A 144,179-nucleotide genomic window follows, 5' to 3' on the forward strand; every position below is an offset into this window, starting at 1 on the left:
ATCACTGTCTATGTACAACACGAGACTTGCTTGCACATCACAGTTAGGCAAAGATGATGTATGACTGCACTTACAACATATGGACGACAGAGGGCGGCAAAGCTTGAGTAAGGGAAAGGGAGGGTATCGGACTCGTTGGCACACGGTACAGCTGCGATGCGATATGAATTATCATAGGAACGGGACTCTCTTCCTGGTATGGCTATGCCACTACCAGATTGTCTGCTAAACCAATCCATTTCCTCTAACTCTCTCCCTCTCTCTCTTCTCTCTCTATCACTTACTCACTCTCCTTCTCTCCCTCTTATCATTTCTCATTTTCTTCATCATTTATATCTTTCTCTCACACTCTTTTTCTAATAAATAATTTACTGGTTAATGATTCAGTTAACCTTGTTGGTTTCTTTCTTTCCTTATGTTTAAGCAAGTAATATATCCCCTTCTTATGTTTAACTGTATATTTATCTACTCCTTTCCTGCTGTCTTGCAAAATCTCGTGCTTTACACCTAAATCTTACTGTCACTTCCGCCAACGTGGTCGGTCGGTTTGCAATCAAATTTCCGGCTATATGGTGTCAGCCGTTCCTGTTTCCTTCGTTGTTTGTGTTGTTCTCATTAGAATTACAAACCTCAATTATACAGTTTTTTGTTCTGTTGGCGCAACTTTCCTTTCTTACCAGCTTTACCACGAAAGGCCGTACGCGCTCCTTCCTCGCATCCCCAAATCATATGACAATACAAGCGTGCACGCCGAGTGCGCTGCGCACGTTGCTTGTACCCCGGAAGTTGCAATAAAACCGACGCGATCCACCGATTTTGCTTCACTTATCTTTCACCAAACTTATCGGTCGGGTCGGAAACTTTCCTACCCGTTTGGCCTTCTCTCTTCTTGGTCCGCGCATCGAACTCGGCGCTGAGAAGCAGAAGAATTAACCAGACCAGACGATCATCATCTCACTCTGAGCAATTCCTTGTCTTTTTTCCAGTCGGTGTAACATCATCCTAATCAGTCAACATGGTAAGTGTGTCAGACCGCCAAGCGTAGAAGTACTTAAACTGTCAATCAATCAACCAATTATCAATTGGTTAAAATCAATTAGAATGCACCCAGGGCTGAATTTAAATGAGAGGGGAGGGCAGTGTTTGCAGTGGGCCCTTGTAGACGTTGCTAACTGGTGTCGATTTAGCAAAATATAAGCATAATCATGTCAATCTTTGCAATGATTATTTCGACCATGCATTACTGCAAGGTATGGTTAAGAACCCATCTTATCCAAACACTGAGAAAAGAACATGCTTCCAAGAATATGAGAGTCTTCAATCAAGTAATTTCTTGGTATTCACCAGAATATCTTTATTTAAATAGAGCAACGTGGTCACGGGTAGTCTACAGACACGGCTTTGGTAAAACTTCCGATTGAAAAATGTTTGTCGGGTGTGGTGTTTCCAGTAACTGTTGGTCATCGCAAAATGTATACTGGTTCTTTGCAAGAGATTTCTCTTTCTTACATCGTGCATTATACACCTTTTGTTGTGCTATAATCCGGATGGAACACAGATTTGAGTATATTCCATTCTGTACGTGTGACATTGATCTATTGCTGATCATAGCTTTTCACGTTGGGGGCGTGGTTGTGAATGTAAATGGATATTCACGTTGTCTTTCAGATGAATTGTGCATGTACTTCCGCGTATCAAAATAATGCGGGAATATTAACGATTCAGTAAAAAACAAAAATAAATAAAGAAAAAAAACGTGGAGCTAAGAAAAGTCCAGATAAAAAAACTTTTAAATTCAAAGGCCGCATATCCCCTTTGCAAAAGTCACGAAAAATTGAATGGTTGAAGAATAATGCCTCCCAACATCGAGTATGTAATCTTACTGTAATACACCTCATAGTTTGAAAAAGAAAGAAAGAAAGAAATTGAAAATTAATTCCATGTCACTCACGAACACACTCCTCTTTTGTACCGGGAAAAACGAATAACGTTTTTTTTTTTTTTTTTTCGGAGTCTGAACAAATTCTTGGAAAATCTACAGTACAATCAATTTTCCCCTTCCATTATAAAAGAGTTTCCAGTTTAATAGTTCTGAGGAAGGGTCTAAATTACTTACCTCTAAAATATTCCAGCTTATTAAAGAAATCTATATTTCAGGATTGCAAAAGGGACACACGATCTAAGTACAAGACTAATCAGGTAATGCGGAAAAACGGTGAAAGGGGGGCTTTTTCATCTCTCCCCATCCATTCAGAAAATGAGTAATAAAGACGAATTTATGTGACATAGTAATGCGGAAGGATTGCAAGAAAAAAAAAGTGATAAAAGACCCGACCTATGCTTTGCACTTTATAAAATGATTATGATCATCGAGTGGTGAATTTCCGAATCTTCATAATTTGTAGAAAAGAAAGAAAAGGAAAAGGACACTTTGTGATTGAGGAGACACCACAAGAAAAAAAAAAGAATTAAAAAAAAAATGATCTGAATACATCAGTGCGTGCCTGCGTATGGCTTTCGGATTGTGACGAGTGCATGCAATTGTTACTGATCAAAAAGTCGATTCATTTTACTTTTAGGCCAGACATTATTCGAAAGGAATTATGGGTTAAGTCCTGTGATTCTCAATAAAACGAAAAGATGAGTCTAGAAAGGCTTTGTAGCTTTATGAGAATGACGTGAATATTTGTTTTGTAAGTGTGGTCCTCGAAATAACATTACCTACACAAAATGTTATTTTTCATTAAGCCTTACTATTCTAAGTCTGTAAATGGATTTTTATAATGGCAACAATCAACTCTCTTTGGCCTGTTTTTCTCGTCGAATAATTACATCGATGTGTCCAAATCTTGTTGTATAACGAACTGTATACTAACAGTGACAAATTCCACTGAATTCGTTCAGAGAACAGCTGCATTGCTGTAATAGCACTACACTGACCTTTTTTTTTTCATTCACAGATTGTGATAGCAATGATTTTGAATTAATTCCCATTGTGTTTTTATGACAATGGCTCATTAATCATTCCTTTGTTGATTAAGAATTTAGCAAAATTGTCGCCTCTTTCTTTTTTTCATAGCGTGAGATGATTTCTATCTGGGGCTCAATTTGGGCGTACCACTGATATCGATAACGCATTTGCAAGTTAGTTCGAAATCACGCACAGAAAACAATAATCATTCCCTAAACTGAGTCTCCCCGCGCACGAAGAATGGGAGAGGACGAGCATCGCTGACCTTCCGACCTTCCGGAACCGCCTCATTTTTCGAATCCCAAGGTACCCTGGGATACACCACGTGACCTGCAACTACTGCAACTGCTGCTCCTCGCGTTCGATCGAGCAGGTTCCGTCAACAGGAAATCCTAGTTGAATCTGCAGGATATGATAAAGTCATTGCCACGAGAGTTAGGGGGGCCGGGACACAATGATACTAGGGGATATGCTTGCGGATTAAAGGACGCACAGGTGGCTAGATGATTAATTTGAAAAGGAAGTAGACTTTGATTGCAAAATTTCACTGGAAAGGGTAGTTGATTCTACTGAATAGATGAAACACACTGCATAAACACCCGGGATAGACACCCACATAATGATAAAAGCAGAACAATGACTGGTGTGGTTCAAGAACAGCGATTTATTTTTATTTTTCTTCATCAGATCCGACGTGGCTTCCCGGTCTTTTAAACGCGTTTGATATTTCTAAAAGGAAAAAAAAAAACTTATACTTCCCAGGTATCTTTTGAATACGCATGTTTCTTCCTCCGCGGTTCACATCCTTCAAGTTAAGACTCTTTAACCATAACCCCTTGTGTGCTATGAGTACTGAATTCTCACAGTAAACCCCATAGCATTATAAAAACTGTTCAAAGTTCGTTGCACAGAGAGGGTTAAAACATGACAAGCACACGCCTGACTGTATGCAGTAAAATCATCGCAAGAGGTCACCTACTTCAGTTATGGTTTAATGAGAAAAATACTGATATCCCCTTGTATTTTAGGCCTTACTGCAAAAATGTTATATTATGGTAGGATGTTTTGTGATACAATTAACAGACCTACATATATGCATCAAATGTGATATCTGGAACATTTTTTTAAATCACTGTTCCGAAAGGTAATCAGGACCTTTAACATAATCATCCTGTTGATGTTACATAATGTTTCAAAGAGTTGTATGATATAATTCATTATTACTAGAAAATGAATGAAAACATGAAGAACTATGTCATGAAAAGATACTATCTTGACTAGATGAAGTTTGTCGAATGTATCAATAAACGGCGAGCCATTACTCTTCGCCATACGTCTTTCAAAAAGCTATGCTACATCGTAGACTTACATAGATATCAAAGTCTGATATGTTGTGGAATCTATCTGTGGAACAGGAAAAAAAAAAGAAGCTTCAATTGCGAAGTTATCAACACTCAGAAGTCCGGTACGCTAAACCGCACTACACACTCTCACTCACTACCGTACTATTCAACATTCACCGATCAAACGCCAAGATACTCAAACCAAATTTAAGGAAAACAAATTGTTTGTAATCTGTCAAGTATCATAAAGAATACTAATCGGTAACCCTGAAGCTGCAACATTTGGACTGAACTCTAGCAACTGTCCTTATTTTTGCTCGTTATGTTACGGGGCGAATAGGTTGGATGTGTACCACAGCAAAGCCATATGGCATGTGGTAGGCGACAGAGAAAAGGGGACCTGTCACAAAGTTCGGATAGATATCCAACTCTCCGTAATTAGGCAAATCCCGTCTGGCCCCGTCCCACTGTGTGTGGAGGAAGTGATTCAATGCACCCAATTTAAAAAGAAAGCAAGTTCTTATTCATGCCCCTTGCCTAGACAGTTGCGCCCTACACAACATCTGCCATGAACACCCGCTAGATTATCCTCCGCTTGCTGTCCTGACAAATTTTCGCGTTGCACGAATACATCGAACGTTTGTGCGACGGATTATTATATTCTACCCGTGCCCGGATTATGCCGTTTTTACGCAAAATTTGCCATCGAATTACTTCGTAAGGATACACAGTTCTACTTTGCCAAAACGTCGAGAGGGCGTTGATATTTGATAGTACTTTGGAGGAAACATTTTTTTTTTCTAGTGTGTTTCATCATCATGGAGAAGATAACGAAACTCTACACTCAGCAAACCCCGCAGGTAAAGAGCTCGCGAGCATCAGTTTACACGCTAACAAAACTCTTATGAAATGCGTTTCGGTTTCACATTAAATCATAACGTGATGCTGGGAGTGATGTAGCAATGAGTATTCTGCATCTATGTCGCCTGCCTATCAATTTCATGTATTTGATGTGTGTTCATCCATTTGCACTGCTGTTTGTATACTCAGTATAGCGATAAGGTACAACTGTGCATATTTATTATATTAGTGCGCGCGTTCGTTTTATCTTATCGTGTGTGCGTCTTTTCACATTGTGTGTGTCTTGGTGTCCGTTCTGAAAACTTTGCCGAAAGTTCGTGCGAACTTTTTTGCATCGTTTTGATTGTCTGTCTTTTCATCTTATGTGACTAAGACTTGGATTTTATTATAGGAGGTCTCCAGTCGCTGTAGCCACCCAAGCAATTTGAAATAGCGCCATCATTTGACAGACTTTTCGGTCCAATAATGAGAACGCGTTGCTTTTACCATAAATCGACAAAGTACGCTTTAATGAATCCACTCGTCTCTCACATGCTCCCTTCCTTCAAATAATGCTGATAAATTTAAAGTTTCGACTTTTGCACTTGTAACAGTACACGACTTTATCTCTGACAAGTTTCAGCTATAGACGATGAGAGGACTTGGCGTGATTATGAGTGGGGATAATGCCAACCCCCCCCCCCCCCCCCGCGCTCACCGCTCGAAAAAAAAAGAAAGAAAAGAAAATGTTTTTGCGCTGTTCAACATTGCATAGCCAGAGCAAAATCATGATTGTGGTTTGGCGATTTGCATCAGGATGTACATGCCCGAGACTATCAAGGAAATAACCAAAGTTTAAACATCACAAAGCCTGTATTCCCATCTTTGTCAACGTGTAAAATTTAATGACAATGACGTCAATGATTGCCTTCAGTCAGAATTTCAAGTGCGCCCTCTCTCGAAGGGTAACATGGGTTGGTTGGTCGTGACCGGATGCCACGGGTTTCCTCCTACTCCAGAATGCTGTCTAGTTCACCTCAGTGATTTCATAACTCCATTGCACACAGGATGGTTGGGGTTTTATTTATCTCTCTATACATTGTCCCATTTGCTCGAATGTAGACAATATTTTGTTTTTATGAGCACCCATTAAAGGACAAGATTACCTTCATAGACATATGGGTTGAGTGAATGCAGTAATATTAGTAGAGCACATCAGTGAGAGTTTGAGGAAAATCGGACAATCCGTTCAAAAGTTATGAATTTTTAAAGTTTCTGCTCACTCAAGGCTGGATGAGAAGACTACTATAGCTTGTGATGTCACATGAGTACAACGGTATAAAGAAAGAACAAAGAAAATTCAACATATTCTCACTTTTCTCGCATAACAAAAGAACACTTGACTTTTCTCTTTCAGAAGGCAGGGGGAATAATATTACCCTTAACATATGTCAGTAACAAGTCTTAGAAATGTGCACTTAATTCAAAAAGTAAAGTTTTGTGAAATTCTCTTTTTATTTTCTTTATATGGTTGTACGCATATGACATCATACACTATAGTAGTCTTCTCATCCAGCAGTGACTACGCAGATACTTTAAAAATTCATAACTTTTGAACGGATTGTCCGATTTTCCCCAAACTTTCACTGATGTGTTCTACTAATATTGCTGCATTCACTCAATCCACATGTATATGAAGGTGGACTTGTCCTTTAAGGATTTCGAATGTGCCTTTTAAAGACAAGTCCCGTGGAGATATTGAAGGTCCCCTGGAATGTGATGAAGAAAGCATGTCACCATTTTCTTCTTTTTGATGTTGAAGAAAATTAGTCAAATTGAAGGTAAAAATGTTTGCTAGTGAACTGAACAAATCTTAACAATGCATGAAGAACTTGCGCCTCTCTCTAAGTCAAAAGGATAATAATGCTACATATCAGAGTAAACAGTTCTGAGTCGAACGTTGAGTTTGCTTTTTCTTTAAATGTTACGAGACTCACTGTCCGCCATCCGATTAATATCCTCCTTTTCATCCTTTGTTACCATGACAGCGCGAATGCATCTCCATCCACGTGGGCCAAGCCGGTGTCCAGATGGGCAACTCGTGCTGGGAGCTGTACTGCCTCGAGCACGGCATCCAGCCCGATGGCATGATGCCGAGTGACTCCACGCCGGGCGCCGAGAACGACGCCTTCAACACCTTCTTCAGCGAGACCGGCTCGGGCAAGCACGTGCCCCGCGCCGTATTCGTCGACCTCGAACCCTCCGTCGTCGGTGAGTCGTATGGAAAAGCACACACACACACACACACACACACACACACTCATTTAAAAAAACCGCATATAAATGGACAAGTGGTTATACACAACTCTGGAACTTTAGGAATATTTCTAGTCAAATTGCTAGTTATGGTAATCGAATAGAAGAACGGCATAACAGGACGCTGGTACATTGTAAGTTAGGGACATATACATCTACTTTCTAAATGTATTTTACTGTCATTACATTAGATTCATGGCTTACTGTAGTAGCTGAGGTCATTTTTGTAGGCTTATTGTTGTTGGTTTTAATCTTTTGATGTCCTCATTTTTAAAAAGTATGTTGCTGTCAAGGCATAAAAAGATAGTATTCATTTATAAAGATATGAGGCTGTCAAATTTGGTAGAAAGATCAATACATCCCAATGAGTTAAATGCATACGAAGGTTAAACCTTTTTGCTGGTGCCCTTTATTTCTTATGTAACTAGCTATGTTTTGGTGGGTTGTTTTTGTTTTTTTCAAATAAGAGGTTCATTGATTATGTCCATACGATCTATGTTCCCTGTGATCAGGATAAACGGAATTGATGTACCATAATGTATCGGAATGGTATGATATTAAATGGATGCACTCTCTCTTTCTCGCATGGTTGAATTACGTGATTAGATGAGGTCCGTACCGGAACCTACCGCCAACTATTTCACCCTGAGCAGCTGATCACTGGCAAGGAGGATGCCGCCAACAACTACGCCCGTGGTCACTACACCGTGGGACGTGAGCACATCGACACCGTCATGGACAGAATCAGGAGACTGGTGAGTTGATACACGACTTTCTTCTTAATCTCTTCCTCCTCCTCCTCCTCCTCCTCCTCCTCCTCCTCCTCCTCCTCTCCTCGTCCTCCTCCATGCCTTCAAGCTCTATAATTCCAACATCTTTACCTGCAGTATGATTTCGATTTCCGGAATTTCCAGAAATTCTATATGACCGGGTTTTTGCTTTGTATACGCTTGCTTCTTAGTTGGTCAATATGCTAGCCTGTTACTGTTTTTCGCATTGTGTATCATGTCTCCTTCCTCTGAGTGTTAAGTTATTGTCAACTTTAATGTTACCTTAGCTGTCCATGAGTCATAAGAACTTTGCTAACGGGTCTGATGAACAGCCGCATTTTCCGAAGCATTATAGATGACGGGAAATGATCAGATATATATGGAAGAATAGTGCTCAATATTGCTCAAATTGATGAACAAAAGTTATTGGTTACCGAGTATGTAAGCCGTAGCAGTGCAATGACATGTTATTTGACTTGCTTCTGCTCCCCAGGCTGATGCCTGCAGCGGTCTTCAGGGATTCCTCATCTTCCACAGCTTTGGAGGCGGAACCGGGTCAGGGCTAAACGCTCTCCTCATGGAGCGTCTCTCTGTCGACTTCGGCAAAAAGTCCAAGCTCGAGTTCGCCATCTACCCTGCCCCTCAGGTCTCCACAGCTGTTGTCGAGCCATACAACTCCATCCTGACTACTCACACAACTCTTGAGCACTCAGACTGTGCCTTCATGGTCGACAACGAGGCCATCTACGACATCTGCCGTCGCAACCTCGACATCGAGCGCCCCAGCTACACCAATCTGAACCGTCTCATCGGCCAGATTGTGTCCTCCATCACCGCCTCTCTGAGATTCGATGGTGCCCTGAACGTCGACCTGACGGAGTTCCAGACCAACTTGGTGCCCTACCCACGTATCCACTTTCCGTTAGTCACCTACTCGCCCGTCATCTCCGCCGAGAAGGCCTACCACGAGCAGCTAAGCGTACAGGAAATCACCACTGCATGCTTCGAACCAAACAACCAGATGGTGAAGTGCGATCCTCGTCACGGCAAGTACATGGCCTGCTGTCTCCTGTACCGTGGTGACGTCGTCCCCAAGGATGTCAACGCCGCCATCGCTACCATCAAGACCAAGCGCACCATTCAGTTCGTCGACTGGTGCCCAACTGGTTTCAAGGTCGGCATCAACTACCAGCCACCAACCGTCGTACCCGACGGCGATCTGGCCAAGGTCCAGCGTGCCGTGTGCATGCTGAGCAACACCACGGCCATCGCCGAGGCTTGGGCTCGCCTCAACCACAAGTTCGATCTGATGTACGCCAAGCGTGCCTTCGTCCACTGGTACGTGGGTGAGGGTATGGAGGAGGGAGAGTTTGCCGAGGCCAGGGAAGATCTGGCTGCCCTCGAGAAGGACTACGAGGAGGTTGGAATCGACTCCATGGATGGCGGAGAGGAAGACGATGACACGGACTATTAGACCAAGCGTGACAATCTCCCCGGGGGAACGCACGAAGTCTTCCTGCACCATTCGTTGAACAAACAACGCTGCACGTTTGAAACCACCACCTGCACTGAATTAATTAACCATACTGCACCAAAGTCATTACATCATTCTTCGTCACATATGCATGTTTGTTTGTGCCTCCTCAGTCGTTTTCAGATCATCTAATTGGTTATTTGTTTGTTTGTTTTCACGTTTTTAGATGTTCTTAAGTGTTCAGTAGATCATGAAGAAACAAAAAAAGAAAGAAGAAGAAATGCTATGTAATTCTTGCCAATGTCTTTCTACGAGTAACCTAGAGGTCCCACATTTGGCGCAGTCTGCTACGACTTCCCGCTCAGTTTGTGAGGACTCCCTCTACGTTCCGTAAGATCGCATTTTGAAAATTATGCAATAACGTAATGATGATTATTCCGTGTAAACACGGTGACCATGCAATTATTATGATTTGTATTATGTTGAAATATTGTGCAAGTGTTGACTCTACGTATGTTTCGTGATGTCCTGTTATGGGCAAAAGTCAATAAAATATTGTGAAAGACACTGGTGCCGTGTGATTTACCTTCGCTGATCCTTGAAAATAATGAGAAAACATTACTTTAATGACGCATACAGTATTAACGTACTGACGTACGCAGACACAGACACAAACACACACACACACAAAAAAAAACTTCACACTCATAAACATATATCTACATATTTACGCGTATATATAAGTACATATGATATACTCATAATTGTGCATGTATGAATGCATGTATGCATAATTATTAGGCATATGTGTATATATAATTTTGTATATATATCATATATATAACATAATAAAGAATTGGATACTATGGGTCTCTTGTTTATATATATATACATATATACATATATATATATATATATATATATATATATATATATATATATATATATATATATATATATATAAGGCTTAGTAACATCTTCAATCTACTAAGTTTCTCAAGCGATACAGACTTAGATTCCAAAATTAGGATTATTATCATTATCATGAATCACAGATAAATGCTGATAAATATGTAGGGCCTACAGCTTGGCAATATGCAAATTTGTAATGCATGTTCCAAGTTATATTGAGAGGTAAATATATATTGCATAATAGAGATGGATAGATAGATAGATAGATAGATAGATAGGTAGGTAGATAGAAAGATAGATTGATAAATAGATAGATAGATAGATAAATAGATAGATAGATAGATAGATAGATAGATAGATAGATAGATAGATAGTAGATAGATAGATAGATAGATGGATAGATAGACATAGATAAATGGATAGATAGACAGATAGAGATACACACATACGCATATATATATATATATATATATATAGATATATATATATATAAGACTACAATTGAAATAGAGATATAAGAAAGAAGCAAGAGAAGAAAAAATATAAATGCATATAAAATGTATTAATTGAATAGTGCATGACGTCATTTCCAAAGAGAGAAAAAGAAAGAAAGAGAGAGAATACGGGAAGAGAGACAGAAAAAGAAAGTGAAATGAGAACGAAAGTAAGAAAGGAGCCGCGAAGTGAGAGACAAATTAGAACTTACTGTTTTTCTGTGCTCAATGTGAAGACAAGGAGTATGGCAGAGTACTGGGGTGTCTCATGCCTGTAAGCCGTTGAAAACGGACGGGGGCTGGGTAAATTCAGGGAGGCACCTCCCTGGTAGATTATGTTTTACCAAGGGCGTGCCTAATACCTCCGTGGTTTTGCATAGAAGGGACTGAATATCTACGATGATTATCAGATGATATGAGGCATTCAAATACGTAGCAGATTGATGATAAATATTTGTTTACACCCGTAGCAAAGCAAAATAACGTGGGGAGGGGTTACAATTCGATGAACTGCAATTTGAAAAGGTTGGTCTTTTCTAGAGCGTCATATTACCTCGTCTAGCTGGCCAAGGTTAAGTGTCAAATTATATTTTAGTGCAAAATTTCTTGGCAGACACCCTACCCTAAACAAGCATTTGGAAGTAAAATAATGCATACCAGCCACCTCTGTAATCTACAAACGACTGACAAATGTAAGGGAGGGTTGTAAGTGAGATCAGCTGCTGCTCTCAGAGTACTGACCCCGACTATCATCTACCAGCTCAGGTGATGACGCATTAATTATGAATCATTATAGGTTTGTCGACGAGCGCACGACCGATTAACGACATCGCCACGGCTGGTTACGGCAATGGTGGGTCGTCAACACCGGCTGGTCATCTCAGACTAATTCCATTCAGTTATAAGAGCTATCCCTGTTTGTTAGGCTAGAGATGCCTGTCCTCTGATCTCATTTGTGTTGGTGAGATCAGGGAGATGGAAGAGAAACATGCCGCGCTCAGCAATACCTTCGAGTTGAATCAGGTCTGACTGGTCGCAGTGTTACTGAACGTGGTTGATGCATTACTCATGCGAGGTGGGATCCCCATTCCCAAGAGCGCCCCCTTTGACTATATACTGACAGCAGCAAACCACTCGGTACTCGATGGGTGTTTTCCGACGGCGTTTTCATTGGAGCCAATCAGAAATAGCCGAGCACATCGTGGATAACATTAGTCTTTGAAAATAAGCACAATATCACCCGTCATGCAGAAATGCAATACTGACGAAGCTGCAGACACATGGGAAGCATTGACCGTTCATGTGCGTTTTCCAACAAATTTCTTTGTTTTGAATCAGATTTATCATTTTTCAACCAGATCTTTCAATCATTCTAACTTCGTACGACCGTACCTAAATAAACGATTATCAGAACTGCCACCATAGAGTATCGATTACAGCAACACAGTGTAATGCGAGTATGTGATCACTCTGCACTTTTTCGGGGTTATCCAAGAGAAATTAAGAGAAGAAGAGGGAAACAAGATTACCTGAATGTGGAGATAGAGCCGCGATAGACGATTAGATGTAGATATCGAGATTATAATCATACGAGAGATAATTATACATAACTAGACGGACATTGATATCGATTGCTATCGACCGCATCACGCAATTTGCCTTTGAATGCATTTTGATATCTGCAGGGAATGGCGGAAATAGGGTCTGAGTATGGAGACTATGCTTCCTTCCAATCCTGATAGGACGGCACTCCTCACGGAACAGCAGATATAAAAGTCTTCGCAGCTGCGACTCCCGATTCATTTACCTCTGCGAAGTCCGTTGCCGTTCTTTACCGCAGCCACGGAACAAGGAGAGAGAGAGGGAGAGAGAGAGAAAGGAAGAGAAGAGAGACAGAAACATATCCACAGGCACCAATATCATAATTTTTACTCTACTGGATCGAGCTGGGATTTTTTTTTTTCTATCTCTCGGGCCAAAATTGAATCACTGAATCACGGCATCCTGAGACAAATTTGCATCGATCGTCAGTCTACCGATTTCTTCTTCCTTCTCAGCGAATTGATTCCGAAATAGTAACACAATGGTGAGTAGATTCGTGCATTATTTTTGTTCTACTGGATTTCCCCCCGTTGTTGCCATTATTGTATTTGTCGCTTTGTGAGTTCTGAAGTGAGGTGCATGTGCAGTGATCATTCATCCAATATTGACTTTAAGACGCTTCAGTAAAAGTGAACACTCATTCATGAAAATTTGATACACGATTGTGTATTTCTCAGCCGTTACCATCCTTCGTTTAAGTAGGAATTCAGGCTTTGGAATCGTTGTTGTTGTTGTTGTTGTTGTTGTTGTTGTTGTTGTTGTTGTTGTTGTTGTTGTTGTTTTGTCAAAAAACACATTCCTCTTTCTGATCAATAAGATTGGTGAAATTGCGTCTTCATTATTATCTACATTGATTGTGATTGTCTATTGCCTGCGGCTTTATACATATTATATTAGAGTTTTCGAGACTTTTGGAGTGGGTAGTTTTGAGATCGCATGTTGGTCTTCTTTTCCTCAAAGACGTCATCAATTTCGTAGAGGTTTGCTTTATGTTTGTGTAATGACCTAACGATAAATTGTATTATAAGGAGAGTATGAATACGAAGAATAGATTAAAGCTTCCATTGTGGTATCAGGTTACTATGGCTTTTGTAGCTGTATAAGTTAATATTGATTAAGAAATCGATGAATATGATCATCAGGTATTGGGTGAATTCAGTATGTTCTGCACATATGACAAACAGCCTAAAACACAGACAGAAACTACAAAATAATTTTCATTGTTAACGCGTTAGAATAAACAAAATGCAACACTAACTTGAATCGTATTCTTCCATGAACCACAAGTACTGTTTGTATGTCTTTTGCAGACTTGGTAAGTCCCTCGGAGCATGAATCCGACGCCATAAATGTATCAAATTACGACGCTTATTTGCATGTTTCTTCCTTGTTTGGATAGGGAAGAAGGAAATTGGAAAAGAAATTTCTATCATTTCACCGGAATTTCTGAGAGGTTATAGGGGAAATTAGTTAAGGGAAGAGCTAGCTTGAAAATTCTCAGGAAACATATTCAGTCAAAGAAGAAATAGTCTTTGATTTAATGTTTATCCAGACTCGACTAAAATGTCTATAGTTTGATTTAATCATTACGTTTAAGCTCCAAATGTCAAGAATCTTTCCTCTGCCACTTTTCGTTATGACTTAAACATTTCAGGGATCTCACTTTTGGGGGTTATTGGGACTACTTAAATTCCTTCATCAAGAGAATTCTTTATCCATAGGGGGAACATGATGTGCAGATTCAGGGAATATTGGCAGCTTTACAATCATGAGTTGAATGACTCCACGCCGCCCAGTCTAAATCCTTCTGTGACGTATTTTTGGCGGACCAATATTTCCTAATGACTGCTCAAGAGTTGTTTACTCATATAGATTCAAATGTATCAAGAACATCACTCAACGTAGACACATCGTTTAGATATTCAGGAGAACGTTATGCTTGAGCGAAAGGAAAGAACGTTGAAGAATCCACGCGTCGAATGCGAACGCTGCATGGTCGACGATGTTTATGGAAGGATTAAATATGTCAATGTTTACATTGGTGTATAATTTGTTGATTGTCTGGATCGCACCTTGGTGTCAGGTGTTTGTAAACCCCCTGACTCACCTGGAGGTGAGGTTGCGATTTTCTTCGCGATAGTGCGTCTCTTTAATACCGGTCTTCCACTGGCGAGACAGGGCCACCATAATAGTGTGTAATGTCCTAAGTGACCCGCTTGAGGACGCGTCCGACCCCCACGTCGTGTTCCACACTGTGACATCACAATGATAATGCTAGATACAGGACACGTCGGTCACATGTCTATCGGATTCGCCGAACGTCTTTAATCGTTATGTTATACGATATTATGAATACCTGAATAAATGCATTATCAGAACTTTGTCCAATGTCATAAATTATAGAAAGGTCAAACTCGTTAACGTTTTACACGTACTTTTGTTCGCTTTTATTATGTTTCCATCAAAATAAAAAGATTGAAGGGTGGGGTTAGAACCTGTATAGCTCGCAAGAAAAGACTCGCTTAACCCGTGCTATGCCAGGAACTTTCGGCTGTGTAAACAACTGTATGGGGTTTTCTGCCCCAACCGGCATCAAAGCACACAAAGGGTTAAAAAAAAGATCCTTTCTCTTTCCTCCAGTTGACTTTAATACAGAGGGTATAAACCCTTTCCAACGGAACAGAGAACTCTTCCCTGGAGTCTATTGATAGGTCAGGATTAAGAAGAAGTCATGAAATTTCCAGGCGTCTTCAAGAAAAAAAAAAGTAATATCTATCACAATCATATAGAAGCAAATGTCATGACGACTTCACATCCCTTCACATCCCTTTCCATCGACTTAGATATTGATGCTTTTTTGAGTCTACAAAACTCCTTTGCAAATAACCGGACAAGAACTAGAAGCAGGTAAACCCAATCAACTGGTTATTCCACAATCCAACGCTCAATCTCATCTATTCTCATATTTTCCCCAAAGGGCAAGAGAGTGGGTATATTATTCTCTATTTAATAAAGAGCTTACATCAATAATAAGCACAAATGCCTTCAAAACAGCTCCACAAAAGCACTTGCATTTGGACTTAGCGGCACCCCATTCACAGTCACGTTCTGAGTGATGCTCAACCTGAGCTTTTCAGAGTAACAGATCCAGATCCAGATCCAGATCCAGATCCAGATCCAGATCCCTTGTCTCGAGCATCTCGTAGGGTTGCATAAATATCTTCTGTAAAGTTCGTCTCTCCCTCTGCGCCCCCTTTCTCTCTCTCTCTCCCTCTCTCTCTCTCTCTCTCTCTCTCTCTCTCTCTCTCTCTCTCTCGTAAAGAATCAAGAGCATATCCATCGTACCTGAGTTACTGTAGAGTTGTAATGATTGCTGATGATGACTGTTTTTGTAAGAGAGAAACTGTCTCTACATCATTGAATAAAAACGTTTGATATCACGGACAAACTCGTGTGACAATGAGAATTTCAAAAAAAATGCTGATATGTGGCCGTCGAATCAATACAGCAAAAGGAACGGTAGACTTACAGCCATTAGCTTACACACTATACGGCCTCCAAAAGGTGGCTGACCAATGCCACGTGATCATGGGCTCTCCTTGTATTTAATCTTCACGATTTATTCCCACGAAAAACGTCCCTCTTTGGCTTTCAAATCTTCTCAAAACAAAGATTGCCCTATATATGACCATGATATGGGCGAGATAATGTACGAAGGATATTGCGCGATAGTACACAACTAATCCTTCCTGTGAGAAAAATTCAGTTGGTCCTACGATAGATACAATTAACGATACTCCGTATATGATACATGCTAGTGTTGAAGAACACACGGAGGTGATACGTATGTGACGTCACACTACATCTCAAGGTAGTCATCATCGCGAGGTACCCACAGAACGTCGAGTTCACACTATTAGTGTCTAAGATCACGAAGATGGGAAAACATTATTGAATGTTATTTTCAAATCATCTTCCTCATATTCTGTATGTGCATTCAATGCTTGTGTGTGTGTGTGTGTGTGTGTGTATGTGTTTTAACTCTAATATAATGTACCGATCGGAGTCAATTAACCTGAGCGCCATTAAAAAAGTGTCTTTATAATGTACAATTCTGATACACAAAGGGCGTCGCCAACAAAATCAATGATATATCTGTGTAGTGATAGTCGACGTAAACTGTTTGTATTATAGCACAGGATATTATATAGTGGCTCTTATCGTCTTAGTTCCTGCAAATATCCCAGGAAACTCGATATCTATTTCAAAAGAGTCTGTGGCTGAAACAATGACTTTCTACATAATTGTTCTATCTCCTGATTGGTGGAGAGACTCTGCCACGCGGTGTGTGAGTGCAAATGCTATTTTAAAAATTTTCCTAATGTAGATTAATCATGTCAATTGCTGTAACTGAAGTCGATGAATTCTAAGCTAAGGATTAGCCAGTGTTCGCGCAAATTTCTGAGCAAATATGGTAAGAGATTTACATGAAGAGTCATTCACTTTCAAGACACATAAATTGCTTCCGATGGTCACCTAAAAAGTCCTCTTGGTCACATAACTGAAGCGTCACTTCCGTGTAAGTTTCCATTCGTTGTGTGAGTAAAACTACATGCAGATACGTTACTTTCCTTTAATTTCTGTACCAAGATCCATACATCTTTTCTTTCCACTGAAATTATACAAAATAGAATATCCCTGAATATACAACGATATAATAGAGTATCCTTGCTACAGCCTTCGCGTTTAGTCAGAAGGGAAACATCGTGGACAGTCATTCTGAGAAAGCGACATTTTAACCACAAAAACGAATGGGATGAGAAGAAATCAATTGAGTTTGATTCATAATTCATCAACATTCAATATTTGTTGTGACTTAAATTGCTGTGAATACCTATTCCTTTTCTTTCAATTACTAAAGACTTGGGGGGGAGGATTCGTTTCACATATGTCACATCACACTGCCACAGCAGCTACTATGTACTGCATGCACACGGTGGGTGTCTTCATACGATATCATTTTACAGTCTGAACCAGCGCTTATTGGCATTCAAAAGCAAAAATAGAATCGGCGCGGATTGTGACCTCCAGGTGTATACCGCTGCCAACGTGTTGTGCACAAAGTCAGGATCATGTTGACTGTTTGGTCGAGAAAGGTTTAAACAGAGAGGAGGGAAGGGGGGGGGGGGAGCTCAATACTTGAGACGTCGAGAGTAGGTGGATCGTGCAGCAATACACATTCGTTATGACAGCATACCGACAGTTAGCTATAATATCATTTTATCATTGGCGTTTAGTTACCCGCAGAAGAGGTCCTAAAGCACGTAGACACTTTAATGGTCATACCAATAACAATATCTTTAGCATCCCCCTTTTGTATTTCATGTATGTTTGTCTATATGTGTCTGTGTGTAATATCCGCCATGACATTTCCGTGCCGTGTTCCATGCGTCGGCCGAGTTTCGTTGTTATTGCAACGCACACTATGTCTCGATAAATTGGCTATGGTTCATCTTGTTATAGAACTAAGCATTTAGATTATGATTACTTTCAGTGACCCGTAAACACGTCAGTACCACGAGCCATATTATTCAACACGCCGTGATGGCTGCCTATGTGCGAAATAGAAAAATATGAAAAGGAGTTGATCGCGGGCGGTGCTGCATGTCATTTTGTAAAAGATTTCGTAGACAGACCAATATAAGATAGATGTTTACACCATCTTCGATTAAGTCTTTCAACTTTATTACTAGATAGACAGACACGTGCAACCCACTCATAAAAATAGGTATATAGGCCTATACCTCCCCGGCTAATCTCTGGCTTGTAGAACCTGTACTCTGTACGGAGTAGAGTACTTGGCATCATACACTTGCTTGCAAACATTTCGAACAAAATCAAAACTTGCCTAGTTTGTTCGGTTTGATTTTATTCTGGTATTTCATTTTTTTTTTTCAGGTTACAGTAACAAATAGGGTACAAATTATGAAGGAAAAAGTAAGATATACAAATGAATATGGAATTGCCAATCCCGTAACAATACTTCATAACATATAAGAATGTAGAGACATTTCATACTATATAATCATACGTAAATAAGGAAGAAAACGATACAGGAGACTGCCATCATAAGCAGAGCTTCGTCGGCTTTCGAGAACAAGCTCTTATTCTATATATACCTTGAAAGACAAAGGAGAAATACGTAGCTTCAGTTAACCGGGTAAGTTGTTCCAGACGTTTTCCTTCTCCATTTAATAGTCCTTTGTAACAATGATTACATTCCTTTGTATCAGGCGCTCACCTCGTTCATCGCAGAGTGTTTTTGCTGGCGTGATACCACATCTGTTATAGTTATTGACATTTTATTTGTTCGCAAGTGTATGCAAAGGCTGAACAGCCGATGGAGGGCGTATGTGAATACAGGCATATAAAAAAAGGGAAATTAATCATAATTTCTTGGTATCAAAGAGTGTTTCAAGATTAAAGGCACCCTCAACATGGGGTTCTCAGAAAGAATGGTGTTGTCTCACAACAGTTGAACCCAGCAAGTCGGGATGTCATTCTGCTGCAGAAGGATCATTATGCACTCATTTAAATTGGCAACTCTGAAATCTAATGCGTGAATCCAATAATTTTTCTTTTGCTGGCGTGATACAATCTGTTGTAGTTATTGACATTTTATTTGTTCACATGTGTTTGCAATGGCAGAACAGCCGATGGAGGGCGTATGTGAATACAGGGGAAATATTCACACACAAAAAAAAAGAATTGGGAAAAATAATCATAATTTCTTGGCAGCAAAGAGTGTTTCAAGATTAAAGGCAACCTCAACATGGGGTTCTCAGAAAGAATGGTGTTGTCTCACGACAGTTGAACCCAGCAAGTCGGAATATCATTCTGCTGCAGAAGGATCATTATGCACTCATTTAAATTGGCAACTCTGAAATCTAATGCGTGAATCCAATAATGTTTTTGCTGGCGTGATACCATCTGTTGTAGTTATTGACATTTTATTTGTTCACACGGTCGTGTTTGCAATGGCAGAACAGCCAATGGAGGGCGTATGTGAATAGGGGCAATATTGGAAAAAAATGGGAAAAATAATCATAATTTCTTGGCAGTAAAGAGTGTTTCAACATGGGGTTCTCAGAAAGAATGGTGTTGTCTCACAACAGTTGAACCCAGCAAGTCGGAATGTCATTCTGCTGCAGAAAGATCATTATACACTCATTTAAATTGGCAACTCTAAAATCTATTGCGTACATCCTATATTGGAGAAAGACCAGATAGGACCAAATAAATCCATCAAGTCTGCATGAAATCAAAAGAAAAAATTGCCAATGTGAGAGAACAGGATGTACTGTATAGCCTTTTGAAATATGTTGCCATTTTAAGGATCAGTCACAATTTTGCAACTGCACTAAATAATTGACTGTTTGTGACCAAGAATGGGCTCAATATTAAACAGAATGGTGGTTTTTTTTTCTTCCTCGCGCAAAACTTAGAATAGATAGTAGTAAATAGGCCTATATGTATATACTTTGTGCAAAAACAAACAAACAACAACCAAGGTGCTTATTATGATTGTTGTGATCATGTGACATTTGAGGTTATGCCAAAGCAAACATTTGAAACAAATTGCTCGCGCAATAAGATATTGCGATTGGATATCAGATATATAGGCAGATAGGCGACACGTGCTGAACCCACGCGATGTATAAGTGAAACAATGCGATGTTCTGCATTGCCCCATGCAGACACAACACGCATGTCGCGTGCAGACTGCGAAAGACAATGCACCCCTCCCCAACGGCACAAAACGAACATTACACATCGATACAAACATTATAGTAAGAGCGGTGGGCTATAGCTGCGACCAAAATGCACATGCACAAAAAGCAGATCGAAAGTACTTTTGAATTACCGGATAGTACACACACTTCTTTTTGAAATAACGGCATATTCCTCTCTCTCTCTCTCTCTCCCTCTCTCTCTCTCTCTATCTCTCTCTCTCTCTCTCTCTCTCTCTCTCTCTCTGTGTGTGTGTGTGTATGTGTGTTTTGTTTTCTTAATCACCTTTTGTAGTGCTGGATACGAGAGGGCCGACGGTACTGTAAACATTTTTATTTCGATCCTGGGCAGTATATATGAGATGATAAAAAACAGTAGATAGCGTGCAGCGGAATCGAAAATAAAGTATATAACCTAACAAACGATGGTTCAATTTACTTTTCCCTTCGTTTAAGATTATATATCCACGTTTCTCACATGACCAGACACAAAGTGAACACATGCAAGTTTGGAACATAACGGTTTATGGGTAATGCATAGCAATATGTAAAGCACCAGCCGTAAAGTAAGCGAGCATACTACCATCTGTCTACGCAAAGGTCATAATCTGGGAGGTATATATTATAGGTTTATTATATTATATTATATCATATTATAATATATCATATCATATTATATTTTATTATATTATGTTACATTATATTATATTATATTATATTATATTATATTATATTATACTATACTATACTATATTACATTATACTATATTATATTATATTATATTATAATGTATATTATATTATATCATATATATATATATATATATATATATATATATATATATATATATATAACATGAATTATAAACCGGGGAGAATAAACAATTTAATGTGTCTGTAGAGTTCGACATAACGTAATATTTTGTGCGTAACTGTGTGTGTGGGAGGAACCTACTAAAATCTAATATCACATATCTCTAGAGTCCCTTATAGAAGAGAAAAAAAGGGATAAAGACTGAGGCACAAACGGCGACAGTTGAACATAAACGGACACACACACACATTATATGATATGATATCCACTCACGAGTGCATGCAACATACATAATATGCATTATTCAACTATACTTCGTCAATCTGCACCTCATTTTGTCTAGACAGACAAGTCCGTCTGCTTAATCGCATCGATCCGTAGAATGCCGTGTTGTAATTCCTCTGTATTTTCTATTTTGGCGGCTTTGAGGCAAACGGAGAACAGGAGGGGGAGGCAGAGTAGCAGACAGAGATATAGAAAGGGAAGAGAGAGGGGGTGGGGAACACAGAAGGAGATAGATAGACAGAAAATCAGAGAGAGAGAGATATATACCATTGCATAGAGACAGGGAGAACGAAAATAATAATGAAGAAAAGATGATGATGATGATGATGATGATGATGATGATGATGATGATGATGATGATGATGATGGTGAAGGAGAAGAGGAGGAGGAGGAGGAAGAAGAAGAAAATGATGATGTTGATGATGATGATGATGATGATGATGATGATGATGAAGAGGAGGAGGGGGAGGAATAAGAAGTAGAAGAAGAATTAAGGAGAAGATGAAGAAGAAAATGAAGGAGAAGTGAAAGATGATGACGAAGAAGAGGAGGAGGAAGAAGAAAAAGAAGAAAAAGAAGAAGAAGAAGAAAGAGGAGGAGCCGAAGCAGAAGAGAGCGAAAGACACAGCGCATAAAAAGATAAAAAGGAGACATAGAAAGAAAGACACAGAAAGAAAATATGACAGAGATAGCCGAAAGAGAGAAAGACAGAGGAAGAGAGGGGGAAAGAGAGGAATGTGTATGTGTGTGTGTGTCCTCCTGTCTGTCTTTCTGTCTGTTGAGGAACAGAAAGATGAGCAAGCCGCAGAAGATACTAATATCACTGCCGACTGCCAGCTCACCAGCAGACCAGTGCACATAATCAACGGGTATTTGTAGACATGCTTAACATTATTCGGGCTTGAACATTCAGTTGCCATGGCAACTCGTTTCTTACCGGGGGCTCAGAAGTTCAGCCGTCGTTTTCCCCCGTAATGTATTTTGCAGGTGAGGTGGCATTCATGTGTCATAGTCGAATTAATCGACCAGACTCATGAATAGTCGGCCTCCAGATGGAAACGTTTGAGGAGCTCGGTGAAATGCTCACCGACGAAAAGGGAAAAAAAAATCCATCATAGAAGTTATAAAGAGCGGCAACGAGAGCCATACATAAAAGTAGATAGTAACAAATGTTATACCGCATCACCTTTTTTCTGCCAAGATTAGATTCATTCATCACTGATGCTTTGTTTTGGGTTTTTCACTGCTATGCTATGGCGGAACAGACAGCTGTAAATTTCTCCTAGAAAAGAAATTTCTCCTTTGAAGTCTGTCTAGACGTTCTGGTACGCTTTGAAGAAAACAATATAATTTTCATTCTACAGTGATATTGAAAGAGACATTATTGAGGTGTCATAAATCAAGAAACCTCATCAATACATTTTGTAGAGAGAGACTGACGGAATGTAACATCAATTTCTTTGCGGAAATGACACTATCAATTGCTCTCCTGAACATAACGATGTCCATCTCGCCACGTGCGTACGTGCTTGAAGAGTTTTTCCCTTGTTTTGTCATTAATTCTTTTCTTCAGTAAATATCTTAATGTGTTCACGAGTGGTCTAACAAATACTGTACTTCCTTCCGTGGTCTGCTTAAGTGCGTCAATTATTCAAACCACACAGATATTAATTTTCTTCAAATTGGAATACACTCTCATTTAGCAATTCAATACAATTCAATTCATTCACCATCATTTCAGGAGTACGATTAAAGAAGACATTATACGAAAATCCGCAATTATACAAAAGGTATTATTAAAACAAAGAATGAAGAGTTGAACTTGGTAGTGCTATAACCGCACGAAAAGAAATGTTTATATATGGGGAACAAAAATACACTGAGATGTTGATTTGATATAAACGTAAAAAGAGAAAATGAGAAGTCATCTATGACATCACGCGCTCCGCAATCTAACCCCTCCCCCCTCTATGAAGATGTCGGGAGCCACATCAAACTGCGAGTGTGGGCAGACAGTTCATATCCAACGTAGACATAACATTCAGAACATTGAAATAGCGTGCACATTGCATGGGTATCAAACGCTCTGTGTACAAACTGATTTGAGATAACATGAAGCGGGGACTGCCGTTCCTCTATGTACGTCAGTTTTCACAGGGACGGGGGATGTACACTGCGAATCTTAACGTAAAACAAAAATCTGATTCAATCCAAGACCGTCAGATAAATTCGATTGATACTGTTTGCCAATGAATGTCACTGGAGGGGGAAATGTAAGACACGTCTGAATTTCTAAGGTTCTCAGAAAATGTCAAAGTTGATCAATCTATTGATCTTATCTATCTACCTATCTTTGTTACTCTCTCTATACACTACATTTGTGTGCAGGCGTTTGTGTATGTCTGTCTTTGTGTGTCTCTGTGTCTGTCTGTGATTATATGAGAATCGAGGATTACAAAAGTGAAAGCCACCCAGTGTCATTGTATCGTATAGTGGGGCCGTAAGTGACCTAGTGTTCATGACTGTCTTCCTTCAGGGTCAAAGATTTGTTTAGTCGGGCCAAAATTAAAGCGCGAAGACATCTGGATAGGCGCTCAAACGGCAACTGAATGGAGGAGACATTTAGATGCCACGCAATCCATGTCATACCCTGATGTTTCCCGCAGGCGATTTCATGGATACCGATATTTTCCGCGGAGTTGAATCATCGTTCACGGATAACGCGTCATAGACATTGGGGGAGGAAGGAGAGGGACAGACGATGGGAAGGGGATGAAAGAGATAGACAGATAGATAGATAGATACATAGATAGATAGATACATAGATAGATAGATAGATAGATAGATAGATAGATAGATAGATAGATAGATAGACAGAGAGATAGATAGATGGATAGATAAATAGATAGATATATAGATAGATAGATAGAGAGATAGATAGATAGATAGATAGATAGATAGATAGATAGATAGATGAATAGGTAGATTGATAGATAGATAGACAGAGAGAGAGAGAGATAGATAGATAGATAGGTAGATAGATAGATAGATAAATAAATAGATTGATTGATTGATGGATGGATAGATAAATATAAACATGTCAATAAGTTATTTATAAAGAAAGATAGATGATATATATTGATAGATTGGTAGATAAATAGAAAGAGAGATGGATGATACATAAATATAAACATGTCGACAGATTATAAAGAAAAATGTATATTGATATATTGATAGATTGGTAGATAGATAGATAGATAGATAGATAGATAGATTGATTGATAGATAGATAGAAATAGAGAGATAAATAGATAGAGCTGGAGAGAAAGAGAGACAGACAGACAGACAGAGAAAAGAGAGAGCGAGAGAGGCGAACGGGGAAGGACATGGTAGAGGGGTTTTAGAAAATGTATTCACATGAGGACTACTGTAGACCAGTGGAGGCTAACAAGAGCGAAATGACAACAATATTGATGATAAGACTTGAAAAAATGATGAGAATGAAATATGAGAAAGAGGGAGTAAACTTGAGGGTCGGATATCAAATTTCATGACACTACATTGAAAGATGACGTAGCGGCGTGACATTGAATACTTACTACTGGAAATACTTGTGTTATGCCTGTACCTTCATCATTCTAACCAAAATATTACTAGTTTGCCAGATGTTTACAGTCAAATACACATTCGTACCATTTCATGATTTGCTTTTCAGAATACTTTTAAATGATGATAAGATATAAGTGATGCAGAAAAAAAATGTCCTATTACAATTGCCAATTGGGAATAGAAGATGGTGAAAAATCACAAGAATGCCACCACATACACTGACACACAAGCACGCGTGGAACATGACCATAAGAAGCCACAATCCCAAGTTTCGGGAAGTTCGCTCTTCCCGGAAGATGAATGGCCCGCACTTTGTAAAACGCCACACTCCTTAAATAATGAGGGCTGGATGCTCCTTTGGGCTACGAGAGTCTCTCGTTATAGATTAAGGAGGATGAATGGAGAGGATACCTCTTGCCATAAATGTCGTAGGGGCAGTCAAGCAGCAACAACGTCAGCAACAACGACAACAAGAGTAAGAGGGAATCACGGAGAAACTTGAGGCAATGCGGCGTGAAGTGAGCCAATTATCTCTTCTGTGGAAGCGACAACTATGATGGATGCAGGGGCAGCTCGTTTTGGATCCATGAGGGGTAATTATCGAGACTGGGAAAAGCTCACTTTAAAGTTGGCGAAAATTTAGCACGAAGCACGACTATAGACATTGGGAGTTAGGTATACAGGGGGAGGGGGACGAGGAAAAAGGAGAGAGGGTATAGTCGTGTACGGTGGATGCATGAGCTCACGCCGGCTAAACAGAGCAACCATGCCTGGAGAGTGCGTTGCCGTCTATTTTCCTTGGACCTTCCTTTGTGAAGGGAGGATCTACAAAGGAAAAGTTTGGAACACATAGTTGTCCTAGCCTTGCATGAGACTAAGCGAGAGACTGATCAGCAACCAGTGCGATAACTTCCAATTATACCTACGTATATAATATCGAAGGTATACCTGGCGCCATTTGTTCTCTTGGTAGATCATGATGAAGATCATGACAGGCCGAAAGCTTGATTACAGGAAAAAGTAGATAGCAACTTCATCTGTATGATATCATTTCATATGGAGCAAGCACTTTGCCAAGCACTTTGCTTGAAATACAGCTTTGAAAGCGATGCAATGAAACGTCACGAAAAAAAGAGAAAAAACAAACAAAATGTAATCCGGAAATTGAGATAAAAGCAAAATTAAAAGAAAAAAAGTGACAGACAAATAAGGAAATGCATGCAAAAGAAGTAGCAAGCAGACGGTAGGTCGACTGTTTGGTGTAAAGCTTTACAAAGCACTGAATAAACACATGTCCCTTGCTCTCATCTGTCAGTACAGTCCCTTTCAGACAAAAAGCAAAGCGAGATTCTGAAAAAAAAAAGAAAACCCAGAGAGCAACCCTATATTAACAATTCATAGCTTTTATGTGTCTCTCCACTATAACATTTGCTGTCGGAAAAACAGCTACACAAACACCACATGCCTGGAATAGTTGGTATGTTTTCTATACACGAGCAGTCTCGCTTTGTGCTGAGGACATCTATATGAAATCGGCACAAAACGATTTCGTGATAGCATGTTTGACTTCGTATCTTTTTGCTGATGATTGACGGCGCTTTGTGACGCGTATTCCGGTACACGCGTCGCGACCTTATTTGGACGCAGCGAAAAAGATTTTTCTCTCTCCCTCTCTCGCACGCTCTCTCCCCCTCTCTCATCCGTAAGCAAACCTGATGTAGATACTTTTGTCTTTTTCTCTGTTGCTGGTTTCCCGCATTCTCTTCAGATAACGCAGTATAAAGAATGCTCGCCCGTCGCAATATTTCATTGGCAAATATATACGTCTCGTTGCGGTATGTCTACTGGTACAATCAAGATTGCTTACTTTCCTTATAAGGAAAGAAGAACTTTCCCCGAACAGATGAAATTATGTTGATATGAACACTCGCGTGAAACTATCCTTACAATTATGGATATGTCTAGGCCTATACGTATGGATAAATAGAGTGCAATTTTATTGTATTATATTTATAAAGTTTATTTTTCTATGTTTGATGACGACTTCACTTAAACAAATTTGAAAATGGCGTCTATTTGCATTCAAACTATTTACCCGTATTTTTATGTATATATATACTGTATAGCCCTGCTGGAAAGAACGAAGTGTGAACACAGTGTGAACACAGTGTGAAATCTCTTCACACTGTTAAATTCGAGCGTTTTAACAGTGTGAACACAATGTGAGTCATCAATTCACAGTGTGAAACAAAGCATTACTATGTGAACACTCTGTGAAAACCACACCACAGTGTGAAATCATCTTTACACTGTTAAATTCGAGCGTTTTCACATATTTTACTATACGAATACGCTGTGCACACACTATGGGACACTGTGTTCTTTACAGTTGGGAGGGCATTCTGCATATCAATTAATGTGCGTATGTTTGTGTACACATTTTATCTGTTCTGGATGTAGAATGGTACTTACTGTACGTACATGTTTATGTCTTGAAATCTAAAACGCATTATCAACGCTAACGCAATAAGTCCTTATGATATGGGGAGGCTAATGCTATTTGTAAGAGGATTTTCACTGTGTCTCTGCTCATTATGACGCGATTCTCAGTACACCTGCTGGGATAAAATACTTGCTGGTCGAGCAGGCAGGGCGAATTTCAAGGGATGATCTCACCAGAACATTAGTTTCTCCACACCGCCGAATTCGTCTTCCCTTATGCACCATCCTGCGTCACCACGTGTACACCACTGCTTGCCAGCGACTGCATCTTTTAACGTGGGTGTGTGTGTGTGTGTTTTGTGTGTGTTTGTGTGTTGTGTGTCTGTGTGTGTGTGTGTGTGTGTGTGTGTGTGTGTGTGTGTGTGTGTGTGTGTGTGTGTGTGTGTGTGTGTAGATATGTACAATATAATGCAAATTTCTTTGTGTTTCGTCTTGTTCTTTTTTTACTCAATGTTCGTCTTGTTGTTCTTTTTTTACTTAATGTACTAGTAACAAAGCGTGGAAACTGAATTGCGTTTTGACCATGGTAAAATTTTTCCCTTAAAAAAATCGGAAAACAACGTGATTTACCATCACTATCCTGCAATGAGCATCATGCAGTAGAATAGAGTTACATTAACAAAGACAGTTATGGATAAATCATCCTTCCATTTTGACACTTAATCAAAGTGTAAGAAATTCTCATTTACTATAAAGATTTTCAGGAAGTATGTTGATGAAATGATAATGATAAAAATAAATGATCAACAAATGCAATCGTCATCATCTCATTATTTCGAGTTATGACTATCAACAAATAATTGCACGTGTCTTACAAGATGTCAAAATGGAAGCATGCCAACGAATATTGTGTGCATTTCCGTTCGACAACCCTGCGTCGCTTTAACCCCCTCGACACCAGACGACAATATCTCATACACATTGCATGCAGATAGGTTGCAAATGGTGATCGCAGACTTACACTGTCGAAGTTAATACCTTCACGTTTTATCGCTCATAACCTTCATTTCAAAATAGTCTTCCTGTATGATTTTGTTTTTATTAGCCAAACAAAGTACTAATTTAACCAAGCTGTACGTTATAATTTGCGAGGATGGTATATCCGGTAGCAATCATTTGAAGGTCATATAGAAGTAATCATCAAGTTCATTACTTTATGGGACGATGGTTTATATTAAGGAGAGATAAAGAAAGAGAAATATATGGAGAAATAATGTGAGAGAGAAAGAATGTGATATATATATAAATGTATAGATAAAGATATAGATATAGATATAGATATAGATAAAGATATAGATACAGATACAGATACAGATATAGATATAAATATAGATGTAGATATAGATATAGATATAGATATAGATATAGATATAGATATAGATATATAGATTTAGATATAGATGTAGATACAGATATAGATATAGATATAGATATAGATACAGATACAGATATAGATATAGATATAGATATAAATATAGATATAGATACAGATATAGATATAGATATAGATATAAATCACATAGGTATAGATATAGATTATAATGTTTTCATGTCATAATAGTCATGTCTAAACTCTGATATCATGAAAGCTAAGATATTGCGCCGTCTACAATATTATGTCGCCAATTTACCATCTGCAGCTCCAAATGAGGATAGGGTTGCAAACCTTGTGAATCAGCGAAATAAGCTCTTCTTGTCTCTCAGCGATATCGAATTTCTCCTATTTCAATTGTTTTCACAATAAGAGCATATCAAATAGCAGCCTTTTGTTTATCGCTCTGGAAGTGTATAGGGAGTGTAAACAGGAGAGAAAGTTGTTTGCACTGAGTAAAGTATTGGAAATGCGCTCATCACACGAGGATGTACACTTGCAGTTCAGACAAGAATCAAACACGATAACAATATGATATGCAAAAGATATCATTGGGGAAACGTGAGGATTTATAGCTGGTTACTAAAAACGATAGAGACACAGGTAGAAATTAAACTATGTGAAATCCAATACCAACAACCAATCATTAAGTATTAATTGCAAACACCCCACCCGTATCCCCGCTTCTCGGGAACCGCCTCATACCAGCTCAAAAACCTTGACAAAAACGACCTCATCCTCGCTCCACCTTCTATCGTGATGATAACCGGTTAAAAGTATCATTGTTTTTTTATCATTGCGAACTCTGAGTCACAAGCAGAGATCCTAATGCCTTTCCATGAAATGACGTCATCATCAGATCGTTGTACTGAAATAGTCTTCTACATGGTATCCCCTTATCCACTGCGCTTTACTACCCCATGCAGTCGCGTGTTCCTATATTGCTCCAGGGTGGGTCGCCGCAAGTTTATGGTAAAGGCTTCGCTTTTCTTTCGTCGAATCACAGCGTGCTCTGTTATTCCCCTCCGTGACAAAGCGGAACAGACGCGTGTATGTATCGTAATGGCGAGATGACGCACACAACACGCGCATCCGTCACTGATGCGTTACGGATCCTTTTACTTTCTCCTTACCAGGGGTTTGTTGACAGTAAGATGGGTCACTTCATACCGGGCGCGAAAGGATAGCATCCGCGTTCGATGCCTGTTCGTATGCTGATCGAGTGATGCACTAAGAACGACAAATGACGACTGATGAAAATAACAATTTGTATTTATGTTAAGAAATGGAACAGGGAGGGCTCATCTGCTTCTTTGTTTGTTTTGTTTTGTTTTGTTTTGTTTTGTTTTGTTTTGTTTTGTTTTGTTTTGTTTTCTGTTGATGCAAATTCGATACCAACAATGACAAGTTGAGTTGGGGAGGGGCCCCCTCTCCAGTATCAAATCCCAATATATCTGACTGATTATTTTGAACTTATTCAGCCAGGATTACTTTTAAGCTTTATACTCTCTTATGATATACACATTTAAATGTATGTCTGTTTTGTTTTGTGGGTTTTTTTTTACACGATCGATGGAAAATTGTGAAGTAATGACGTCATCATATCACTTATTTGCGTAATGACATCAAATGTTCGATTATGTTTTGAAAGAATTTGTGAAACATCACAATTTCATATTTTCCCTAATTTATATCCGATTTTGATCAAATTTTTACTCTTGTACGTATAAAGTTGCTCCCTATTTTATCAGACTAAGTTTTGAATGGTCCGGACCACGAATTCCTCTTTAACAGGGTGTACATTCAGGGGCGTCACCAGCTTTTTTTCAAGGGGGGTGCGTTTTGACCCGAACGTAACGAGATTTGTTTTTTTTTACAGACATTTGGAATATAGGAAGCTCTCAATCCCTAGACTTTTACTGTTGTTGAGGGAAACCAAGCGGGGAAAGGGCACCGGCGTAGCTAGGATTTCATCTTTTACAGTAAAAAAAAAACTACCATTTGGAGCTATATTTTTTCGCTTTGGAAATAAAGGAGGGAGGGCGCACCGGGCGCAGCTGCCGGCAATTACTGGCAGCAAAATCAGGAGAAAGGCATAACAATAACCATTAAATGCGAGCGAGCGGAGCGAGCGAGCTTGACTATTTTGACATTTTACAGTAAAAAAAAAAAACACCCCTGCCGTTTGTTGCTATATTTTTTCGCTTTGGAAATAAAGGGAGGAGCGCACCGGGCAGAACTGCTGGCAATTACTGGCAGCAACATCAGGTGAATTGCATAACGATTCAATGCGAGCGAGCTTGAAAAATTTTACATTTTACAGTCCAAAAAGCTGCCGTTCTTAGCCATATTTTTTCACTTTGGAATCAAGGGAGGGGGGCGCACCGGGCGGAACTGCTGGCAATTACTTGCAGCAACATCAGGTGAATTGCATAACGATTAAATGCGAGGGAGCGAAGAGAGCGAGCTTGAAAATTTTACATTTTACAGTCCAAAAACTGCCGTTCTTAGCCATATTTTTTCGCTTTGGAAATTAAGGGAGGGGGCGCATGCCACCGGGCGATCCAATGCGAGCGAGCAAAGAGAGCGAGCTTGAAAATTTTGACATTTTACAGTAGAAAAACTGCCGTTTGTAGCTATATTTTTCGCTTTGGAAATTGGGGGGGGGGGGGCGCACCGGGCGCAACTGCAGACAATTACTAGCAGTAACATCAGGGGAATTGCATAAAGATTAAATGCGAGCGAGCGAAGAGAGCGAGCTTGAAAATTTTACATTTTACAGTCCAAAAGCTGCCGTTCTTAGCCATATTTTTTCACTTTGGAAATCAAGGGAGGGGGGCGCACCGGGCGGAACTGCTGGCAATTACTTGCAGCAACATCAGGTGAATTGCATAACGATTAAATGCGAGGGAGCGAAGAGAGCGAGCTTGAAAATTTTACATTTTACAGTCCAAAAACTGCCGTTCTTAGCCATATTTTTTCGCTTTGGAAATTAAGGGAGGGGGCGCATGCCACCGGGCGATCCAATGCGAGCGAGCAAAGAGAGCGAGCTTGAAAATTTTGACATTTTACAGTAGAAAAACTGCCGTTTGTAGCTATATTTTTCGCTTTGGAAATTGGGGGGGGGGGGGGCGCACCGGGCGCAACTGCAGACAATTACTAGCAGTAACATCAGGGGAATTGCATAAAGATTAAATGCGAGCGAGCGAAGAGAGCGAGCTTGAACATTTTACATTTTACAGTCCAAAAACTGCCGTTCTTAGCCATATTTTTCACTTTGGAAATTAAGGGAGGGGGCGCACCGGGCGGAACTGCTGGCAATTACTGGCAGCAACATCAGGTGAATTGCATAACGATTAAATGCGAGCGAGCTTGAAAATTTTACATTTTACAGTCCAAAAACTGCCGTTCCTAGCCATATTTTTTCGCTTTGGAAATTAAGGGGGTGGGAGCGCATGCCACCGGGCGCAACTGCTGGCAATTACTGGCAGCAACATCAGGTGAATTGCATAACGATTCAATGCGAGCGAGCGAAGAGAGCGAGCTTAAAAATTTTGACATTACAGTAGAAAATCTGCCGTTTGTTGCTATATTTTTTCGCTTTAGAAATTAAGGGGGGCGGCACCGGGCGTAACTGTAGACAGTTACTGGCAGTAACATCAAGGGAATTGCATAAAGATTAATGCGAGCGAGCGAAGAGAGCGAGTTTGAAAATTTTACATTTTACAGTCCATAAACTGCCGTTCTTAGCCATATTTTTTCGCTTTGGAAATTAAGGGAGGGGGCGCACCGGGCGGAACTGCTGGTAATTACTGGCAGCAACATCAGGTGAATTGCATAACGATTCAATGCGAGCGAGCGAAGAGAATGAGCTTGAAAATTTTGACATTTTACCGTAGAAAAACTGCCGTTTGTAGCTATATGTTTCCGCTTTGGAAATTAAGGGGGGGGGGGCGCACCGGGCGCAACTGGACGATTACTGGCAGCAACATCAGGGGAATTGCATAAAGATTGGATGCGAGCGAGCTTGAAAATTTTGACATTTTACAGTCCCAAAACTGCGTTCCTAGCCATATTTTTTCGCTTCGGAAATTAAGGGGGGGAGCGCATGCCACCGGCGCAACTGCTGGCAATTACTGGCAGCAACATCAGGTGAATTGCATAACGATTAAATGCAAGCGAGCGAAGAGAGCGAGCTTGAAAATTTTACATTTTACAGTCCAAAAACTGCCGTTCTTAGCCATATTTTTTCGCTTTGGAAATCAAAGGGGAGGGGGGGCGCACCGGGCGGAACTGCTGGTAATTACTGGCAGCAACATCAGGTGAATTGCATAACGATTCAATGCGAGCGAGCGAAGAGAGCGAGCTTAAAAATTTTGACATTACAGTAGAAAAACTGCCGTTTGTTGCTATATTTTTTCGCTTCGGAAATTAAGGAGGGGCGCACCGGGCGCAACTGGACGATTACTGGCAGCAACATCAGGGGAATTGCATAAAGATTGGATGCGAGCGAGATTGAAAATTTTGACATTTTACAGTCCCAAAACTGCCGTTCCTAGCCATATTTTTCGCTTCGGAAATTAAGGGGGGAGCGCATGCCGCCGGGCCAACTGCTGGTAATTACTGGCAGCAACATCAGGTGAATTGCATAACGATTCAATGCGAGCGAGCGAAGAGAATGAGCTTGAAAATTTTGACATTTTACAGTAGAAAAACTGCCGTTCTTAGCTATATGTTTCCGCTTTGGAAATTAAGGGGGGGGGGGGCGCACCGGGCGCAACTGGACGATTACTGGCAGCAACATCAGGGGAATTGCATAAAGATTAAATGCGAGCGAGCTTGAAAATTTTGACATTTTACAGTCCCAAAACTGCCGTTTGATGCTATATCTTTTTTTGCTTTCGATATTGAGTGGGCGCACCGGGCGCAACTGCTGGCAATTACTGGCAGCAATATTAGGAGAATTTAAATGCGAGCGAGCGGAGCGAGCGAGCTTGAAAATTGTGACATTTTACAGTCCAAAAACTGCCGTTTGTACCTATATTTTTTGCAGTAAGGGGGGGGGGGGCGCACCGGGTGGAACTGCCGGCAATTACTGGCAGCAACTTCAGGAGAATGGCATTACAACTAAATGCCAGCGAGCGAGCTTGAAAATTTTGACATTTTACAGTCCAAAAACTGCCGTTTGTAGCTATACTTTTTCGCTTTTGAAATTAAGAGGGGCGGGGCGGGGGGGGGGGCGGGGGACGCCCGGTGAGCCCCTCCTCCTGGATCCGGCACTGGTAGTCAAGGGTGTCGGTTTATGTTCATGACTGGGGGAGGTATGACCAGTGAGGTGGTGTCGAAGTGACCAAGTATGTCATGGGAAGGATGACTGAGGGTTTTTTTTTTTTTTGTTTGTTTTTTTTTTTTTAAGGGTCTGAGGGGGGTGCGTTCGCACACCAGCAACGCACCCCCCCTGGTGACGCCCCCATGACATTATTGCTATAGTGCAGATGCTTCGAAATCTCGCGAAACACGACAACTCGTGCGCTTACGCGTTCACACCTCCTTCCCCGTCCCAGAAGAGGACGGCCGCTGCCAATTACGCGGTACTCCGCATCCAGCTGGTAGACAGGTATAGCAACATCAATTATTGGATTCTCGCATTGCCCCCAGACGGGGTGTTAGAGGCTTCCGTCTTTAATATGACCGGGCCGAGTGATGCACCGACCCAAAGGTAACACAGGTGTAGGGGGCCATCCGGGACAAGATAATTGTGTTCACAACGGAAACACGCCCAGTGAACCGACGCGAGTAAGATCGTACGCTCTCAAAATGGTTTATGCAAAGCATATTATAGTAATAAGACTGTGTGGTCACTTATGAAAATTACCCCAATTTTTCTTCTCCATTTCTTCATAGGCCATACTAATTATTCACTCAGAAATTACTCAGAGAGGTAATTTTGAAGTTACCTTTTTTAAGGAGTTTGCAGGTCGTCTTGATATCGACCGATACTTTGCGTAAATATTTGATTTCTCCGAATGATTTCTCCGAAATAACAGAAGTAACCCAGCTGGTCATTCTTATTCGCAAATTAGGGAGAAAATTTGTTTGGAATAATATTTATGTATGTGTCTGCTTTATTTTCAATATCACAACTTGGTCATTAGTAATCTCTTCTGTCTTGATGTTTTCATTCGTTGAAGCATTTCGGTTTTACATTTGTTTAAATGAGATAAGACGAGATGAATTATTTTAATACGGAGATAACAAAGAGATAAAAACTGTTTTCGTTTTAAGGCAAAGAGATAAATGGCCTTCTGCAAAGAGGCCAAATACTGCAGGGAATCTTGCAAGTATTATTCTTCTGAATATTTTTCAATAAGCATGTCTTGATTATGATAATTTTAACATTTTAAAAGCGAAACACCAATTTGGGCATACTAGTAAGGGCCGAACCGAACCCTCTCCAAAGGCATGCATGAAAGGCACAGAACTGTGAAATTCATCTCTGGAAAACACGTTAACCTCACTTATTGCTGCTTTTCATAATTCATCTATCCCTTCTCTTTATCCACCACTAAGATTCTGCTTATTCTGTTCAACATCCGTGATTAAACCAGAACGGTCGATTAATTCGTGCGGACCCAGGTGGCTCGGTTTATGAGTGTGACACCCCAGTGTGAGGAAGGCGTTTTCGTTTCCCCCTACACTTTTATGACAGAACGTTAATATCCATAGGATAAGAATAGACTACACTACACTTGTATATACCATGAAAAAAAGCCCAACAACAATAACAACACAGAGAGGATGGTGATGGGGGAGTGTCTTTCATATTTTCAACACACGGAAGGCTATGATTCTCGATCGACTGCGTTTGATAGGACCATGGCTGCTCCATGTGCTGTAACTCCATGATTTAGGACCATTGTGGCTCCACGATAGGACGCATCTCAAGTGGATCGACATGCCGAGAAACCATATCTGACTGGTGAATTATTTTCCTGATGGTCATCGACTGTCGCTCATTTTGATGACCTGATTTCTGACACGGCTCTGACCTTTTGTGACACTTGTCTCTGACAGGTAGTGATTGACAGGTTGCACAGCCATTGACAGCACTTTTCCGTTCATTTCGACAACTTGAACATAATATTGTTCCCCTACGGGTATAGCTGCAACGAGTCAGCTCTTGTCGTTTTCCATATCACCCGCTGTGTGTCAACTCAAAATGAAAGTTGGGCATCCGGTAAGGAATTGACGTTTAAAGTGCCTAATTCTTTGATTATATAGGACTGACCACACTCTTTTTCCAGTGCTTGTAATTAGATGTGACCGTGTGCAGTATTAATCATGTATGGCTTTCAAAATTCCTCAGCAATTATTCCTTTAATTGCTTTTTCCTTACTATAAACTTTAGTACTAAATACTAATTCTCTAAGCTTTTGTACTAAGTATTGTGAAAGTTTCATACCAGTCAACCGTCTATTGTTCGAATGCATAATTCAGCTTGTGTTGTCATCAATCGTCAAACTAGAAATAGTGTCTGTTCAATTGGGGAAAACGAGTTGATGTCAGTTCAACTCTATCTGACTCGAACTCCTTGCTGTCAGTAACACCTGTGTTTTGTCTATTTGCTTCAATATTACAAATTCTGAGAGCACATGACGAGCATAGTAAACAGTAAAAGCATAATGCTCTGTCGATATAAAGTTTAACGATGATTAGAGGAATGGAGGGTCAAACTGGAGTCAAGGATCTTTATGAGATAATACGCTGGCTGTTGGAATACTGGGAGAGAAAACCGAAAAGATGCGGCGTATAGCAAGACAGGAAACCGGGATAGGCCTACAAGTTATTTCATTGCTTACTGGAACCCAATCATGCCACTTGATGCGTCAAACTATAAACAGTTACTTACCAGCTCTCAGAGGTAATAACTTAATTGCACTTTCAAAATGACCGAAATCAGAATTATTTCGTCGAATTTGTATGATGTCGATTATGTATACTTATCCATTATGAAGAGTTTGACAACATGGTGTAAGTTCTGATTCATCCAGGTAACGTTTGATAAAGGTACCAAATTAAATCAAATCATCTGGACTTACTGTTTTAATTCCGAGAACGGTTTCACGTCCGATCCTGAACGCTTCATCAGCTCGTGACGCCTTCCCGCCATCAAATCAGACGAGCTGATGAAGCGTCCAGGATCGGACGTGAAACCGTTCTCGGAATTAAAACAGTAAGTCCAGCTTAATTGATGTAATTTTGTACCTTTATGAAGAGTTTGGTAGCAAAAACAAGTCGAAATCGCTGTCAGTTAATAACGACATCGGAAAAGACGGCACATTGTGTTGTTTCAAGGGTTCTTCCGCGACGCGTTGTAATAAGACATACATGTATCTACCAAAGATTTCGTACCTCCGCTACTTCTACATCTAATGTAGATGTTGAAGCTTATTTTTGCGATCAAGCACCAATTAGATCTGTCTCTTCTCCCTGCTACATACTGATGTTCAGTCACGTGCTATGGCGATCATTTGCTGCATGTCAATTAGCACTACTTGTTTTTCATTGTCTTCGCCATCTCTGTCAGACTGGAGGTCAATGTGGCTTGATGAGGAACCTAAATTGTCTTTTATATAATTCATCTGGCAGCCCTATAAGTATTTTAATGAGTTTGCAAGGCAACTAAAAGAACAAAAAAAGCCGCAGTGAATTTACCGCTATGGCAATCAATTGCCCCTCCAATGGAAGGTGAGGACCCCGTTCCAATCATGGTACCCAAAATTAGTTACATTATACTTTAATAGCAATTAAGCCATACCAGTTGACCAAGAGATTACAAAAACATGCAACAACAAAAGATCAGGTGGAACAAAAAACATAATTCTTGGTAAAAGCTTGTGGAAGCCATGCCATTTCTATGGCTCTGGTAGAGCAGTGGCAACACTGAAGAGGCTACCCTGGATAAATAAGACCTTATTATTATTATTATTATTATTATTATTATTATTATTATTATTATTATTATTATTATACCAATGTCACCGTAATTGTGCCTCATATCTCGTCTTGGTTTTCATTGAGAAGAGTTTTATCGACATTATCGAAAGTCTGACATTAATGCACTCAATAGTTTTTGTCTTCTTTTTTCACTGGGGAGCGCGTCCGGCAAGGAATACGTTATCTAGATCAGGACCCAACCCCGTCTTTACAGATACAAAATATGCAAGTAAAAAGGCATGAGCTGTTACAGGAACTAGACGGTAGAAAAAGGACAGCTGAATTTCTCGTGCATTTCTTATTGTATAAAAGCCGCACAAAAATCGTGAACACAATACCACATTTGACTAGATTCCAACTCATCTCAATTTGATGAGTTGCAGCTTCAGTCCCGCGCATTTCATCACAGACTTCGGCATTTGAAATGATGATAGCGAAATTTCCATTGATTATGATATCCTACTATGAAGTTTCAAAATGTCTTTTTGAATAATATCTTACGACAAAGTAGGCCTACTCAAATTGCTAGTATTGACAAGAAGTACCAACAAAACAAATCGATTTTTAACAGTCAGCATGGTCAGTGGTTAAAGTAATGTTCTTGAACTAAATCAACTAACTTAAACTTTTGATGATTAATATGCAAACACTCGCAAACAAAGAACAAAAACAAAAAAGTATGAAAATGAAATTCTAACAATGTTCTAGGGACAATTTAGGCCAAAAACCAGTAAACAGAAGCAAGGTTGTCATAAGCTCTGTGTAGTGTTTGGGGTAAAGGCTCTAAATTCTGCGGAAGCCCTGTAGTAGGCCTGCAAGTTCAAGTTTACGTTTTTAAACTTAGGACCTTTGAAGTTCGAAGTTTTCTTTAATATCAGAAGGTCAGAATACAAGTCACTTCTTACGTGAGTTTGTTGTACTGTTATATACACAGAATATGTCATTTTAGTTTGTATGTGTGAGAAAAGGGAGTTATGGATTGTAATACTTTCATGTGATTTCCCCCGAACTGAAGAAAAAAAAATAGTTTGGAATAAATCCAAGATTTTCTTCTTTTTTTTTCTGCTTTCACAAAGCTTTGGACTGGTCCTAGAAATGAAACTGAGTCAAAGACCTCAAACCAGGATGTGACCAGTTGGTTTTGATGTGCACGACTGAAAATGGTCCAGGCACGTACTGAACATGTTTGAAGTGCCTCAATTACACACTGTCTGCACTTGGTCTGCATGCTTACGCTATATCTCGATTTTTATTTTCAGACGTTGTAGTAGTAGATACTAATCATGTTCCAAGAAATTGCTGCAGAATGCAATTACTACAAGTTATCCAGGGTATCGGAACAAGAGAAAGTACACGCTACCAGGTCACGATGCTTTTTTAATTAATGCTTAGGCGTATACGCAATATATTATGTGTTTGTGCTAGCTGCTTTGATTTCCTTACAAAGATTGTATAAAGTAGGTTATTGTTTATATTTGATAAGTGGATCGCGAGGTGCTGTGGCTCAGTGGACATAGGACAACAGACTGTTAAATTGAGGTCCTCAGTTCGAGTCCCCTAGCTGGCTGCGGTTATTGTTCCCCTTTATCATGTACCGTATGACACTTTTTTTTCCTCATTGCCATGTACCCCCGTCCATTGGTCCTGTAAAGTGCTTGATAACATATGTTCATTGCATCCAATGACAGATTATAAAATAAGTTTGATTGATTATTTATTTGTTTGTTTGTTTGTTGAGTGAGCTTTGCCGGATCTCAGCACGAGTGACCGCTTGTGTTGAAATCCCTACCCCCCCCCCCCTCTCTCTCTCTCTCTCTCTCTCTCTCTCTCTTTCTGCCGTCCTCCGCAGTCATTTGTTGTTTTCGTGGTTAATTTTTTTGTTATTGTTTTCTGATACAAATTATCTCTACGTCAATCTTTTCCTTCTCACAGCGCGAGTGCATCTCCGTCCACGTGGGCCAGGCCGGATGCCAAATTGGCAACGCCTGCTGGGAGCTGTACTGTCTGGAGCACGGCATCCAGCCCGACGGCTACCTACCGACGGACAAGGGCGTGAAGGCTCCGGACGAGGCCTTCTGTACTTTCTTCAGCGAGACCGGGTCCGGGAAGCACGTGCCGCGTGCTATCTTCGTCGACCTCGAACCCACTGTCATTGGTGAGATGAGAAAAAAAAACACCGCCCTCAACGATTACTTCAATGTGCTAAGTTGACGTTAGGATTGATTGTCTTATTGGCTGCCACTATTATACTTTGTATACCTAATGTATCTATTATAATATCCACCTATATCCATTTTTTTCTTCAATTATCTATAAAACACGCAATCTATGATGATATCAAACATGATACAATCCTATGAAGTTCTATTATCGTAATTTTTCTTACATAATGCATGATTTCAACGCTATATCTTCAAAACTAAAACAACAATCGTCTCGTGAATTATGTCTATAATTTAAAAAAAAAGAAAATAAGCGATACACATATAACGTACTGTTTTAGTAGTTGTTGATACATATCCACCTAAACAGCAACCAGCCGAGTCCATTTAATCTATTTTGGAACATCGGCAAAACTAATGAGATGGTAATGTGATGGTTTATCATAATATTTGCCAGACAAATTTTAGATTACTGAAATTCCCTGCGAATGTTCATTGATACAGGATAGCGCTTTTATGTACCCCCCCCCCAAAAAAAAAAAAAAAAAAAAAAAACGCTGAGAGAAATATGTATTTACCCGTCTGATGGCAGTAAACCATACAATGACATTCTTTCATAATCTTAAGTGATAGCGTGATACCCTTTAAAACCCCAGAGGGAAGAGCGATGTGAATAATCCATGTTGATGCCTAGGACTCGTCTCTCGACATAACATGTGAGGGGCGGAAACGCCATGCTAAGCAATGCCAACGAATGCGCGACTATCCATATCAGCACAGACCACCGAATATCCTCCGCGCTCTTTTATCCTTACAACTTCCCCCGACATTCGATAATGAAATACCCGGTCTGAGGAACTGTCGAACTTCTCGATGACGACAGGTACCGTTTATTTTGAATTTGACCGTGAGGTATTATAGGAACGCAAGGATGAGGAAGGAGGATGAAGAAAAAAACAAAAATGGACGACAACAATGAAGAAGAAGAAGAAGAAGAAGAAGAAGAGATAATAGATATGTGATAGAGTATTTAGGTGGATGCACGAGAAGAATAAAAAGATGTTGGCAGAAAAGCTCAGAAAGAGGACAAGGGGGAGAGATGGAGAAGATATATTGTTCCAAATTGTGGAGAAACACAACCTTGTTGTGGTGTGAAAACAAGATGATGAGTTTAATCGTGCGCGCGCGAGAGAGAGAAAGAGGGGACGGTATGAATCGTCCAGAGCAACATCTAGACTACTCTCTTTGAGACTCATCAAAGGGGAGTGCAGCTTGAGACAGAAAGGGGAAAGAGAGGGAAAAGGGGGATGGAGAGAGGAAGAGAGGGAGAGACAGGCAGACACTGTTAGACAGGCGAGCAGATCTTATCCAACATATGAGAAAAAAAAAGTGAGGTTGGGGGGAAATAACTTTATTGCTTTTCTCCGCAAAGGAGAGCAATCGCCCGTCAAAATTCGAAGTAAACACAATTCAATAAAGTCATTTTGGTCTCCCAACAGTCGGCATTATCTTATCTGATATGAAACGGAGGGGGAAAACAAGTTAGACTCACCAAACAAAATGAAACAAAAAATGAGAACTCAAAATGATAATTGATGCCCGACGCGTGCCATGGGGATAATCAGTCGTTATAAAATACATCGCGTGTCTCCCCGTCGTTGTCCGTGCTGGTGTAGTGCTCCTGGATTCCTAGCATACCAATGCACTTCATCACCAAGAGCCCGAGTATACGCCGAGGATGACACGGGGGGTAATAGTCTGGTAGGAATGGGGGGTCCCCATGCACCCCCCGAACACATTTTTTTAACTTACTTTTTTGTAACCCTTAGGGTGTCTAGTTAATGATTTTTTTTGTTCCCAAGAAAAAATCGTGTCCCATGGGGGTCATTGGCGGCCATCTTGGCAGCCATCTTGGATTTTCAGGGAAAATCATTATCTTCCATAACTTTTGAACTACACAGCATAAAATTATAAATAAAGCATTTCTTCAGGGTAAACGTGACACGAGGAATCGATTGCAATGGTTATTTACGTGATTAAAGCAAGTCTGAAACAAGAAAATCCTAAAAATATGCAAATTTCAGTGTCATTTTCACCGAAAAATACCTAAATAGTTTAACTTTTGAATTACACAACATACAGGGACAAATAAAACAGTAATTCAGAGTTAATATGGCATGAGGAATCGTTTGAGAGAGTTATTTACATGATTAAAGCAAGTTACATACAAGAAAAGTCCAAACATGCGAGGAAAACCAGTGTCGTTTACCCTAGAAATATTCCCAAGTGAATACAATCTCATATCTCCTAAGAGTAAACTAACCTCTTTTTCTTAACAGTCTGGTAGGAATGGGGGGTGGGGGTCCCATGCACCCTCCTTTTTGTATCCCTTAGGGTGTCTATTTGATTCTTTTTGTCTCCAAGTGAAAATCGTGTCACATGGGGGGTCATTGGCAGCCATCTTGGATTTGCGAGGAAAATCATTAATTTCTATAACTTTCTATAAGTTTCCAACATACAAGGACAAATAAATAATTTCTCCAGGGTAAATTTGGCATGAGGAATCGATTGACATTGTTATCTACATAATTAAAACAATTATGATACATGAAAAATCCAAACATGCGAATAAAAAAACAGTGTTGTTTGCTCTGCCCAAATAGTCCATATACATACATGACAATTATATACCTCATATGATTGACTAACCACTAAAGTCTAGGAATGGGGGATCCTCATGCACCCTAAATTTTTGTATCCCTTCAAGGTGTCTATTAGATGATGATTTTTTTTTCCAAGTAAAAATCGTGTCGGAGGGGGGGGGGGAGTCATTGGCGGCCATTTTTTATTTGAGAGGAAAATCAGTAAATTCTGTAACTTCAGGGTAACTGTGTCATAAGGAATCGATTGAGATGGTTATTTTTATGATTAAAGCAAGTTTGATACAAAAAGTCCAAAATACGAAAAATTTGGTGTCATTTACACCGTAGAGTACCCAAAATCCGTATACATACATGACAAACTACTTCACAAAAGTGACTTGGCACTTTGTCTTTAGATCATAGCTCAAATATGGTGTTTTGTTTATAAAAAAAATATGCAACATGCAACTCCAAGCATTTTGACGTCTCACTTGTTGAAATCAAATGAAAAATGTAAGCACGATGGCAATTGATATGCAGATACCCCTAAAAAAGCAGATCGAAAGAGGTCAACATACAAATTTTGACCACATGTGAAAGTGACTAATCGACAAAATTCAAACCTAGAATGTAATTGAACACTTTTTGAGTGCATCTACTATTTCATATAATTTTGTATTTGAAGAGTTTGAGTAAGTGTAATTTCATAAAGGAAATCACTGTACCAAAATGCTCTGTCGGTTTCACCAATTTAGGTGTCATATTGTTATCATTAAACTTATTTAAGATTAAGTTAAAAATGGTTCATTCAAACGTATTTGTTTAAAGCCTTCCTGTCTGAAAATAAACATATGAAAATCACTTGACAGTCAGAAATCCACTCTCTCTCTATGACTTTAATTTGTCTAACATATTCTTAATTCTCATCCTATGCAATTATACAAACCACAGATTCGGTAAGCGATAATATGTTAGCTTTGGGTTTTACACTTCTGGTAATTTACAGTCATCATCAAAACGATCATTGTAATCAATGTCTGGCTCCTCCTCTTCATCCTCCTCTGTCTACGGAGTAACTTTCTGAAGCAAGTCAATGAGGGAAGTGGGAAGGATAGGGCCACTTGACCACACCGGATCCATGATACCGAAGGCTGTCTTATGCCACCTTTGTCCAGGATTAAAGCGGTAGCGCACCAGAAGATTGGCTAGTCAGATCGCTTGAAGATGGCAAGGTGGTACCCATGGTTCACACATTGAAAGTGTGAAATAAGGTTGCCTCTGCCAGGTGGGAGCAAGGAGAAATCCACCTTGGATTTGGTCATCAGTTGCTCGCCCTCTCCCACCATCTGTTTCAGCATGATGCTGCGAACGCCATCATGAGAGACTTCTCCCGGACCTCGCTATACATTTTAGGCATGTGAATGCTTCAATGTCATCTGTCACCTCTGGCTCCACAGACCACCCATCACCAAGAATTGTGAGGAAAAAACACTCAACTTGTCATATTGTAAAGTCATATTCTAATATTTTAGTAGTGTTTATTATGATATAATACTGAGCAACTTATTAGATTTCAGTAGAATACTTCTGAAATCACGAAATCAAACAACTTTCACCTGAATGCTATGTGGTATATGGGGTAGCTTTTGTTGATTCTTTAGGGGTCCAACTTTTCCCAACCCATTAAGGCACTTTAATTGTTACATCTTCCCCGGTAGTCCAGGTATTTTGGTATACAGTATAATAATGAGCTCCCGTTGATTCTATATAAATGCAAGTTAATTGACATTGACAACCTGGCAATACGTGACAGTCCGTTTATTAAGAAAGATACTACATTGTAGAATGGATTAAGCAAGGACCAAGGGGATCAAGGAAATGTGTGTCTGGATCCCTCACCAAAGCTACCTTGTACCTAAGTTTAGCAGCGCACTTGAGGTAGAGCACGACCCTGGTGTCCGTCTTCTTATACTGGTTAGACAGTCACTCATGGATATCGCTTATCGTCTCCTGGAACATATCATTGTGTAAACAAAAGGAATGTAACAGAAATCACATTCTCTGAAGCTTAAGTGATTCCTGTTACATTCTTTTTGTTCACCTAATTATTCATCCCAGGAGACAATAAGCTCTATCCATGAGCTGCCGTCTAACCAGGAGAAGGACACCAGGGTAGCGCTCTACCTCGAGTATTCCACTATTAAGCTTGGGTACAAAGCAGCTGTGGTAAGGACACCAGACAGAGACATTTTCTGGATCTTCTTGCACCATGCTCACTCCGTCACCCTCACTATCCTCCTTGATAAATGGACTGTCGAGCATTGCCAGATTGTGAATGTCGTTGAACTGGCATACTGAATCAAAGGGAGCGGGCTACTGTACCACAATACTTGGACGACATGTGTTTACAGGGGAAGATGTAACAAGTGCCTTCAAGAGTAGGGGCGAAGTCGGACCCCTAAAGAATCTACAAAGCCACCCCATGTACCATACAGCATTCAGGAGAGAGTAGTATGACATTATAATCTCTGCAATATTTTACTGAAATGTGGTAAATTGTTCAATATTACATTATAATGAACACTGCAGAAATCTTACAACATGACTTTGAAATGTGCCAATGTTTTTTGTCCCCCACTTAAACCTTGGAGATGGGTGGTCTGTAGAGCCAATAAGAAGTGACAGAAGACATTGGAGCATTCACATGCCTAATGTATGACCACAAGAGGTGGAGAAGTCTATTTACAGCAGCATCATCCAAAGCAGATGATGGGAGAGGGCGAACAAATGACTACAAACTCCAATGTGGATTTCTTCATGCTCATATACACCTTGCAGTGACAACCTTATCCCACACATTAAATGTGTGACCCATCGCCTTGCCATCTTAAAGAGAGCTGACCAACCAATCTTCTGGTGCTCTGTATATGACTCCTTTGATTCTGGACAAGGATGGCAGAAGGTAGCCTTTGTTATGATGGAGCCAGTGTGGTCAAGTGGCCCTATCTTTCCGACTTCCCTCATTGACTTGCTTCAGAAAATTACTGAGGAAATGAAGGAGGATGAAGAAGAGGACCCAGACATTGATTACAATGATCGTTTTGATGATGACTACCGGTATAGAAATTAAAGAAGTGTGAAATGAAAACCTGATATATTGCATAACCGCTTCTGTGGTTTGTACAGTTACACAGGGTGAGCATTCAGAATACTTTTTAAGAAAAGTGAAGTCATATTGTGTTACTTTATATTTTTTCAATATACGTTAATTCCATACTTCATGAAAAGCATATACACATGTCACAAACGTTGAAATATATAGATGATGACTGGCGGCGGAGGGAACATACCCAATGTTCCACCCGAAGGGTTTGAAATGCTATTGAGGGAGGTTATAAGTGCGCTGCGGTCCTAGGCCTTAATTCTGTCATTTGTCACGTGGAAATGTTTTCCCATGGGAGAACATTACAAGAATGTTCGCCCATGGGCCAACATAACGAATGTACTTCCATCACGTGACTGTGTTCAGCCAATCACTAATCGGTATGTGACTAACCCTTTCAAAATATTATGTCTTTTGATAATAGCTTGAATATTGCGTCTTATATCAGACAACTTGTAACAGAATTCGAAAGGAAACTTAATTCCAATCAATGTGAACTTGAATTGAATGCATACAGGATGTAAGCACAAAAGCGATTCACATGCAAATATTTCTAAATTAAAGTAGCAGCAATCCACATTGATATACAGTCCCTATTCACAGGCTAGATTTCCGGCTGTCAAATGAAATGTTTCTCTTTTTGTTTTCGGACAATAAACTTTAAGCAAATACATTTGAATGAACTGCTTTTTTAACTTGAGAATAAATGAAACCATTTTGGCATCTAAAATTTTTTAATCGGCTCGACATTTTGACACAGTGATTGTTTCCTTGAATATATCCCAACTCAAACTCGTTTTAAATATAAAATGAAACGAAATTGAACGTGCACAAAGAGTGTTAAATTTCAGTTCAAGTTTTATCTTTGTCAATTAGTCACTTTTAAGTGTTGTGATCAACATTATTCTCATGTGTCACCTCTTTTTAAGGGTATTTGCATATGAATTACCACAGTGCTTACATTCTTATTCTATTTCACAAAGTGAGGGGTGACAATGCTTGAAATTAATTTTCTCTTCAGATTCTATTTAATGTTTTTGATACAAAACAAAAAAGGCCTATTTGGGCAATGATCTAAAGACAGAGTTGTTAGTCACTTTTGTGAGGTATGCAATTTGTCATGTATGTAGCATGAAATATTTGGGCCATTTCCAGAGTAACAGCACTTAATTTTTCAGTTTTGGGACATTTCTTGTGTCAAATTTGCTTTCATTATGTAAATGACAATCTCAATTGATTCCTCATGCTGTGTTTCGTCTGAAGAAATGTTTTATTTGTCCCTGTATGTTGTGTATAGTTCAAAAGTTGAACTATTTGGGTACTTTTCAGTGTAACCGATACAGAATTTATTATATTTGGGACTTTTCTTGTATTGAGCATTTTTTAATCATGTAAATAACCATCTCAATCGATTTCTCATGTCATATATACCCTGAAAAAATGTTTTATTTTTCCTTGCAAATTTACCCTGGAGAAATCATTTATTTGTCCTTGTATGTTGGAAACTTCAAAAGTTATAGAAACTAATGATTTTCCTCGCAAATCCAAGATGGCTGCCAATGACCCCCATGTGACACGATTTTCACTTGGAGACAAAAAAAAAATTAAATAGACACCCTAAGGGATACAAAAATGAGGGTGCACGGGACCCCCCCCCCCCCCCCCTTTCCTACCAGACTGTTAAGAAAAAGAGGTAAGTTTACTCTTAGGAGGTATGAGATTGTCATGTATATATGTATATAGACTACTTGGGAATATTTCTAGAGTAAACAACACTGGTTTTCCTCGCATGTTTGGACTTTTCTTGTATGTAGCTTGCTTTAATCATGTAAATAACTCTCTCAAACGATTCCTCATGCCGTATTAACTCTGAATTACTGTTTTATTTGTCCCTGTATGTTGTGTAATTCAAAAGTTAAACTAATTGGGTAGTTTTCGGTGAAAATGACACCGAAATTTGCATGTTTTTAGGCTTTTTAGCTCACCTGAGCCAAAGGCTCAAGTGAGCTATTGCGATCGCCCTTCGTCCGGCGTCCGTCGTGCGTCGTGCGTCGTGCGTCGTGCGTCGTCCGTCGTCCGTCGTCCGTCGTCCGTCGTCCGTCGTCCGTCGTCCGTCGTCCGTCGTCCGTCGTCCGTCGTCCGTCGTGCGTCGTGCGTAAACTTTTTACATTTTCATCTTCTTCTTGAAAACCCCAAGACCGATTTTCATCAAACTTGGCAGGTAGCATCCCTAGGGGGTTAGGAACTCAATTTGTTAAAATGGGCACCATGCCCCGCCCAGGGGGGCCCAAACCCCCCAAAATTAAGGAATCTGTAAAAATCTTCTTCTCTAGAACCAGAAGTGATAGAGCTAAGTTAATACTATGAGTTAGTACATTGATGACTGTAGTTTCAAGTTTGTTCATGGCAGAATCAGGGGTGCCCCCCTTGGGACCCAGGGGAGGGGGGTGGGGAAGGGTTCTAATGGGGCCTAAATTGTACATTTTCATCTTCTTCTTGAGAACCCCATGACCCATTTTCACCAAACTTGGCAGGTAGCATCCCTAGGGGGTTAGGAACTCAATTTGTTAAAATGGGCACCATGCCCCACCCAGGGGGCCCTCAGGGGGCCCAAGCCCCCCAAAATTAAGGATTCTGCAAAAATCTTCTTCTCTAGAACCAGAAGTGATAGTGCTTAGTTAATACTATGAGTTAGTACATTGATGACTGTAGTTTCAAGTTTGTTCATGGCAGAATCAGGGGTGCCCCCCTTGGGACCCAGGGGAGGGGGTGAGGAGGGGTCCTAATGGGGCCTAAATTGTACATTTTTATCGTCGTCTTGAGAACCCCATGACCCATTTTCACCAAACTTGGCAGGTAGCATCCCTAGGGGGTTAGGATCTCAATTTGTTAAAATGGGCACCATGCCCCACCCAGGGGGCCCCCAGGGGTCCCAAACCCCCCAAATGAAGGAATCTTTATAAATCTTCTCTAGAATCAGAAGTTATAGAGCTGAGATAATACTATGAGTGAGTACATTAATGACTGTAGTTTCAAGTTTGTTCATAGGAGATCCAGGGGTGCCCCTCTTGGGTGGGGGGGGGGGGTGGTTGGAAGGGTCCAAATGGGGGCCTGAATTGTACATTTTCATCTTCTTCCTGAAAACCTCATGATGGATTTTTGTCAAACTTGGCACGTAGCATCCCTAGGGGGTCAGGATCTCAATTTATCAAAATGGGCACCATGCCCCACCCAGAGGGCCCCAGGGGGCCCCAATCCCCCCAAATTAAGGAATCTTAAAAAAATTGGGCCTTTATTGTACATTTTCATCTTCTACTTGAGAATGCCTGGTCAAATTTTGGTGGAGCTGTAAATAATTTAGATTAGTGACTGCGTGAAAGGTGAACTTGCGATACTCAGGTGAGCGCTAGACCCGCGGGTCTCTTGTCTTGTTTCAGACTTGCTTTAATCATGTAAATAACCATTGCAATCGATTCCTCGTGTCATGTTTACCCTGCAGAAATGCTTTATTTATAATTATATGCTGTGTAGTTCAAAAGTTATGGAAGATAATGATTTTCCCTGAAAATCCAAGATGGCTGCCAAGATGGCCGCCAATGACCCCCATGGGACACGATTTTTTCTTGGGAACAAAAAAATTCATTAACTAGACACCCTAAGGGTTACAAAAAAGTAAGTTTAAAAAATGTGTTCGGGGGGTGCATGGGGACCCCCCATTCCTACCAGACTATAATGGGTAGACTCTTTACACCCCTCCTGCCCAATCCTCATTACGACATCTTTCTTCTTGCGATGTGCCCCCAAATCATGTGTCACCGCGTTTTATTTGTCACGACCACGTCTGAAAAACAGAGATAGAAAGAATACCTGATACCGCGTACCAGATTCTGTGGTTACTCATTCTGTAAAATTCCATTCTACAGAACTTTCGAGGAGCCGCCTTTAACGTTGGGGGGGGGGGCTATTGCACCTTAAGGTGATGAGGATGCCTGTATAATAGCTTCAACCTTCATTCCCACATTTCTGTGTTTTCTATGTAGATTACGCCACATCCTGAGCGATAATTATTTTCGCAATCATCGCACTTATGAAACAATCACGAGTATTTAAAGGCACACGTTCTCACAAGATCCACTTGACTGTCTAGGAACAAAAGCACATTATTTTGTGACACTATGGTCTATAACAACCGATGTTCCTAGCTGTGAGCACTGAAAGTGTTCACTGAGTTCTCCTTTCACATGACTTCCGGTTATTATGCAGAGAAGTGTGTGACCTTAGAGTAAAACTCCGCATACCTTATATTCGACAAAGACAGAAGTGGTTGAAAACATTGAAACTTGTTTCCCCGGTAACTTTCTCCGTTCGAATTTCGAGTCTGATGGAAGTGTCTCGTTCGTTTGGAGTGATTGCACCCTTTTTCCTTCATTTAAAAGTAAACGTAAACACGTTTAGGTAAAACAAGAAAGAAAGAAAGTGCAATTTTACTGGAAGAAGAGCTGAATTATGATTGCTCTTAATAATCACGTCGAACAGAGGGAGACATTCACGCTTGTAAATGGTAGGCCTACAAGATAGAGTAAAGCCCGAGTCAAAACGTTGAGGCCGCTAGCCGGGAGATGTTCACACAAAAGCTGAAGTGACAACCCCTCCCATAAGCTCACGGACCTCAGTACGCCCATCTGGCTACAAAACGGACTGCAACGCTTTTAAGAAGCGAATCATTCGCATCAACATCTATACGCAGAATCGGAAGATGGTGACTAGTTAAACAGACATCGGAGTGACTATATAGCGACCTTCATCAATACTTCTTAAGTGATGACTTATATCAGCTCTTCAACCGGTTATAGCTTGATAGGTGATATCTGAGGTCGAAATCATTTGCCAATGACGATTAGCGACGGGGCATCCTTTTTCACGCATCAGGAATGCGAAATGTGATCGTCTGTCGAACGAATATGAGATAACAGATTCTCAAGGTCAATAACAGCCCGAATATAATGCAATGCTGGTAAAGGCATGTTATGTTGCTGAGTCTGTTGGGTGAAATTATGTTCCGGGCGCTGGTCGTATTTCTCCCGACCGTTCCTCCTCGTGCGCTTGATGATGATTAATAGCGAAGATGAGATGATGATCGCATCACTCCAAACTTTCATTCATGCATGTGAGAGGCTCTTCCGGGTTTCCTTTGGGGCTGAAAAAAAGGGGTTCACTGCAAGTCATAACTCCGTTCATATTACACTATATACTGATCCATCTACATCACTTGGTGTATCATTCATATCCGACTTTGACTGTTTCACTACATTTTCTGCATTGGTAACTCGTTGAATCCATGTTTGGTTGACTCCCCATTTAAATGGACGTCTCTGCTAACGGAGAAAACTGAAGCACAAACAATAAAGAAAAAAAACCCATAGTCTATTTCCTGTAACTCAGGAAGTGTAACATACACCTTTTCCAAATCCGTATGGTATCCACACAAATGAGCTATCGCTCATGCAGTGAAGGCGATACAAACAACTTCTGTCTGGACGTATGGTCTCTGTACAGTCCGATGTAATATCGCCGTCGCCACTTTTCTTGCATTGCCTTCTGTAGACAGTGGGTGTTACGTTCCTACTTACGAGCTCCTTTAAACCAATTAGCGCTCACATCAAGCCATAATGAAGACCATTTTCTCTGAGGTTAATCCCGCAGAGTATCCCACTGAGCATAAAATACTAGTAAGTAGGCGTAGTCTTTGTTAAAGGCTACAAGTACTGACTTATCACCAGCTCTATAGTCACTTCACATAAGACAAACAAAATTTGGAAACAAGCCTTTTGTATCAGTCGTTGTCGTTTTTGTAGCTGTGGTTCTTCTTCTTTTTCTTCCTCTTAGTCTTGTCATTGTCATTATCATTATCATTATCAGCATTATCATTCTTACTACTACCATTTTTATTCATGATCACCCTGGGCTGGTTCTAGACTAGACAGAGGTTTTCTTATCTGTTTCACTACCCAAAACAAACAAACAAACAAACGAACATGTCATGTTATCTACTCCAAGTACTGCCCGTTTATACGTATGTCCGATCACTGCAGTGACACTGCGTCACACATCTCTTCAAATAATTTCCAATACTGTTCTGTTCCAGTGCTTCAAAATTACTGCTGCCGTACAAAAACAAACACCCAAATAAACACAATCACACGTTTTTCAGCGCCTATAACGACCGCTTAAATGTTCTCGAGACATACGTTATGGTTAAAAACTATCGCGAATCATATTGGTCACAATATAGTACAGCTATAGGCATATTAATTTTGTCCCTGCCTTACATTCCCTGTGATATGCGTGGTGAATACAATTCCTGACTTTGAAATCAATGTTTAAAGGCAAACTCCGTTCTGTGATCAAATTGATTTGATAAAGATCGCCAATAAAACAAAGCAGTAACGATTCAATAAACCAAACAAAAATTCGAAAATTATGGAATCCCAGTGCTTGTTTTCTTGAAACATAATTGCATAATAAATAAACCGGCCATGTGAATTTCCTCACAGCTCTCCCTTAAATTTGAAAATATAATCATCATAATATTACCGTAATATAAATGATGATTAATATATTGTCAATCTTCTTGTCGTCAATTAAGTTAATTTCACCCTTACCAAAGCCAAGTCATTACAACTCTTAAACCGTATGAGCCGAAAGAGATAAATTTTGCCTCATGAATTCATATGTCATATATGAAAGTATAGCTTAGTGAAAAATAAATTATGTATGCGCTTGAATGGGAGACTGCAGGAAGACTATTGCGGCCACGACAACATAGTCACATTTACGTAAAGGAGACTGTCGGCTCCTTCGCTGTTGTCAAAACACTCGTGCAGTCAACTTGAGCGTGGAGACGATTCTTCTCCCTGCTTCAAGCGTTGCATGATTTTAGCTGGGCATATCAGTCTTATCGGCCGTTGTTAGGACGGTAATATACATCAGGAAATGAATGATATTGTATTAAAGGGATAATACAGTATTGATGGAGGCGAGGATTAGGCTTTTAACTTTTTGTAAGATACCATGAAACCCGTTATGAAATAACGAATTCAAAATTCATTTGATGAAAATCGGTTTTGGAATGGCTGAGACATTAAAAAACAAAGTAAAATAAAGCGATCATAATAAAAGGTGGGTCCCACCTTTTATTAGGATTGCTCTATTTTGGGTATCTCGACCATTTCAAACCAATTTTCATCAAATAAACGTTGAATTCCTCTTGGAATTACATGCTCTGTCATATTTCACAAGAGGTCTCTCATCATCTCACCCAAAAATGTTACAAACCTGAAGTTAGGGCTCAACCAGAACTATACGTTCCCTTTAAACTGAATTCGGAATCGTGGTTGAAGCAAACCACACAATCGAAATGTCATGACCATGTGAACTCATCCGTGCCTCTCCATGAATGAATCTAACCAAGTCCAATTAGTGCAAATAAACTAAGTACCATTACAAGTATGTGAGAAGTTCCTATCCAAAAAGCTCTTGAGAAGGCACAATGGGTACAACGTCATAACGCTGTTAAACTAAGCCACTCGTGTAAAACCTCTTTCCAAGCCGATGACTATTGACCAAGGAGGTGGAAGAGATATAAATTCACCTCCCTATTATGACCTTCCACTAACCTTGAAAGCAAAAGGTACTCATAGGCATCATCCATGGATGATGCGTAGATGACGTTCATTTTACATAGGGTATTGACCAACTCGGTTACAGACAAGCACCGTAAGTTATAAGACAAACATGTGATGTCGACGCTGCATAATTAAGTATTGAGTCAATCTCCTTCCTGCTTTCTAACCTCATCCATACCTCTGCTTAAATGAGCAGCGATGACCCCGAAAAGCGATGACCAAAGCCAATTGACATGATATAAAAAGGAGGGGATGTCATATGGAACCGCGATCATGGGGAGATACCTAAATCCACATCAGTTTTGTTCCCATGTGTTGACAGGACGTCATTGTGTATGTGTAGGCCTATATGTTTCTCTGTTCGTGTCTTTGTATCTGTGTCTGTGTGTGTCTGTTTGTCCCACTATTAATTGCGTGACGAATATGTCACTCTTACATTATAAACATTGTTTCCATTTTGCCTAGATGAGGTTCGAACGGGGGCCTACCGCCAGCTCTTCCATCCTGAGCAGCTGATCACTGGCAAGGAGGATGCCGCCAACAACTACGCCCGTGGTCACTACACCGTCGGCAAGGAGATCGTTGACCAAGTCCTGGACAAGATCAGGAAGTTGGTGAGTTAGTCTTAATTAGTACGAATCTCTTTCGGGCTGGCGTTATGGAATAAGATGTTGATAACAATAACGTACGTTTAGAGTTCACATCACGTCTTGTCGCAAGATGCAATTCTTCTGTTGGAGAAAATGTTCTGGTACTCGATCTAATCTGCTGTTCCCCTTGTTCCTCTAACGACAGGCTGACCAGTGCACCGGTCTTCAGGGATTCCTCATCTTCCACAGCTTCGGCGGTGGCACCGGCTCCGGCTTCTCATCCCTGCTCATGGAGCGTCTCTCCGTGGACTACGGAAAGAAGTCCAAGCTCGAGTTCGCCATCTACCCCGCCCCTCAGGTCTCCACAGCAGTGGTCGAGCCATACAACTCTGTCTTGACCACTCACACCACTCTTGAGCACTCCGACTGTGCCTTCATGGTCGACAACGAGGCCATCTACGACATCTGCCGTCGCAACCTCGACATCGAGCGTCCAACCTACACCAACCTGAACCGTCTCATTGGCCAGATCGTTTCTTCCATTACTGCTTCGCTTCGATTCGACGGCGCTCTCAATGTCGACCTGACGGAATTCCAAACCAACTTGGTGCCGTACCCACGTATCCACTTCCCATTGGCCACCTATGCTCCCGTCATCTCTGCCGAGAAGGCCTACCATGAGCAGCTAAGTGTGGCCGAGATTACAAATTCTTTGTTTGAGCCTGTTAACCAGATGGTGAAGTGCGATCCTCGTCACGGCAAGTACATGGCCTGCTGTCTGCTGTACCGTGGTGACGTCGTCCCCAAAGATGTCAACGCCGCCATCGCTACCATCAAGACCAAGCGCACCATCCAGTTCGTCGACTGGTGCCCAACTGGTTTCAAGGTCGGCATCAACTACCAGCCACCAACCGTCGTGCCCGGTGGCGATCTGGCCAAGGTCCAGCGTGCCGTGTGCATGCTGAGCAACACCACGGCCATCGCCGAGGCCTGGGCTCGTCTGGATCACAAGTTCGACCTGATGTACGCCAAGCGTGCCTTCGTCCACTGGTACGTGGGAGAGGGTATGGAGGAGGGAGAGTTTGCAGAGGCTAGGGAAGATCTGGCCGCCCTCGAAAGGGACTATGAAGAAGTCGGACTCGATTCGACGGATGACGCGGCTGATGAAGGGGAGAACGAAGAATACTAAAACTTGAAAAGAACTTGTGATCCATTTTTTTTCTATGTAAAAAGTTACATTTTGAAATGTTTTGTTCTTGGGACTATCGCTTTGTCTGATGGATCATAGTTTGCACATCATCAGCTATAAACTACATTCAGTAAATTGATCGTTGCGATCATCAATAGTATGACTAATCAATTTGCTGTTTAAGAGCTTTTCTAGATTTTGACAATATTATGTTCAGTTTTAAAGTGTTTGAGATGAACTCACGTCTGATACGTAGGTTCGAATTAGGTTTACGGTAATCATTTTGCTGCTTATCATACATTCGACTTGATTGCAATGAATTGGCGGACGTAATTCACACTTTGTTAATGCAAACTTTTTTTTGTTACATATTGTTGATATCATGTCATATGTTTGAATTGTACGATGTCTCACTTTTTCTATGACAAATTATCATGCAATTTTACTTGAAACATGTGAAAAAAAAAACCTGTCGCTGTTTCATCTCATGACCAAGCTTACGTGGTGAGCATTACATTAAATTTTTCACCTTTGTATGTCGACAGTATATTAGCAAGAATTCTTCATTATCTTTTAATCAAACTTTCAGTATTGACAATCTATAATCATTTCATCGAGGATTGAATTTCATTCCATCTATGATAGTACTTGAAATACGATATTTATTCCTGGAGTCATGGAAAGGTCGTGAACTTTCATTCTTCTTTATTTTCTTTTTGAAACGTTTTGTGGCACCGAAAATTATACTGGTAGATACAGTGTAATTTACTTCTCATAAAAATAAATACGATGATTGCTCGCTCTAAGACAATAATTTCTACATAGCTGAAACATTCACGCTGTAATTGTAGGTTATGCTGATAAATTGTTACTCCTCCGAAATTTCATTTCAGCGATTCAAATTTGTTACCGATGCTCGCGCTTTTTGTCGCTGTATCTATCAGCGTCCTCTCCATGAAGAAAGATGTCGTTATCTTGCAAACTCGCCATTTCATCTTGGTATGAATGTACATAATTATCTTGGGTGCCTTTTTGCAAAGTATTGTATTATGGATGCATTTACTCACTTCGTTTGGTCTAAACAGCGATGAGCTATTGTTGTTTACGTTATGATTATGTACATTTTCGCGAGGAGGTTACAGAGACACACACTCCTGTCAAACTCTGAGACAAAATGGCGGCAATGCTGCCTTCTCTATTGAAAAAAAAAAAAAGAGTAGCTTCCATTCGGCCATGGGGAGTGCTTTATAGAATATTACGGAAATGAAGATACATTATGATCCGTGATACAGGATGACCGGAAACTCCTTTCTTCATGTTCTTCATTCGTATGCAATGCTACTGGTTGACCAATGATCGCCAAAGCGCCATGATCTTGAGAAGTTAGTTTGAATTGCGCGCGCTAATTTTTGATATGGATGCTTGGTAGCGTGTACGTGTTGTGCGGTGTGAGCGAACGGTGTGTGAGCAATAACGTGTGGCTGTGTGAAATATGCTTAGTTTAAAATAAAAGTGCTATATGGTTGATAAGTATGACTAATTTACACTTCCGGCCAACAACGTAGGGATAGATTTTCAGCGTGGGGATTTTTATCTCCTGATTTTACAACCAATTTCTGAGGGCTTGGCATAACTTCCTTTCGTACGAGCAGAACGAATCAGATCCGAAGATAAGGCCGTTTGCACAGGTGTGAATGAATGCTGCAGTCGCGGTTGTGAATAACGCTAAATGCTATGGGACTACAAAGAGGTTGGGTTGGTGCATCGGTTGCGCAGACGGGATGTGTTTAGAGTACTTGACGGCTACGCTGTGCCTGAAATAGATTTTATGTGTAAGTGACATTTGCTTATAGAGTTGCTGATTAAATTATTCATTTTAAGTCAAATTTGCCCTCGTCACACTGGTGGTTTTTGTGTGTGTGTGTGCTTTCGCTTCAATGTGTGATTGATGTGTGTATGAACGACAGTCTACTGATCGTGCAACTCAAAATGAAACATACTTTTAATCATTCTACTATATTCTTGTTGCAAAGTGTTCTTGCAGATTTCGACATACACCCCAAAATCCCTTCCGAGTTCACAATCACTCATCTTCACCTTATGATACACCAATCCTTTTTAAGTATTTCAATGGATGACGTAAATACCCTAATATTCCTTCACACTTAGACCATATAATTGTGACCTAATAAGAAAACACAAAACTTTAATGTGCATAACGGAAGAAAAGTAAATATTCCTCATTTCAAAAGAGTATGGTGACTGATACATGCCACGTTTTATTTACAGTAACCGATAGCAGAGTGATAATGCCCAAGGAAAGGGAGAAATCTGCTATCGCTTCTATATGTACCGAAGCTAACGTCAAAGTAACTACATGTACTTTCACTATTATCACCACCATCATCATCACCAATAACTTTGCTCTGAATCATCAGTTATCTACAGGAACACCAGTCGCCATAAAAATGAAAAATTATACAAAACAACAATATTCATTTAGCGCAAAGTGATGGATATTTATTCATAAGGAAATGTAGTCTATGTACACAATACGGCCAGCTGATTAAGGATATTTTTGTTCTTAATTCAAGCTGCTTGACCAGTTCAGATATAGGTAAAGCAGTCTGGATGCAGTACAGAATAATCACCACATCAAGACATCCTATTTTCTTACTTTTGGAGCAAAGGTGACAGGTCTCCTGCTGACAAACTTGAGCCTCGTCTCAGAGACGGTATTGTTCCATTACAGAAGTCTGTACACAATTAAGTTTATGAAAATTTTTCCTTCTGATGCAGTACTTCTTAATTTCAAGCCTGCCGTGAAGGGTCAATGTTTTTTTTACATGAATGAAATATACTAGTAATATGAAACTACATTATTATCAAAACAAAAAGAAAGATTTTAGCTACTGGAAGAGGTGACTATATTTTTCATACTCTACTTTCCATGGTTGCTAGGGGTCATGACAGAATTCTGATCAAACAGTTTTTAAATTCCTAAAGGGAGTTCCGATGATATTGAAAAGCCACAGGTGAAATAGAAATGTATTCTGCTGGTTTTGTGTGTTGCTAGGGAAAATGGAGAGGGGTGGGGGTGAGGGCCTAGGGGCAGTGGAAGGCTGCAGAACTACAGAAGAGGGGCTGGATTCTCTACAAACACTCAGCAAACTGACCAATGACTTTTTTTAACTCTCTATCTCTCTATGTATTTCTTTTAGAGTAGAAAAGTATATTGAAGTAGTTCTTGATGAAATCAATGATGATATAAAGGTACAATTCCTGAGAACTTTGATGCAGGTCTGTGACAAGTTATGGTAAGCAAAATGGCAGATCATTCAGCTTTTGGACCCCCTAATGACAATTTTAAATACATACTGATCATCTTACAGCACAAGGAAAGTTCGGGGACAACACAATGCTAGAGGAAATAAGGAAAGACACTTCACCATTCTTTTATCATCATGTGACCGATGATCATATGGTATCACATTACATCATAAAAGATTACATACCTGTAAAAATTTAGACATCAACTCCCAAATCTTCAGGAAAACAAATACATGTGAACCATGTAGGTTTATTACGCAGGTCATGGTTGTACGTACAAGCATCTTTGGGAAAAGATGGACTTGACACATGCTGCTGTTCTTCTTCTTATCCTTATTACTAATTCTATGGGTTATGAGTAATCACAAAGAACAAAAAAGGAGCTAAATTTGCTTGAATGCAAATTTTGGGCCTAAAAATACTCTATGACTTTGGAAGGAGAAAAAGTCATTCATTCAATGTTAAGTGCTCACAATCATATTCTTATGAATTTGAAAGTCTTCCAAAGAGACCTGTTAGTAATTATTTTCAATTTCATTAATATATTCATTTTCTGATTTGATATGAATGCAGAATCCAGATAATCAATTTAGTTGTTTTGACCAAATACATTTCAATACTTCCAACCCAGCTTGTAGAGATCAGTTTTTGCTACAAAAGGAAAGCCTTTGGGGAAGGCTACTGGTTGTCAGTAACAGCCTTGGCTAGCTATTAGGATATACGTACAAATTGAATGAGTATCGGTAAACCAGTCTGGTCCAAGTCACCTAGTGTGGGTGAGGTGGGGGGAGATGGGTAGGCTTGCATGAGACGCTTTTGAAGTGACTCTTTAGAAGAGCTGTTTGTTCTCCCTAGAACAACAACAACAACAACAACTGAATGAATGAATGAATGAATGGATGAATGAATGAATGAATGAATGAATGAATGAATGAATGAATGAATGAATGAATGAATGAATGAATGAATGAATGAATGAATGAATGAATGAATGAATGAATGAATGAATGAATGAATGAATGAATGAATGAATGAAAATGAATAGGAAGGTGGATGGATGGATACATGGATGGATACATGGATGAATGAATGAATGAATGAATGAATGAATGAATGAATGAATGAATGAATGAATGAAAATGAATAGGAAGGTGGATGGATGGATGGATGGATACATGGATGAATGGATACATGGATGAATGAATGAATGAATGAATGAATGAATGAATGAATGAATGAATGAATGAATGAATGAATGAATGAATGAATGAATGAATGAATGAATGAATGAATGAATGAATAGAATGAATGAATAGATGAATGAATGTATGAAATAAAATTCTCTCTGCCGAAGTCAAAGGATACTCAGGTCTATGCTGGGGGGCACTTTGAACCCAAACGACCTCGCGACCTTCTGCAGGTCCAGTGTGTTGATGTCGTAGATCTTCTTCAGGCTGTGGGCGTCGTAGGAGCGGACGTAGCCCTTGTAGGCCTCCTGGGCTGACCGGTGCAGGAAGTAGTTCTTTTCAATCAGCTTCTCCAGCTGCCGGAAAGAAAGCCAGGAATTAGTCAAAATCAGAAACAGTCTCTTCTTATGCTCTCTTTCTCTCTTTCTCTCTCCCTCCAATTTAGAAAATGAAAAAACAATTAGCAAATGAGCAATTTGATACATGCCTCTCCAATCAGATCTGCAAGTAAGAATGATACCAAATAAAAAACGGGGAAAAAAGCATGACGCTTTGATGCTCACCTTTTCAAACGGGATATAATGACAAAGGGGTCATCATTATACATGTAAGGGCAGCCCCTGTGACGTCAGCACTAATAACATGGTATAATATTCAGTGTTTACACTTTCATAAATACAGCCAGTCAATTGATATTCACAAAATCAACAACTCATAAAAGCATTGTCTGCATTTAATCATCAAGGTGAAAAATCACAAATTTTTCTGCTGAAAACGGATTGCGCATATTTCTCATTCAGTGTGCATGGTTTTCAATTGCGAATTCAACCTCTCAAATTATTGTTCTTACTGGTTCAAATTTGCAAAAGGTTCCATTCGCAAAGTATATATAGCATATACAGTAACTTTCCCAGCATGCTCTGCCATTATCATTACCTCTGCATTGCCAGGGACCAATTTGTTCACCCAGGTGAAAGAGATACAGACATTTGACACCGTATTCTCTTTTGGGCGTGAGTTTGAACCAATGACCGTCAGTGAACAAGTCCAAAACCCTATCCACTCTACCCCGGCATGACAACAGGAGGGAGATTGGAGGGTCACAGAGTTATGAACTTTAAATTGGCAGTTTTAATGCGCATATTGTTGTTTAATTATACTCTGTGAAGGCCAAACATACACGTATTTGTAGTGTGGTGAAACCCCCTCCCCCCAGGAAGTTAACTATTGCGGACGATGGATAAAATATACATGTATTCTACCTGAGATTGTATGTTGGACACTTTGCTCCAGCTGAACTCAAACTCGTTGAGGGGCACCTTGGCGTGCTTCAGGTATCGGATGAATCCCAGCTCCTCAGGTCGCAGGATCAGGAGGGCGTGACCTTTGCCCTTCAACCCCCGGGCAGTCCGACCAACTCTGTGGATGTACTCCTGTGTACACAAACACACACACAACACAAGAAAATATTCAAAGTTCCCATTGCCACAACTAGCCATTATACAAATGTGCTGAACATACCCAGAATGAATGTTGACTGGTAGCTGGGCCCCGACACTGCATATATTCATTTCAATATCACCACCATTCCAACTGTCAAAATATATAGAAACTCAATGCACAATTGGGACAAGAATATATCACACAATCTGACCACTAACAGAAACTAAAAGTAGGCTCTCTTCAAATGGTGTGTTGCAGAAGTGGCTACAGTGATATGCTCTCAGAAAAAGCGGATATGTAGGTGTTTTTTCCCTCTTAAAATTTTCTTTAAAAATAAAAGATATTTTACTTACATAGAGTCTTCGAAAAGTGGCATCTAAGTAGTTATACAAAATCTGTAAAATACAGGCAAAGTATATTTTAGCTAACTGTGAGTGATTGGGGATATGCCATTGACCTCTCACCTTTGGGTCATCAGGAGGGTCGTACTGGACGATCCAGTCCACCGCCGGAATGTCCAGCCCCCTGGCAGCCACATCAGTGCAGAGCAGGATGGCTGTCTCCGCGTTGCAGAAGCGGAAAAAGGTCTGCGTCCGCTTGCTTTGCTTCTGTTTCCCCTGTTATCAGAAACGACATCAAAACTCTAAAATAACAGTATACAAATTGTAGTAATAATAATATCAATGATACTACTGACCATCATCACCTTTATTATCATTGATATTATAATGCAGTCAACCTTGCCTAATTCGGCCTCGCATAAGTCGAATAATCGCCTAAGTCAAAGGTCTTTTCAAGTCCTCTTCTCTTTATATTGTATTGATTTTAATCCCTCATAAATCAAATTTCCTTTAAGTCAAAGCAGTGCTATTTCTGCAGTACAAACAGATTTGACTTAAGCAAGGTTGTCTGTCATCTAAAATAATTCTAACAATGCTATCACTAATCATAATATGTGTAAATGATTACAAGAGTGATGCGGAGGAGAAAGAAAAACACAAACCAAATGAACAAGAGGGAAAACGGAGAGAAGAAAACACTCCTACGAACATCACAAACGCCACTATGAAACAGAACATACACTACAGTGCAATCTAGTTATAACAAACATGGTTATAACAAAATACTCGTTATGGAGAAGTAAAAATTCAGGTCAAAAGACTATCATATACAGTGTATACTACATTTACATACTTTACTGTTCAACTATAACAAAATTTCGATATAATGAAAGAAAACTGCGGCTCCCAAGGACTTCATTATAATGGGAGTGCACTGTATGTTATGCCCCAGTCACATAGACATCCCGGATCACCCCGGACCACCCCGGATCTGATCCGGGGAGAGATCCGTGTTGATGTCGGGAGGCCAACACGGCAACTTTTGGAGGTCAAAAACATCCGGCGTCATCCGGGGATTGCCGTGTTGGCAGAGCAATTCGGGGTGGTCCGTGTGGCTGCCGTGTAGCTGCCGTGTCGATCTGTGTAGATGCCGTGTTTGTCCGTGTAGACGCTGCGCTCTTCCGGCTTTATCTGTGTAGCTGCCGTGTTGATACCGTGTGTACAGTCATACCAAAATCCCGGATCTCCCCGGATCTCCCCGGACGTCCCCGGATTTCCCCGGATCACCGTGTAGATCCTTGAGCATCCGTGTTTATAAGTGACTGGGCATTATTAAAGTGTGGTGGAGAATTACTTGACTACTCACGTGAATAGCCATGACAGGGAGGTCGATGTAGTTGAGTAGCTCGCTGTGGTACTTGACCGACATACAGGAGGAGAAGAAGACCATGACCTTCTTGTTCCGGTTCTTCTTTAGGAAGGTGAAGAGGAGGAGGAAGCGTTTCTCTGAGGGACACACCACGTAACCCTGGAGACGGAAATATAGAACGAGAAGACATAAGCAATGATGAGTTACTCTATATTATGCTATATATTTAGCGAGTCTAAATTTTTGCAAATCAGGACTTCCCAATGATCATGGAATACAGTACATCACATTCATATTGGGATCAGCGTCAATATTTTTGTATGTCTTTAAATTCGTGAATAGCACCTGCCTCGCAAAATTTGCGAAAACAAACACCATGACAAATATTTGCAGTATACAGTAAAACTCGCCAATTACTCAATACGATGTCTACTGGTGCTTTACAGGTAATTTGAAGGGGTGGTGGGAAGAAATTGTCATATACTGTAAACGTCAATATTTTCGCGCGATTAATTTTTCGCGCTGAGTGGTTCGAAAACGTATTCGCGGGTTCTTAAATTCGCGCTCCGCAGCAGGTTACTTTACTGTAGTACACATTCACTGCTTTCATCCAAAGCCTCTGCTACATAGCTTGCTATGCCAGCGTACGACAAGGGACGTAGCGAGCAGCTCGACTGCGAGTACAAGCACTCAAATACGTAGTACAGCTGTGACTCTAGTACCGTAGTCACGGGGGACTGTAGCATCGATGCGTGCGGTGCACACATGCATGCTACAGTACACAGCAATCTAGGGTATCGTCTCTTCGCACAGTACTAGTAGCGTAAACATGCCTGTACATTGTACTACGTAGCAGTATCATCGATGAAGCGCACACAATTCATCCCGTTCAAAATGTGCGTAGAAAATTGTGACGATATATTCGCGCGTTTTTGAATTCGCGCTAGCCGAGCGTGGCGCGAAATCCGCGAAAATTAATGTACCGCGAAAATTTCCACGTTTACAGTATCAGATTTAGCCACAAGAGGACACCAGCAAAACACCTTTTTGTAATTACCTGCAGCGTTGAAGGTCAAATAGTGGAACCTAATTACAATAAGATTAGCCATATGGAGAGACCTAAATTCCTAATGTAATGATCCCCCAATTCAAAGCACTCCTCACAGAATGTATATTCAGTGTTGCACACAAGCTAATGTGAGATGTACACACATACGGGAGCATTTCTTCATACAACTCATGATCAATGCGCTGTAAGACATACTCATCATAAGGATTATGGCATTGGAAATGAACCAACATGTTTTAATTATATGCAAATCACAGCATGCTTGTATACAGTGCACTCCTGTTATAACGAACTCTGGTTACAACAAAGTAAAAATTCAGGCCCCAACATTATCGGCTTTATACATTTTATTGTTATACATTTTTATTATTTAAAAGTGCAGTACTTACAAACTACAAACATCAGTTACATCAGTTAAATGTAGTTCATAGCTCATCTAGGAAAGATTCAATCTGTTGGAAAGGTAATGTGCATCATACACCATCATTCCCACAGTCATCAGGTCATGTGACTCCCTGTTGTACCTGTTCCAAGCCGTCGACGGTGGCCGTCTCCTTGTGGTCGTCCACACCGACATAGACTGGTTCTTTCTTGAGCGAGATTCTGGCCAGGTCTTCCGTCTTGCGTGTCTGGGTCGCTGAAAACAGCGCTGTCTGCCGCCTCTCTGATGGGTGGGTGAACATAGTGACATTGGGAATGAGATTTTGTGCTGCTGGATTGCCTCAAGGCTGATCATGAAAAACATGATACTACAAATCCCTTTGCTTGTTTATCCAGGACAATTAAGACTTGTTGAAGGGTAAGATATAAGATTGGGTCCTTGCCTTCATGAAAACTTGGGCAACTGGAAGAACCACTTTTTGTTGTGTTTGAATGCCCCAAACAATGCAAATTTTATTTCACCATTTTAGTGACATAACATTTCATCAATAAATAAAAGGGGAAGGACATCTGCATCAGACATTCTAGCCGCCTGCTGCTTACCCTAGAACCTGCGACACCAGCAGCAGAAAACTAAAAATAGTATCTAGTCGAGTCAAGTCTCATGAATTCATTTATCTCTATACCACCTGGATTATCAACTTCACTCCACAAGCATCTGTCTCCTCAAAACTCCACTCATACTAGTGAGAAACCAACTTTCAAACAGCCAGCCCCTCCCTCCAATGTACCCTCCCTCCAATGTACCCTCCCTCTGGTGTGCCCTCCCCTGAATGGTCATACTATGAAATCTAATACACAGATCCTCCCATACATAGTTACACATCAGAGGTCCAGCTACAGCAACCTGCATCATCTTGTCACTTGTTGCCATGGAAACAAGAACGGACCACATCACGGAACCGGTGGGATGACACATTTAAACTTGACACTCACTTGGCAAGAGTTTGATGATCTGCTTCATCTCCTCCTCAAAGCCAACATCCAAGATTCTGTCAGCCTCATCAATAATCAGGCACTGGAGGTTCTTGTACATAAATTGAGGTGTGTTCTGCAAAGCAAAAGGATCAAGATTATCTTGTCAAATTTTGTACACACATACACACACACACGAACATACAATTGTATACCTACAACATACATGTATACAAAGAGAGATGAAGGAGAGAAAAACAAGAGAGAGGGAGTGAGAGCAAGAGAGGATTTCCTTCTTTTGTTTTTGAAGGGGTGGAAGGAAGGGGGAAGGAAAACGTCTTATTCAAAAGCTGTGGCCTCCTTTCTTTTGCCATGATCACATGACTGAATTTCAGTGGCTGAGAGCGTTCCCATCAATAGGGACCATCCAAATTCGAATTCTCTTCAAGTTGTGCCAGTGAGACATTGCAGGACTTCTCACCTTGTTTTTGTTTGATTTGTCATTTTCTTTCCACTATGAAATTATCACAGGCAATAAATGAACACATATGACCTGACCTGGTGACAGGTAACACAAAGCTACCTCGTCACATGACAGCACAATATCTAATGAACTTGGGTCACCAAAGCATGTCAAACTTGTTGATATAAAATCCATGATGTCAATCAGTTTGTTCATTGCAATGATGCCTGAAAGTATAGCATCAACATTCTAAGACTGCATGATTAAAATGCCTCATCTGACTTTCAGAAATAGACTGAAGCTGAAACACCAGCAAAATAGGGTTCTGGACTCTGCTCCAACCAAAGCTAGACACGCCCGGTAGCCTTTGCACCCCTCACCTGCAGGTGGTCCAGGAGACGCCCGGGCGTGGCTACCAGGATGTTGATCCCCTTGCCCAGCTTCTTGGCCTCGGTGGTGCGGTCCGTGCCCCCCATGCTGAGCCCAAAGGTGTGGTAGTGGTGCTCAAGCAGCTCCTTCAGCACCCCGTAGGTCTGCATGGACAGCTCCCTTGTGGGCGAAACGATGATCACGCCCGTCCCTGCGGGATAACAAGATTAACACTAGTTTGCCAGGGAGTACGTGAGCATCTTTATTGCCTTCCACATCTAAGAAAACAACAGACTAGCTGTGACAATCAGTAACAATTTACTAATATTTAGTTACTACTGACAAGGTTCTCCAATGTTGCATCCTCAACAGGACAATCAAAAGTTGGCCTGTTACAGTAACTTTGGAGAAATCCCCTGCAGACATACAGTACTTGCACAGCACATAAACAGTACCACAAGGCGCTAAAATTATCAGCATGTAAAGCTGGATGAAGTAGTGGAAGTTCATCTCAAAGGAACAGCAAGCAATATTTTGTTAGCTTTTAAATTCAGGTTTCTTACATCAAATAATATTCATTAGAGGGTAATAAAACCTGTTTATGATACAATGAGAAGTGTAACGTGCTTTCATGAATTAACAATACTGTTCAGAGACCAAGTTTCCTACACTGGGTTTCACTTACCATTTCTTGGCATAAATTTGAGTTTGTACATGAGTTCAATGGCAGGTATGAGGAATGCTAGTGTCTTGCCACTCCCTGTCTTTGCAGCAGCCAGAATATCCCTGTAAGCAAGCAAACAAATAAAAGGAATATGCTTTTTAAATGTTTATCATATTACATAAAATGGCCAGCATAGACGTCATAACTCCAACATGAATTAATGATCTTGTCGTAATTGATGCAACAAAATCCACAGTGTACACACAATAACACAATTTTGGTATTTATAATTTGGTACAAAACTGCAAGTAATATGTGAAGGATACACAAACTACTATATGTGTGTGTGAAGCTCAACTACACCAGTGGCAAAATAAAGGTATCGTCGCTGGGGTGACAAGACCTTGTTTCTGAAATTTTGGTGAAAATGACTTTTGGATTAATGGTCAAATAATGGGTTAAGTGATGTCCTGTCCAAATCCCAACTGTCTTACTCCAAAAAATGAAGCCACCATGGCATGTCAGAGGAAAGGCTCTCCCATTCGCTATAGTGCTTTGGCCGCCATGTTTTTTGGCTCTCCTGAACATTTGACATTTAGTACATACGAGGTCTTGTCGCTATGTCATTTTTTCTCCAAAAATATTATGTCCACAAACTTATACAAGATGGATGTGTAAGTGGAAGGACACGGGGCATAGTGAAACGGCCAGAATTCAACATCTAGTGGGTATGTACAGTAGTAGAAGATGCTGCTGTTTTGTCAAAGATTCTTTCTTTTTTTTAATGACAGCAATAATAATTGTAATTCATCACAGCATACTCACTTTCCCTCCAGCATGTGTGGAATGGCCTTGGACTGAATCTCTGTCATGTGGGTGAAACCCATGTCGGCCACACCCCTAAGCGTCAGCTCTGAAACTCTGTCAGCCAGCGAGGCAAAGCTGAGGTCCGACGATAATGAGCTTGTTCCTGGCACTGGGAAAACAGAACACCATAATTCTAAACTACATGTATGTTTAAAAATCTATATACAATTTTTTAAGTGACGACTGTTCATGCTCAGGGATGTTGATATCATTCATCTGTCTGAGTGACAGCACAACCGATCTTACAATAACATCAAATATTCAGGTACCGTATCCCTCTGGCTTGAAAGACAGGATTCTCTCCAACAATAAAGTAAAATTTCTGGCCACATTTTGTAGTAAAGCTTACCCAGATCAACTGTACAAAAATTTGAAGTACGTCACTGCTCATCTGCACAAAGGCCAAATGTATTTTTTTCCTCTTCACACACAAGATACACTGTAAGATGAGTATATGTTATAAATGTATCATGCATTATCTGAAGGTCCTTCCTCAGTACAGATTGCTTCAGCTTTCCTGACATCAGCTATGAGTCTTAATATATCTAAATCAATTTAATAGCAGCCTTTTTGAACTTTTTATCTTTGGATTTTACTCCTCTCTCATTAAGCATTCATTGTACCTCAGTTGCACTAAACATAAAGTTCTAAATATTTGAACAGAGAAAGCTGAAGCAATGCTTGTACACAATGACAGCACCATTTCATTTTCACTCCTTCCAATTCATTGTAAAACCCTTACACTCTGCTTCTACAGCAATGTCTTCTTCAGCGTCATCATCATCCTCATCATTCTCCTTCTCTTCCCCATCATTCAGGGCTTCTGTGGACTCCTCAGTTCTCCTCATTTTTGCAGCATCTGTAGAAAGTTGACACCTTGCACCAGATTTATCAACTTTCACTCTATTAACAGACTTCTAAGCATTATTTTTTGCCTTTATTCTTGGCAAAATAGGTACATGTAAAATGTATTTGAGAGAGATCACACAAGAAGTCATTTTGTATTGCCTTATCATTAACTTGGTAAAATTGTAATAAAACATGTGACACGCATAGTTTGCCTGGGACAAAATGACATACTATCGATAAAATCATGACTAAATGTCAAGTGTAGGTTACTAGTAACAATGCGGTGACTGACATGATTGCAAATACATGATTGCATACCATGTCCAATTTTCTTAAAAGTAACTCTGCTGAGTTTGGCAACACTTGTTCTTTCTCTTTTCATCATCAGATATATAACATTGAAATTGCTTAGTAAACTTGTGTCCTAACAGGTTATTTGGGATAGCAGTGTTGCAAGCTAACCATAATTAGCATTTGGTATGATAACACCAATGTTCTGCAAACTTCTAAAACATAGATGCATACATGTAGGACTCTTGTAATAATGGAAATATTGCTGACTGCTACGCATTACTCTGATCTCTGAGCATCATTACAGTTAATCTCCAAATCAAACCAGTAGTCAATTGTCCTGTGTCACTACTTATATAAATGTGACATTTTTAATAATGTAAAATGATAGTTTCAAAACTTTCACTTAAATTCTGTGTACAGAAAGATGAGTAATGGAGAAATCAAATCATGTTGGATGGCAGACGCCAAATGACTTTGATAACACTCTCTTGTGAAGGTATTGGCAAATGACTAAGATTACTAGGTATGTAATCATGTCCACTACAAAAACAGATTGATGATTACCTTGAGGTTCAGCTGCTGATTCAGCCTTTCTCTTCATCTTCTTCTTTTTCTTCTTGATGCTTTGTGAGACAGGCTCCTCTTCTTTTACCTCGTCCTTGGCTGTGTCTGAATTCTCTGAATGGTATCACAGAATTGAGGAGATTTAATAAACTGCCAGTGTGGTAGCAAGCAAGCAAACACACAAACAAAAAAGCAATATATATATATATATATATATACACACCTCTGGAATGTCTGAACGTTCAGGTTGCAACCCTGTAACCTACATTGTAATGTACACTGTACTTCTCCAATGTGTGAAAAGTCCTGTACACTGTATGTATTACATGTACACTGTAGGTACATGTACAAAGATATCAGTAGCCTGCCTATTACATGTGCATTTACAAGATCTTATACTTTTCCCCCATATAAATATCTGCCAGTAACAGGTTACTAAAAAAATTATATCATTCATGTTTCTCCAGACAAAACATGAACAATTGAAAAAAAAGAAGAAGATACACATAACATTTCTTTGCATCGCTTATGAGAGCTTCTGCTTCTTTTAAAGTCTCGCTCTGGTACAGCATTGAGAGCTTCAGAACACTGGTGGAAAATTTCCTCTTTCGTGATTTTTTTATTCTTCTGAAGGCTCTGATCTTATTGACATACAATTGTATGTCAGTTATGAAGTAACATGGACACAGTTGGACTTTCAGAATGAAACATCACGCACTGTGAATGACACAACAGCAAAATAAGGCTGAAAGCAAACAAACCTTGCAATTTTTGCGTCTTTTTCTTCTTCTTTTTTACTGATGGTCGTGGAGTGGTGGCAGGATTTGTTCCCAAGGCATCACCTATCTCTTCTTCATGCATGTTGTCTAGAGGGAGGACAAAAAGCATTTAAAAATATATTTGTAGTTAATGAGTAAAATCTGGTGTGTTAAACTGTGCAGCATACATGTACAGTATTTCTCATGACATCAGCTTTCCAACATGTCTGACATTGTTTACCATTGTACCAGAGCACGCGGTATTCTGTACCTTATGTATGTCTGGACATCTGTAAAAGTGGATATTTTGGCGCGAGTACCGGTAATTTTTCGCGCCCAGCCAGGTGAGCGGATTTTGCATGTTTTTAATTCCGTGAAATCAGTGGCCGTATTCTGAGAGCTTATTAAGTGTCTGATTAGCACTTAGTTACCGAATTGGTATTCTGAGAGCATGATTAAGTAGGGGGTATATTAACTACCATAGCAACAAACGTTTTGGCGGGAAGGACCAACGCGTTTGCACGTATCAATGCGCGTGCGCCTCTGAGAGGACCACAGAGTTAATTACGAATCGGTATTCTGAGGGTGTAATTAAGTATGAAAGTTAATGGAAAACTTAATGATACCAAAGAGTGTTATTAACTACTCCGATATCACGCAAAACATTGTGTTTTCTCTGCCACAACGATGCTTACCGTCTTCGGTAACCGAGGAGCGGTTGAATCTTGTTATCATGGCATCCGTAGAATTCAGAGAAAAAAAGAAATATAGCCGATCTTCGAGGAATTTTGTCATTTTTTGTGAGCAAAGAGGTTGAGATCTTCACTTGTGTAGGTGAGGGGTTGTAATCAAATACCGGAGTGTGCGCACGGAGCTCTTGGGTTGTAATTAAAGGGGCGTGGAGGAGCGCGCATTGAGGGCATATTTGCGCGTGTAATCATCATTTTGGCTTCTAACAACGCGTCTGATTGGATGGAATAACAATTAGATGGGAGGGACCTAAGATAATTACAGGGGACTTCATCATACCTTAATTACGTCCTCAGAATACCGATTTTACCCATGATTAAGGGCCTATTAACTTCACGACTTAATTACGAAGTTAATTACAGACTTAATTACGACCTCAGAATACCACCCCAGGACATTAACTACATTGTACTGGGACATATGGCATGCAAAAATATTTGCCTGCTTTTATTTTCGCGCTAACGTCTGGTTGCGTGAAATGCGCGAAAATTTCCACTCCGCGAAAATTTCCACTTTTACAGTAATCTGACCACATGTATACAGACAGAAACCCAAATAGACGGTCTATATGTGACTTGAGGGAATGCAGCAATACCTTGTAGAAGAATACATCACTGAAGGTTTTAGGAAAATCACACGATCCATTAAAACATTATGACTTTTTAAACTTTGCTGCTGCCATCAAATATCTTGTGACATTATGGAGTCTATGGAAGAATGTTGTTTTTTTTTTCTATAATCTGTTCACTTAATTTTTTTTTAACTAATTAAGAATTTTTTATACATGACATGACATCATGTCCTGTAACTACATGTACTGTACTTTATGTGATTATGTAGTACAAGAAGAACTCTAGAGTCTAGTCTTCTCATCCAGTGATGGTTGCACTGAAACTTTAACAATTCATAACTTTTTTTTCATCAGAATGTCCCACTTTCCTCAAGCTTTCTGTGATGTGTTTTCTTATTTTTGCTGCATTCACTCAAACCAATCCACACCTTATTTGGGTTTCATCCTCCTGCATTAACTGTTTCAGCAAACTCAGCATGCTCAGCAGGCACTGTACTAGTACTAGTCTCAGCAAGAGTTCCTTTTGAGACAGCCACCCAAAAGTGAGTGCGTGCATCCGTGCGTATCACAAGCAAGGTTAGGTTAGGTAGAGTTGTATAATCTGCACTTATTTAGTACTAATGTGATTGGGGTGGATGTCTCAAAAGGAAGTCTTTCCCTAGTCTCTGCTCATCAGCATGGTATCATTAACAACTTCCAAGTGTAGATTAGATGATGCCATACCATGGCATGCCTTAATGCATACTTGCCAACTCTACTGCTTTGGGCGGTAGACTACTGCTTTTTAGAGGTTTTAAACGGCTACCGATTTTCTCTTCTCGATCTACCGATTTTGTAGCAAACCTACCATTAATTGAAATGGAAGTCATATTTTCCCTTCATTGTGCGTTGATTCCCTAAAATAAGCTAGTAATTAGAATACTAATAATAATTTCAAGGAACTCGTTCCTCAAAAACGCCGTATTCAGCCTTCTAATATGCACACATGTATGCACACTGCAGTGGCGCACTAGTCTCTATCATATCTACGTGCATGTAAGACTAACTGTACACGTGTACGTGTAGTTAGAACCACGCATATAGTAATGTTTTGGTAGCTCACGTGTGCGTGGTGCGGCCGATGCGGCATACGGCGTGGCATGATCCTAGCCGGCCGTGTACGTACGTGATTGTATAATAATAATAATAATAATAACTATTTCTTATTGAGCGCTTTTACAGGACCTGATCAAAGCGCTGTACATACATCAACAAACAACATTCACAAAGCATAGGAACATACTTAGTAGTTACAATTGAAATAGTTCAGTCTTGAGTTTCCTTCTAAACATTTCCTCTGAATCACATAGACGGAGTTGTTTTGGTAGAGTGTTCCAGACAACAGATCCAGCATGTGAAAATGTACGTTCGAAAGCTTTGGTTTTTGCTTGTGGGATTTGTAGGACTGTCTTATCATTTTGTGACCGGAGTTGATATCTGGTGGCTGTAGGGGTGGCTAGTAGGTTGGATAGGTATTGAGGAGCGGTATTCATCATGCATTTATAGACAAGAAGGGCTAGTTTGAAATCGATACGCTCTTTGATGGGGAGCCAGTGTAACTGCTTCAGTAAAGGAGCACTCGGGGATCTTCTCTTTACACCAAGCACCAGGCGAGCCGCTCGATTTTGGACTTTTTGGAGTCTTTTCACATCACTGACATTCATATTTGCCAGCAGAGAATTTCCATAATCAAGCCTGCTCAGAACTAGAGAGCGCACTGCATGGTTACATGCATCTTCTGTAAGATACTTTCGAACATGAGATATGTTTCTCAGATGGAGGTTTGCTGTCTGGCACACTCTACTGACATGATCTGTCATCGACAGTATCTGGTCAAAATGAACACCTAGATTTTTTACAGTGTGTGATACATTGACAGTAGTGTTTCCAAGCCGAATGCTTGTATCTCCCGTAGGGCGTAGTCTACTAGATGAGAAAACAATGCTTTGAGTTTTGTCCTCATTTAACTTCAACATATTACTCGCCATCCAGTGCCTTAACTCATGGATGCATTCCTCCAGTTTAATCCGGGCTTCGTTCAGACTTGCAGGATTGCGTGGATCGAAAGTACAGTAAATTTGTGTATCGTCAGCGTACAGATGATATCGTAGGCCATGTCGTCTGATGATATCAGCGACAGGTCTGATGTACATTGTGAAGAGTTGAGGCCCAAGCACCGAGCCCTGAGGGACTCCGTATCTTACAGTATGAGGCTCAGAGAACTTTCCCCTAGTGACGACACGTAGAGAGCGTCCGGTAAGGTACGATGTAAACCATTGTAGAGCTGTGTCTCTGATCCCATAATCAGACTGAAGTCTTGCCAACAAGATCGAATGATCTAGGGTGTCAAATGCGGCACTTAGATCTAGCAGCACAAGTATGACTGCCTTCTTGTGATCAATCTCTTGCAGAATATCTTGCTTCACACAAAGTAATGCCGTCTCAGTGCTGTGGAAGGCCTTGTAAGCTGACTGAAAGTCCTCATGCAAATGGCAATCACGTAAATAAGATGTCAATCTAGAAGAAACCACATGCTCAGTTACTTTCGACATGAAAGCGATGTTTGATACTGGCCGGTAGTTTTCCATGACTTTCTGGTCCAGTGACGGCTTTTTCAACCGAGGAAAGACAATAGCCTCCTTCAGTTTATCTGGGAATACACCGGAATTCATGGATGTGTTTACAATATGACTTATGACTGGTACAAAAACATCGACATATTCCTTTAAAAGCCAGGTGGGTAATGGATCAAGATCACAAGATTTACTGGGAGCTCTCAAAATGATCTTCCTTATTTCACTGTCACTAACATAGCCAAACTCAGTCAGAGATGGCATATCCTCAGGACTATCTTGTAGGGTTGACATGATGGGAGCAATGGACCATGAGACACTTCCAGAGGTGTTGGATTCAAGGGATTGTCTCATGTTGGATATCTTATCATCAAAATAGTCTGCAAAGTCATTGCTCAGCTGAAGATCATCGTCTGAGGCATGTAGCTGTTGCTTATCTGCAGTTCCGAGCAGAGAATGGAGTGTTGTGTACAGACTCTTTGGATTTGATGAAAGAAATACATCAGTGTAGAAACTTCTCTTAGCTGTCTGGATAACTTGAGTGGCATGGTTTTTCTGTTTGACGAAGAGCTCGCGATCGCATGGTGCTCTTGTCTTCCGCCACTTTCGTTCAAGCTTCCGACGCTTCTGTCGAGCTTCATGCACCATCGAATCATACCAGGGAACGCAGGGTCGTTGCTTCCTTGTGCGTATTGATGCTGGACAGTGAATATCGAGGACGCGTCTGATAGTTTGATTATATGAGTCTATGGCAGAACTGCTGTCATCTGTAGTCAAATCACTGAGAGTCGTCAGAAGATCTTGTCCAAATGACTTCCTGTCAAGTTGGCGGAAGTTACGAGAAGTTGTCGTTTTCTTCTGTGGATCTGGTTTCTCTCTCTTCAGGATGCAGCCCACATTGAAATGATCAAAAAGTGCTTTGTCACTCACTGAACATTTGGACACAAGACAACTTTCTTTTCGAGACATGATCAGATCTAATGTATGGCCCATATTGTGGGTAGGTCCAGTAACATGCTGTTGCAGTCCTGCTGCTTTTACAGAACTCAGAAACTGCCTAGTTTCCCGATTTCGTAGAACATCAATGTGGACATTGAAGTCACCTACAACCAGTAGATCTCCAGTTAACATCGCTAAGCTGCCGAGGAAATCATCAATTTCTTCTAGGAAAGCGGTCACTGTGTAACCATTGGCTGCTGAAGGAGGTGGCCTGTAGACAGCAACAATGTTCAAGTTGTTTGAATCATCGCTGACACATACATATTCAAATGTAGTCGTTTGCTGATCTAGCTCCTTGATTTTGAGATGTAACTGTGACTTAAACAGGATGCCGATACCACCATGGCGGTCGCTTTCTCGAGGGAAGTTCATGAAGGAGTAGCCAGGAGGAGAAAACTCGTTAATGACAGCTGTATCTTCCTTCGTGAGCCAAGTCTCTGTAACCACCAGCATGTCGATGTCATTTTCGAGGACAAGGTCGTAAATTTCGAGAGTCTTGTTTCGCATAGAGTGGGCATTCCACAGACAAAATGACATGTCCGGTGTGTGTGTGGCGGTCGATTTGGTAATATACCTGAGATTGTCCCTGTTTGCACCATGCTGACCATTGACAGGAGTTCCACGAGGAGAGGAGAGAATTGGAATTTTCCTCTGCTTTCGGCTGCCAGCACGCTTGCCTCTGTGTGTTGGCAGGCATGAGCAAATACCAAGTTCTCTAACAGTACTTGTGAATTTTTACAGACGTCCAACTTGACTTGTCATCTGAACTACAGTGTATGTGATTTTCAGTGTGCCACTGACTTGCCAGAAGTAAAGGATGACCGCATAGACAAGTTCTGGCATGAGCTTAGCCTACTCAGGAATGTGGAGGATAATTCCCTATAAGGTTCCCTAAGCTGTCAAAACTAGCGAAGTACCTTCTTCTCATTCCTCATTCAAATGCCAGATGCGAGACCATTTTCAATATGGTCAACAAAACGGCAACGAGCATGAGATCGCAACTTGTTAAGGGTAAAGAAGGACACTCAAGAGATGGTGTGTATGCATCAACGACAGGAATCCGCAACACTCTCTGTGCAATCTAATTGGCAGTTAAGATCAATATATTCTGCAAGAGTGAATGCTACGAATGGAAACCCTCCCAAACACTGCAGAAGAGAGCAAAATCTGCCACATACAGGAATCTCACAGCCAGGTCATCTGCTAATTAGTTTAGATTTGGTGAGGGCAACATTATTTCTTACTCATCAAACTAGCTCCATCCACAATAGAAAGTAGACATCTACACTATTAGGGGATAAATTATTTGCCAATTATGTTTGATTACTTTTTCACATATGCTTAGCCTACAAAAATTATTTACCAATATGTCTGATTTTAATTTTATATGCATAGTCTATAAAACAGTTCATAGATTTACATGGATTATATGTTTTTTTTATCAATTTTATCAAGATTTCAAAATGTTGGCCAGTATGCTTTAAATATTCAAGTTAAATATAAGTTGTAAAATTTAGTCATGTAGTACGGTTTATTCAGTATATTACCTAGATCTAGCTAGGCCCTTAGCCTAGGTCCTAGCCTCTAACATTAGGCCTTGAATCCAAATAGATTTAAAAATGTAAGATTTAAATTATTAAGCAATTTAACTTAGAAATCAAGTTCCAGTGCTAACAGCAGGGCCGGGTCTAACCGCAGCAGCGACCCCATACGGACAAATACGTACCGTAAAGGGGTCGCACAGCAAGGCCTATCCTGTCACGGAAGCACCTGATATGGCTTAGCATTTACGTGACCAGAGACCAAAATACAGGGTTTTATACTGAAATTAGTAGCCTTACTCTTAGATAAGATACTTACAATCACAGCAGGCGAAGTCGATTTACAATATGATCTGTTTTGAGAGCCCTGTGAAAGAGTTTATCCGAGGGTTTTAAAGTCCTACCGCATTTCGTATTGTGGTACGACTTACACAGCGCATGCGCGAATATGGATAAAACGTAGCACATACTATAATACGCAATGTATGCGTGTGGAAAATAACCCGGACGGCTCGCTGAGATCTGAAATGAATATTCATGAGATGTAACAAAAAAGAACGCATGCTGGGCGCTGATTTACTATCGGGCCTACCGGCACTTATTAATTTCGTTTTTAAAGCACATTTTGAATGTGTGGTTCATTATTTATTTGCAATAAAGGAAGTGCACACATAATGAACATCTGGAGATATGACGGATTAAGAAAATAACAGGTGATTTTCATGATAGAGGGTATGTTTGTTTCTTTGTTTGTTTCTTTATTTGTTTGTTTTTTAACAGTCTGCAGGGGCAATGTCCCAGATGTCTCATCTATAAATCAAGTTTCCTTTCACACTGTAAAATGTTGTACATTCACAATGGGCTCCACTCACAAGCTCTGCTTCTTGGGGACTCATATTCATTTTTGCTTCATGTTTATTATCTGCTGTGATTTGATTTGAATACACTTCTGTTACATACATGTCTTGTCTATTTTCAATGTTTCAGGATTGTTTGATTATTTATTAAAGAGACCTTTCTTTTTTCAAAGAATTCCACCGTATGGGAATCCTTTCCTGTCTTTTTCTTTCGGGCATGTCACTTGCTGTTTGATTGTGTGTGTGTGTCTGCACGCATGTGTGTTTAATGATTATTTGTGTGTAACAAGTTGGATGAACTGGAAGCTAAATTTCTATGTACTGTGATATACAGATCAATAAAGTTGACTCTGAGTAGTCCTTCATTTTCTTCATTCATTCATTCATTCATTCATAGCAATGGGACAAGAAGTGTCTTCCGAAATTTTTATATCAGAATGTCATTATTTCCTTTTTTTTAAAATCTGATTTTATCATTTTTGCAGTGTTCTCCTGGATTTTTTTTTTCATTCTCATGAAATATAGATAAAGTTTTAGACTGGCTTTCATCTTAAAGGTATGATGGATTGGTTAATGAAAAACTAGAAAGTAACCCTTTCAGATCCATCCATATGGTCATGGGGATTGTATTCCACTGCTCCCTATGTCATTTTCAAAACATTTAGTGTCTTTTTTTTTGCACTATTATCGACACTATATCTAATAACACTATACACTCAATTATAGCTTCATATTGATATTGTTATTTATACATACAAGTGTGTGATACACCTTTTATGTATTGGTGATGGTAATGTACAAGCATATTCATACACTTATTCTCTTCCTTCTCATTCGCATTAGGAATAAAATAAGCACTAAATTATTATGTCATGTCCCTAGTACTCATTCTCATGATCGTGATACTATATACCTGGGGAGGGAAGGTGACAATAATGCAAGCCTTTCTATTCGTGTTCAATCAATAATCATTTTTCCTTATCTCATAACCATGCTTGCTTTAATTGATCGATATTTTAATATTATTAATATGTCATCAGAACCTGCCTTGCTTGATAAATTATATAAGATTATGATAGTGATATAATGATTATCATTATCATGATTTGAAATATCTAATCATAACTAGTACCCTGTATGGCTTCAGTTTGCTACTTTCACTGTACTTATTGATGCCATTGCATACTCACTTTATCCAAGATTTGGTGATGGAAACCAAAACAAACGCTCTTGCCAAACCCAGTTGGCAATATCATTAAGGTGTCCTTCTGTTTCACTGTGCTTTCCATTATTTCTACCTGCTCCTCTTTAAACTTAATTCCAGCCTCCTCCTCTAATTCCTTGATAGCATCTTTGAACTCCATGATGATGATACTGATAGCTATGAATGGTCCGAGAACTACGAGCAACATTGTACATATGTACATATATGGCAGATGACGTAAACATGAATATTCATTTGCGCATGCCCAGATCAATTTACTTACGTGATATTTTCAAAATGGCGAGCGGCAGTGTCGATAGTGTCGAGTGGGGTTCCAGCAAAGATGATGGCGATTTCTCTTGTTTTCGGAGGTAATGGTGAGTAATACATAGTCGGCTAAAATATTCAACATTATGGTATTACAACATGTGGCTTTTTGTTGCGAATCCATGTGTCGTTTTGAACGGTGAGTTTGTGACAGAATTGTACGCGTCGCAGTACTTCCTAAAAATCGCATGGGATGCTTCGGGGCGCTGTTACTGTGTTACAGCGCCCCGCGACGGGGTTAGGCCGGGTCTAACGATTTTCTAGATCTACATAATCCATGTCCAGAAAGAGGGACACAACATGAAACATGCTACAAGTATTCATCAGAATACATTTCACAAAGCAGCAGCAGGCGCTAGTGTATTAGAAATTCGCACTGGGTCTAGATTCTATTGATTTTTAAAGCCAGGGTCGAGCACGAGGCGCACTGTACTACAGCGTTTCTCACACACATTATTTTCCATACATGGGACCATGGCAAAACACCTGGCTTCACAAAAACCCAAAGGTTCACGCAACTTGTAGTCGTGCTTGAATATCAACCAAGACTGTAAATACAAAAAGAATGTAAGCCTTCATAGACCGATATCTTACCTGTTGCTGTCATTTACACTCAACAGAGTTGTCACCTGATATTTAGCATCAAAGTAATTCGTCGTATCTGGAACGACTTCTGGCGTCTAGAAGTGCAACAATGCCGAAACCACATGTGTATTAAATATGTATACACTATTTTAGTACACGTGTTGGTGGTTGTGTAGACAGCGAAACACCAAAATTGCATGCATTGCATGTGCGTCGATGAATGGAAGGTGGCGCTAGACCGTTTAGGAACGAAACTCTACCTAACTATGATTCCGAAATCATTTTCTCGTTCCTTTATTGTATTTTCATTATCGGACCCATCATTACTGAATAACTCTTCGTGCACTTTCTCACACCCGTAGTCTGTCTATAGATACAATGTAGGCCTATTTGTTTTTATAAGTTTTCATCGTTTTTGTTTTGTTTTCATCGTCACCGCCATCGTCGTAGTTGTAAACTTTGCGATTATCATTATTTGCTTATCTTTGTCTACAACAAGGACTGCAGGGTCGAGTAATCTAGCATACTTGGTAAAAGACGATTTTGCAGAAGTGAGAAGGCACAATATTCTGTTTATTTGCTTCAACAAGCATTTATCGAGTGCAGCAATAAAAAAAAAAAACATCATATATCTGCCAAATGTATGCCAAATGTTTGAAATGAGAAAATTTATCGCCATTTTTGTATTTTATCAAGTTATCCAAATCGTAAAATAGGCCCTATCAAAACCTCCTAATAACTATATGACCCGGCTGTGAATGATAACATAAGGCGACATCAAAATAAATACAAAATATATAGGTGAAAACCATTTTCCCTCTTCCTCCTCCTCCTCCTCCTCTTCTTTTGTTTTTCAAAAAGGCCATTAATGTATTGCATTCTTGACTCAATGTAAATCGACAAAACATTACATTATCATGAACGATGTTGAAGCGGTGCTCTGGAGGAAATTATTCTTTTGAAGTACACTTTAAATCGCGGCTAGGATCATAAAAGAAAAAGACAGGAGGAACAATGTCATTCTACTATACTTCTACTACTACTACTAACTACTACTGCTACTACTACTACTGCTACTGCTACGACTTGTTATTATCATTATTATTATTATTATTATCATTACTGTTATTGGTATCTCTATCTTCACAAGATATCTCTTGGAGATTAATATCACGTCAAGTTCCATCCTGGAACCTTAGACTTCCAGTACTTTTCTCAGGATTCGTGCCGTCCCTAGCAATGCTGCTTTTTGGAGCGTTTGCACTCGATCTGGCACACCAACATCGTCCAAGTGCCGTCGCAGCTGCTTTGGCGTTGTTCCGAGTGCTCCAACGACAATAGGGATCACCTTCGTTCTCATATTCCACAGGCGGCGAAGCTCTCTGGCAAGGTCTTGGTACTTCTCTATCTTTTCCTTCTCCTTCTCGGCTACTCTGCTGTCTCCCGGTACCGCGACATCGACGATTGTGCACATCTGTCGAGCCCTTTCTACGACGATGATATCCGGACGCCTGTGCTGGATGACATTGTCAGTTTGAACATCGAAATCCCACAGGATTTTAACTTGATCATTTTCAGAAACTTTCTGTGGTTCGTGCATATACCATTTGCTCTCACATGGTATTTCATGTTTTCTGCAAAGCTCCCAGTGAAGGACTTGTGCCAGTTTGTCATGTCGTCTTTTGTACTCCTTTTGCGCCAATTTACTACAGCCACATACGATATGTTGCACTGTCTCGTCTCTTTCTCGGCATATCCTGCATGTGGCATCCACATCTCTCTTCTGTATCTTGGCTTTCAGAGCATTTGTTGACAGTGCTTGCTCTTGGGCAGCGATGATCAGTCCTTCTGTCTCCTTCTTCAGTTCTCCTTTCTTCAGCCATAACCATGTGTCATTACTGCTGATGTTCTCCGTCTCTCTGCAAAACTGCCCGTGCAGCTGCTTTTCTCTCCACTTTGCAGATCTTTCTGTTCGTTTCTGGCTTTTGAAAGTAAGTGGATCAATGGCGTTTACATTATTTCCACTTTCAACCAGAACGGCTCGAAGGAGTTTTTCCTCACTGCTGTTTATGTAATTGTTGAGGCTGATTTGCTCCATTTCAACGCAATCTGACGCACTCACGAGCCCTCGGCCTCCTTCTTTCCTTGGCAGGTACAACCTGTCGACATCAGCACTCATTTGGTGGGTTTTGTAGATCGAGAGCATCTTTCTTGTCTTCCGATCCATACCAGCCAGTTCCGCCTTCGTCCATTCGACCACTCCTCCTGTGTATCTCAAAACTGCTACCGCCCAGGTGTTTAGAGCTGTGATCACGTGTCCGCCATTTAAGTGTGATTTTAGTACACTTTTTACACCTGAGAAGTACTCCTTCGTCACAGACACTTTGATAGCATTGTTCGAGACATCATCAGATTCCAACACTCCGAGGTATTTGTAATTCTCTCCTTCCTCCAAACTCTGTAGTATTCTTCCATCAGGGAGTGGTATTCCTGCACTCTTCACTCGTCTCCCTCTCTTCATAACCAGGGTAGCGCGCTTGTTGATGCCGAAGTCCATGCCGATGTCTTTGCTGACCAGACGAACCGTTTGAACTAGCTTGTCGCACTGCTTCTCGTCTTTACAAAAGAGCTTAAGGTCGTCCATGAACAGCAGATGATTTAGGGAGCCATGATTTCCTCCGAGGTCATAACCGGCCGATACATTTCGCAGAACGCTTGTAAGTGGAATGAGTGATATAACGAAGAGCAGAGGTGACAGTGAGTCCCCTTGGAATATTCCTGGTTGTATTCTCACCTGACCAAGATCTTTGCCATTCGATGTGAGGGTTGTGCACCATGCCTTCATAGAATTTGTCAGTAAAGCTCGGATGTTATCTGCAAGTCCGAACATTTGCAAGCATTCATCGATCCACGAATGAGGCACCATATCATAAGCCTTCTTATAATCGATCCAGGCTACACACAGGTTGGTCCTCCTTCTCTTGGAATTTCTCATCACCATTTTGTCAATTAGTAGTTGGTCTTTAGTTCCTCTGCACCCTCGCCGCCCACCTTTTTGTTCGACAGGGAATAAGTCCTTCCCTTCAATGAAGCAATACATCTCATTCGCTATGATGCCAGTCATTAACTTCCATATCATGTTTAAACAAGTTATGGGTCTGTAATTTGAGGCAACATTACCTTTGGATTTGTCCTTCATGATGAGGACCGTCCTGCCTGTGGTCATCCAGTGGGGAACCTCCCCGCTCTCTAGAGCAAGCTGTAGTTGCTTTGCTATTCTCTCATGGACTGCCGTGAAATGTTTGATCCAAAATCCATGCACTGCGTCTGGTCCTGCTGCTTTCCAGTTCGGCATTTTGCTCAGTTGTTTCTTCACTTTTTGTGTATCAATGGAGATGTTTTCTTGTTTCTCGACATGCTTGAGCTGTCTCTTGACATCTTTTAGCCATTGTGCATCCTTGTTGTGTTCAACTGGATTACCCCAAATCTTACCCTAGAATTGTTGACATTCGACTGGGTCTGGATGTTCCTCCTGGTGGTTTCTAGTACCACTCAATTCCTCATGTTAATCTCTTCTGGTTCGTCTTGAAGAGTTTGTTCTGTCTGAATTGCGTTACACGTTGCTGGTATCGTTTTACCTTGGCAGCCTTCGCCGTCGCACGCTGCTTGAGCTCTTCAATGACGACAGTCCTCCCTTTTTCTTTTACGTTGTACCTTTTCTCAATTTGAGATAGTCCTCATTATTATTATCATTATTATTATTATTATTATTATTATTATTATTATTATAAGGCTTCCGTGGTGGTAGAACGATGGGTGGTAGAAGGCTTCACGGTGCACCACGTATTCTTTCTGGAGTAAGTGAGTGGGCCTGAGTGGCCCTGGGTAGGCCCTTTTCAGGGCCACTCACTTACTCCAGAAAGAATACGTGATGCACAGTGAAGCCTTCTACCACCCAACATTATTATTATTATTATCAATATCATCATCATCATTATCATTGATATACATAACTTTCATTCTTCACTACCTGATTACCAGATATTGTGATTTGCTCTCATTATTGATTGATTTTTAGTCAAATTCATTTCATTATTTACCTTCACTGATCTATTTGTCTATCTAATTCTCCATCCCCGTGTAATTGTTATCTGTCTCTTCATCTCTTGAAGTAAGGTGGCAATGACTCGCTAAGAACAAGAAAAATAAAACTTCAGTAGAATTTTCAATGGCAGACAAAATGAAACACAGAAGAATCGTTGACTGTTGATGGCTTACTGCGGCTCTTTTCTGCTGGTCGGTATATTCGCAATCGATTCTCCCGATGAATGTTTATCCTTCATTGGTGCTGATTTCAATCAATGTCTGACTTAAAAAGTTGCTTCTTTATATTTCTTTCTTGAGGACTATGTATTATGTATTAATTCTTAATATAGGTAAAGTCATGATTTCGTTTATCTATTTACATTATTGCCTATATATCATTCATCTAGATCTATTTCTTATCCGTTTATAAGTACATTGTTTACTGAGTAATTCAATAAAAATTGTTTATCATTCAATTCACTTATTCATCCTTTAATTCTATCCATTTGTACATTACAAGTAGTCTACAGGATACAATACACAATTGCACTGACGGAACTCTATCATAGGCAAGCCATGGATATTGTTGGGGGGCGACAAAATCGAAGACAACAGCCTATAAAGAGATTATAGGAAACATAGGCATCCAAGAACTACTGTGACTTTCGTATAGGAAGATAGAAATCACTTATTTTATGCTATTTCCTTGGACAAAGATTATAATACCTCTGATGGATGGATCCCGATCCGGAGTACTGATGAAAAAAAAAAAACCACAAACTTAAACAAGACAAAACTGTCTCTCACATTACCATATTACCCCCCCCCCCCCTTATGATTCACGAGCATCATGTTGGACCCCCCCCCCTTCTCTTATTTCATTAACGTATTGTATCATCGGTTGCCAAAGGGTCAAGCTTATAGCTTATTATTGGCAACCGTTCTGTATGGTAATTCATAACACATGTACTGTAATTATATGTCACAGATGTACAGTATGTGTAATCAAAATTATTTGAATTGTAGAAACTAGTTATAATGAGTATCATATTTGTATATATTATGTTTGATTATCTTGATAAAAAATGTAAATGATGCCATACGGAGAATAAATAAATCAAATAAAAATCAAATCAAGACATTAAAATAGTAGACTTTCCGCAGTGCGTAATGTCTTTCTGCAACATATGTGATGTTCTGTATGTAACGATCAAACGAAATCAAAAGCCTACAAAGTAATGCATGTTCCCCATACACAGTACTCGTTGTTGTAAATTGCTGTCGGTCTGCAAGAACCACCCCGCGCCCCTGCAAATATTTAATGAATCATAAGATTCGACGTCCACAAAATACATCAGATGTATTTTGTGGACGTCGAACTTACCGGGATGAGTGTAATGAAATGGGGACGCAAGCAGATCAAAACATTTCCCGAAAATATACATATATCATAACCATATACGCGCGACCAGCATGCATATTCCATTTAAAAAAAAATGAAAATAATGATAGCAGCTGTCGGGTTATTATTTTCCTGACAATTCCTCCTTGGTCCAAAGCAACGTTTCTATTGGTATTACAAGGTGTTCCATTGCCCAACTCTCACGTCTTTATTTGCGCACCACGAAACGAAACATAATGCAAATATGAATTTCTCTCTCACTGACAAAAGATTTTTGGGGGAATACATACTGACTCGCGAATTGCAAACATTTACATATTTGCCTTCATAACTCGAGAGACTTGGAAAGGGGGATAAAAAGTTAGTACATTTTGTTATTTTCCTCATTATTAGATAAACACCGAACATGTCCAAGTGGCCTGTCTGTGTATCGATGGTATAAGAGCCAAATTGTTGTGTCAAACTTGGTGTTTTTCTATTCCTCTTACCAATCATGCTAAAAAAATGAGACCGATGATTCACCACACCCGAGCGAGAAGTCGTACCTGACACGGGCTTCGCTTAGTCTTTGATTTTAGGCTTCAGTGAGCAGGGCTCACGAACCGTCCCACCACCCCCCCCCCCCCCCCATAACAGAGAGGGGCACAGAATTGAAAAGCCTTTTGTTGAAATCAATGCTTCAGCGAGAAGAATTGATGCTGGCTAACCGTTGATTCATGCGTACGTGAATTTATCGGTACTTGCACGATACACTGGTGAAAAATAATCTACAGCACGTCAGCTTGGTTCTCCGTGTAATGGGTGAAACACTGACGAACGCAGAATATATCCGTTTCGAGTTCGGCGTCTTGACCTCAGCCTCTGGCTTCAGTTGCCTTGGCGATATATTTTCGTGAGGAGAGCTTGTATTCTGCAAGAACATTGCTCGAGAAAAGTTCGCATTTTTGCAGTATTCACAACCCTCATAGTTGGTTTTTGGATCGCCATTTTGTTCCGAGTCTGCTTCGTCGGCGGAGTATAAACTGACGATGGCTAGGATGATCTACTACGCCGGGGTTCTGGTCGGGATTTTGATTGGTAAGACTGGTTCCGCATCCTTCAGACATGTTGGAGGGAAGGAGGATTTTATCATTCAGTCACTCAAATTGCAATTGTTTATGGTAGAAACCTGCCATACCGAATACACGTCGTATGTACAGTATATCTTATAGGTGCATATTATACAAAATACAGTAGGTGAAAGCAGGTGAGTGATTTGCGTGTATTTAGATATATCGCACTATTACAGTCCTGACTCTGAGTTTTATATAATCTACAGAGTGTACTCGTTTGCCACGACGTTATCTATCAAGTGTCGGCAACAGTGTCGGAAAGGAAAGTTATCCATTTATAGCCTGCAACCTTCTGTTTATTTGATATCAAATGTACATGTATATGATACAACTTAAAAGGCACATTTCTGGTAGCATCATCATTTATACTGAATATCCGTTATTCCGTTGTATATAAAAATGTTAGTCAGAAGGCGGCAATCATTATTTTGCAATCATACCAACAGGTTGAGCCTTTTGTCGACATTTCCTCTGCAAGTGCTGCGTTTGCAACGCATTTTGATCAGGAAATTTCTCATACCGACCAAGCCACCACTGTGCACATTATTTTGTATGTCCAATTATATCACACATTTCTATTTTCTTTTCTTTTTTTACTTTGATTTATTTATTCTAGTATGAATTCATAATATATATGATTCATCAGTTATTTTGACTTTGTTTAAAACGATATGATGCAATGTCAAGTGTATACAATGTACATGTATACACCACTGTAATTCCACGTAGAATGAGTCAGACACTTCTGCATAATACATTGTATAGTGTTGTAATGGCATACCGCATAATGATATGAAATACATGTGTTGTGTTTGCAGTGCACCTAATCATGAAATATACGGTGTAATACATATCATATACTGGAATGATGTTTACGCCAATGAAGACATGCCCGTGTTACAGTAGGAGCATACTGACATTTTGTGTACCAGAAATACGTATCATACAGTTACGATGTAAATAGAGTGTACTGCAGGTTGTACTCATCAGAACAAAAGGGGAAATAAACACAAAAATAAAGGTTTAATCCTTTCTGTGCCAATTGAGTCAATGTGCAGAAATTTCACGCACATACAGTACATTTCATACAGTATAACCATGGAGAAGATGTAAACCCATGTAGAGGGTTAAAGACAGTCTTATTTCATAACTAGTAAATTGACACCGGTGCATGCTTGTACATGTTTTTGTACACTGTACTGTATGTTTGTTGTTGTTGTTGTTGTTGTTGTTGTTTTTGTCTATTTATATGTTTTATTAAATCAAATTAAAATCACATTATTTACACACAATTGGCAACAATTTGAAAAAAGACAAGAGAAACATATGGGATAATTATACACATAACAACTCTTAACCTATGGAGACACCAGGGTAACTACCTTCCATGGTTTGTACACTGTATGTTGATATACATTGTAGTAAGCAGTGTACAGTATTATATTGTATTTTTGTTGCATTTACAGTTTGAACATGTGCTGTAGGTTTGTATACTTGTATCACAATGAAACAATTAACATTTTCTTAAATTTAGCTTCATTATGGGTGTAATTTTACTGCACATTCAGAGTTTATATGATCTACAGAATACAAAAGGCTTATGGAGGACTGACATACACTACATCATGTTTCATGCCGTATAAAACCTGATATTTACGCATAACATTGTTCATTCATCCATCCATTCATTCATTCATTCATTCATTCATTCATTCATTCATTCATTCATTCATTCATTCATTCATTCATTCATTCATTCATTCATTCATTTCATTTCCAAGTGGGTACTTGCTTCAGCCACGGGCTGTTCTTCCACAAGGATCCGTGCATCTTGAAAAACAGTTGGATACACACATGATACAGAAATATACAGGAACATAATACAAAAAAAACCCCCAGAAATACAATGTAAAAAAAAACAAAACATCATCGAAAAGACAGCATCAATATTTGAGCTTAAAGGCTATACACACACTTACACAAATCACAATCCCTACAACTTGTATACATGTACACCCCCACACATCACCACCACCACCATCATCACGCACACACGAAAAGCTTTTCGCAAGATTGTAGATTAATACTGAGATTGATGTTTTCAGTGTGCTATAAGTACGATATGAAATACCGCATTTTTAAAACCCCTTCTGCACAGTCAGTCCTCCTGTATAGATGCAGTAATTATCATTAGAATGAGTGTTATTATTACAGCTGTAGATCACTACAAGTGACTTTGTTCTTTGTGCTATTAATCATATTATGCTCCCGTAGGTCGGTGTCAATCAGTTTATGAAAACGGCGCCATCGTAGTACCAGTATATTTCCATTACAAATCAGACATAGATTATCCTTTGGCACGGATTTGTGTTTTAGAATTCGTCAAAATGATTTGCTCTTTCACAGTGTAGACAATTGTATTGTATATGTTCCTATCACTGCTTAATTAGATGAATTACAAAAAAAAAAATGCCTGCCGATAACTTTGAAACAGAGCAGTGCAAGCTTATTTAGAGTACCTCTACAGTTCGAACTGATAAAGACTGACTTGAAGGTTTCTGCGAGTACACGATAATTTTCCTTCTCATGTTGTATTCCAACCAGTCGCCGTGCAACATGGGTCAGCAGACCATGCGGAATCAAGGTCCAAGCGGCAGACGGCCTCCACCTTGACCGTCAGAAACTGCGAAGTTTACCCCCCGGTGAGTGAGGCAACGCTACTCTGAATATTTCGATGGGATAGACGACAATACTTAAATTGCCAACTGTGTGAAATTTGGACTTTGTTGTTGTTGTTGTTGTTGTTGTTGTTGTTGTTGTTGTTGTTGTTGTTGTTGTTGTTGTTGTTGTTGTTGTTGTTGTATTCCTATGATTTTAACATGACAAATCGGTCATTTCTATGTTTTTGTTTTCGTTGTTGTTTTTCTCAGACCTGATAATAAAAGCCTTGTCAACAAAGACTCATCATATAATTTACAATTAGGCCTACTTGTTTCTTTCCTGCATGATATCTGGTCAGATTTTGTTCAAATCGAAATTTATACATAGTCGTTTCTTATTTACTCCGCTGTTTTGTCAATCACAAACTGTTATTACCCCCCCCCCATTCTTATTCTTTTCTTTGCCCACACCCCCAGATGAAGTCGTGATATAGTGGATCATGTACATATACTATTCACTATTTGTGTGCCTTCTATAGCAAACGGTTGATGTTTTCTCAGTCGATGTAGAACTTAGTTTTGTTTGTGAAATACACTATTTTCTTGGACCTAGGCTTGGTTCATTATCATGAAGCCATTTAATGCAGAATGATACCAGTTTATATTGTTGGTATACTTGGTAACTTCTGGTATTGATGCGAGTTGTATCTTATCTGATTGGTACTTACTTGCATTTGAAACGTACATTGTACATGTACACCGTAAATCGTTTTGATCACTTCTTGATTACACTAAGTACACTTACAACATGATTATGGCTTAAAGTTACGAAAGGTTTCGAAAAGAAAAATGTTCACATGTATGCACAGAGACTATAGCTACAACTGTAAAGTCGACTTCCATCGTTGAAAAATTATTATTACTAATCTATACCGTCACACCCTCCCGCCACCTCGTACAGGACTACCCAGGAACCACTTTCCTCTCCGATGTGCGGATCACAGAGCTGAGGAGACAGATGAGAAACGGCCGATTCAACTATCAGGCCTACATCATCCCAGGTTACGACTCGCACGGGGTAAGCTGACTGTATGGCAAACTCTGAAAAGGAGAAGCATAAAGTGCTGTCCTTGCTGTACAATTATCGTAGAGGGATGGTTATTTAGAAGATGGCGACGAGAATGTTGAGTAGGTGATCTAAGAGATGGTGGTAGCCTTATAAAGTGATGATGGTGATGAGGGTGGTGGTGGTGGTGGTATAGTGTTGATGGTGGTGGTGGTGGTGGTATAGTGTTGATGGTGAGGTAGTGGGGAGGTGGTGGTGCTGCGGTAATGGTGACGGTAAAGTGGTGGCTGTGAGGTTGTGGTGATTGTAGAGATGGTGGTGGTGATGGTGGTGATAATGATTGTGGTGATGATGATTGTGATGGTGATGGTGATGGTGATGGATGGTGATGGTGATGGTGATGGTGATGGCGATGGTGATGGTGATGGTGGTAATGGTGATAGTGGTGGCTGTAAGGTGGTGGGGTGGTGATGGGTGGGTGATGGTGATGATGGTGGTGGTTGCCGTTTGATGGTGATGAAGATGAAGAGGACGAAGCGACTGATGATGGTGATAGTAAAAGCGACAATGAATGTCATGCGAAAAGCTATCATGGTGACGACGACGTCGCAACGTAAGTGAGGTTGATTGTGTCATTGGTTTTGAAACCAGTAGTATATGTAACATTGACGGTGATGATGACGACGATGGTTTCGATGGCGACGATGAGGCTGATTGTGATGTTGTTGATGGTGGCGGTTTTGATAAAGACGACGTTTGTTTTGCTTAGAACTGCTGTTCATTTTGATAGGCGTTTCCGATGACAGTGAAATATGAATGCAATAAAAAATCTTCGATATCAGTTGTACGGTGAAGATTTTGATCCTGTTATGAATCTAAGCGATTTCAACGATGTTGCCACGTAGTTTACCAAAAACTGTTTACATACAAAAATGTACGAGTTCAAGCATGGCGTAGGATTTGTAACGTTGAAGAAGGCACAGTTATAGAAACTGACAGCAATCGTAAGCAATAGTAATGAATGAATTTATTGATATTGTGCGCACCATGGCATACATTTTGCACAATGTACTATGTACATAGGACGCGTCACTTTCATTAAAGTCTCGAGTTCGATTCCCGCCTATATGGTGCTTACAAACGTCCTTGTACGAGACGTTTTTACACACGATGTCCCTCTCTACCTAAGTGTACATTAATGGGTGCCGCTTTTATAAGTATAACGACAGGGTCCTCTGGTTGTTACAGTGACAAAACTGAAGAGGCTGCCCTTGACAAATACCTTATTGTTGTTGCCATTATTCTTTAACATCATACTTATCGCCGTGAGTTGATGTTGGAGATGAAGGTTAATTAGATTTTGATGTATGTATAGTAACGTTGGACCGCCTAGTATGCATCTGTGAATTCTGTGCTTATACACGTGTATTTCATAATTTCAGAGTGAGTATCCAGCTGACCCTGATAAACGGATCTGGTACATGACAGGCTTCAACGGAACAGGAGGTAAGTCGCTACAGTTCTTTTATTCGACGTCCGACTGTAAAGAAGCCCATTCAGTTCTGTTTATTTCATTGCTCTATTATTAAACTTCAATGTACGGTATAGTGTAGGGCGCCCTCTTTGCTTACTATTTTGTGTGGGGTTTTTTCGGCGTCCGATGAAGAAGCATAATAACGGGTTATTCAGTTTTTTTTTTTGTATTATTCTTATCTAAAGTGCAAAATCCTATCACTTAGTTAAGTATTATAGCCACTTTAAAACAATAGTATCTCCCTCAGAAGAAGCACTGAATTTTCTCAGGGAGCAACTTTTGTGATTAATTCGTAATGTTCTATCATAATGTATAGTGATGATTTCGCATGAATAAAAAGCACGTGTTAACGTGGTTAACGTGTGACAACCTGTGGTTGCGTTTTGGGTTATGAGAAGCCGAGGTGATATGCAATATCGACGATGTACAAATGGGACATCAGTTATTCATCGGGAATAATCATCGGCCCGCAAAATATGAAATGGCAACCAGCGAATAATATATCATGCTTTGTTTCACTAGACCGCCTGGTGGCACCGTATCAAATTTTGTGATTTCACGAGCAAACTGCAGATAATCATTATGTAATTTATATATCTTGTGATTCTCATCAGGCGTTGCCATAGTTACCATGGAAAGAGCTGCCGTCTGGACAGAGAAGAGATTCGAGCTCTTGGCCAAACAGCAGATCGACTGTAACTGGGACGTCATGGTTTTAGGTAGGTATAACACAGAAGAAAACTAAATATATTATTCACTTATATGACATAGCTAATGATGATATCTCTCTTTGTTTGAAAAAAATCAAGATTTGAGCAAAGATTGAACATCTACCCGGTACTGTATGAGAAAAAAAGGAAACAAGGACAACACAGTGTCGTCGACACTTTCAGAAAGAGATATTTGCTTCCGAACTCAATGAAAGTGAGTGGTTAGATCGAAACGGAAAGGCGACACGAGAAACTTGTCAGATGGCTGAAGGAATCAATATACAATGTACCACACAATTAATTTTCAATTTCATAGGTCTGAGTTACGTGTTATTTCGAAATAAATTTTAAAAAAATTAGGCTCATGAGCCATGAGCTCGACAATGCATATATTACATTAAGCCCCCGTGATGTAGTGTCGAGCTCGTCTAGAATATGTTTTCTGTTATTATCATCATTGTGTCGAGATCGTGCTGGGTCTTTTATGCCCAGTGTCGATCTCATGGTCCTTGTTTTTAACCCATTGTCAAGCTCATGAGCTATGATATTGTGACTCGTGGAAAGTATGACTCGTGGGTGTCGAGCTTAAGTTATGACGTGCACCCAATTATTCTCCCATATTCAGCCACTTTAATAAAATGCAGCTGTACTTGCTTGGGACCCTTAAATCAACCCCAATATTCCAACTTATCACCAATTTCATGGCCTCTCTATTCACTGTCTTCCACGCAGACGACAATGACTACTTGACGCCATGGCAATGGCTTCTCAGGGAGTACGACCTCGATCAACAGGAGCTGTTGGCGGGAGAGCTCCGGGAGCCGGACTCGAGAATGGTGCCCGTGTCGGTTTCGACCCGCTGCTTATGCCTTACGGTATGTCATGGTTACCACAATAATGTTTCTAAATAGTCGTTTGATTGATTAGATGGTTTTATAGAAGATCCGCTGTGGCTGTCAATTATTTCTTCTTTCTAACGTTGTAACAATGGCGAGACACTTTCGTGTTTGCAACTGTTGGTATGGATCGGAACTTCAACTGCTTCGTTTTACACTTGTAGTTATGTACATGCTCATCAACAAATTTATCATTGACTTTGTACCTGATTGTACACATGTTAGCGCATTCCTCAATCACAATCGTCTTTACAGAAATGAAATTCTGATATTTCGAATAGGTTGAAAATTGCACAGATGTTTAAAGATGCAAACAAATTCGTGTCTTAAAAGGCAAGTCCATTCTCTTATCGCTCCAGGCTACTGGTATGAGCTACAAGAAACGAACATTCTAGAACCCCGAACCATCGACCTCTCCGCGACGCCTGTGCCTAACCCCGAGTCCCAAACGCTGACCAGTGATCAGCTGCAGTACAACCTGGTGGACAGGACTCGGATAGAGCTGGCCGGAAGGTTGCAGACCGATCCCTCCAACACGGACGAAACCTTCGGGAACAATCCGCGAGACCCGTACGGTCTGCAATACCCTGGAGTCGAACTCTTCATCCAAGACAGAGAATTATATGCTGGTGTGTGTAGGATCATAGGATGTTGTCGTTGTTGGTTGTCATCCTTTTGTTTTCTAGGCATCCTCCTCTAAACTTTAAATCTTTTGATTTCTTTGATTTTTTTCTTACAGAAGTAGACCAACAATCTTATTATTATATTTCAGAAATTTTAAGTACTAGAAATTATGTTTGTAGAAAATGATATTTGTTTACTTGAGTGTGTGTTTGAAATTGTTTTAATCAAGTTTTAAATGATTTTTTGACTTTGCCGGCAAAATTATAATATCATACAGGGCTAGGCTGTAGAGAACAATCAACCGCAGTGGAATGAAAATTTAAGTGGTGTGTTCAGCAGGCTTAGAAGATTACTGGCAATGCAAAGACATGCATTTTTGCATTAATATTATTATTATCATCGACGTGCTTTGTTGTGCACATTACCGCGTATGATGGGGGCTTTCGAACAGTATTACCGTATAGGATATTCTAATATTACACGAGAACAATCAGAGTGCAATAAACCCTATTTGACTTCTGTTGTGAACAATGTTTATTCCTTGGGATATACAAAAGAGAACTAAATATATGACGTTACTTTTTTTTCATTCGAATCGTTCTTGACACTCTTTGTTGGGCATAGCAAAAGAATTCTAATGGAACTTTTGGAGATGTGATGTTTCACCATGACATATTATATCACTCAGTCATAATCGTCAAGCTTTTGTGGAAGAAAACAAACGATTAGACTATTAAATTAAAAGAAAACAACGACACGTTTACCTGGAGTTCTGAATATTGTTTTCACCTCAGGGTACTACTGGCAGGACAAGATTTTCAGGAGACGACAGACTTCCGTGACAAGCCCCATCCTGTACTTCAAAACTCTGCGAGAAATCATGTCTGAGAAAGACGTCGATATGTTGGTTGTCACCAAGCTCGACGAGATAGCGTGTAAGTTCAACGTATTTATCCCATTACTTTGTATTAGAAATCACGACTGTCGATCGCACTTGTCTTCACAGTGCGGCGAGCATAAACCTGTCCACATCTGGGCTGAGATTAGCATGTTTGCTGCTTTTTACATAATTATTCAATCCTGACATAGTTCTTTTTCCCTAAAATTCATCGCAACATCTATTCTGAAATCGACACGAACTCATTTTTTGTTTTGACAACTGTGAAATTATAACCAGACCTGTATAACATCAAACTTGAAAACAGTAGGCCCTGTGGAAATATTACACGTCACCATATGCCTCAATGAAACGACTATCTTCTAGTATTGTCCATATCTATCATTATACCACCAATTGAGCTGTATCCCCGAGCCAAACTAAGATGAATGTTCCACAAGAAAGAGACAACAGTATAGTTGGTTGGCGTTTATGATACTGCGTGGTCTTATACTGTTTACCTTGTTACCAATTTATTGATTTATTCATTTTGAATTATATCTTCTTCTTTTTTTTTTTACTTTTCTTTAACCGAAAACCGATAGTGAGATACGTAAGAGAAACATTATTTATGAAAATGAAAGAGAACCATCGATTTACCTAAAAATGTGTTTTTGTGTGTTCAACAATGTTGCTGTCCAGGGCTATTCAACCTGCGTGGCGAAGATATCCCGTACAACCCATTATTCATCTCGTATGCAATCATCGGAACAACCTACATCAAGTGAGTTCGATATACAGTAAATGTCAGAAGATTTGAAAGAGGTCCGGACATCCTGCGAACCTATTGTGTAATATTGTGTATTATGCCATGCAATCAATGTAAATAAAAATCCATGCACAGAAAGGAGATTTTTTTTTTCGTGTGTGTGTGTTGTGTTTTATTAGAAAAAAATAACAAAGAATAAACTTCAATAACTACGAATTAACTGTTGTTGCTTTTTTTTCATGCACATTTCTCCATGTTTGCCATTCACGCAGTCTGTATCTGTACGAGGCCAACCGTCGCCTTGACGCAGAACGGTATCCACACATCAGGGAACACCTCGAGTTAGAGAGTTCGCGGTGTCAAGGAGGTATGTAATCTTATTCATATCGAGTCTTGAAATGACGTCACAATTTATGGTTTTCGTTTTGACATTCAATTTATGCGTTGAAGTGCTCCTATATAGCAAGGCTTCCTGCCTAACTCTTCTTGAGTACACCTTCGATCAGGAGGTTATGTTCTCGCCAGCATTGGGTTCTTTGCTAACTTGCCCGACTGGTTGAAACTTTATGGAGCAAATGTTGTTAGAGCTGGAGTTTGAACGAAAATTCAACCTTTTCCATGCCAGTTATTTTGGACTGTTGTAAACAACGTTGTGCTAATTAAAAAAAAAGATGGGTCCCATTTTTTATTGGGACCTCTTTGTTTTTGGATATCCCAGCCATTTCAAAACTAAATTTCGTCAAATAAACTTTAAATTTCTCTTAAAATTGTGAGATCTTTCCTAAAGGTATTTCATACGAGGCTTCTCACTATATGTCACAATAAAGTTGGAACCCTGAAGCCCCATCTCAACCGAAACTATACCATTCATTTTGAGACCTTTTCATTCCATGACAAAATAGAAAAGGAAAGTAGTAGTCTTCCTTTCTGTTTAATGCGATATAATCCCTTTCTCCTACCACCATTGCAGCCTCGTCACCGACCAGCTGTGTGACGGCCCGGGACATCTCCTCCTTCCCACAGGATCTCAAGACTCTTCACTCCAGCTCCAAAATCTGGTTCAGCAACTCCACCAACTACTACGTCTACGACGCCGTCGTCACCCGTGTCAACGGCGACAGGGTAAGAGTGGGAGAAAGATGAAAAAAAGCCACGTCTTACCTCATTATTCTCTTCATCCGCCTCTTTCGATGGCGCCCTTTCCTAATGACTGTTTTCGATACATTTGTTTTTTCTTCTTTGCAACTATGAAGGAATGAAAGTCCCCCTTTTCGTCTGGGCTTCTGACATAAAGAATTAGAGCGAATTGAGCACAACTATAGGTTCCATGACATTTGTTCCTACGACAATGCTCCCATGACAAGTCTGCACGCTAAGCAAAACATATATAAATTCTACCCTCAAACATAATCCTTACCCTCATCCTAATCCCCACAATGAACTAAACCTACAAACCTATCACAACCCTAACCCCGACTCTTGGTCCTTGAAGAAAAAAAAAAGACCGGAGCAATTGTCGCAGGAGCAAATGTCGTGTCACTCAATTATAATCTAGATAATGCTGAAGAAGACACGGCTGAATACTAATATATTTCTGCAATTATAGGAGCATATATTAATTAGTCTGTAAAAGTGGAAATTTTCGCGGTGTTGCAATTTTCGCGCATTTCGCGCAACCAGAAACTAGCGCGAAAATGAAAGCACGCGAATATTTTTGCTTGCCATACGTTCCTGTGCGTGATGTCTTGATTACGCGGAATTAAAAACACGCGAAACTCTACTGACCCGGCCAAGCGCGAAAAATTAGTGGCGCGAAAATATCCACTTTTACAGTATATTATTACATTTTCATTTCTGCAGAGGCGGTACCTGATTGAACCTTCCCCAATCTTGCTCATGAAAGCAGTGAAGAATGACGTAGAGATTGCAGCCATGAAGAAAGCTTTCGTAAGTCTGTGAAAATTAAGCTCTTCAAGCTAGATACACTTTGCGTTCCCAATACGTTGGAAGCACTAGACAGTGAAAGTATATAGAGTTTGCTGGATTGATAGTCTGGTTTAAAAGAAGTGTATGCTTGTAATTCATGTTTAGACAGTTCAAATCATATCTAATAGACGAGACCACATACAATTGTAGCTGTGATAGATAGCCTTAACCGTGACTGTTTAAAGCTCAAAAACATGATATATAGATAAGGGACATTTGCTAACATATCATCCATATTCCCTATTAGTTTGTAGTTTTGCATTTCACTTCTGTGCTGCTCAATAATCTCTGCTGGAACGCTTTGAATGTGTTAAGGTTTTGGATTCAGAACATGGTGTAAAGAAAAGTTAATAATTACCTGGAAATAAGCAGACCATACATCTTGCAAATAACCAAAAGAAGAGATGAATTGTAAAAGTTTTGTATTATTATCATTGTTAAAGGGACAATTTGGCATGCAGGGACGTGTGCTGAATTAGTCTAGCAATTCTCAAACTTTTCTATGTGATTGTATTACTTAGAAAATGTATTGCTTTTATTATTAATATATTATCATTATTATTATTATTATTATTATTATTAGTAGTAGTAGTAGTAGTAGTAGTAGTAGTCGTAGTAGTGTTATTATTATTGTTATCATTATCATTAGTGTCATTATTATTATTATCATTATTGTTACTACTCTCATCAATGTTAATGATATTGTTATTACTGTTGCTATTGTCAATATCTTCATCTTCATTACGAGTATTGTCGTCATCACTCGTCATCATTATTACTAAAATTTTTCGTTTCTAGCATTATTACAAACCTCAATGTCCCGCTATTTCTTCTTCAGATCGCCGATTCTGTAACAGCGATAGAGGTTGGCGCCTGGATGGATGACATTCTTCAAAATCAAATCGTGAGTATAAGGATGAATCTCATAATAGACTAGACATTACGTGTCGGACGTTATGCCCGTTCGTACCTGAACAGAGTAAGGACATCTATAAACTCTTTTCTGCCAAGAAATGCATTGCTTATAGCAGATAAAACAAACACGAACGCGAATGCTGCTATACTTACTTACTCTTTATAAGGACTGAAGAAGGCAGTACAGTGTATCTAAATTGCAGTTTTACTACAATGGATTCTTGCTGAATTCGTGATTTCATCATTTCATTTCTATTAGCTGCGATTCAAGTCATTTAGATTGTTTCGGAAGTCAAACGATTTCATTTGTATCTATCTGAATGATGAAAGCTAAAAGTTAGAACATATATCGCTATACCTATAGGGCTGTGGGTTTGATTTTACCATTATAGCGCACAATTTATCTGTATTATTGTTCTTTGTCATTCCCAGGATCCCAAGGTCGGAGATGAAAGGTCACTGACCGAGTGGATGGTAGCCGAGAAGACGGAAACATTCCGAGAGTAAGACCCTCATCATCTGATCAGTACTCTCTTGATTATTCATTTCTTCTTCTTCTTTTCTCTTCTTCTTCTTCTTCTTCTTCTTCTTCTTCTTCTTCTTCTTATTATTATTATTATTATTATTATTACTATTATTCGCTAGGGATGACATCAAAAGCAAAATCACGTGATGCAAAAAAAAAGAGAGACAAAGGATAGGGTAGCAGGACCACATGAATATAGCTGTTTTTGTTATTATCATTTGTCGTGAAATTGCTGTGATACATCTAGGAAATACCATTTGTATGGTCCTTGATGGGATGAATAAGGAGGGGTAGGGGTGAGTGGAGGGACGCGTTCGAAATGATGTTCGTTCCCGCTCAACCATTGTGGTTTCTGTGATTTTTTTTTTTTTTTTTTTGGGGGGGGGGGGGGGTTGTCAATTAATCTCAAGTGTAGTATTTCAAAAGATCCACTGGTCTATATGTTTTGTTGTTACAGCAAAAACTGAAATGACCAAAACAACGCGAAATGTCAGTGGTTTTGATATATAGTAAACACAAATGACGAGTAAATTCAGGCAACAGAACCCCAAATATCCTGTCAAAATGTAATTGTCATGCGATGAGCCGCAAACAAGAATCTTCATAGAGGAATTACTTTCTTATGGGATCTTTCTGTCGAGGAGTAGGGGAGAAAGGGGGATACAGAAGACTTTAATTGGCTCTGTGTTAATCGCAATACCAGCCGTCAGCTCCATCACCACTGATTATAGCTGATTTTAACCTCGTATTGCCATCTTAATTGTCTCCCATGTCTTTTCGCTCCATCATGTAGAGGACACACGACCTACCAATATCCCAGCTACGAGACTATTTCGGCCGTTGGACCAAACAGTGCCGACTACTACTACCAGTAAGTTTCGTGTCATTGGCAACAGGTCCTCTCTTGTCCTTATAACAAGTAGTCTACATCGGATGGTGTCAGGCAGGATGTGTGTCCATTATGTAGACTGATAATCTGCATATATGATCTTTGATAATACTACTTTGATGCGTGTCATTGTACTCAAATAAAGGATGTAGAAAGCACCTGCTACTAGAGATCCAAACAGCAATATGTTTATTTTTTTAGATCGCAATCTTAGCCTATAGATTGCAATTTGTTTATATATATGCCCTCGAATTATCCATTTCATTTAAGTATCTGCTTGATAACCCCTCATTTCTTGATGCATAATCTTCGACTACAATTATCCTTTGTATAGAATATGATGTACTGACTGTGATGCATTAAGGGAAGGTAAATGCTAGGTGAAAAACTGTTCTATTTCTTATTTCACCGCATTTCCTTCTCTCAGTCCCATAGAGGAAGCACGCGTAGCCGTGCCCACCGGCAAGATGTTTCTTTACGACATCGGAGGGCAGTACAGGTATGTGATACATTCTTTCATTTATGATAATCAATTTGTGGCATTTTATGATGGGTAGTGGGAAGTTATGAAAGTAGTTAAGTAGAAGAAATAGTGGTGGGGATAAGTGGTAACAAGAGTAAAAGGGGTCGCTGATGTAGTGGTATATGATTAACAAGCAGAGGTCAAAGGATCGAGTATAGTGGTAATGTATCTCGTGGAGGATACGAAAGCGTTACACTCACATTCATCTTTATGAGAGATTAGTTCTTTCTATTTTCAAATTTCTTCATTGAGGAAATTGATGCTTCCAACCCACATGTTTCGGCTGCATGTGAAGAAACTCTCACGAATTAATGGAATGCTGCATATAGAGTGAGCTAATAATTCAAACACGCCGCCAAAGCATACAACGTGATTACTTGAAACTCGTTTTTGACCCTTCTTTTTCAGGGAAGGAACAACAACACTTTCCAGAACGTTCTACTTCGCCATCGAAAAGTATCGCGATAATGAGAACGAAAATCGATATAACTACGACCGAGCCTACGATCCCTCCATTCCCACAGATTTCCAAAAGGTAAGAAATCGAGATATTAGGGAAAGTCGTATATCGATCGCAATCATGATAAAAGATGACACCCGGGATGACACCACGCAAACAATAGTGTTATTGCCATGAGTAATAAAAAGCAGAGGGAGTGCATTGAATTGCATATTGCTTGTTTTCTTTTGAAATGTCTTGACTGCAGCTTGTCTGACATTTCAGCGATTGAGTTTAAAGAAAGATTGAGTGTTAATGCTGCCGTCGTGTTTGTGGAGCGTGTGGTTGGGAGGGGGTGAACAATGATTGTTACATTCACTGCAATAAAGTCATAGCGTATCTATATGAAGCAAATTATTTGATTCCAATCAGCTCATATCACCTAGATCTATGGTAATATTTTGGAATAATTTGAGATATGAGATGTCTTGCTTTGAGCCTTTGATGGTAATGCTGCCAAGAAGATGATTAACGCTGTGCCGATAATCAGGCAGTCAAAATTACAGGAAATGAAAAATGATGATTTACTAAATAAAAACACTAATACACACATGATATCGTAAAGGCGATTGAATTTGAGCTCGATTACGTAATTTTGTAATGTTGTCCTTCTAGATCATAATATATTTATGTCGATCCTCATATTTCCCTCTCCGTCTTGTTTCCACCTTCTTTTACCCAATCATTGCCCTGCCCTCATGCTTCTTTTTGTCTTCCCCCCCTCCCCATCTCTTTCTCTCTTCTGTGCCCCCACAGGAAGTCTACACTCGAGTTGTGATGGGGCTGATTGATCTGTCCAACACTACTTTCCAGTCAAATGTCTACGGTAATGGCCAAGTCAATTTACAATGACATATTTGTCCTCTTTATCGTTTTCTTTCAATATTTTATTGACTGTTATCGTTCTTACTTGTACATGTAGTCAAAGTATTTGTGAAGACTGACTTCTTGTACAGCACATTTGTCAACATGAAAAGGAGATATGACTTGAGGAATATCCCATGCAATAAATAAATAATGCGTCAACACATCCACAATCACGAAGTTTCTGAAGTTGAATTATACACTCGGCCATTTTAGTACCGAAATGCCGCTGTTATGTCAGTACAAGACTTACTGCCTTTTGCAACTCAAATGAGGGTAATGATTGATGCCCTCTTGTTTGATGTTTTCGCCAAATTTGGACGTGATTTCACATGCAGACAAAAATACTATCGTGTAAAATGTAAATCGCCTGTTTCACATCTCGTAAATAATAAGTTAGCAATAATGACTGATATCGAAAGCCATGTGTCCTGTTTCGCCTGATTACTTTTCGTACTGTGCATGTCGTATTATGTATCTCTGTGCCTAAACCACTTTTATATACCGATACAAGTGTATTCTTGAGGTAATTCACCACACGAAGGATAGCAGAAGATAAAACTAATTAACAAGGTTTTTCTCTGAAAACTAGCATTATCGTCCTTCTGTTTCTACCGTTCTACCATGACTTACTAGGTCGGGATTTGGACGCTGTGGCGCGCCAGTATCTCTGGCAGGTTGGCCTCGACTATTTCCACCCGACTGGGTACGGCGTCGGGCAGTACCTCAACGTTCACGAAGGTAATACCTTACTTAAGAGTAAATGCATATTAGTTACTGCTCGTTCGCATTTTTGGGCAAGTAACGACCTTCTGCCATTTTGCACTCATATGAATAGCCCTGTTTAGTTTTGCAATTTATGGACGTTTATTTTTCTTCAGGTCCTAGAATGGATCTGTCCCAGGCATCATTCTGCTCCCGTTTAATTTCAAAACTTTTAGTACTGCTTGACAAACTTGTCTAGCATTCAGGAATGGTCTTTGTTTCATTGTTATATAAAACAAATCATTTAGAATTTGATAACATACGTTAAATCATTGAAGTAGAATGCTCTTTTCTTACATGTTCCAATGAAGATGCTGGGGTCTAGGGGACTAAATACTACGCTGTCAACGGGATGGACCTGGGTTCAATCCCCCCCCCCCCCCCCCACGCCCTTGTGGCACCCTTGGCATGACGCTATCATTTGACAATGTTGGACGCCTCATTATTATTTCTGTAAATTCATCAGAAATTTTCTTTTATAACAGTTGCATGTACTGCACGTCTTCCCTTTAAAATGAATTAATCTTTCCAGAAGTGATATATACTCAGAATCATTTAATTTTGTCAGAGTGATGTACACAGGTATAACGTGTAAACCCTCCTCGTAAACTTAAGTATAAATAAGTTCTCTAAACCACGTTTGTCTTTTTCCCGCAGGTCCGGTCTTTATCGATATGGGGTACACACTGGACGAGCAACCATTCAACCGGAGCATGTTTGTGTCTGTCGGTACGTGCCACTCCCATCTATTCTGTCTTACGGAGGAAAGTCAAGAGTACTGGTTTAAAGAAAGGAAGTTTCAAAAAGGATGAAAACAATGAAAAAGCCTTCATGTGTGACCTAGCCTAACCAGCGTCATGGGTTTTGGCAGTTAGAGTTTAATGCCAATGCACTATTGATTACAATGTAGTTGATAGAAATAATCAGATCAACGGTACAAAATGTTAGATGTTTTATCGAAACCAAGCATGAAATAAGAAAGTTTTGGAGAGTTTTTAATTTCTTTCCGTGTGTTAATTCCCTTTTACGATACCTATTGATTTCTATATTCCGTGGAACCTCATTTTGAACTTCACTCATTTTGCTATCGAGACGCATGCATTATTACGTAATAATTTTTTGTTATATCCTGCTCCCCTCTCCCTCAGGTCCCGGATATTATTACCGCGACCCCGACGGCAATCGAGAGAACGACTTCGGCGTTCGAGTCACCAACGTGCTACAGGTCGTGAGAATTGATCCTCAGGTAGGTGTTATGCTCTGTGTACTCTGTAGTGATTGTTACACCACAAAGAAGGATTTTTTTTTTTGACGATGAAATGTTATTCACTTAACGTTCAGGTACAAAATAGAAGTTGCATAATGAGATACATAAAGACAATACAATGTTACAGGCAGCTGCAAAACGTCTAAATATGTATAATCTATAAATATATAGATATGAATACGATTCCAATTCGTATTAGATACAAAACCTTTAGTGTTTTCATACATAATTCGTCTAGCATACCTTCTTCGCTTGCTCTAGAAATTGACAAAATTGGCGAAAATCTACTGATCTCTTTTTATTTCATACAGAAAAATATAAGTTGTTTTACATACAAATAAACCACGTTGTAACACTAAGTTTTCTATAGAACTTCAGGTTTTCTATAGCTCCACAAAGAAGTTAATATACCAAGAATATACACCTCTATGTTGCAGCATAACATTTTTGCAAGGGGTCGCCTTCTTTGTCAGTCACTTAGTAAGAATTTCCAATAATCTTATTCCTTAACCTGTTGAGGACGAGCTGATTTTTGCTACGGATGAATATGCATTTCCCATATTATAGACACCTTCCCGAGTATTACTCAGGGCTAGTCTTCAACGGCTTAATGACATGTGGTATACGAGAACGACATTGTTCCACCTTATATCCTGTCTTCGTAGTCTTGCCAAGAGGATCGGATGGAAACCCTTCTAAATTCCAAATTAACCGTGTCTTCCTTCCAGTCGTTAATGTTATTTACCGCGTCGACTTAAGATGAAAAGTTCTGACTCTAATTTGCGATGAGCTTGCACTTATGACTCGCCTTTTTGAAAGATCATTATATCCACTTAAGCCCCAGGAATTCTGCCTCGGGTTTGACTTCGACCCTATAAAGTTACTAAGTATTTCTAGGCGAAGATGGAGAGGTGATTAGCTGCGTGGATGTTTTTTTTTTTTTTCTCTCTCTCTCTGTATTCACTGTAATGGAACCAAGAGTTGTTGTTGTTGTTGTTTTGTGTGTGTGTGCGTGTGTGTGCGTGTGTGTGTGTGTGTGTGTGTGTACGCAAATCATAGAGATGCTTTGCTCCAACCTTTGATACCAACGTGTAAAATTACATCACCCTTGAAAGAGTTGGATAATCATGTTAAGGGTCTTGCCATTTCTGTATTCTCTTCAGTACGAAGAGCTGAATGAAGACGAGGATGATGACGTGCAGTATCTCAAGTTCGAGACCGTCTCCCTGGTCCCCTTTGAGCCAAGGCTGATCAAGTTCGAGTACTTTACTCGAAAACAGGTAAGGAGGAAAACGTCGTGCTTTTATCATACACTCATAAGCAAGATCATTTTCTTTAAAAATGCATGAGTGCTTGCTTGTGGCATATTTGCTGTTCATAAGCACATGAACTGCATGACCCGTAAAATGGAAAAATGGAACTAGATGGAACCAATGATATATCAGTCAATAATGAATGAATCAATCAGTCGATCGATTAGTCAATTTGTAGTCTCTATCCTACAATGATGTAATCTGACAGTAATCTGTCATTTCCTGATGTTTAATTCTACCCATCAAGGGTGAAAATTAAAGACTCTTTGTCGGGGGGGGGGGGGGGGGGTTCTCGATTGCTTCAAGCAACAGTTTCTCTCAACCTCCGTCACTGAATTCTTGTGCATTAGTCTTCTTTCCTTCTGTCTCTCCTCCCTCCAGTTGACGTGGTACAACGAGTACAACAAGAAGATTAATAACGAGTTGGGCAATCGCCTCTCCGGCACAGCGCGGCGGTGGCTGGAGCGGAGAACACGCTTCCAGAAATACAGGTGGGAGTACATTGGGGGCGCCCCATCCATCTCCATGACAACGACTGCAATTATTGTGACCGTCTGCTCCATCATAGCGTCTCTTGTGTCAAGAATTTAGTAATCTCTATTTTGGCTGCATATTTCATACACTTTCTTACGCAATGTCTTTAAATCATCTAGCCATGGTCTTACAGAAGATAAATCCAACACAGCCAGAAAAGAAAAAAAACTACAAAATCAAGGTGGCTGTCCCCTCTTAGAATAATGAGATTTTTAGTGACATGGAAAATGGTATGATTTGTATATTATGCACCTGTCTGTCTTTCCCATTATTCCATGTGGCATTGTACTTTTTAAAGTCAGTCTTATGGGACCAATGTGCTTTATTGGACAGAAAATTGATGTGCACTGTAGTAATGATTTCTCAGTACTTTCACTCGTACACGCCAGGTGATTTCTTTTTTTTTTTTTGATTCTTGCAGGCCTGTAGTTTTCTGATGCAGAATCTGCATCATGACCTATACATGTGCACATAAAAAGGCTGTGCCTTTCTACATCTTCAACTGGTTATTCAGAAAGAGAGTTTGAACAAAATAGTAGGTCATGACTCTTGTCAGATTTTTCTCATCGCATAGTGAAATTCCTATTGTCGTGAATAATCTTTGACTTAGCGTTTAGCTTTCTGTATAAAGAAGATACAGACTGTTGTTTTTATGATGTGATGAATGACTTGTGATGTATACCATTGCACTCTTTACGTTCATGTGAATCCGTAGAGGTATTTTGAATACAAAGTAAGTTCGTTCTTTTCATGCTTGTAGCTGTGAGCTCACAATGTCTGTAATCAGACTTGTTTCATATCAGTGGTGGATCCAGGGGGCGCACCAGGCCTTTTTTTGTTGTTAAAACAAAAGAAATAAAAAGAAGAAATGGGGTGCATGCACCCCCTTCAATTTTGTAGTGGCGAACCCTCTTTACGGAATTCCTGGATCCGCCCTTGCATATGGTAGAACAGAAACATCTCGCGGGGTGCATTTTTGATGACCAAAGACTTCTTCTGTGGTTGCCATAATGATAATATACATTTGTCTCCTATTGTCGTGAATTATATTCAACTTAGCTCTTAGCTTCAGCATTTGTTTAATAGATGATTAATGAAATTACCTCAATGAAGACTTGAAATTCTCAGAGCTGATTCGTTGTTGCTCAGCTTTTACCATGGAAGTGCAGTTATTGCAGTTCATGATAAAATTGTCTGACGGACCAGGATCCACGGGCTAGGTTGGTATTCCGCCTGTGAGTACTCCCTATTGAATGCGTGCACACATAATAGCCTTACATCAAAGCCATGCTGCAAGTTGGTAGGGGGAACAATAAAGAAAACGATACAAGGTCATAATAATAGTTAACCTTGTTATGAACACAGTTGAATTTTGCTGTGATGCTGCTAAATCATTAAATTTGATTCAAACACGCACAGGGTGTATTTCCTGGCCTGTAGCATTAGCCTTTTGAAAAGAGGGAAAAAAGCGTGGTTAATTTCATTTTTTCGAAGGTGTACCATGGACTCCGGTTAGATGCGATCATATCTATGGTGCTCATTCAGTGATCTCGTAGGAATCCAGTAGAGAAGGAGTCACAATTGAATGATTGTTAGATTAATATCAGTGTTTATTCGATGGCCACAGTATTTATTTAGGAAATGTGATCTACTGAAACTAGGCTGAATTGCAGGTTTTTACGTATTCATTTTTAGATGCCATTACATTCAAAATGCTTTTCTTTAGGGCCACTGTGAAGTTGCTGTTGGTTGAGGAATCTTGATCGCGTGCTTTTTATTAAATTTTTTGTTCTGTGAATTTTTTACGATTTTTTTTTTTCTGACAAAACATTCATGGTTGGCCTTTTCAAAGGTATCTGAAAATGCTCCCCCTTTTCATGATAACAAAGTGATTATTAGTTGAAGTGCGACAAGTTGTGATTTTCTCTTTATGTCATGATTTAATCGATTTAGTTGGATTTAATCTATGGAATGCATGGACTTCCATTACCTTTTTTTTTTTTGTAATTCAAAGATATTTTCTGTTTCGGGCACGTGTGTGGTTGTGTCATCTTGCCTTAGCAAATTGATTTGAATGGATTCGATATTTTAGCGCCACTGACATTCTGACTGAAGACATTTTTACGTTAACTTTTCGTTCTTTCGAGGTTTTCCTTCCTCCAATCACCCAAGAACTATGAAACAAAATCACGAGTATTTGGCGTCTGATTTGATGTTCATAACACTGAAATAATCACGTCACCATGGATATTGACAAGTGCTTCCGAGATTTCCGTGCTCACCATGTTTGGAGTCACAATATATAGAGGAATACAAGTCATGATTGTATGCTATGGTATACTGTGCCAATGATACCTCGCCATAGTAACCTATCGGTTTTGATGTTCCATGTTAGATACAAAAGTAATTGTGTTCGGATTTATTTCAGAAATTGATTTGAAACTCATTGATTTTGTGTAACAAAAACAGTACATGTACTAGAATACTCTGTGCTGTCGGTATTATAATATTTGTGGTCATAGACGTCACTATACCAATGATTCTTTGTTTGTCCCAAAAACGTGAGAAGTTTTTACTTTCCTATATCAATATACTTATTCTTACTCTTCAAGCAATTGTGCCAATGTATAGGTCACTACATTTTATGTATTTGTGCATACGTGTGTGTATGTTTGTATATTCATATGTACGGGGTGCTTGTGCGTGAGTGCGTGTGCGTTGAGTGCGTGTGCGTTGAGTGCGTGTGAGAATTTCTAACAGGGAAGTGTGCATGTCGTGCGCTGAATTTTCCTTTATTGGTTGGCAAGATATACCCCTGTTATTTAATTTCCTCCGAGATCTTTGAGACATAAAAAGAAATGTAAACGTCTTACTGTTGAAGCTGATTGTGCTGTGAGTACATTACTTGATTTTCAATAAGTACATAACAACACGTGAATGTACATGTGACCAGTCTGCTTTCGGATGTGTGATCGTCTTTTTTAGTGCCTCGAAGCTTCTAGTACTTCTTTGTGGCTCTGCCTGTCAGTAATACGTACAAGGTCTAGTTTGTATGGAACTAATGATGAATTATCAACCTCGTGGTCTTGTTTCAAGACTTATCATTTATTAATGACCAGATAATATGGTTCCCCTCATCTGTCATCTCATATTATCATAAATCAAAATGTTCAATCTTATGTCTCATTTTGTTTGTGGCTAATTTAACAAAAATGATGACAACGTGTGTGATTTTTTTTTAATGCATTTAATTGCCTACTATTGCGTACGCATTCAAAGACAGCTGTGTTCACAGCAGCAACATCAGCGAGCGTTTGATCTGCGACGCTGTTGTTCACGACGCTCCTTCCAGGTTGGACAATGGAAACAGCTGTTTCGCGCATGTGCAGAACACCATTTTTTGCCCAATAGCGGCGTCTTAGCGTTCGCATCGCAGATCTAAAGCTTCTTACGATGCTCAAGGGTGATAATGCAGTTACTCTAGTTTTCATGTAGTATAATTATGTCTTGTCAATTAACCAGTACAGTACTTTTTTCTACGTGTGTATCGGCATTAATACGGTATGATGTCGTAACCTGTAGACTGAGGGAAATGTTATTCAATTGTCTTAAATATTGATTTGATTTGCTTTGATATGGTTTGATTTCTGCATTTCAGTTCCAAAATAAACGCAAAATCATGTATTCATGTATACAAAAAAAAAGACATATACAACACAGACCAACAGATTTATAAAACAACTTGCTTAATAAGTTATTGGTTGGTAAAGACGCGCGCTTGCCTGCCCAAGATTGCATTGACAAATTTATCGTTGTGAATTTGCTTACTTACAATCGCAGCCTCTAATCCTTCGTATCGATAGCATCATTGTTTCTACGGTTGACATCGACATGCATTGCAATTGTGTCGTCAAAAGGTTATTATAATCAATGGTAGATGAAAGTCCCATGTGCGACTCTTTTGGACTCTTTATCATCTTATAGGTATTTCTTCTACGTAGACGGTGCATTTTAATTTGGTCAACTACGAGTTTTGTTGAAGAAGGTATGGCCGATCTCCAGGAAATATGACAGTGAGTCATAGCAGGGTGCTGGGAATTTTAAGTGATGGCAGAAAATATTGGAAGAATACGAGCATTACTTGCGTCAACCGTTGAATGTTCAATACCATAGACAGAATGATGCTGATCGACGTAAGTAAGTTCACATTACTTGATTAAGTGCAGAACGCGCGACATCTTTTGTTTCACAGTGGCTCTCCAGGGTATTCTTTGTTGTTGTTGTTTTTTCTTTCCATTTGAAGGAGCACAAGCTTATGCGTCATTTTGAATTCAATGTACTGGTTGCTGTACTGTTTTAAGAGTAAATAAATTCAATGAAATGTTCCCGCTAATGATGTTCGTGTCTTAAATTTATTTATTTTTAATTCAAGGCTGCATCCCTAATCAGCTTAATAAATCGCTATCTAATTGTCGAATGACCGCATGACTTGTGGGGGGGGGGGGGGGGTATTTTGGAATAACTCTGTCGAGCTTGGTCTTTATCCCATCGCGCAACGGGGTCATTTTCATGTGAGCAGTCAACCGTGACGAATCAAACAAAAATGCTAAGCTTTCACATCAAATTTGAAGTACATATTATAGTAACAAATTAGTTACAAATTTTTCTATACCAAGGGCAAAAAGGCAAAGTAGATTAATTGATATATATATATATATATATATATATATATATGTATATATATATATGTATATATATATATATATATATATATATATATATATATATATATGTAGTGAAAGAAATCAGACTTGAGGCGGATGTTGTTCTCGATCTTGTTCTCCCTTTTAATCGAACCTTCGGCCTGTCATCAAGTCTTCATCAGGATCTACCAACAGAACAATAGTATCGTCTAAATGGCATATGATGTATATCGCAATGTCGTATAATTCCAATATTTCGAAGTATTACCTTTATAAATCAATCATTTCATTCAACACTAAAATACAATCTAACATCTAAAAAAAAAAAAGATTATGGTAGAAATGATTTTTGTCATCCGAACTTTCACAGGAGTTGAGACTAAAGTTTGGGTCTACATTAGAACCTATAGGCCTATATATATATATATATATATATATATATAGAGAGAGAGAGAGAGAGAGAGAGAGAGTTCTACTATCTAATCTCAATCACGAAACTTTCATACACGTCGCTGTAGGCTGCACTGAACAAACCCACAAAGCTCATCACAATAATTTCAAACTCAGAGTGAGTAAAATCTACCAGACTAGAATCAACGCTGCAAAATCAATCAATACAGTTCGACCTCGATTATCCGGCGTCCTTTTATCCGGAAATCTCTATTATCCGGACGCGTTCACGCAGTGAAGGACCTTTTTTTTTTCATCCAAAAATTGAGAAAAAAACAGTGACTTTAAACTCAATTAAAATTTCTAAAAAAACTCAGACGATTTACCTACAATATTCCCGACAGAAATGAGGTAAAACATGTATGAATTTCACATAAAGATATACTTTATTTTTGTGAAGAAGGGACTACAATTTTGCGCAGGCTGGCATAGATTACACCACCGTTGCGGGGTACGCTACCTGCCTAGCTGCCAGTGCACTGGGACGGTAGCTTGGACGGCAGCTATATTGTGTCTCCCATATCCGGCCAATTCGCTTATTTGGATGAGTGCCGGTCCCGACATGGCCGGATAATCGAGGTCGAACTGTATACGCCAAGTAATTAGAATAAACAACACTGACGGACATGTAAGAGGAGAATAATGTAGGTGCCCTACTGATGATTACTGTATGTAAATACATTTTGTAGCCATTACAAAACTGACATATGCACTCTATCTTTCGCTTTGCATGTACTTCTGAATAGATATCAATCCGGCGTTCTCATACTTTATGTTCCCCCGAACGACAAAGAAAATAATGATAATAAAAAATAAACATGAAATACAAAAAATGTCCTTGCTGATGTGGTTGTGGGAAAATAGTTCCGGCATGTAACACCAAGGAAAAGTCTCCTGATCTTTTTTTTTTTTTTTTTTTTTTTTTTGGGGGGGGGGGGGGGGCAAGCATAAAGTATGACCATAAAAGAGATGAGGCTATTATCAAGGATACGTGCAGACAAAGGTCTTTTTTTAGCTTCCAATATTAAAGATTAAGTGCGCGGTACGTGCCCTACAAATCGTCTTTGATCTGGGAGGCCGAGGAGGTGAAGATATAAAGTAAGACTAAGAGAGACGAGACAAAGATATCTGTCAAGGTTAATTAACCTCTTCTTTAGGAAGATGGTTAGTGCGGCTTGAATTGGAAAAAAACAGGGGGAAACGGGGTTTATGAATTATACGTGCTTATTACAGTCTGCAAGAGCTTATTGCAAAGGCATGCTTTTAACCAGAAGAAGAAGATGATGACGATGATGATGATGATTACCGCATTATTATACAGTATGGAGGAGGGACATAAAGTAAATGAGAGAGACGATGATATTTATCAAGCTGAATTCGTATAGGCAGATGGTTTATAGTGCGGCTTGAATAGAAAAGAAGAGGAAACGGGGCTTATGAATACGTGCTGATTACTGCACTAATATACGTGGGAGGGGAGGGGGACATAAAGTATGAGCATGATAATAAAAGAGAGACTGGTTAAGCTATCAAGGACACCGATGAATGCGCGATACCTAGTTTTGTTCACCAAGCTGCACTGAGAAAGCAAGACCCAGTGCGTTTGGAAGACATGAAGATGCGCTATCGAAACGATGCGTTCATGAGATGAAGACCATGCGTTCGTGATGAGATCCGTCTTGCCCCTTAATGACGCAAATATCGAACGGTTGGTAGTGATTTATTTTGTATAGTTATTCGAAAATTGTATTGCATTTTACATTCGTTTATTCTTTCAACTGAGTTGACTCACTCCCTAACAACGGTTTCAGTACGCGGTTGGGTGATCCTTCTATATGCCTATACCACCACATTTTCGGATTTTTCAAATCCATGGAATTTCTTTGGATTAGGCCTATTTGGCTTGTTAGAAGAGGGACAGATATGGGAGTGGCTAAGGGATATAAGGCCTTGTAGTGCGGTCAATATTGATCTGAGAAGTTTTTGGGCAAAAATGTAGGGTTGGGTGTCTTATACATCGACACCCTTAAGTTTTTCTATTTAAAAAAAAAATCACACAATTTGCCTGAACTTTTAATCACGTGGAGAAAATATTTCGAATTCACGAACGCGTGTTGAAAATGCGATTAGAGATACGCGCGCTAGAACGAGTGGGGTGTCATTTTCCTGCACTCGATTACGCCGTACTTTGAAGCCGACACCCCTACCCTCTAAATTGCCAATACGTGTGAAGTGCACGTACTGCTTTTGCATCGTGCATTCATAATATGACATGGTATCATTGTTTTGCAGCAAAACAATGACACCACGTCGGCTGTTGTTATGGTTTATTATTGGGGGTTTTTCTGCGGGGGGAACCTAATATTTGGGATATTTCCATATCCCCAGTGAAGAATAGATCAATTAACGACTGCACTGGCGTTGTCTCATACATGCATTTTCGTTCTTCGCGTACGCGCAATAGAGGGGTGTCGGTTTCCAGTGTTGGACACCTACCTAGAAAGGTAGGAGAGGCCGAGGGACCATGTTTGATACTGCGTTACGAAGAACTCATTCTTCGAACCATGGACCTTTCTGTTAGGTCCATGCTCATACTCACTTCGACGTTCGAGACATCCTCCTGTTCACCGGGTTGTCGCTATTTTCATCCCAACCTGAGGCAAGTCTGAAACATGTCTGGAACGGGATATTCGGTGTCATCTATAAATTGGGCGAACAACATGAGAGACCTCTGTAAACCGTTTGTCCACGATCTGTATTACACAGAGATTGAGAAATTCCGTGGAGAGATCGAGTTGGAGGAAAGCTTAGTTGGTAGGAGATGCATTTTCAATAGGGGCCGAGAACTCCGATTCTGGCTTTTGAAGATGTCCAAATATTACTGAAAAATCCGACAATAAACAAGATCAACAGCAAAATAATCTTACCGTTGAATATGAATGCATATTGGAAAGGCTTTTCGTGCATTTCACACTTATTTTCAATAGAGGGACCGTGTCGGTTTCAAAATTACGGGGCAATGAGTGCGTCAAAATAACACCCAGGCCCACGCGTTCGAAGCAGTTCTGTCTTGGAGCGTGTACCGCAAATCGTATTGTTAATACGCGCTTGTGAATTAAGAGTATTTTCTTTACACGTGAGTACAATTTCAGGCAAATCGTGAGATATTTCCATAGAAAAACATTAAGGTGTCAATGTATTGGACACCCAACCAGCAATAATACTAAGCGGCGAAGTGATCAAGGTGCATACGAACAGGATCTAGAGGGGGCGTGGAAGCATGCAAAGGTCCATTTCAAGAGGATAAATGGTACCAGCATGACCAACTTTGAGACCCACCTCGCAGAAACCGTGTGGCGGAACAGGTCGGCATCGAGGAACGTTTTCCACACGTTCTTCGAACTTGTGAAAAGCATTCCTCCCTCGATCGTCCTCGTGATTCCCTCTTTGACTCGTGGACAGCTGGGAGGCCTGTTGCAGAAGGAGACATGAACGACTCTGTCATCTGATGCGAAGAATCCGCGGAATCCGTCGAGAATCCGTCGCCTGGGGATGTTTCATCAATTTAGTCAGCGCTGACAAGTTGTCAGTCCCTGACAATTTTCAGCAAAATCCTTGGTTTTGATTGGTTGAGTTGCTCTGGTCACTGACTGTTACTATGGTTATTGTCAGAGACTGACAACTTGTCAGCGCTGACAAAATTGATGAAACACCCCCAGATCCCGACGACATTACGATACCACCACCTCCACCAGCGGCGTCGTAAACACCGATCCGCCAAAATCCCGAAAGCGGCCCACGCTATCACAATAGGGCCTACAAAATGTTTAGGTTTGACACTTATTTCAGACGTACAGGAGATTCTTTAATTCTGAACGTTGATTACGATCTGAATGATATGGCTTGATGAGTTCACTGAGGTATTCAGGGGCATTCCGAATCAGAGACGAATATGTTTCAAATAGGTCCCGAATCAGAGGAGAATCGCCAAGAATTGACCCGAATCAATTTTGGGCATACCAAATAAAGCCGAATGCCAACCAAAATAGTGGCAAGAACCGAGCCAAAATTAATGTAGCCCAAATGCCGACCAGAATCGGGACGAATATGGCCAAATGCGCCGAATACGCCAACGAATTTCCCCGTCGGGTACTACAGGCGGAATGAAGCAGGGGCCTCCCTGCACTCGTATAGCCAATCTGGCTATATTAGCGAGGCTATTCGGGTCATTCTGTCCGCTCATGAATTCGACCTATTCGGCTGCTATTCGGCCGTATCATGACCTATTCGGCTCTGTATTCGGGTAATGATTCCGATGAATTCGGGAAGGTATTCGGGGCATTCTGGGCAGATTCGGCTTTATTCGTGTTATTCGGCTCGATTTTGGCCACATTTGACTCGATTCTGGCCGCTATTCTGGTTGGCCTTCGGCTTTATTCGGGATGCCCATTTATTGATTCGGGTCAATTAATTTTTGGCGATTCTGCTCTGATTCGAGACCTATTCAGAACCTATTCCTCTCTTGATTCGGGGAGCTCCCCGAATCAGAGACGAATAGGTTCCGAATCCATCCGCTTCAGGCCATATTCGGGCAGAATCGGTACAATTGACAAATTTATTCGGGAGAAGTCGGTTGTGGTGTAACTCATGCATGTCATGCATTAACCGACGCTTTAAACTTGATACGAGTACTGCGGTTTACGTAAGTACGCTATTGATATGTGTTCTCAAACTACAAAGAAATCATCTTGCAAAAAATGCTGGTAAATGTCTAGAATAATCTGAATTATAGATCCAAACGCCATTTAATGGTATTAAATACCTGTCATGTTTAGGATTTCTCCGCACGGAATGCTAGCAAAATAAAAATGAACAAACACACCTTTAACAAAATGCGCAAGAAAACTCCAAAAGTCCTTTCCTAAAGGCCGTGTCACACCATACGCGGGCTTGTGGCGAGGAGGGTAGTTTCCAGCACGTAGAGGATTTTCAGCTGGTTGCGGCGAACAAGAATGTTTGCAATTTCATTCATGCCCTTGTCAAACCGTACCACAGTGGGCCAGAGAGATACCAAAGTGCGCCAAAAAGTCATTTTGGGCACTTGGGATTTTTAAATTTTTGACATGCGCTATTGAGAGGAAATACTTTGAAGAAAATATCTAAATCAGATATGTACATTAAAGGGATATATTCTCTACCTGAAGTAGCAAAATACAACATTTTAAGAGTTCAAAGCAAATTGCAACCTCTTTAATAAATAAGTAATATCGACATGTAGTTTTTGAGATATCAACCTGTAATTTTTCCCACATATTTCTCAGAGTTTATTTAACGTTACGAATGCCGGTAAAAATGCAAAGAAACTTAATCTTCATGAATATTTTTTGGTAATATATCCTTGAAAAGATGGTAATATTTGTCTTTTTTAATATATCCAAATGAAAGTTTAGATTGCCACGGATTTCCAACTAAATTCTATAACCACCACATTCTCTGAAGTCTCAGCTTTAAGCTGATACAAGATTTGGCTGCCACCTTTTGCCACTTTTTGTGTTAGAGCTGATTTTCCGCGGCACATTACGTCTATTTGGACCTGGCAGCCGCTTAGGAATTACGTTATCATACGGCGGCCGCATGAGGAGCGGCATTATATTTTAAATCTTTTTTTTTTTTTTTTTTTTTTTTTTTTTTTTGGTTGCACGTTAAAGGCCTAAGGAAACATGATTAACACTGAATAAGAGGTAAACAGAGTTATGAAATACATGAACTAGGGCTAGTTCCGGCACCTAACAGACCCCTCTTCCAAAGATAAAAAGAGTACATAACTGCAATAGCCAAGGTCATAGCCATATTGTCCATATTGTCCATATTGTCATAGCCACTACTGTAAACAAGCTATTCCCTCTGCGATACATACTGTATGGACACCTAAATACTTCGATCCCACTCTTGACATAATATATGCAGATAGAACGTTATACACCTACACACAGATATTTTATTCTCATCGGTTACTCTTTAGAAGCAAAGTCTGTTGCTATCCGACTGCTCACCAAAGTGTATCGGATCGCAGTCTGATGAATCCGACTGTCAGGTCAGTGTCAGACATTGCTCGCGTGATCCTCATCGGACGATCTTGCCTCATCGGATCTTGCCCGACCTGTCTGACATTGACCTGATAAGGCGACTTACACAAGTCAGATTCATCAGACTGTGATCCCATATACTTAGGTGGTTTGCCGGAAGCAAAAAAAAATTGCTTCCGACGACTGACTGATGAGAAAAAAAATCCTTGTGGAACGGGGATGAATTTATAATTTCACATGATAGTGATTCCGATAGATTTTTCATTAAAAAAATCTATTATTATAGCTTTTTCAAGTAAACTTTCATACAAGGCAGACTCATTCTTAGTTGCTAAGTCATTACCTTTTATTTTCCTGATTACTGACTTCACAATTTGTTAAGTCATAAACTTTTATTTTCCTGATTACTGACTTCACAATTTGTTAAGTCATAAACTTTTATTTTCCTGATTACTGACTTCACAATTTGTTATCTTTCCAGTAAAATTAGACAAAATGGTTTTTCGAGTGTTGCGCCTGTATAAATTGATATGGCAGAGACCTAAGGTTATAAAGTAGAGAGAATGATTTTATATCACACATTTATGTCCTGCTAGAATAGAGTGAAGAAATTCACCCAAAAGTACAGCATACATCATAAACTTATATTCTAATTTACACGGACAACAGTATGATTTTGCAGTACGTGGGTAAATTATGGAACTTCCAGCGCAGCATGAAATCGATTGCCGAATGTTTGTACACTTTCTGAGACATAATATGTAAGCATCTTGTATTCAGTGGTAGTAGATAAGCAGTGTCAGTGAATGTGGAAAGATAAATCAACCCCTTTTCAAATTAATCTTTAAAGAAAATAAAACAGCCTAAGATTTGCATTGCTTTATGCGTCATTTACAGACCGATTTTTGGTAGCCAATGAAAAATCAGCATTACAGTGACGTCATATGAGTTTGAAATTATGTTCAATCAATTCTACGCCCTAAATTACCCCATGACACCAAATTTGGGTAAAAAGAAACCATGGGATATAATTTTGGCGCACTTTGAGCTCATTCTGGCCCACTGTGCGTACGGGGGAACTTCTGCGGCTTGACTTCCGGGGAAACAAATTTACTCCAAGGAGCTCTCCGCAGTTGGTCCGCACCTGACAGTATCTAGCGCGTAGTTGCCCGGAGGTGCTCACGCAAGTCCGATTTAACCGCAGCCAAGTTTTGAGCATGACCAAAACTTTTTCCGGGTGAGTCGCGGGAATGCCCGTAGAGGTCCACGCAGAACGCCAGTAGGAGACCCTTAGCGGCAGTACTTCCCAGGCAATTCCCAGGCAGGTACTTCGCAGTCCCGTATGCAGCCAAGATAATGAAATTCTGTAAGATTTCAGCCATTCCATTAGAGGAATTTTCTTCACTAAGTTGTCAGCCCCCACGCGACTGGTACAAAGGTCACACAGTATACAGGTACTCGCAAGTATAACGCGTCCAGCAAGTAAGACACATGCGCTGACTCGCACAAATCCTTTTCCGCCCTCAGGAATGTCCGGTATGCTAGAAAATCCCTACACGCAACAAGCCCGAGTAGCTTGCCCGGAAAGGTGTGACAGGGCCTAAACACGGTTGCGGGTAAAAAAAATATGCGTGCGCACCTCCGGGCGACTACTTTTGAGATACATGCTAGGTACTGTCATGTGCGGATATCTACGGGACCTCCGGGTAGTCAAAATTGTTCTTTGCAAGTCGCACGCAAGGCTGATGTGACACGGCCTTAAAGGTAGTGTCACACCAGCCTTGCGTGCGACTTGCAAAGAACAATTCCTCTAATGGAATGGCTGAAATCTCACAGAATTTTATTATCTTGGCTGCATACGGGACTGCGAAGTACCTGCCTGGGAATTGCCTGGGAAGTACTGCCGCTAAGGGTCTCCTGCTGGCGTTCTGTGTGGACCTCTACGGGCATTCCCGCGACTCACCCGGAAAAAGTTTTGGTCATGCTCAAAACTTGGCTGCGGTTAAATCGGACTTGCGTGAGCACCTCCGGGCAACTACGCGCTAGATACTGTCAGGTGCGGACCAACTGCGGAGCGCTCCTTGGAGTAAATTTGTTTCCCCGCAAGTCAAGCCGCAGAAGTTCCCCCGTACGGTATGACAAGGCATGAATGAAAATTGCAAACATTCTTGTTCGCCCGCTGAAAATCTTCTACGTGCTGAAAACTACCTCCTCGCCACAAGCCCGCGTTATGGTGTGACACGGCCTTTACCATCAAAGAATCTCGTAACGTATATAAACTTTTGACCTCATGAAATGCTCATGAGAAGTGCCTGGCGACAGCAGGCCGGACGCGAATGTAAAAATAATTATGAAAACCAAGACGTGGTCATCGTAAACGGTGATTAAGGCACGTACACATATATTAGTAAAGAATGTCTGGTCTATCGGTAGGCCGCTAATGGCATATTATGAATATAAAAATATGCACAACGAAATTGTGTTGTCGTAACGGGCAAGCAAATTTATACTGCGAAAATTAAACAAAACGAAACGAAACAAATAATAAAAAAACATGGCATTGGAACTGTTGGCAAGTAGCTCAGGGCATCGAGTGCATTTAAAGTCTGGCAGGAAATTTTGCGATCAGTGTCGAAGGAAAGCGCCGATGACTGCAATCAGCTCATAGGTAGGTTGTCTCCTTGACAAGAAAAAAAAATAAATCCTATTCTCCCGAAAAAAATTGTATCCGTTGGATGGAAAATTAGCCTCAACTATAGGGAAGGGAATATTTCCCATAATATCATACAACCTGACGTAGCTCTCATTACCGGGAAAGGTATGGATTGATGTCACGTTTACATTGTGACAGTAATGATTAATTTGATATATATTAATGATTATGTTTCGGTTCTACCCCCTTCAGGTTACATGCTTTAAAAAATCTCGGTAATTGAGCTCAGTGCCCTGCTGGTTATCATGCATAAATATGAGACTTCCAAGATAAGTACAGGATTCTATGAGTTTTGGTCCAAATGAGCTCAACATGATTGTTTTTTTTTTCTTAGATCTAATCTCGATATATTCATCCACGGTGGAGGATGCTTGTAAAGCTACCATCAACTGATGTCCTAAAATTCAGATCAAACTTATTGTGGATTTCTTTGTTTTATTTGACGCAAAATTCACTTTGAGTAAGTTGGATAAATGCACTCCGAAATGTCTTCCTTTTGATTAGAACTCGTTTCATGTTTGGCTTACAAAATGTTGAATGTTTTTGCTTATATGCAAAAGTATATATGTCAGTGTTGCTATTGTTAGTGTTGTTGCTACTGTTGTTGCTGTTGTTGTTTTTAACTCAAGCAGGGAATAACGTCTGTGCCATTATATGCCAACGCTGAGGTAATAGTTTCTCCATGAATAGTTTTTCATCGTTTCTTTTTGTATATCGTTAACCAACTTCAATAATTTTTTACCGACATTCGACAAAAAATAGAGAGAGAGATAGAGAAAGAAAGCAGTAGTAAAAGTAGCGACTTACTAAATACAGTATTAACGTTTGTGGATATAACTTTATCAAGGATGTTAATAAATTGATCGAAAAGGCACCATCTCTCCTTCTAATACGTTACTCGATGTACGGAATCATGGTGAGATATATTAGTTGAAATGTTACTTGTTTTCCCATTTTAACAGTGTGCCGGTTTATGTCACGACCAGCTCAACCATGAGATCGACAATCTATCTTGTGATGATCTGCATCTTGGGTGAGTTCCTATAGCTCCACCCCTCCCTGTCACCCCTCCCCTTAATCATAATCCAGTTGTCTTAAAGACCTAATAAAATGGTTTAGGCATTTTTTTCTCAATGATGTAATAATATTAAATGTTAAATTCTAAGTAATTCTATGGTTGTGCGGGGTTTTTACTGTTCTGAATTTTGTTCTATATTTGTTAACATAATGGATGCAATTTCCTCGGTTTTGGAAAACTTGCTATACTTTCGCCGCATGCGGCGCACTATCACTTCTAAATTGTGATGACGTCTAAGAACGGAGTCGTTCACGACCAGTCTAGCCGTAGCCAGCGAGCGCTGGCAAGGCTATGCTAGCGCAGCGCAGCGGCAGCCGGCCGGCGGCTGCACTGGCTAGCGCTGGCGGGGGAGCGAGCTAGCGAGCGCATAGCAGGTGCTGCGCTGCACTATTGTCATTGGCTAAGCCTTTAGACAAAAGAATATTTAATGAACTGTATCGGATTTAATACTGCCAATGATACAGATTACAACTGTGGTACGCTTGGATATCCATTATTTTCGGCAAACTCGTGAAATAGGCCCCACCACTGCGTGTCTGTACTAGTAATAGTAATACTAGCGTTACGGCGACTCGCCTGTTTCAGCCCCGCCGTGTGGCGTTCATCTCGGTAGGTAAGCACGGCGGTGGGGCTGCCTTCCACAGTAAATACTCGTGAATGCGGCGAAAATGACTTCATAATACATGTATGGCCCTCGACTAATTTAACGGCCAATTTAACCATAAATACAACCCTACCTAACCCTAAACCCTAGGAGGACCTACCCTTGCTTGCTATAAACGCACGGGTACGGTGCACGCGCACTGCGGTGGGGCCTATTTCACGATAGCCCCACCACCACTGCGTGTTTGTACTAATACTATACGGCGACTCGCCTGCTTTATAGGCCTAGACCTACTCGTGAATCCAGCCCCACCGTGGCATTCATCGGTAGATAAGCACGGCGTTTGGGCTTCCTTCCACAGTATGATTTTTAGCATAAAACAAAAACTACTCGACCAAAATTGACGATAATTCTTGGTATCGTTTTTCTTAGAAAATGGCGCATCTAAATTACTGATAACAAATGTTGCAGAAACTGACTATGGGAAACTGGTTAGGCCTTTTTTTTTTTTTTTTTTTTTTTTTTGAGCCACGACCCACCCTGTAACAACATATCCCCCTAACCGTTAGGCGTTAAGAGTGTAGCCTCTGTACTACTACCAAAGATTCTGCTATTACTACTTACTAGTCTACTAGACCTAGAGCCGTAGTGGTAATAGTAGGCCTACTACTACTAGCAGTGTTAGTAGTAGTACTAGTAGACTACTATAACTACTAGTAGACTGCTACTAGATCTACTACTAGACTAAGTACTACTGGTAGTTTAACTTGTAAGCGCCGGCCGACGGGCCAGGCCACGGCCGGGACGCTCCCGCTTGCTTGCTGCGGCCGGAGTAGCCGCTCACTTTGTGAGCGAGCTGGGCCTGTTCTTCTAATCTACTTACTAGACAAACAGTTACAACTTACAATGTCAATCATGTAGAATACAGTATATCCTTTCTAACGTTAAACTATATGGGGGCATACCAGACATACCACTCTGTATTTCCCAGGCGATCGTTTCCGTGAGGTCTATTCTCGGGCTTGGTGCCATGTTCATACGCTCTTGCACTGGCAGCGGGGGAGATGCAGCTGGTTCATATCGGTAAGGTGCAGCCCCACGATAACGTTCTGGTTCATCGGTTGCCTCTCCCTCCCCATCTTCCCCTTCAACTTCATGTGCCTCCTCTTCTTCTCCGCTATCGTCAGAGCTGCAGTCTTCATCATCATCATCGATGTCGAAGTTTACCCATATAGGGGAAGACATTATGCTCGAGGTACCAGGTATCTGTGCAAGCTAACTTAGTGATAATGTACGTGGTAATGCGTACATGTCGACAGTCAGTGGGTCGACCGGGAGCGCACATCCCGCGGGGCCCGGGCCTGGCCGGGCTAGCTATCGTGTACGCGCGTGTACCAAGCTACAGTAGTAATCTGAGTGCTTGTGCTGAGCGGCGTCTGCTAACTGAGCACAACTCCGTGCTTATACGTCATCAATCGGTTCAGGGGTGTTGGTCACGTGACTATCTTTTTCGCAAAAGCTGCAACGGGGTCCTCCAAAAATGTGATATTTGGGGGAGTTTCTAGAAGCGATAAAAACCGGAACGACACTGACAACCCATTTACATTGATAATCATGACATATATTTTACATTTCTTTTGCATATTAAAACATTTTGCAAGCATTTTATTAGGTCTTTAAGCCCGCCGCACACAATACGATCCGACCGGACGTACGACCTTAAGACCGGAAGTGTGACGTCACCAGCCGTGCCAGTTTCCAGTCGTGCGACTGGGTCATAACGCCAGTCGTAGAGATTTGACATGTTGAATTTCCACGACCGGTCGTGGGCGTCAGCCAATCAACATACAGTAAAATGCAAGCGCACGCTGTGCGCTTTAATACTCATTGATATGTACTGAAGACAGAACAGTCGTAAGCCTACTCGTAAGGTCAGGTCATAATGTGTGCGTTGGCAGGTCGTTCGACTGGGTCTTATGGTCGTATACTGAAGTAGTCGTGAGTCGTATAATGTGCGGCGGGCGTTAAGGCCACCGCAAATTCACTATACGACTTTTGGTCACACGACTGACAGACTTTGGATCCGAAATAAATCTTAATAGCCTCATTATGATGTTTATTTCAGATCCAAAGTCGCTCAGTCGTGCGACCAAAAGTCGTATAGTGCGGGGTGCCTTTAAAGGGAACCCAACCCCAAAGAGCAATGTGGATTGAGTGAAAGCAGCAACATTAGTAGAATATATCAGTGAAAGTTTGAGGAAAATTGGACAATCGATGCAGAAGTTATGAATTTTTAAAGTTTTGGTGTTCGAACCACTGGATGGGGAGACTACTAGAGGTTATGACGTATGTGTGGACTACAATATAAAGAAAATATAATGGGAATTCCACAAAAGCTCACTTTTCTGGCATAATGAAAAAGCGCTTGAATAACCGCTTTCAGAAAACAGGGGGAATGATTGCTACCCTGAACATAAATTATGTCAGTATCAAGTTGATGGAATTTTTCATTTTCATAAAGAATGAATTTTGAATTTTGAATCAATTCAAGTTTCATTCAAGTTTGTCCACAACTTATTGAATTATTTAGCAACTAGACAACAAACAAATCAACGCCGTTAGGGACATACATGTAATCTCAGTACATTCTTTCCAGAGTGCTATTTGTTTATTATTCAGCTTATACAGGTGTAACAACATGTTTCATGAGCAACACATTATATTCCTCTGGCACGTCTGGTGTTTAGGACCCGTGTCAATTTTCAATAGATTAAAAGGGGTCATACAGTTTTGGTTGAGACGTACGTAACTTCAGGTTTGAACATTTTTTTGGTGAGATAATGAGAAACCGCTTATGAAATATGAAGACCGTCTAATTTTAAGTGGAATTCAGCGTTTATTTGATGAAGAATGGTTTTGTAATGGCTGAGATATCCAAAACATCAGAGTGATACTAATAAAAGGTGGGATCCACCTTTTATTATGATCGCTTTGTTTTACTTTGTTAAGTGATGTCTCAGCAATTCAGAAATCGATTTTCTTCAAATAAACTTTGAATACCTCTTAGAATGTTATGCTTTGTGCTATTTCATAGGTGGTTTCTTGTCATCTCGCAAAAAGTTAAAAGCCTAATCCTCACTACACCTCCACCACTACTGTACCACCCCTTTATTAACATTATGTAAGATTTCGTTTGGGCCCACGGTTCACCCCTCAAATAAATGAATTAACAACAATTCAAATAACACTTGCTGCGATCGCTAAGAATGAGTAGAGTAAAACTGTAGGCCTACATGATAAACTCCTCGATAGCACGATGGCTCTCCATGCCACTTGGTACTAACAATTTTTTGTGATATAAGATTAATTGTGGTGCATCTTTTTAAAAAAAAAATCCTTACTGAAGATTGCCATGTCAGGGCAGGAGAAAGGAACAACTCCTACAAGTAGGCATTTCATCTCACCTCCCTGGCATGTCTAAGGACATGATTGTAGGATCACCTGCCAGGCACTGCTAGGATAAACACTAATTATCCGGTAATGACGTTTTTTTCTCACGTAAAAGCTTACTCTGCCATTACCTCATATCTCTACCAATTGAATGATTCATGCACTGTACACACAAACAGACTTACGTTGGTAAATGTTGATATGTGCAGAGATGCTGAAAATACCTATATAGGTCTACCAGTAACAGAGGGTGCACGTTACGCGACCGACATCCGTGAGTCATACAGCCAGTGAGTCATACGGCCCACAAGTTAGATATACAGCCCACTAGCTGTAGGCATACGAGTCACAACCAATGAGTTCGACTCTATGCAAACAAGGCCCATGAGACCAACACATAGGCCCCGTGTTGCGATGTCGAATGGGCTGTTTCTGTTCCTGATCTCATGGGCCTTGTATACCTAGTGCCACACTCGTGGGCTGTAATGCTCATAGGCCCCATGTCACAATGGAAATTGACAAAAGTTGCCAAAAATTGACAAAATTGACAAAGATTGCGCAACATTATGCAAAGTTGACATGCAAGTTTAGGCAACTTTGCATTTGCTTGCGCAACTTTGCGCCATTTCCGGCAATTTTGCGCCCATTTCTGGCAATTTTCCGCAACTTCCGGCAATTTTGCGCAACCTTGCACCATTTCCGGCAATTTTGCGCAACCTTGCGCCATTTCCGGCAATTTTGCGCAACCTTGCGCCATTTCCGGCAATTTTGCGCAACCTTGCGCCATTTCCGGCAATTTTGCGCCCATTTCTGGCAATTTTCCGCAACTTCCGGCAATTTTGTGCCCATTTCTGACAATTTTCCGCAACTTCCGGCAATTTTGCGCAACTTTGCGCCATGTCCAGCAATTTTACGCAACTTCGTGCCATTTTCCGGCATTTCTGTGCAATTTTGCGCCATTTCGGGCAATTTTGCGCAACTTTGCACCATTTCAGGCAATTTTGTACAACTTTGCGCCATTTTAGGCAATTTTGCCCAACTTTGCGCCATTTCCAGCAATTTTGTGCAACTTAGCACATTTTCAGGAAACTTTGGAAAAGTTTGCACAATTTAAGGGAACTTTGCACAATATCAAACATTTTTTAGCAATTTTTAGCACCTGCACACAATACAATGCCACTTTGAGCAGGTTTTCAAAATATATTGACTTTTGGTGCCTGCTCTCTTTCATTCGTCTCAAAATCTTATCTTGTATATGATTTCAAATATCAGGACTTTATAATAATACTATTGCATCTTTCCTGTGGTCATGCACTTCTGCCAAACAATCACATAGTTGAACATCATCTTTGAAACTCTGTATTCATACATGTACTTCAGTCACAGAGTATGAGGACACCAAGAATGGTGCAATGTCAGATGTGCATGTATATAAAAGATTTCTTTATTAATTTTTTAATCCTCTAGCCCTCTATAATATTTTGTTCATATCTAAAGGGATCATGGAGAAAATATTAACATTCATGTGGTTCCAAAATCTCCATATATGCAATACGGTAAAGTGGGGGATGATGCTGTGGAACGGATCACCCACCTTTTAAATTCTTTGGGAGATAATTACATGGAACTCTAGCATTAACTAATTAAATATACTATCGCAAATCTAACGATGACATGCAATGCCTGGAGTATTTTATGTGGTACTAGTGAACAAAATAAAAAGACCTGCTTGCAAAAATATTTTGTAATGGAAGAAACAATTTATTATACTTAAAAATGTGATACATGTGATATGACTGCTGGATTTTGTTTACCACCCTTCCTCTAACTGTATTGAACAGTTCGTCGGCATTGTCTCTTAATGACATAAACCAGTTTTGGCAAAATTGATCATGAAGTATAGTAGGGAGGGGGGGGGGGTCAGGAAAAAGCATTTATTATAGTGAGATATAACTTCCATAATTACACACATTAAGAAGATTTTTGTGGCACTGAAAATGGAGAATTAAATATTGCTGACTTAGAAGGAACTTTTGTCCTGTGGCCATTTTCACCATTAACACTTGTGTAATAAAACACTCGCCATGAGTCCCTTAAACTATGTGCTTCCTTTAACTTAATCATGGTTAAGAGATTCCCTTAACCCTATGTCCACTGGGGGGGTCAAATTGACCCCCCCCCCCCCCCCCGTACAAAAATTTTCTGCTGCCGCGCGACCGCCGCTGATCGCGTGATAATTTTTGGTGACTTTTTTTTTCTTTTGAAATAAATTTTGCGAAAATCCGACCACCGGTCGCGAGGTCACGTGACATTTCGTAAGTGCATGTCTGCCCAAAATTTGGCAAAAACCTGCTTTTCCCATACGTTTGTGTGCAAAGCAGCATATTTCATAAATTGCTCTAAAACACAGCTTTTTCAATCTTCTAGGCCATTTAAAAGATGTTATGTGACTTCACATCAACTAATTTTAGATTAGAAAACAAAAAAAAATCTTAAAAACAAGGAAATACATAAGAAATAAAAACAATAGAATACATAAGAAATTCGGAAAACAATACAATACAAAGAAAATGTTTTGAAATTTGAAAATATTACCATATAATCTTGTTGACAATGCTTCTGGGATACTTTCTGCAAAGAATTAGAATCCAATTATAATTTTTGAAGGAAATATTGATATATTTGTGAATTTTATGAAATTTGATGCACCTCATTTGCATAAATTATAATAATTAAAAAAATTAAGAACTTTTGCGAAAAAAATAATGCAGCGACGTTCTTTTCACGTGTCTTCAGGCTTACTTGAATACTTCCAAACTGAAGTTAAATTACATTCAATTAAAACAGAAAACTAAACATTTCAGGTAATAAAGGAAACATTAAACACAATGATAATGTATACATGTACGTAGACTCCATTTGCTTATGAAGAGAGACATTTGTTTAGCCCTTTTGATTGGGGTGCAATAGGTATACATATACAAATCATCAGAAATCTGCAGTTTTGACAGAAACAAAATGCTTCCTACATGTAGTCAGCTCTACTGTCCCAAACTGGATACATCCTTGAGATCTTTGAAGCATCAGCAACAGATATGGAATACATTATTGCATTTGATTGTAATGTTACTTTAGTTTGAAAGTATTCATTTATAATGGAGTCTTGTACACACATTACCAACAAAATATCAGTATGTGGGGGTAACAGTAACTTTGTAAATTGCATTAAAAAGAGTTTTTAAAGGTGAAGAAATAAAATATCATCCTAGATATTTACATGTTATGTTAATACTATACTGACAATTAACATACATAAAAATCAAGTAAAAATATTATTCGTCTGGGGGGCAAAAGCAAGGTTAAAGGAAAGGTCAAAGGTCATAGCACTTTAACTTTCTCCAATAATATGTTTGATACCATTTTTGAATTCCTCTTTGAATTTCATTTTGAATGGTACCAGTTTCACAAAAATTGGTCAACCAGTTCAGACGCATTGTGCCGTTGAAATGGAAGGTCACAACCATTTTTGCCAAAACGAATCAAATAGGGCGGGCCATAGCTCGGAATGGCTTTTTTTTTGTTTCATGGGAAGGTAATGTTAAACTTTATGTGTACCAAATTTGAGCAAATTCTGAGACGGAAGGGTGCAAAATTGCACTTTCATTGGGTGAATTGGCATGGAATGACCCTAGAGCTCCATTATAGATAATTGTATCATACCTTTCTTTGATTTACAGTCCATCACTGGACACCAGAACATAACTGGATTTATTGTCAGTACTTCATAGGTCTTATCGCCATAAACTTTGCCAGTCATGCTCCTGAATCGGTCAAACTCATAAAGGAGAAACGAAGCATCTGTGCTGCAGAGGAGCTTGTTACAATTTTCTGACCATTTTCCATCAGACTTAAGTTCTCTTACTAGTTCTTGGTGGATTTTAGAAGCTGTCACAAGAAAATAAAAATTAGATAAAGGAGTAAGTGAACAGGCTTTGAGCCAGTTTTGTCATTTCGATATCTTTAAAAAATAAACAAAACAAACAAACAAACAAAAAGAAACTAAGGAATATAGGGATTCTTAAATATAAGAAATATACTTTTACACAATACACACACCACTGCTTGTGATACATGTACAGCAGGGACATTGTTTATAAACAGTTTTCCAAATGTAAATCCAGGGGACAATAATTTGATTTGGGCTGGTGTAACTGGGAATTCTGACTCACTTTCATTTGCAAATGCAATAGACCCTATGCATAGAATTTCTGCCCCTACAAGATGCCAGAAAACAATGGTTATATTGAAATGTTGCCTGGTCAACCGATTCCCGGTATCAATGGGTTGTCAACTCTGATGCAAACCAGCGAAATGGTGTACATGACAAGCCATGTCCTCCACGATGGCGGCAATTTCAATTGTAATGCTGTTCCGCATGGTGGAACCATAAAAAAAGTCCAATAAAAATTCTGTTAAAAATGAATGGGTCGGCTCATATGGCCTAATATAAATAACAATAGTGGTATATCTATGTGCAATGGCTACCTGATACTGATTTTGGTTGACATGCACAAGCACACTTTACATAGTAGTAAAAACACATGAAATACTGTGGTTACCAGTAGTTTTCTCAAGCCATCACTTCATATGCAAAGGAAGACCCTATGAACAAATCTACTAGACCTTCGTTATCTCATTAAGGCATCAGCATATTTGTGACCATCCACCACAAATCGCTTGTAAAGTCGGCACCGACTTGAGACTAGTTTCTGTTTGTTTTCAGTAGAAGATTGATTAGGTGTTCTGTACCATAGTGCAATCCCTGGGCATTGTTGATTACGAAGAACGATAAAAGGCAATGGGTGGTAACTGGGTCGGTCATGTATAACATACTTCATTCAATCAATGCAAACAAACGCCCATGGATCACATTATCGTAGAGAACACCTGTTCAATTCTTCCACTGGAAACGAACAGAACCCAGAAACCAGACTCACCTTGGTACCAACTTAACGAGTGATTCGTTGTGGACGGTCACATTTTTGCCATGATCCTCAATAAGGGGCTTTCCCCCTGGAACCCCTGCCAAGTAGCTTTGCCTCCTGGAATGCATAACATTGGACAGAAATTTCATTGCATCTCAGTCCCAACCCCCCCCCCCCCCACCAATCAAAATCATCATGTCCTAAGCTATGTACTTCTCATCATGACTAACACTTTTCACAGTTTATATGAAGCGTGTAATTCTAACAATGTTTTATAAAGGTGAAATATTTGTCTCACAAACATTATCACTAAACTTTATCAACCATTCTTAAACACTTTAGTCAGTTCTTGAAATTTCATTGGTTCCTGGCGTGTTACATACACATGGCTGCAGCATGTGCACGTCTACGCAATGCGCACACGCGCTGCTCGAACCAATTGGAGCCGCATAGTAATAACGGGACTGATCGATTCTAAAGCCCAGGTAATATTTTGTGTAAAAAATGTAAAAATTGCCTAGTCTAAAAGTTAGTCTATTTTTAAAATTAAAACCAATCTTGAATTGAAGTGTTTAAGAATGAGAATAAAGGTATTGTTTTTAGCTGCTGACTTGCATCTATATATCATATAACAAGCGATCGGATTCCATTATTTTTAGCATAGAACAGAGACTCCAACTCTCCCGTTTTCGACGGAGATCTCCCGCCGAAAGCCCATTTTTGCACAATCTCCCGTTCTCCCGTTTGAGATTTGATTTCTCCCGCCCTGCTCTGTGTCTCCCGTGGAAAGGATTTCTCACTTATTTCTATCGTATGTTGAAAAAACAAGCCTTTGATAGCACCAGAGAACATCTAGAATCCTAGGAACTTCGCGCTTCTCACACATCAACTTGGAGTCTCCCGTTTGCTAGGGTTTCAGGCGGAGAATCTCCAGATCAGAAGGCGCTTGGGTTGGAGTCTCTGATAGAACCGTTCGGCTACGCCTCACAGTTCTTGATATCGCCTGTGTTATATGAGACGACAGATGCACGTCAGCAACTAAAAACAATACCTTCATTCTCTAATTGACAATAAGCAGCAACAGTTTTTCAGAAGTAACATTATTAGGCCTACTATTTGGATGTCATTACTCATTAGCAACACCTCTTTTGGCACCTACTATTTAGAGCAAACATGATGCAAACTTAACCCGTTTGAAATCTAAACTAATAAAATCAGAGACTCTCTCTTTGTCTGTTCACGAATAGGCTCCTAAACGATGTACTTTCATACTGAACTGACCCCGTACAATGATAGAACAGGTATCTAAGATGTGCAATGGGTAGGTTAGAGTAGGGGGTCAATCGTTTACTATGCAAATAACAAAAAAAAAATGAATAATAAACAGCTTGGTTGCTATGGCTTGTGCCGAAAGGGTGGGTTGGGTGGTGGCGCGTCGTTAATGGGAACACCACCCTTCGTCCAAAGCCCCCCCGGTTTTGCCGAAAGGGTGCGTTGGGAGCGTTGGGTCGCGTCGCGTTGACTGGAACCCCACCCTTCGTCCAAAGCCCCCCCCCCCCCCCCCCGGTTTTGCCGAAAGGGTGCGTTGGTACTTTTTCTTACGTAATATCAAAAGAATTGAATTTATATTTAACCTTCAAACAACCATTTCAAAGAGGCTATCGTCCGGATCGGTTTACACTCTATTACAACTTGGTCTACAGCCAGTTGGTCTAATAGACTGTTTAATATCAGTTGGTCTAATATATACCAGTTGGTCTAGTCATCATTTCGTCCAATTACTGTTTGGTCTAATTGCTATTTGTTGTTTAATATCAGTTGGTTAGATATGAATTCAAAACTCGTCTTTTAACCCTATAAAGCCCAAGGGGGGGGGGGCACATTGTGCCCCCTACCCGATTTTCATTCGCCACTCCTTCGCCCTTAATTCAGTTTTAACCAAATTTGGTGTTTTCTAAAAATCTTATTCCAAACATTTTGACATATGATTAAGCTATATTTGATATTGCTGGTTGCCATGGCAACAATAAAACTGACAACCATGTCAGTCAGATTTTGCATATTTTTCTGTTCCAATTCCAATTACCCATATTATAATGTATAAAATGGGCGTTTCTTGGCTGAAATTTGCTGAAGGAGCAAAATGTGAAGTAATTATGGCCCTGAAATGTTCTTCCTATTATTTCCTTTGTTTTTCTGTGACAATGCCATAAAACAGTAGATATAATAGAGGTACTTGAAAATAACAGTATTTTCCAAAGATTGCCATTCTATTTTGTGTCATTTTGATTCCTCCACCCAAGTTATACCTCTAATATCATTTGTTTATCACATTATCAATCTGCAAACTTAAAATTCCGATATTATTGGTATATGAAATATGATAACTATATGCATGTACCTATTCCTAACAATACATCACAGGTCTCATAATGTATTTCTTTATTTTGTTATGAATAGCGCCCCCATGTAGTGACCTTGAGAAATTTCGACCATAAAAAATAATGAGCTTTGACTTGCAAATCATTTGTGGCAAATATGAAAAATATTGGTCTATGATAACACATAGTGGGGATAAAGAAATTATACAGAAAAATCATGTTTTTAGCATATTTCCTATGTATTTCTTTATATTTTGGTGAATAGCGCCCTCTATGTGTCACCATGAAAAAAAAAAATCAAGTATGCGGTCATGTAGACTATGAGTTGCTCTACCCATGTGCCGAATGTGACGATGAAACATCAAACAATAACATCAAGATAGCTTGGGCTTTATAGGGTTACATGAGAAAAAGAGAAAAAGTACCAACGCACCCTTTCGGCAAAACCGGGGGGGGGGGGGGGTTTGGACGAAGGGTGGGGTTCCAGTCAACGCGACGCGATCCAACGCTCCCAACGCACCCTTTCGGCAAAACCGGGGGGGGGGGGGGGGGGGGGGGCTTTGGACGAAGGGTGGTGTTCCCATTAACGCGACGCGCCACCACCCAACCCACCCTTTCGGCACAAGCCGGTTGCTATGCGGTCCTACACATGGATTACGCGTTGCAACATCAGGGTCATGTTATACGCGCGATGACGGTGATGCTCGCGTCAGACGCGAATGCACGGTAACTGCGGCGACGCGTTCACTGTGCACAGTGGCCATGGCCACTGCGAAGCACGGGTACCCGCTAGTTATAATAAAATTGTACATCATGACTTGTTATGTGGAGCAACACTACGGATAATATTTCTTGTTAGGAACGCAAACTAGAGCAACTGTTCTCCAAGCAGAAGTGTCTGAGCATTGAACCAGATAGCCACGAGTGTATATGTTTATGCAGCTGTCATTTGTATGACGCACCTCTTGACCCCCGGGAAAAGTGCGTCATGGTCGCGTCAAGTACCACCAATTTGATGATGCGTGGTACCGTCACGGGAGCAAAATGTCCGTCACATACTGACCCATTATGTGCGTCATAGTCGGTCATTTAACCAGAGTGTGTCAAAAGGTTCGTTAATATACTAATGATGCACAGGATAGAGTGCGTTAGTGTAGGCGTAGTGCACTCGAGGGTATTTACAATTGGGAAACATGCACTACATTGTAAATACCCGAGAGTGAGCTACGCCTACACTAACGCCACGAAATAATCCTGTGCATCATTTGTTTTATAAAATGGGTCGAAAATTCGAAAACTAACATCATTTTTCAGCGTTTTTCACGTACCTTTGTGGATCAAGACGTCCGAAGATGTTCGTCCCAAACTTTTACGCACGTCGCACTCGCGGAAGTCCCGCACATACAGTATAAGTATAATGGGGGGTTGGGTTTCCGGACACCCGCATGAAAACTTACTTATTTTACATAGAATATGCACCCTTTACCTTAAAGACTTGATATAGACTTCTCATATAGGCCTACTAGACAACATACTCTGAAAACGGCGTGAGAATTAACCTGCTAAATCGTTGGATTTGCTCTTCAAAGTGACTCCATGTACGTGTCCGGTCCCATAACGCTTGGTCTACTGTACTGTACAAAGTGTACGTATAGTACAGTATACGTACGTACGCCACATATGTTATGCACAAGGGAAGACAGGCCGGCCGGCCGGCAGCCCGAACTAGAAGTTGTTTACAGGATTGACGGCGCGTACGCGTATGCACGCAATTCATCAAAGGAGCCGCCGCGCGCACAGACGATCGGCAATCTACCATAGGATTACAGGCAGTGCAGTTGTACTGAAGTAAAGGAAGGAGGTGTGTCTCATTTCAGCGCTTCCTATTGGCTACATTCTTGAACCCATTTTATAATAGGACCGTCATGTAATTTTGCGAGGCTTCTTGCATGGTATCCCTCCGTAACAGAATAAAACAAACTCGCGATCGCGAGCCGGGCAAATTCACCGGCTCCTGAAAACGCGAAACTGACACAATTTTCATTCAGTTTTATTATAACATACTGATACTCACTTCATTCTCGTATGTCTTCTTTTTCTATCTGATGTCAGACTAAAGGTCTTTTCAGAAGGTTTGAGCACAAATTTGCTCAAAAAACCACACTACCAAACACGATTTGTGATTAAAATCATCACATACAGCCCGCGGCATCGCGAAGCTCGCTATCCTTCAATCGCATTCACTGCTGTAGTGTAGCATCGACCGACCGTCGACCGTGAAATCTGCTGCAAAACCATGTGCGTGATGTGGACCGTGTTGTACATGTATACAGTACAGGCGTACAGTACAGGCGTACATACACGTGTACAGAAGACGAGGCATGGCAGAGCAGAGGCCAGGCCGCGATTATTTTTTCCGTAACCCTAACCTGCCGATCGACACACAAACGATTATGGAACTACTGAGAGTCTTATTCATATTTATGAACAAAATATTTACGTCGATGTAGGGCAATTTGTTAATCAGTTGCAATACTGACAGTCTATTATTAACTTAAAATAGTAAATTCTATTCAAACACTAGCCATATAAACCATGTACCTAACTTAGGGTTTAATAAGGTTCGTGTTTAAATATAGGCAGGGGCTTCAATCAAGCTGTTTTCGAATCGGGGAAGGGGAGGCGGGAGGTTACGGAAAAAAATTACTGTGGCCATGCCAGGCCGTAGTTTCGCGAAACTAGATATAATAGTTCGAGGACATGCCATAGCAACGTGTAGGCCTATATATCAAAACACGCGTTTCTATGGGATGTCCATGAACTAGGGAACGGTTTTGAGAAATTCGAAGTCATTCGAAGTTGAAGTGGTCTTTTCCTATGCATTTTTAGGTGATCCGAGTATCCTCTCGAATCACCTTCTGTATCTGTACGGATTCTTTCTTTCTTTCTTTCTTCTTCTTCTTCTTCTTCTTCTTTCTTTCTTTCTTTATTTCTCCCCAAAAGTTGTGCAGAGGTTAGCTCAGAAAGTGATATGCCTATCAAGTTCATACTTATACCATGTATGTATCGTGTCCCAAAGACGACAGATCTAGTTATTTTTTGTTGTTGTTCATATCTCAAAAATTCGATTTCTTATTTTTTTTTCAACTGGTATTTGGGAGTCTTGTAATATATTTAAAATGTTGATAGAAATTTCTGAATATATTCAGAAAGTACGCCTAGGCGCCTACTGTTTGGATAAACGGTAAACATAGTCTACGTTCGATACGAAGAAATCATTACGTCTTTCACTTGAGGAAAAACATACAAAACAAACAAACAAACAAAAAACACGTACGAACGAATGTTGATAGCCAAAACCAGGGAGGTGGAAGAAAGACCTCCCTGGCCAAAACTTTGATAAGTAATAAGCAGTTATGATGAGCGTGAACTGAAATTAATTGTCACGATTTTGCTGTCTAACCAGGTGATGACTGCATCTCATTGAACCTACTCGTAGTGAATTTCTCTGGGCATACGAGACCTTTTTATTTCTGTGATTGCATTTTTAATTGACTGATTAATCGATCTTTTTTTTTTTTAGTGTTCAGGGAACATAAGATATTCGATCAAGTACACTATATTCGACTGTTTGATGTTTCCTACTATGCGCCAAAAGAAAGGCTATAGAATCACGATATTTTTGCAATGATTCCTTTAATTCAACTAATGAGCTGGTTCTTCGATCGATATTTCCAGGATATTTACACGCTGTTTATTCCAGCGCGCGCATTCTTTCGTCTGGCACGCACCTGGGTGTGGCACCTGCTTTTGTGGAAATTTCCACAAGGGGAGAGAGGTGGGGTGTCAAGTTTCTTATCGAGCCGAAGAGACTGCATGTAACACAATCTCTTCGCTCTGATTTATTGTCATTCGTGCTTTCCCCTTATTCTTTGCTGATGTTGGTAAAATCAGACAACTTGTCTAAAATTTGTCACAAATTTTCTTTAGGTATGGAAGAAGAGAAAGGGGAAAGGAAAAGAGAAAAAAAGAGGAAAGAAGAAGAAGGCCAAGGGGAAGGAAGAACCTGGGGTGTTAAGTTGGATTGACATTTTCGGGGGAATTGGCGACTGTGACCTCTAAAGTCTCTAACAACATGTTAGAGGTCATTTTTAGTGTTTGGGTTAACTGGGGGGGGGGGGGGGGGAACATTTCTGATGGGGGAAATGCCTCATAACCCCCCCCCCCCCCCACCCTCTCACTCTCTCTCTCTCTTTAACTTATGTGAATTTTAACACTTCAATCTATCTTTTAGGCCCGTGAAGATTAAACCTAGCAGAATTAGATTATTATCCATAATCATATAGATCTAGGCCTTACAAAGAAATACAGTGTCACTCACGTCGTTACAAGTCGCGACGACGTGGAATCGGGGAAATCTCCACCGACTCCCGTCCTCAGATTTAGAAGACGACCCGAGGGTAAGAATTTGAGACGTCACCTCGTACTAAGCTTGACGTTCGGTCTGGCGTTAGAAAGCTGCCTAATGCAATGAAAAACCCCCACCCCATTCCTAAATAATCCAAACTGCCTTTAGAGCCACGTTCTATTACAACCACAACACACAAAAAAATGTAAATAAAAACAAACACAAAACAATAAATAAATATATATTTTTTTAAATTGTTCCAAATTCGAATAGACTAATAGTAATATAAATCTTAGGGCTTACCTTTATATCAGATGCCATGTACATGGCTTCCTGTGTTATCTTGTTCCGGTAACATGTGGGTTATGAAATTATAATCATCATGATTTAAAAAAAAAAAAATTGATCAAATGGAATTATAAACACTTTAAAATTAAAGAAATCGCGTAAATCAGAAATAATTTGTTTTATGTGTTTATCATTAATAATGATCAAGTCACTTGGTCTAATATCTAAATGAGACTCCATGAGTTTCTTCAGCAGTGGGCTCGCTTTTGACGACATATTTTTGTATCTTGACTCGACTCGACTATACAGTATTCGACTTGAGAAAAAGAATGAAGATGGCGTATCGATATCTCTTGTGAATATCGATACAGACCTCATTTTAACTTTCAACCAATGAAACAGCCGCAAATTTGCAAAGAATCGTTTTTCAAGTAGTTCAAGTTTTGACACGTCCGGCGCACCATGAATCGAAATGACGTCATCTCTTAGTTTGTTTGGGTTTTATCCTTCGATCTCTAACCACTGGATATAGCATAGTACCAAAGACGCTTAATTGAAAAGACTGGGAACTGCGCGATTTTCATGTACAAAACAAATGGACAGCGCGCGGTCATCAAGCGTGCTAATTAATTCATACGCGGGTATACTCAGTCGCACTTGGTGGGTAGTTTCTCAGTTATAGTGGTACGCAATTATACTAATGATGCACAGGATAGAGTGTGTTAGTGAAGGTGTGGCGCGCTCGAGAGTATTGACAATGGTGCGACATGCACGAGGCGCAGCCGAGTGCATGTTTGCAACCGTTGTCAATACTCGAGAGTGAGCCGCACCTTCACTAACGCCACGAAATAATCCTGTGCATCATTAGATTTATAAAATGGGTCGAAAACTAACAGCATTATTCACGTACCTTTGTGGGTCAATACCAGTCAGCTACATGTAGCACTCGCTCAAAAGTCAAGGTGTCCGAAGATGTTCGTCCCAAACATTTACGCACGTCGCACTCGGAAATCCCGCACACTATAAGTACTGTACGTACGTATAAGAGTATACGTACGCCACGTACTGTTATGCACAAGAAAGGCCGCCGGCTGTTGTGGCAGCCCGCGGCCCGAACTAGAAGTTGTTTACAGGATTGACAGCGCGTATAGTAGCGCGTGACGCACTTGTAACAACTGATTGAGTGCGCACTGCTAGTGTAAAACATTGTGACGTACATCAGGCCAGGGAGGTGGAAGAGAGACTCTTCTTAGTGCTTACCTGAAGAAAATAATGCACGCACACGTGACTCATTTCAGCGCTTCCACTTGGCTACATTCTTGAACCCATTTTATAATATACTAATGATGCACAGGATAGAGTGTGTTAGTGAAGGTGCGGCGCGCTCGAGAGTGTTGACAATGGTGCGACATGCACGAGGCGCAGCCGAGTGCATGTTTGCAACCGTTGTCAATACTCGAGAGTGAGCCGCACCTTCACTAACGCCACGAAATAATCCTGTGCATCATTAGTTTTATAAAATGGGTCGAAAACTAACAGCATTATTCACGTACCTTTGTGGGTCAATACCAGTCAGCTACATGTAGCACTCGCTCAAACGGTGTCCGAAGATGTTCGTCCCAAACATTTACGCACGTCGCACTCGGAAATCCCGCACACTATAAGTACTGTACGTTCGTATAAGAGTATACGTACGCCACGTACTGTTATGCACAAGAAAGGCCGCCGGCTGTTGTGGCAGCCCGCGGCCCGAACTAGAAGTTGTTTACAGGATTGACAGCGCGTATAGTAGCGCGTGACGCACTTGTAACAACTGATTGAGTGCGCACTGCTAGTGTAAAACATTGTGACGTACGTCAGGCCAGGGAGGTGGAAGAGAGACTCTTCTTAGTGCTTACCTGAAGAAAATAATGCACGCACACGTGACTCATTTCAGCGCTTCCACTTGGCTACATTCTTGAACCCATTTTATAATATACTAATGATGCACAGGATAGAGTGTGTTAGTGAAGGTGCGGCGCGCTCGAGAGTATTGACAATGGTGCGACATGCACGAGGCGCAGCCGAGTGCATGTTTGCAACCGTTGTCAATACTCGAGAGTGAGCCGCACCTTCACTAACGCCACGAAATAATCCTGTGCATCATTAGTTTTATAAAATGGGTCGAAAACTAACAGCATTATTCACGTACCTTTGTGGGTCAATACCAGTCAGCTACATGTAGCACTCGCTCAAAAGTCAAGATGTCCGAAGATGTTCGTCCCAAACATTTACGCACGTCGCACTCGGAAATCCCGCACACTGTAAGTACTGTACGTACGTATAAGAGTATACGTACGCCACGTACTGTTATGCACAAGAAAGGCCGCCGGTGTAGCGGCAGATAGCGTTCCGCGGCGTTTTTTGTTCTAGAACAGTATCCGCCGGCAGTTATCGTTTCAATCGGCAGTTATCGTTCCGACATGGGCTGAAATCTGCCGCGATTAGTGACGGCAGATACTGTACAGCGGCGGATTTTGTACGTACAGGCTACTACGTTGTAATAGCGTTGCTTAACCTGCCGCGTGCACGTGATCTTCGTCAGGGACTGTGTCGAAAGAGTTCCGCGCTGCGCGGATTAGGTTCCAAGTGGCTACTGCAGCCATTTTAGTAAGCAAAATGCTGCATGAATCGTCACGAGATGGAGTGAATTCTGCCTCCCTATGAATACACAACAGGGCGGACTTATTCCTCTCTTTGAATACGTTACAGGGACTCACGGTTGACATTTTTATAATCTGTTGATATTTTTATAATCTGCGGACATTTTAGTAGGCAAAGTGCTGCATTCACCTAGGCATGATACCTGCACCATGTGCACTGGAGTGAATTCTGCCTCCCTTTCATTTTCTCGTTTGAGGGGGAGCCGAGGGGAGGGGGTGGGGGAGGGAGGGGGAGGGATCATAATGCTATTCAAAAGCATATATCTATAAGATAATTTCTCGCATGGCTACGAAAAAAAAAGATACGTGCGGACCAGAGCTAGCTGTTGTAACCTCGGAATACCGGTCTGGAGTGTAAGTGGAGGCAGCGAAACAGCAGCAGCGAGGGGCGGAAGCAGCAAATATAGAGTTATTGTACGTGAAACTCGAAATGGAAGCAGCGAACAAGCAGGGGCGCATTGGCAGAATCAGCGAAAAGAAGAAACCACAGTGAGAAGCAACGATAGTAACGATACCTGCGCTTCAGAACAGTATCCGCCAGTGTTAGGACACGATCTGCCGGCGGATACTGTTTTAGAACAAAAAAAAAACGCCGCGGAACGCTATCTGCCGCTACACCGGCTGTTGTGGCAGTCCGCGGCCCGAACTAGAAGTTGTTTACAGGATTGACAGCGCGTATAGTAGCGCGTGACGCACTTGTAACAACTGAGTGCGCACTGCTAGTGTAAAACAATAGCCGGGTTCACACGTACAAATTAGCGGGATGACGATCGCGATGCTCATCCCGAGTTTTTTGGCGAGCGTCCACACGTACCAAATTAGCGGGATGGCGATCGCGATCGGTAGGCCTATCCCGCTAATTTGGCGAGCGTCCACACGTACCGAATTATCCCGCTAATTGCCGATAGAGACAACAACAAAGCCTGCAAACTGGGTCACACAGCGCCCTTCTCTAGCCGGGTTCACACGTACAAATTAGCGGGATGACGATCGCGATGCTCATCCCGAGTTTTTTGGCGAGCGTCCACACGTACCAAATTAGCGGGATGGCGATCGCGATCGGTATCCCGCTAATTTGGCGAGCGTCCACACGTACCGAATTATCCCGCTAAGTGCCGATAGAGACAACAACAAAGCCTGCAAACTGGGTCACGCAGCGCCCTTCTCTATCACTGCTTGCGCGCACTTACCTTTGTCCATTGTCTTTTACGCGTCAGTGGTGTGGTTCGCGCGCTGTTGTTATTGTTCTCCAAAGAGGTGAAGGACCTCTTCGCAGAGGCCTCGCTGTTGTGATGTGCGCATTGCATGATGGGATGTAAAAACTCGAGATTGTAATCCCGACCGTTCACACGTACCAGCGCGCGGCCAATTATCCCGCTAATTGACGAACCAGCGCAAGATTTCTTGGGATTAGCATCGCGATGCTTATCCCGCTAATTTTCGGGTTTTTTCTGTCCACACGTGCAAAAAACTAGGGATGACGATCGCGATGCAAATCTCGAGATTTGTATCCCGCTAATTGGTGTACGTGTGAACCCGGCTTCTGTCACTGCTTGCGCGCACTTACCTTTGTCCATTGTCTTTTACGCGTCAGTGGTGTGGTTCGCGCGCTGTTGTTGTTGTGCTCCAAAGAGGTGAAGGACCTCTTCGCAGAGGCCTCGCTGTTGTGATGTGCGCATTGCATGATGGGATATAAAAACTCGAGATTGTAATCCCGACCGTTCACACGTACCAGCGCGCGGCCAATTATCCCGCTAATTGACGAACCAGCGCAAGATTTCTTGGGATTAGCATCGCGATGCTTATCCCGCTAATTTTCGGGTTTTTTCTGTCCACACGTGCAAAAAACTCGGGATGACGATCGCGATGCAAATCTCGAGATTTGTATCCCGCTAATTGGTGTACGTGTGAACCCGGCTATTGTGACGTACGTCAGGCCAGGGAGGTGGAAGAGAGACTCTTCTTAGTGCTTACCTGAAGAAAATAATGCACGCACACGTGACTCATTTCAGCGCTTCCAATTGGCTACATTCTTGAACCCATTTTATAAATCCAATTAATGTACAATACAAATGGACGCGTGCGCAATCACCCATATATTGCGCAGTGAAACTTAATCATGGCAAGGCGCGTGATCAATAAATTCGACGCAACTGATTGGTGATTGATGCGCTTATTTCTTTTGTCACTGATTGTGTTTTGGCGTATTGTGGCATTGCCTATTTTTCATGTACACGAATTAATCCTTATTTTTCTAAAATATTTTGTTACGATTCAAGCACTTTATATCACAAAAATCGTGTATAATTTTAAAATCTTTTAAAGATAATATTAACACCATTTATCTTATAAATAATCAATGCTTGCGGGCGGACTGAGTTGTGTTCTTAGCTCTGTGATTATAGTTCTGCCCGATCAGTCAGGCGCAAGATCGATTTACCGATCTTATGGAAAAGAATGGTTTTTGGCTGTTTTCAATCACCCGCCGCGTGATGGCGTAGAGATCGTGCTACATAGACTCTACGCAGTCGTTTATTCAAAACAACCAAAAACATCAAAATTATTAATCGATCTGCACGCAAGAATGATAGGAGTTGCGTATACGTGAACGGGTGACATGGTAACTTCATTCTCACACACACACACACACACACACACACACAAACACACACACATGCACAGAATATTTCTCAGTATAGTTTCTTTTTGAAGGTATTGCAGTTTTGTTACGTTATTAGTAGTATACACACACGCACACACACACACATACATACATACATACATACACACAAACACACATATTTTTAGTGTCTCAATATGTAGCGCTTTTATTCTAAGACAATGCAGTTCCATTTCGCGATTACTATGGTCCAAAAACTACCTGGCCTGATGTGCATGCTTGGTGGGGGGGGGGGGGGGGGGGTCAAGCAGGAGAAGCAAACCCCATAATTTGAAAACCAAACAGGGTGTTGACCCATACGCAGAGCGGGAGATGTTTTTAGTACCGTTTTAGAATGTTTTCCCCTGCTCGTTTGTCATAATTCAATTGCATATCTTGGTATATAAGAAATCAAAACAAGAACAATTACATAATCTTACCCCCCGGTTCAATAGAGGGGTTTCGTAATGTCAAATTTTATGCACACACCTTTGTTAAATTTCGATAAGCAAACATTTGTTCACCTGATAACAAACAATAACATTGTAATGGATGGAATGATCGTCACCCGCTGTGAATGTTGCTATAGGTTTGACAAGCTACAATGTTTGTCCGACTTGGCAATACTAATGTATGCAGTTCGCCTTCTGACTATTGTGATGTGGTTGTATTTGACAGGTGAATACATAGTTTGTCTACATTACCAAATCATCTATTCTGCTCCACCCCCCCCCCTTCTACTCTATGTCTCTGAGCTTCACGATAAGATGTTACATTGATAAACATTAGCGAGTTGCAACCCAACTGATAACAAACAATACCCTTACCAGATTGCGTTATTTGACAAAGCGCCTGTTCGAACACGTCTATAAGGAACGGTTCGTTCAAATCTTCAAAAATATCGAGCCTAATTACGTATTCCAGTGGAAATTCTCAAAAATGTCATGGCTCATTTTCTTTTATATTAACAGAGAAGTATCATTATGTATTCTTCATGATTCATGCGCTTTGTAAAAAATATTGAGCCATGACATTTTCCGTAAATATTTTTTGAAAAACGGTACTGCAAACCAAACATTTGTTGGCCATAGGTATAACACGCAACGCATCGCAAAGCATGACGGGACTAAGGTTTATGTATTATTCATCAGGCCCCAAAACAACCATAAACCGTTCTTTTGGGGAAGAACGGTATTTCGATCTTGTGCCTGACTGCCGATTGCGGTCCAAATGTGCTTGCTCCATGCATACTGCACGCTTTCCTATCTTGTTAACTCTTTGATAGTACCAAAGATATTAGAGTTAACAAGATAGGAAAACGCACAGAATGTACGGAGCAAGCACATTTGGACCTCATTTGGGGAAGGGAGAAGAATTAAAGTGGAATTTTGTGAGAAGTTAACCCGTTGAAGACGAGTCCCGGGTATAATCGGGCTGGGGTCATAAGAATTGCGTGTAATAGCAAAATCAGCTCGTCTTCAACGGGTTAATGGAACTTAGTAGGGTGGAACATCCTATTACCGGACGCTTTTCTTTGTGGCTTTGAATTCCGTACTCATAGAGTGAAATTTCGGCTAAAAACAACACCACTTATTCACAGACTCATGGAAATTACGAATTCAGCCAACTTACGTCATTTCTTCGTTCCAGTTTTTAGAAAATATGCTTCAAACATACCCCTCTAAAAATAGTGGTTTTTTGCGCGGTGCAAAATCGCATTGTATTACCGGACGCTATTTTCGTAATCGAATAATCGAGGTCTTTCGCACCTAATCCTTGCACCAGAATCACAATTCATCCCACAAATCACCATACACATTCTCACCGAGCGGATGACACACAAAAAAATCTGCAAATGAAGCTCAAATTTCGTATTTTACAGTAAAATGTCTGTCTTGACCATTTCGAACAGTTCACGCAATAAAACCTTGTGAGAAATCGACAACTGGTTAGAGTATACGTGC

General features: G+C 40.2%; 3 protein-coding genes and 1 pseudogene across 3 annotated transcripts; 3 read left to right on the top strand and 1 right to left on the bottom strand.

The window, feature by feature from the left end:
• The first annotated feature begins 829 nt into the window (after positions 1–829).
• LOC139734321 (tubulin alpha-1 chain-like) lies at positions 830–10,281 on the top strand. The gene is made up of 4 exons (XM_071645114.1): positions 830–1,018; positions 7,203–7,425; positions 8,077–8,225; positions 8,734–10,281. The coding sequence occupies exons 1-4, from the start codon at positions 1,016–1,018 to the stop codon at positions 9,712–9,714; spliced, it is 1,356 nt and encodes a 451-aa protein (XP_071501215.1). The 5' UTR covers positions 830–1,015; the 3' UTR covers positions 9,715–10,281.
• Positions 10,282–13,080: 2,799 nt separating this feature from the next.
• Positions 13,081–57,483, top strand: LOC139734340 (tubulin alpha-3 chain-like). The gene is made up of 4 exons (XM_071645132.1): positions 13,081–13,206; positions 40,024–40,246; positions 54,209–54,357; positions 54,539–57,483. The coding sequence occupies exons 1-4, from the start codon at positions 13,204–13,206 to the stop codon at positions 55,520–55,522; spliced, it is 1,359 nt and encodes a 452-aa protein (XP_071501233.1). The 5' UTR covers positions 13,081–13,203; the 3' UTR covers positions 55,523–57,483.
• Positions 57,484–60,206: 2,723 nt separating this feature from the next.
• LOC139734373 (ATP-dependent RNA helicase DDX18-like) lies at positions 60,207–80,003 on the bottom strand. Its single transcript, XM_071645163.1, has 13 exons — positions 79,901–80,003; positions 70,449–70,553; positions 69,688–69,801; positions 68,717–68,839; positions 67,939–68,089; positions 67,135–67,235; positions 66,461–66,660; positions 65,639–65,753; positions 64,786–64,925; positions 63,190–63,351; positions 61,947–62,099; positions 61,302–61,472; positions 60,207–60,395 (listed from the first exon to the last, which is right to left on the bottom strand). Exons 1-13 carry the CDS (start codon positions 79,911–79,913, stop codon positions 60,207–60,209), a joined length of 1,737 nt encoding a protein of 578 aa, XP_071501264.1. The 5' UTR covers positions 79,914–80,003.
• Positions 80,004–90,134: 10,131 nt separating this feature from the next.
• On the top strand, positions 90,135–114,353 carry LOC139734374 (xaa-Pro aminopeptidase 1-like; annotated as a pseudogene).
• The last annotated feature ends 29,826 nt before the right edge of the window (positions 114,354–144,179 follow it).

Source organism: Diadema antillarum, unplaced genomic scaffold (genome assembly GCF_040938485.1).
Source record: "Diadema antillarum isolate AM-2024a unplaced genomic scaffold, OU_Dant_1.0 seq00000523_RagTag, whole genome shotgun sequence".
Taxonomy (NCBI): domain Eukaryota; kingdom Metazoa; phylum Echinodermata; class Echinoidea; order Diadematoida; family Diadematidae; genus Diadema; species Diadema antillarum.

Bases quoted from the DNA above. Each gene is read 5' to 3' on its own strand.
- LOC139734321 (XM_071645114.1), top strand. The intron at 7,426-8,076 runs GTGAGTCGTATG...TTACGTGATTAG, and splicing joins CCTCGAACCCTCCGTCGTCG to ATGAGGTCCGTACCGGAACC. The intron at 8,226-8,733 runs GTGAGTTGATAC...TCTGCTCCCCAG, and splicing joins TGGACAGAATCAGGAGACTG to GCTGATGCCTGCAGCGGTCT.
- LOC139734340 (XM_071645132.1), top strand. The intron at 40,247-54,208 runs GTGAGATGAGAA...CATTTTGCCTAG, and splicing joins CCTCGAACCCACTGTCATTG to ATGAGGTTCGAACGGGGGCC. The intron at 54,358-54,538 runs GTGAGTTAGTCT...CTCTAACGACAG, and splicing joins TGGACAAGATCAGGAAGTTG to GCTGACCAGTGCACCGGTCT.
- LOC139734373 (XM_071645163.1), bottom strand. The intron at 67,236-67,938 runs GTGAGTATGCTG...GCTTGCTTACAG, and splicing joins CCACACATGCTGGAGGGAAA to GGATATTCTGGCTGCTGCAA. The intron at 60,396-61,301 runs GTAGAATACATG...TCTTTCCGGCAG, and splicing joins TGTCCAACATACAATCTCAG to CTGGAGAAGCTGATTGAAAA.